The sequence below is a fragment of the Borostomias antarcticus genome (assembly GCF_949987555.1).
Source record: "Borostomias antarcticus genome assembly, chromosome: 7".
NCBI lineage: Eukaryota > Metazoa > Chordata > Actinopteri > Stomiiformes > Stomiidae > Borostomias > Borostomias antarcticus.
Window position 1 is genome coordinate 22,477,108 of NC_140240.1, and position 144,179 is coordinate 22,621,286.

General features: G+C 46.7%; 4 protein-coding genes across 5 annotated transcripts; 2 read left to right on the plus strand and 2 right to left on the minus strand.

Annotated features, from left to right (window-relative positions):
- Nucleotides 1-23,115: 23,115 nt before the first annotated feature.
- On the plus strand, nucleotides 23,116-28,260 carry cacng4b (calcium channel, voltage-dependent, gamma subunit 4b; the record flags this gene model as incomplete). The annotated part of the gene is made up of 4 exons (XM_084441511.1): nucleotides 23,116-23,338; nucleotides 26,779-26,862; nucleotides 27,264-27,404; nucleotides 27,707-28,260. The coding sequence occupies 4 exons, from the start codon at nucleotides 23,116-23,118 to the stop codon at nucleotides 28,258-28,260; spliced, it is 1,002 nt and encodes a 333-aa protein (XP_084297637.1).
- Nucleotides 28,261-35,480: 7,220 nt separating this feature from the next.
- Nucleotides 35,481-45,402, plus strand: LOC311311094 (voltage-dependent calcium channel gamma-1 subunit-like; the record flags this gene model as incomplete). The annotated part of the gene is made up of 4 exons (XM_084440735.1): nucleotides 35,481-35,712; nucleotides 42,742-42,816; nucleotides 44,642-44,782; nucleotides 45,170-45,402. The coding sequence occupies 4 exons, from the start codon at nucleotides 35,481-35,483 to the stop codon at nucleotides 45,400-45,402; spliced, it is 681 nt and encodes a 226-aa protein (XP_084296861.1).
- Nucleotides 45,403-47,643: 2,241 nt separating this feature from the next.
- helz (helicase with zinc finger) lies at nucleotides 47,644-104,587 on the minus strand. 2 transcript variants are annotated; one of them, XM_084441062.1, is made up of 32 exons: nucleotides 104,431-104,587; nucleotides 99,693-99,908; nucleotides 98,949-98,985; nucleotides 98,360-98,484; nucleotides 96,949-97,005; nucleotides 96,677-96,725; nucleotides 96,299-96,374; nucleotides 94,601-94,799; nucleotides 94,359-94,466; nucleotides 93,508-93,823; nucleotides 92,771-93,038; nucleotides 90,551-90,887; nucleotides 88,811-88,941; nucleotides 86,321-86,329; nucleotides 85,683-85,862; nucleotides 84,347-84,448; nucleotides 82,981-83,159; nucleotides 78,951-79,069; nucleotides 77,234-77,379; nucleotides 76,622-76,769; nucleotides 75,044-75,227; nucleotides 72,601-72,829; nucleotides 67,195-67,471; nucleotides 64,937-64,988; nucleotides 62,048-62,235; nucleotides 61,116-61,329; nucleotides 60,853-60,932; nucleotides 60,227-60,767; nucleotides 59,747-59,969; nucleotides 58,383-59,025; nucleotides 53,047-53,344; nucleotides 47,644-51,933 (listed from the first exon to the last, which is right to left on the minus strand). In XM_084441062.1, the coding sequence occupies exons 2-32, from the start codon at nucleotides 99,888-99,890 to the stop codon at nucleotides 51,593-51,595; spliced, it is 6,054 nt and encodes a 2,017-aa protein (XP_084297188.1). In that variant the 5' UTR covers nucleotides 99,891-99,908; nucleotides 104,431-104,587; the 3' UTR covers nucleotides 47,644-51,592. The 2 variants fall into 2 exon arrangements, with proteins under 2 accessions (XP_084297188.1, XP_084297189.1); XM_084441063.1 differs by lacking the exon at nucleotides 86,321-86,329.
- A 605-nt stretch (nucleotides 104,588-105,192) lies between these two features.
- Nucleotides 105,193-113,103, minus strand: psmd12 (proteasome 26S subunit, non-ATPase 12). Its single transcript, XM_084441223.1, has 11 exons — nucleotides 112,916-113,103; nucleotides 112,421-112,480; nucleotides 111,225-111,353; nucleotides 110,790-110,897; nucleotides 110,467-110,571; nucleotides 110,048-110,197; nucleotides 108,924-109,058; nucleotides 108,476-108,588; nucleotides 107,238-107,412; nucleotides 106,888-106,965; nucleotides 105,193-105,811 (listed from the first exon to the last, which is right to left on the minus strand). The coding sequence occupies exons 1-11, from the start codon at nucleotides 113,033-113,035 to the stop codon at nucleotides 105,602-105,604; spliced, it is 1,383 nt and encodes a 460-aa protein (XP_084297349.1). The 5' UTR covers nucleotides 113,036-113,103; the 3' UTR covers nucleotides 105,193-105,601.
- Nucleotides 113,104-144,179: the final 31,076 nt, after the last annotated feature.

The following is a 144,179-nucleotide window of genomic DNA, read 5'->3' on the forward strand; positions in this document are numbered from 1 at the left end:
AACCAGCATTTCCGTAATATCGGTGCCGGTCCATGTGTCCGGGAACATTTCAATGTCTCCCACAAAGTCAGCACCCGGGAGAGGAGCATCTCCAGGGAGATCCAGCCTGTTTTCCCGCAGGGCTTCTCCAAAGGCAGAAGCAGCAAGGGTCCCTCCATCACTGCTCTGACCAAAGGCTCCAACATCCACTACCTTGAACAGATACTTGGCATCCACAACAGCAAGTAGTACCACAGAGTACCCTTGTAGTTGAAATACTGGGAACCTGAATTCGGTGGCTATTGTGGTGGATGACCACATACTTCCCGTCCATGGCTCCAACACAGTTGGGGAAGTTCCATGTCTCCTGGAAGCCCTGGGTGATCTCCTGCCAATCAGCAGCCTTTGGTACAGGCAGAACCTCGTCCACCAGGCTGTCCCAAATGGCCTTGGACAGGTCTGGCACAATGTCTGCCACAGTGGAGATGCCCACACAGTAGCTGGAGGCAATGGTGATATACGAGGCACCTGTGGCCAGGTACCTTAAATCAATGACAGGATAATGGCATCAATCACCAGTAACCAAGTAGGGACTACTATAAATTAATCACGTGATAATGCTATCACTAAAAATAAAATATTGTTTTATAGCCTATTATCAGTCAAATAAAAAATTATCCAATAACAAAGGGCTAATTGTTTTTAAACAGAGCAGGGAAGACAAATCCAATTTGTAGAAGCTAGCTAGTGTAGGTAGCTAGCTAGCTAGTGGACCTTGCTAAATGGCTAGGCTAGCCTGGGCTACTAAAGGCATCGTTTTATTTTCATATAAATCACCCAGCTCAGATAAATTGCCAGCCACTCTGTTGGAGAAATTGGCTCTCTGTAATTGGTCTGGATCCTTGAGATCCTTGGTCCGACTCTCCCCAGCAGACTGTCTGCTCCACAGAAATGCGAAAGTAGACCTGGAACCGATCGCTGTGGAAACGGAGCTCCTTCACAAGCCTGAATTCATGTAATGGACATTAAGGATCTGCTGGGATGACAGTGGAGAAAGGGGGGAGGAGTGTCACTTGGACTGATATTGATGTTATGGTATAGCAGTGACAGCAAACTTGTCTTGTGAAATTGAAATGTATACATTAGCAGTGATTGCTTGTTTGGTGTGGTTATAGCCTACTGTGTTTGACTTTGTAAATGTTTGCTGTGTATGGAGTGATGAACACAAACTTGTTTGCTCCTAAATGGACTTGGAACTGCTTGCCTGTCAATGCAAGGGCACAGGTTAATTGACACACTGGGGCGTTACTAATCAGTGCGCACTCGCCAGCCGTGTCCCGCACACCTTTATTAGGAGGACGCGGACAGTCAAGAAAATGAACTGTGAGCCGGTCGGACGTGCCGAAGTTGCTGCAGCCGCGCTGTGAACTGGATCCCTTCTGCTCCTCGTGCGGTGGCTCCCCTCTCTTCAGCCTGGGTCGGCGGATCCAGAGGACCGGGTCGAGACGGACGACAGCGTGTTTCTAATGGCCTGCATTTCCTGATGGAAAGGAAAGTGATCACGCTGTGCGTTGGTGGATCGGTTTGAAATTGCCGGCTAGACTGAGCACTGATTGTATTTTCGCATTCCTCTCTGACAGCGCTCGACCGGCGGAGCGGAGTTCCTGGCACCGGAGTCCCGGACTGGACTGCACTGACGCGGGAGTTTCGTTGGAGCACGCCTCCCTGCTGGCGCACCGGAAAACGCGGCTATTCACAAGGACTGGAATGGACTGGAATGGAGGATTGACATTTTTGCTTGTCCTCGCATCGGACGGGTGGACAATCATTTTATTATTTTAAATACTTCACTCCTTGCAAGGTTTGGTTTTAAAGAATAGTAGCAATAAAATAAACCATATCTTGCAACTTTTATCTGTGTCCTTCGTGCTGTGTTGGTGTGGCCGGGAACTTGAACCTGTTAAGTAGATAACAGCTGAGCCTGTTACATTCACACAACTGCTCTCTGGACCTGAGGGTTTCATGCATCCACACTCTCCAATTCCTTGGTGATCTCCTCCTTGCTAACAGGGCTAGTGCTAGCGCACACTTTTTAGCAAGGGACAAATACCTAGCTATTGCTGGCAACAACAAATGGCGAGTGTCAGCCCACTCGTAAAGTCCGCTTATTTTGCGCTGTCCTCTGCGAATCGACTAATATATAAACCACTATTACTAATCGACTATAAACTCTGTTGTCTTCCGCGGCTTCTTCGCTGAACCCAGCGGTGAGCGCAGCGCAAACCGCGTCCTACGGCGGCGGGCACAGCAAATTTGCATATTAGCTCGCCGAATGTAAAGTGTACATTTAACATTTATATTTAACATTTAGATATAGATTTAACATTTATATTTAGCATTTAATATTTAGATTTAACATTTAGATTTAGCATTTAACATTTATATTTAACATTTAGCCTATATTTAGCATTTATATTTAGCATTTATATTTAACATTTAGATTTAGATTTAACATTTAGATTTAACATTTAACTATCAAATAATTAGTAGGCTATAAAACATCAACTGTGAAAAAGGTTCTCATTTTACACAAATTTCACGCTAAATGTGGAAAAAAGTGACATACGGAAATTTTTCAATGTGTGTTAGTACTGTGAAAGGTATTTTTGATTAAGTGCTATTATAGTTGTTTAATATAAGGCCTGCCTTTTTAGGCCTAGTTAAGCTTCAATACTGAATGTCAGCAGTCTGTACTTTTCCATAACACAGTATGCATGAAAGGTTGTTATTATCTATGTTCCAGTAGCAGATAAGTTGACTTTCAAGGACACATCACAATGAAAAGCCTGTTTAAATTGTAACACAACAGAACACCTTATCAACCTCGGCCGAATAGAAGACGACAGTAATGAGCTCATATGACCAACATGTTAGATAGACGTTTCAACCAATCAGGTACTCAGACATGTAGTCACGCGGTGTGGAATAAGCATAGCATCGTAGCCTAGCCATAGCCATAGCCTAGCCCAGTATATATATACTGTCCCGACACTCGGCGCGCTGCGCTTGCTCAGACACACCTTTGTCTCTGTGTAACCGTCCCTTTTGCTGCAAACTGTAAGGTATTAAAGTAAGTTCTTTTATTCTATTCTGTTGTATTTCTCGTCCTCATTTGACAAGGTTGTGTGGTTGTGTTGACTCCTACGTGGGGAACCCTGTGGTAGGCTACTGGTGAATTCAATCTGAAGTATGACAATAGTCTTTTGTGAGTCCAAACATCACAGGTCAACCGAATCCAGCCACCACATTTCACTGGTGTCAGAAGTGTGGATTCCAGCTGATCTGCCCGTCTGAGTGCAACTCCGTTGGACTGATCACCCTTTCACGCATCCACTTCTTAAGCCGTCGACGGACGAGATTGGAGGGCGGACGCAGGGTCGCTCAGATCGGGCAGAGACGCCTGGAATCCATGATAGGACAGCACAAACCACCACAACCAGAGGATTTTGCTTTTCTGACATTTAAGTAAGTTTCAAACGTACACCAATTGTTCACAGAGTTAAAAATTCCTTTTTAATGACAGTATATACCTAGGGCTACGCTTGTGACGTAAGGCATAGGATATAAGAGATTAAGGAGGTCCACACATATACGTTGGTTGCCACGGTGAGGTTTAATGCTTGCTACATTATAACTACATAGTCCGTCCATAGACCAAGAATTCCCATACCTAAACATCGGTTATAGGCTCACAGAGAAGTGCTGCGCCTGTGTTTAACATTTTAGTTGTTGAAGAATTATTCTTTTGGTTGGGTTTTCAAATTCATTGACTGTGTGAAGTGTTTTATCCGAGCGGTGCGAAATAGAACCATAACGACTCCGATATTAAACAGTGTTGCTGTTCCACATTTAAAGTACGTTCCTATTCTGATTAAGGTACCATTCTGTTACTATTATACTACTACTGTTATATTACTATTACTTACTACTTGTTAAAGAAGTGTGATTGAAGTGACTGTTGTGTTGTGTGCAGCAGAGACCTAAGGTGCTTGAAATATGGGTGCACATGTAGGCAAAACACTCGGTGATCTCTGCTCCCAGAGTAAATGCTATGAATATATGAGGGATACGAAAGGCGCCCGTAGCGTGATCGGCCTCCACAATCTCGACAAGGTAGGCTGGCCCGCTAACGGCACATTTGCAATGTGTGTGATAAGAGGAGTGAAGGATAAAGTGGAACAGATGACAGAGGAGGAAAGGAAAAAATTTAAGTTAGAGAGCGATGTTTGTGCGGTTCTCGGTCTCTGGGAAAAAGAGGCTGAGTACCGTCAAAAGGGATGTGAGTTAACACTTTTTTCCAGCCAGGGGGGAGATACGGTTCCATCGTTTCAAACTGATCAGGCTCGCAGAGACGATGAATATAGTCCGTTCGCCGCCCCAGCCCCGCTGCAGCCAGCTCCGCTGCAGCCACCTCCACCTCCACCAGCCAACCGCACACCAGTGCCCCCTCTCTACCCCAATCTCTCTCTCTCCGTTCAGGCACCAGCCCCGCTGCAGCCAGCAGCTCCGCAACAGTCATCTCCACCCGCCTACCAGCAGGGGTCGTACCAGGCCGGGGAACCGCTACAATCAGGGCCGCCCTCAATATCCACCGATGAGGCAGCCATCAAACTCATCACCAACTACATAAAAAAAAGTAAACTATCTGAGGACAATTTTAACAAATTAATGACATCTCATAACCTCTCTCCAGCGCCACAGACACCCGCCCCAAGGGCCCCACAGGCTGCGTCCACACCCCACTCAGGGGGTGCCTGCGGCGGCCCTGAAGACTCCGACACCGGGTTCGGAGCATCCGTGTCAGCCGTGGAAGAAGAGGAGGAGGAGGAGGGCCAGTTCCTGATGATCGAGCTTCCAAATGCTAACGGAACAATGAGTTTGGTCCACCGAGCTATGTCTCCCAGTGACATTCATGATATGATACTGCAACTACCCCCACTAAAGATAGATTCTGAAGGATATGCCAGACAACTAACCAGACTTTCTAGTGATTGCCTCCTCACTATCCAGGACCTCGTGCGCATCATCTACAAAACCGCTGGACCAGGGGAGCTGTGGGACCGGCTGAACCGCCGGGTGTTCCGGGTCGTACAGCCAGGCACCAACTGGGTCGAAGCCCCAGGAACCAGCGCGGCCAACTACCAAATGCACCAGCTCCTGAGGGACCTCCGCCAGAACCTGGTTCTCATCTGGCCCGTCAGCAGAGACCCCACAAAGGTAACCAATTGTGTACAGGGAGCCGAGGAGCCGGTGACGACCTACATTGAGAGGCTGAAGAAGAGCATCGCTGATCACTTCCGTATGAACGACCAAATGGAGGGGTATGGATCCACGCTCGTGGGCATGGCCCTAAAGGGGATGAAGCCCGCCCTCTCACAGCGGGTGACCCAGACCTGGATTGGCTATGATGACAACCCCACCGCCAACGACCTCATCATCCACGCCAGACACGCCGAGAAGCAGCAGAACGCGAAGGATGCCGAGGCTGTTGAGCAGGAGAAAAAGAAGGAGGCCAAAAACAAGGCAAGTCTGAACACTGCACTAACTATGGTTATGTCTGATGCTCACGCCAGGCTCCACGACCCGCCCAGGGGGCCACGCCAGCAGCCAACGGTGCAGGGGAAGGAGCGGACCAGGAGTGGGCCACCGAGAGGCCCGTACGGACCAATGAGGTGCTTTAACTGTAAGGAGGAGGGCCACATGATTCGGGACTGTCCATATCCAGAGACGGAGCAGCAGAGGGAGTGGAGGAGGAGGCACCAGAACCGCGAAGGAGACACAGGTAGAGCAGGGAGAGGGCCGTTTCAGGTTCATAACGATGTTTTACAGTACAAACAGGACCGTCCAAAGCAGAACCAAGGAACCGGAGGATCAGGAGGCACCTGGAAACCAGCCAACCGCAATGACCTCGCATGATGGGGCAAGGAGGCCAGGGAGGGAGTCTTTGATGATTGGCACGACTCGACTGTCCCTCCCTTTTCCGATAAGGCTGAAGGTACATCTAGCACTGACACGCACAATGAGGGAGTATACATTATGATTGAGGGAGCACACAGACGATTGCCCACTGTTCTTTTGACAATCGAAGGTCAGGACATAATGTTTCTTGTTGACTCCGGTGCTACCACTTCTGTGTTATGTGCTAACCAATGTAATTTCAGACCTACACTGTCGGGAGATACCAGAACCACTAGAAGCGCGTCTGGGGCCTCCACAACTGAACCACTCACTATACCAATAAAATGCACGTTTCACACTGATCCAGCATCAATTGATTTTGAGCATTCATTTATCTTTAGCAAAGGGTGTCCCATGAATTTGCTGGCCAGGGACATCATGTGTAAACTCAACCTAAATTTAGTAGTTACAGATGCCGGAGTCAAAGCACACATACCACACCCAGACACAGACACAGAGTTCAGGCTCATGCTAGATGAACAGGACCGGTTTGCTCTGGTCCTGGAGTTAGCAGAGGAGGATGGGGACTTACTGGCACATATGGTTAATAATTTTAGGGAGGACATGACTGTAGATCCACCTATTTGCACAGTACAAACACCACATGTTACGATGCAGGTTACAGCAAGCAAAGAGGAAGTTGAAGAATGGGTAAGGGATGTAGATGGAGCAGGTCCCAAGCTAGGCACAGGCAGGGTTAACAGCATCTATTTCAGCAACTCTATCACCACAGCAGGAGTCACCCTAGGAGACGCCGAGGCACACGACTATGTGGCCGCCGTCCAGGAGGGGGTGCCCCATGTTTCTCTCACCAAAGGGCGGACGGATGCATGGGTGAGCCTAGGAGGCTTCACTGGGGCCTGTGAACGGCTGTGGAGAAGGGGTAAACATGAAAAGGAGGGTTACACTCAGTTCGGTGAGGTAACCTCCCTCTTGATGTATGGTGAACTTGAATATAGATTGAAACTGTTTGAACCCATGATGTTGACCATGAACCGAGATGTAATGGCAATTTTTGATCCACAGTACCTGATGACCGAGGAGGAACCAGCCGATGTAGGGGAAATGTTAGCTAGGCTACCCCACTGCATCTGGGCATCAGGGAAGTATGATGTAGGGAAAGTTAGGTCAGCCACCCCAGTGGTGGTATTCAACAGAGACGGAGGGGCCCAGGCGCCCGGAGTGCAGGTAAAGCAGTACCCCATCTCAAAGGAGGCAGAAGAAGGGGTAAGGCCGGTGCTGGAAGAGCTGTTAAAAGCGGGGGTGATTGTAGACCTACCACAAGGAAGCCCTGTTAATACACCCATCTTCCCAGTAAAAAAGCACCAGGAAGCAGGTCAGCCACCAGAGTGGAGGTTTGTGCAGGATCTCAGGGCCGTGAATGAGGTATGTTTGAAGCTCGCTCCATTGGTACCAGACCCTAACACAATTTTTGAACCACTAACACCGGACTGCAAATGGTACACTGTTGTTGATCTTGCAAATGCTTTCTTTTCTGTACCAGTCGACCCCAAATCACAGCACTGGTTCGCATTCACTTTCAACGGTCGATGCTACACCTGGACACGCTGTCCCCAGGGATGGACGAATTCACCTACAATCTACAACGCTGCTCTATCCAACGACCTTCGTGAGTATGTCCCACCGGCTGGTGGGGTGCTCATTCAGTATGTTGATGACATACTTCTTGCTTGTCCCACCAGAGAAGGCTGTCTGGAAGGGACCGAGAGGCTCCTACGCCTGCTGGCGGCGGGAGGCCACAAGGCATCCAGGAAGAAAGCCCAGCTTGTGACACAACAGGTCACGTTCTTAGGCCACACACTCACGGCCGAAGGTAAGCGCATCACACCAAGCCGGGTCACAGCAATCCTGGCCATGAAAAGACCAGGGACCAAGAAGGAAGTTCTCTCTTTTCTTGGGATGGTTGGTTATTGTCGCACCTTCATTCCTGAATGCAGCAGGTTAGACAAAACACTGCGCACCCCGTTTCTCTCCCTTAAACCAGGAGAAAAGGTGATTTGGAGCCCGGAGATGGAGTCGGCTTGGGAGGAGCTAAGGTCCGCGCTCACCACCGCACCGTGTCTTGGGTACCAGGACCCCACCAAGCAGTACGACCTGTTCGTCGATGGGAGCGGTAAGTATGTGAGGTGTGTGCTGACCCAGAGGTATGGGGGAAGACACCGACCAATCGCTTACTGCTCACAGGCGTTCTCTGCTGTCGAGCTGGGGCTCCCTGGGTGCACGAGGGCCGTGGTGGCGTGCGACATCGCTCTGGTAAAGTGTGCTCCGATTGTAGGATACTGTAAAGTTGTCATTCAGGCCCCACATGCAGTGGCGGCGATCCTTAACTCTTCAGAGCAAGGCTGTCTTAGTACTGCCCGTGTTCAGCGGTACGAAAGTTCTCTCTTGAGTCAGTCCAACGTGTCAGTTGTCCGCTGTACCACACTTAACCCTGCAACCCTTCTCCCAGATGTCGACTTGGCGGAGGTGGAGCACGACTGCGTGGGACGAGTCGACGAAGAGTGCAAACCAAGGGCAGATTTGAAGGACGTGCCCCTGGAGGGCGCGCGTGCACTTTACTGTGATGGTTCTGCTTCCATTGATCCCAATACAGGTCACAAACATGTGGGTTTTGCAGTTGTTTCCGACACAGAGGTAGTGACCAGTGGCAGGCTACAGGACACTTGGTCGGCACAACAGGCCGAGTTGTGGGCCCTCACCCAGGCGTGTGAGGCATCACGTGGTAACAAGGTCACCATTTTCACTGATAGCAAGTACGCATGGGGAGTGGGACACAGTTTCGGCGCCCTATGGGCCAAAAGGGGTTACAAAACATCAGCAGGCACCAACATCAAGAATATGGAACTGATTGACGGCCTACTCGCAGCTATGCTGCTACCCTCGCAGCTGGCGGTAGTCAAGGTCATGGCACACACCAATGCAACAGACACAGCATCAAAGGGCAACCAGCGGGCCGATGAGGAGGCCAAGCGAGCGGCTGGTTACCACCTGACAGCTAATCCTAACTCTCTCTCCAATTGTGACACTTGCTTTCTCTCGAAGGAACCAGAGGAGCTGACGGAGGAGGATCCAGTTGAGGGACAGGACTGTTTGGTGGCTGCAGGATCGAGTGTGCTTAGGAGAATGTATAGGACTGATCTGGGCCCTGTGGAAGCCTCCCTATGGGAGGAAGAGGGCTGCACGAAAACAGACGGTATCTGGAGGGCAGCAGACGGTAGACCATGCATGCCGAGAAAACATTACACATATTACTGTCACGTTGCTCACGGACGTGGTCACGTGAGCAAAGGGGGGATTAGTCAGATCCTTACCCGATCATGGTACTACCCAAGCATCACACAAACAGCAGAGAAAATTTGTCAATGTTGCATCACATGTGCCCGATACAATGTATCTAGGGGCCTCAAAAACACACCAGGACACCATGGGGGTCTAGCCCAGGGTGTAGGAGCTCATTTAATGCTTGATTTTGTGCACCTTACTCCTGCAGCCGGCAAGAACGTGGCGTTGGTGGTCGTGGACATGTACAGTAAGTGGGTGGAGGCTTACCCAATGAAACGGGAGACGGCACGAGGAGTGGCTGAGGCACTGTGCAGAGGTTGGTTCCCCACATTTGGCTTACCCAAGAAAATCTCCTCAGACAACGGCAGCCCGTTCGTCAGTGAGATACTGGCACACGCCACACAACTGTTGGGAATAGAGCTCAAAACACACTGTAGCTATCACCCACAGTCGGCAGGACAGGTAGAAAGATCCAATGGAACCCTCAAGAGCAGGCTCGCCAAACTCATGTCTGAAACCGGTCAGAATTGGGTCAAGTGCCTGCCCCTCGCTCTGCTGTCCATGAGAACCACGCCAAGGTCAGGGACACCTCTGACACCTTTTGAATGCATGTTTGGCCGTCCCCCATACACAGGAGCGGACCCACCAGCGGACCTGGTACCACCACCCAATGCATGTGAATTCGCTGTATGTCTGTCTAAACAATTCTCTGTCATCAGATCCACTCTCACAGCCCAGGCATACGACCCAGCACCAGAACCAAACAACCCCATCAGCCCAGGATCCTTTGTGCTCATCCGAGCGTTCGGCCGCACTAAGTGGACTGACCCCCGGTGGAGAGGCCCATACGAGGTCATCCTCGCCACCCCAACAGCCGTCCGAGTGAACGAGAGACCAACCTGGGTACACACAGCACATGTGAAGTGGTGGAGAGGGGAAGACATCCCAGAGGAAACCACCAGAGACTTCCCATCGTGTGAGCCAGAGTAACCCACAAAGGGGGGACCCGACACCCCACAAATTGACATTCCTTCTGTTCCCAGTCTTTCCCCTGTCAAGGAAAAACAACCAGTCCCAAAGCCCGCGGACCCTGAGGAGATCCCAGAAGAGGAGGAGGAGCCGACCCCAGCACCTAGGAGACTCCAGAGAGAGCGAAAGCCACCCGCTCACCTAGCCCAATATGAACGAAAGTAAGCTCATCATTGCCACCGCCATACTATTTACCGCTCTGTCATTCCTCGACACCGGTGCTGAGGCCAGACAAATATTCCATTGTGAGGAGGGGAGGGAGTGTGAAATTAACATTTGCGGATACTGGTACTCCTACTATGGGAGGGCGTTCCCCGTGTACCTCTGTATAGAACCATGCAACTTTAAGTGTGATGTGTTCCGGTCAACAGGGACGATCGACGGAGTAGGGTCCCGACGATGTAGCCAATCCTACCGGAGAGGCATGCACTATGCAGATGTTCCGCAGGTAAAATTCCGAGGCGGGTCTACGAGAGGAGAGATCAGCCAGACGGATAATTGCGTTACCTGGACCCTGACCCCAAGACTGGGCGATGGAGGGGCTTATCAGGCGGGGGTAGACAGATGGGGAGAAGACCCCTTGGAGCCATTCCAACTCATAGTAAAACCTCGACCCACCACTGCCATCGGGAAAATCAATCAGGCCGCACAAGCAGGGAAAAACAGCGTAAACATACAGGTGACAAACGGAGAGGAGGAGGCCGAATTTCTCTCCAGTAATCATGATCCCCTAGTAGGTACAGACCACCATGGACCCACTCAGGAGGCCAGGAGCGCCCTTCGCCGCTGCGGAGGAAACATGGCCTGCGCCCGAGCTGTCCTCATCAGTCAAGTCCACAACGGACCCTGCTGGGTGTGCCACGAGGGAGTCAGGACGGACTCCTTCGAGGGCATCAGCAGCAAAGATGTGAACTTCACCAACACTGGTAATTGCACTACACCATTTGACATTCTAAATTTTCTCTCAATTGACCAAATGATCAGGAACAACGCAACCAGCCCGCCTCCAGTAACCTGTCAGCACCAGAACGAGCCAACATCCGACGTCCGGAGACGCCGCCGAGTGATCCGGAAAAACGCACCAGTATGTCTCTGCCAACACGACCCCAAAGCACCACTGTTGGGATGGTCTCAGTGCGCCACCAACGTCCATGTTGACGCCCACAACCCCAACTGTACGGTAACCTATCGGAATGTCACACACAATGTAACCTGTCCTTGGGGACTTATATCCACTCCTAAAAGCATGCTGGCGTATGGGTGGGTTTGTGGAGAAAGACACAGATACACCCTAGGACCAGCAGGAACCTGGAGGGGATGCTGCTACCCAGGACTCCTGACACCCAAAAGTAACATCCATCCAGCCAATCCAACTGGCCCAGAACTCTCCACCACTGCCGTCGGACACCGAGACAAACGTGAGGTAGGCCCACAATCTCAACACCCCAATCTTAATTTTCGCAATCCCTGGACCTCTCAAGCCGAAGAGGCGGGTCTAGGGGTCGCTGCGTCATTTGGCTTCACTGCAGCTATCCCGGCCGTTTGGAGCCTCGAGAAAATCAACCGCCTCGCCTGGAATGACGAGTGTCTAGCCAATGCCACCCGAGATATCAATTCAGCCATGTCCCAACTGACAGCCGAAGTATCCGCCATGAGGGAAGCTCTCCTGGAGAACCGTGAAGCCCTCGATCTAATCACCGCCAGGGAAGGTGGAGTATGCAAAATGTTAGGCATAAGTTGTTGCTTCTTTATCCCAGACGCCAAAGACAATGTCACTAACTATCTCAAACACAGTGCCACCATGATTGAACAAGTTTTGAGCCAGGTTGCCCCCACCGGAGGAGATCTGCATTGGCTGACCGAGTTCTTCTCTGGCTGGGCGGGGAAAGCAGTCTACATGATCGTGAGTTTCCTGGTTCTAATTGGAATACTAGTGTTCTGTGGCATCCCTATCTGCAAGTGTTTCATCACCAAAGCAACCAGAGCCACCCTGGGAGGAGACGCCACCGAAATGGTCCTGCTGCAGGATGAAGAAGCCTCTCTGTCCCCAGCCCAGCAGAAGACGTGGGACATCCAGAGATATCATGAGACTAACCCCGGAGTGACTCACCAGTAAACAGGCAAGATCTGAGCACACACACACATTTCCAGACACTGATAAACAACATACACCACACCCTGGAACCTCCTAGCTCGGGTAGACACGAGAGCCGTGGCCCCTGCTGGTCGAGCTACTGAAGCACCTACACACACATACCCAGACACTGATAACAACATACACCACACCCTGGAACCTCCTAGCTCGGGTAGACACGAGAGCCGTGGCCCCTGCTGGTCGAGCTACTGAAGCACCTACACACACATTCCGAGACACTGATAACAAACACACCCCACACGGAAACCTCCTAACTCGGGTAGACACGTGAGCCGTGGCCCCCGCTAGTCGAGCTACAACCACCTCCCTACAGTGACAGACCAGCTGGCAGTCACCTAAAGGTTGAGCATCGGAGAGGACTCTCGGAGTCCTGAAGACCAAACCACCAAGAAGCTGAGTAACTGACCAATAGGGTCAACTTAAAAAGCAATAATACTGTTGTAAATTTCACTATTAAAGGCTCATGCCATAACTGACATTTTGAACTGTTTTATGATTGTACTAGTTACAGTACAGTAACTATGTTCTATTATGTTTTATACTCTGTTTTAAAGTCACTGGGCTATTTAGATGTGTTTTCAAGTACTCTGTTATTCCCCATTCTGATAGCTTAGCTTAGCATCATTCACCAGTAATGTTAACAGTAGAGTGATCCATAGTATGGATCAAAGGGGGGAAATGTGAAAGGTATTTTTGATTAAGTGCTATTATAGTTGTTTAATATAAGGCCTGCCTTTTTAGGCCTAGTTAAGCTTCAATACTGAATGTCAGCAGTCTGTACTTTTCCATAACACAGTATGCATGAAAGGTTGTTATTATCTATGTTCCAGTAGCAGATAAGTTGACTGCCAAGGACACATCACAATGAAAAGCCTGTTTAAATTGTAACACAACAGAACACCTTATCAACCTCGGCCGAATAGAAGACGACAGTAATGAGCTCATATGACCAACATGTTAGATAGACGTTTCAACCAATCAGGTACTCAGACATGTAGTCACGCGGTGTGGAATAAGCATAGCATCGTAGCCTAGCCATAGCCATAGCCTAGCCCAGTATATATATACTGTCCCGACACTCGGCGCGCTGCGCTTGCTCAGACACACCTTTGTCTCTGTGTAACCGTCCCTTTTGCTGCAAACTGTAAGGTATTAAAGTAAGTTCTTTTATTCTATTCTGTTGTATTTCTCGTCCTCATTTGACAAGGTTGTGTGGTTGTGTTGACTCCTACGTGGGGAACCCTGTGGTAGGCTACTGGTGAATTCAATCTGAAGTATGACAATAGTCTTTTGTGAGTCCAAACATCACAGGTCAACCGAATCCAGCCACCACAGTACTAAATCTGGTAAAACTGAGCTTTTATTTTACAGATGCAAGGGTTTACATTCGGCGCCCCATACCCCTCCTACCTTCAGGCCATGGTCAAACCCTACACCCTCTCCCGACCGCTACGCTCTGCTACCTCGGGGCGACTGGTTGCCCCGTCACTCCGAGGCCCCTGCAGTCGACCGACACGGGCACAGCTCTTCTCTGTCCTGGCCCCGCAGTGGTGGAACGAACTGCCCACTGATGTCAGGACAGCAGAGTCGCTGCCCATCTTTCGTCGCAGGCTCAAAAGTCATCTCTTCAAGAAGTAGCCTACTACAACAATCCTCCCTCCTAAGCACGTATTCTATTTTATTGTATTGTATTGCACTGTATTTTAGATTGCTATTCTTGCACTTTGCCTTCAGCACTAGATTATGCTCTTAGTCACTTGTTTTAGAAAGAAGATGCACTAATGAGTTCTGGCAAGTAGTAGTACATTGGCTTTCCTTACGTTAAATGCAATTTTGGAGCATTACAGTCATTACAGTCATTTAGCGTCTGCTAAATTACTGTAATGTAAATGTAATGTAATGAGATTTCCAATGGGATTTCCCTGCCAAATACCGTGATGGTGAAAATGCTGCAGCATGGGAAATTTCTAATTTCCCACATCTGTAGCCTAGGCTACTAGTTGAAATAAACCCACAGAAACAACAAAAATAATAATATATTTTTTTAAATTGAAATAGAAATTATGTTTTGCGACCATACCACTAAATACTAAGGGCTAACTCATAACTAATATACTTATTGCTAACTTATGACTAAAATATTATCACCAACTAACCACTAAAATGTATTTGTTACTTATCACTAAAAATGTATTGCTAACTGTACATAATTGAGAATCAATTAATATATTGCTAACCTACCACTAAAAACGTATTGCTAACTTATCACTAAAAATGTATCACTGCTATGTACATAATTGAGAATCCATAAGAAAGAATTCAGTTCAGTTCTCTGGGACACCATGCTCCATTCAGTAGGCAGCATTAGTGGGTCCAGACCTGCTCCTCTTATAGCAGGTGTAGGCCTCTTCTTCTTCCAACTCATCCTCCTCTGTGCGCCTCTTCTGTGCCTGAGACTGGTGGAAGAGAGGGACTCTACCACCAGTCTCAGGCACAGAAGAGGCGCAGGGAGGAGAATGAGTTGGAAGAAGAAGGTGGTGGAGGTGCTCTCTGGATGTCTCCTCTCGGGTTAGCCGACCCTCCTCTCCTCTCTGCCCCAGGGCCGGGCACAGTGGCTGGGCTCAGTGTGGCAGCGTCCCTGGGTCTTTCTGGTCTCACCCTGGAGGGTCCATGGCTGGCCTGCCTCTGGTAGGGGTGGGGCTGGAAGTGGTGGCTGTGGCCGGGTCTGCTGTCTCTCTCTGCTTCTCCCTCTTGAGGAAGAGGAGGGCGGGGAGGAAGAAGCTTCGCTCTCAGCTTCCCAGATGTCAAGCACCAGACCCAACCTCACCCAGGTACACAGAGTCAAAGGCACTGGAAGGCTGGTCACTGTTACCGGGGGGTTAAACCGTGGAAGTCTTTTCAAACCTGGCAACCCAGCAGCCCTCTCATAGCCTAGGAAGTTTGGGGCATGGGAAGATGTGGCAGGTATGCAGATCTTAGAGGACACTGCTGTGTCAGGACTTAGTTGATGCACCACTGCCGCCTAGTGGCAGCTTAAAGGTAGATATACTGTGTTGTATGGAGGACCAAACCTGTCAAAATAAAAATAAATAAATACATAAATAAATAAATGAATCAACAAATGACCAATAAATAAATGAATGAATAAATATGCACAAAAGCAAATAAATGAATGAATAAATGCATGCACACTGTAAAACCTGATGAGTTAACTCAACTCAAATCAATTAAGGAAACCGATTGCCTTGAACCATTTGAGTTTGATAACTCAATTCACTAGAGTATTTGGAACTCTTCAGTGTGAGTAAGTTCAACAAGAATGACCATTGTTACCTCTACTTAAGTGAACTGAGTAAAGTTTACTCACTCTGATCAATATACAAATAGTAAATATTACTGAGTAAGTGTTACTCACATGTAATAGTATTATGTACTCATTAAAACCATTTGAAGTAGAATCATTTATATCAAGTAGGACTTACTTAAATGCACCATTTTTATTATACTTATTTAACTCAAGCTGCAACAACTAATTTTCCCTTCATTGTTAAAATAAATGGTTTTAGTTATACTGGCTCAATAATGAAACCTAGCAACTTAATTCATTTAAGGAAACCGATTGCAATGAATCATTAGAGTTGTGTCAACTTAAAAGAAAACTAGCAAAGTGCATCAAGAATCAATTTCTTATTAATAAGCATTTAACACCCCATTATTTCATCACATGCATAAATAAAATACACTTAATCTTTTAAATGCAACACATTCAAATTTATTATCATTTTATATAAAATAAAAAGTATATCACAATGGTTTTTTTCAACACTCCCTGGATGGAACATTTTACATTGCAGAATATATTATTGAAATTGAGCAAGAGAGGAATAGAGATGGAGAGAATAGAGAAAACAAGAGCAACTGTATGGAGAATACCAGAGAGAAAGATCAATTAACTTAAATAACAAAAAGTTAATTAGCTAACAGTTTGAAAAATAAGGCTAGTTTAACAGTATATGAATAGCCTACTTTGCATATTAGTGCCAACCTCTGAACTGTAGTGGAAACAACACAATGGTAGTGTGTCAAACTTAGGGAAACTATACTAAGGTAGATGTGTGTCCAGTTACAACTTTGAACCTCTCAAATTCCAGCAGTATAATCCAATTCAAATAAGCTGCACAGTATTTTCTGCACAATATTTTCAAAATGAAACAGTAATCAATGTCAACATTATGTATGAACATGAACAGTTACAGTTTTGACTGAAGAGAGTATACGAATCAAAACATATTTCTACACTGAAATGCTTCCTACATAGGTGTGAATTGTCAAGTTCAACAAATTGTGTGTTTGAGTGAGTGAAGTAAGGCTATACTAAGGTCATCAGAAATATTGGTAGGCTATACTAATGGAATCAGAAATACTGGTAGGCTATACTAAGGTCACCAGGAATACTGGTAGGCCTAGGTCATCAGAAATACTTGAAGCTATAAGGTCATCAGGAATATTGGTAGGCATTCTCTGCGCTACGATCGGATTGTTGGTGACGAATGACGACGACAATATTCTCGGCACCAACAACGATCGTAGCGCAGAGAATGTGAGCCGGAGAATAGCCAGTCTGCGCGCTGGCCTGTGCGCATGCGTGCTGGAGCAAGTGGGGAAAGGCGTGTAAAGATCATATTACAGAGGCTAAAGACCCCGTATTTGAAAACCGAAACAATGCCTCGCGTTGAGGAATCTCAACTGTCGATTCATCCAATCTGATTGATGAAAACAACCGTTTAGCGGCCGAAAATAGATTTTGAGAAACTGCCTTCTCGGTGCCCCGATCACCGTCATTACATGGATATACTGGCTCGCGCTGGATTTTAAATTTCTTCTACAGGCCTCCGAACTACACAAAAGTGATCTCGGTGAGTCAAACTTCTTATAATATGTCGTAAATAAGGTCCAGGTTGTCAAAAACGAGCATTGCCCTTTAAGCCCGCCCCATCATCCGGCTCGAGCCTGTAGAGCCCGCCTCCAACATCCGCTGCTTTATTTTTCCTTAACCGGTAGTTCTCCTCGCATATTCTTTTACAATTTTCGTCGGTGTTATGCCTGGTGATGCCATCGCGAATGTTATCTACTCGAAACTTCACCATGTGCAGCCTACAGTAAAAACATTACAACAACTGTTTGTCTTCCGGTCCAGACCGGATGATTATGCGATGCGTCATCGCGCTTCCGCTCTAGACCGGCAAAACCATAGACATATAAGCTGTGTTCGGAATCGCTCCCTATTCACTATATAGTGCACTATATAGTGCGTCAGCCATTTTGTTTGTAGTGTCCGAATTCTCCACGGAATTTTCGTTCCCTATATAGTCCACTATTTATTACCCACAATTCACCTTGATTTGCAGGGAACAGTGCATGTACCCTACATTTTCTCCGTTCCCTAGGTAGTTCACTACATGGTGAACCCTATATAGGGAATAGGGACTGAGGGAACGAGGGAGCGATTCCGAACACAGCTATACACTAGACGCCACATTGACGTTGATTTGATTGCTGCTGGACGAAAAATGCGGCCGCCATCTTGGTCCGGTACGGAGCTCTGCGAGTAAACTAGTGATGGATCGGTTGGGAACGATACGGCTCTATGTGCTGGCTCTTTTAAGTGAACGATGATAAATACATAGTTGTTAGCTGATAGATACAACTAAAACTGTTGGATACTGCGGTTTTGCACTTTTTAATTTTTAATTTTATTTATTTATTATTTATGTTATTTGACTGTTATGGATAGTTCAAAGACAAAAATATTTGTTTCTACTTATCTTCTAGAGTTATCTCTTGATGCAGGGTTACTTTTACTGACTGAAACTGCTGAGGAGAGCGGTTGTCACTTGACAGCGGTACTGGACCAATATGGCGGCCGTATTTTGCGCCGCTCAATCCATCGAGTCATCTCGTGTTCATATCTATGGGAGAAACGACACCGAACGAGAAAGGCCCCAGACTAATGCAGAGTAGGCTAGTTGACGTTTTGATTGACAGGGTGGATGTCGTGAGATTATTGGCCTAAAATCTAAGGTAGCCTACCTGGTGTCGTAATTGCACGTGACCTACCGCTTTCCAGGAAGTAAGAAATGATATACTTTGATATAAGATTACAACAAAAGTAGAATTTTGTAAAATGTTTTGCATACATCTTTGAATAGGTGAACACTATAACCAATTAGGCTATGTGAACCAAAATGAGACAGAATGCTTTTTTCATTTCTGTGCGACTTGAAAGGCAGATACTGTAGGCTATTGATATTTTACCCAGACGCTGTTCATGCTTTGTTCGTAACACACGAATAGTCAAGTACACCCGACTCCCGACTCTGCCTCGTCCTTCACTATTGAAACAACTGCCTTTCCCGATGGTAGAAGAGTCTTGCCCTCGGCAGATATGACTGGTTCAAAGCCAGTGACCATGGAAACAATCGAGAGAGACGAGAGAGAAAAAAATCTGTCAGATAAGATTTGGGTGATGGCCTAATTGAGTTGATTACATGATTATGTGTCTAATATTGAAGGAGTAGTAAAGGGAAAATGCATGTTTAGCCCTATTTTAAGGTTACTTATGATCATATACAATGGTTCAGATCAAAACGTTGACAAAACTAGCACTTTTGAGAAAGTCTGATAATTTCTCTACCACCGTTTTGGTCATACAATGGATGTGGGTGGGCACCTTGAAAAATCTTTCAAAAACATGTTAAACTCTCTATTTCAAAGACAAGAAGCTCACCGAGGGGGGTAATTGGTGTCCATTGGTGTTCTGACATCAAATCTTTTCAACACGAAACTCAGGAGCGGGGGAACCTATGTGCCCAGACGGGACATTTGCCGCGGGCTACACCAAGGACGCGTGGGACAAGTGGCAGGTTCTGTGCCTTGCGCTCCTTTCTATAGAGGACATTGAAGACATTACCTATTTGTCTTAATGATAACAGGACATCTGCTCCTCGGACTGAGCATTGCCCTGGTCTATCGAAGAATTGGGAAGACGGCAGCCACTCTAGCCCAAAGGGGGCACGTCATGCTAACGGAGCTGGGCAGAGCAGTGAGTAATCCACCTATGGTGATTTCTGAACTGAACCGTAAGATTGATACCGTGTTGGAGAAACTCACGGCTATGCAAGGCGACGTGGCAGAGCTGAGGACCAGGCTCTATAAAGAGACCCGTTACAGAGAGGAATGACCATTGGAATCTGTTGTTCTTCTCCCTAACCCAAACATCTAATCAACTTTCTGGCTCCCACCGGGCCGTCAAGGCCGTCCCAAACTCCCCTGAAGATTCACAGGCTAAAGAGGCGCTGTACCCCCCCCCCCCCCTCCTCCCTTCCCTCCCCATGGACTCCTGTTGACTTTTGGTCTTGAGGCTGATCGAGGACGTCTCCATAGCAACCTGCTGTTATCGCTAAGACATTCCGTCCGAGTCTCCTCAGCCAGAGGCCTTCAGGCATACACACACACACACACACACACACACATGGACTGAACTCACGGACTCAGAAACACACAAACACAAACACGCACATCCCCCCCCCCTTTCCCTCTCATTGTAATTGCCTTGTACTGTATTTTGTATGTCGTAATTGTCGTATTGCATTTTGTATGTCGCTCTTTCTTCCTTTTTATCTGTTATTTGTATTGTGAAGCGCTTTGTTAGGAAGCATGATGGCGGCGCTACGCCCGACAGCAGCCAGCCACTCTCCAATTCCTGGCGTTTCTTGTTAATCTGTTCGTTTGCAGTCCTTTGTTTTTGTTTGTCTCCCTTTGTACCTGGGCTGCGCCCCGGGCTGATGTAACAGTTGGTTGGGGGGCGCATTATAAATAAAAATAACATAACACATAACAAATTTGCCGCAAAGTATGAATCCTGTAGGGTTTTATTGATCCTTTTATGAAATCCATTGACTTGTATTGAAGCGACCGTTGTAGATGTGTAGATCAATCCGCAGAGGGGATTCAGGAAGCGGAACTACTTACAGTAGCTGTTTATGTTGCTAGGCTACCTAGTTTGCGGACGTTTACACACTTATGTGCTGCGACTAAATAGTTCTATGCTAAATATTTTTAAAAAGCCTTTCCAGATGCACTAGAATCTTACTTTATGGCGATTTATATGTCAGAACGCCAATAACACCTCGGTGAGTTTCTTGTCTTTGAAATTGAGTGTTTGAATGTTTTTTGAATGATTTTTCACGGTGCCCATCCACATCCATTGTATGACCAAAACGGTGGTAGAGCAATTATTAGACTTTCTCAAAAGTGCTAGTTTTGTCAACGTTTTGATCTGAACCATTGTATATGATCATAAGTAACCTTAAAGGACAATGCTCGTTTTTGACAACCTGGACCTTATTTACGACATATTATAAGACGTTTGACTCACCGAGATCACTTTGGTGTAGTTCGGAGGCCTGTAGAAGAAATGTAAAATCCAGCGCGAGCCAGTATATCCATGTAATGGCGGTGATCGGGGCAACGAGAATGCAGCTTCTAAAAATATTTTTTCTGCCGCGAAACGGTTGTTTTCATCAATCTGTCTGGATGAATCGCTAGTTGTGCTTACATAGAGCATAACTGTTTCACATGCCATGATCTTTAGAAACGTCTTTCGAAACGAAATAGCTTCCTCACTTTCTCCAGCACGAATGCGCACAGCGCGCAATCGTTGCTCCAGCACGCTGTGCGCATGAGTGCTGGAGCAAGTGAGGAAGCTATTTCCGTTTCTAAAGATCATATTACAGAGGTATGGGAAATACCACAACAGGCCTATGCTCTCTATGTAAGCACAACTAGCGATTCATCCAGACAGATTGATGAAAACAACGGTTTGCCGCAGAAAATAGATTTTTAGAAGCTGCATTCTCGTTGTCGTGTCGTAAATAAGGTCCAGGTTGTCAAAAACGAGCATTGTCCTTTAAAACAGGGCTAAACATGCATTTTCCCTTTACTACTCCTTTAACCTGAATTCATAAATAAATAAATACGTAATAATAATGAATTATTTCATTTACAACTCAAAAAATACAACGAAGAGTATCGGCGCATCAGGCCTACCTACCCGTTTTCAATCTTCGCGGGAAAGGCTTGATTAATTTGTTGGGAGCCATTGCGCGCACGTCTTTTGATTGTCAATGAATTTGAAGGGCTGAACTTGTTTTATGAAGAATGTGCATCTTGCGGTTTGTTTGGTTCCTGGGCGATATAATGAAAGTTCGATTACATCAATATAATAGCGTATCCATTGTGTCATTTCCAAACCCTAACTCGAACCCTAACCTGACAGACGCTTTTGCTTGTGAATAGGGTGTGTGAATGTTTTCACGAATAGACCTAGGCTACGCGAACTGTCCGTCCGTGTCCCGCAAGTTGTCACTGTAGCCTAACATCACCATCAAGAATAGGCCTACTATTTTAAACCCTTTCTGCTCTCCTCACCGTGCACAGATGTGGGCAAACATGATTTAGGATAGGTAGACTAATAGGCCTATGCCTACAAACTGAGATGTCTGTTTTGCAAAAGAACCCCTCGACTATGTTGTAGGCTACAGTTTAATCGGGAATGATATTCTGAAATCTGATCTGTAATCATTGAATAGCCTAGAGTTGGTTTGTTCGTGTGTGAGTCAATGATCAAAAATCAAAATAGGAATTGGATATGGAGTTTGGATTCCCGGAAAATGAAAAGAGATACTTTAACCTAGGAAGATCCGTGGATGGACTTAATTTTGTCCTCTTGGTAAAAGTTGTTTGGATGGCTGGACAGCTGCATTTAAACTCACAACATTCTAGACTATGCTAGGCCTACTAGCCAAGAAAAATATACCATTGATTGCTATAGCTCAAACTCGTACATCGCCTGTTTGATAGGCTATGCTCTTTAATGGCGGCGTGATATGCGTTTTCGGGAGTAGCCTAATCCAGCCTTTACTCATTGCTTGTAACCAATATTGGCCTATTGAATAGTTCAAGTAACCTCAGATTGAGAGTCGTAGATACACCGCGTGTGTGCGCGCGCGTGCGTGTGCGTGTGTGCACGGTTTCTCCATGATACAGCAAATAAGCATGTATCATATAAATATTTAATAATGTGGTTTGTCGTCTTGTAATAGGTTAGTTATGTTTGTTTCTTTCTGATGTCTCCAGCTCCAGAATTGTCGTCTCTCATTGGTTAGCTGACTGGAAGGTGTGGTCTGGACAGAACGTGATCTTTGTCAAATCAATTCATTTGAGTGTTGTTGTAAACCAACATAGGACTACTGATCAATTCGCTGTTCTTGGGAAGAAACCCGTTCACTCGTGTTAAAATGCGCTTTAATAGATTCCACCTGTAGCAGAATCTGATAGGCTACAGGCAACTTTCGGGGTATAAAATCAATCTAATGGAACCTGGAAAAGCAGAAGCATCTTGAACTTGTAGGCTACATCCGTTCTCATGAAAGTTTCCTTTAAAACTCAACCGAAAAGAAGAGAGCTGAAATGAAAGATTCTAGATTTTACGCATAGTCCTACATTGGACACAGGGACACGCGGTGCGCTCCGGTGTGTGTGTAGCCTGTGGCGGATGGTTATGAGGCGCAATGGCTTGGTGTGAGCGTGGGGTTCAAATACTGCTGACCATCCTGGGGGCTTTCGTGGCTTTCAGCCTGATGACCGTCGCCATCGGGACCGACTATTGGCTCTACTCCCGGGCGAACGTATGTAACACCACAAATGTCACCACGGACGAGACGCAGATGCAGCCTAAGAAAACGAAAGGCGACATGACGCACTCCGGACTCTGGAGGATATGCTGTATTGAGGGTAGGCTAAGACTCTCCGTTTTCAATGCAGGTTATTTCTATGCAAGTAAACCGATTTCCTGGAAGAAAAACAGTTAAGCCCGTAAAAGTGCGAATATTTCGTCGTTCCTGATATAAACAAGTAGGCTATCTAACTGCCGACTCCATGCTGCGCCCGCCGCGCGTAAAAAGTTATCATGTTGTTTTCTGACATCTAGACCGCCAGATGTTCGCTCTCGCTATTGGATTAGTGTGCTGAAGTGCGTATAGTCCTACTTAGAGAAGAATATGTTCTACGAGTTGAGAAAAAAATCTAACAAAAACGTATGAATGAATGTCTGTATGAACGTAGACCCAATTAATTGCTTAATTATGTGTAATTGAGAGAACTAAACAACATGCACTTGATTCTGGTTTAAATCACATGCACTGTGTGTTTATATTGCTCTGTGAATGCTATGGAGACGTGAATAAGGCTCAGAAATAAACATAATTTCCTGAAAATGTGACTTTATTATAAACAAACAAACAAAAACTTGCTTAATTATTTTGCAGTTCTAGACGGGGGCCTCACATTGAAACAATAGAGAACGGATCGTTTGTGCTCTGCCAAGAGTGGTTGTTACACATATATAGGCTACAATCGGACTGCAAGAAAATAAGGACAGCGTTTAAGCTACCCACCAGTCTATCAGTGCATGCTCATTCGCCAGAAACAGGCTTCAACTGATCAAATCATTAAAGTAAATAGGCTACGTTAAACGTCTTCATTTGGACACTTGCGGGGTGTAGGGTATACTTTCCCCATTGCCTATCCCTGAATTCGTGCGTGATCGGGCATAGCCATTAATAGCCTATGTGGTGTGTTGGCTTTGATAAGCAGACAAGCCATCACCAAACGAGCCAAGGGTGGAGATGCCCCACCCCATTTGACGAGTCGTTATCCAGAGCGCGTGCTGCTGAACTGTTTCTCTAGAAAGTGTTCAACAGGACGCTAATATTTAGTATTGGTAAATATTTGTATTGACTTCTGTTGGGCATCACTTGAGTACTATCATGAATTGCAACAACAATCGCGCACCTGTATGTATGTATGTATGTGTGTGTGTGTGTGTGTGTGTGTGTGTGTGTGTGTGTGTGTGTGTGCGCGCGCCGAAGTGCGTGCGTATGTGCGGGCGTGCATGAAAGAGACAGTGAAAAAGAGACAGAGAGAGAGACTGTGGGATATGTGTTTGTGCCACTGCCAGGCCTATGTGATGGGCAAAGTCAGGGGGTGATTGTGGGGGTTGGATGCTCTCTCTCTCTCTCTCTCAAACACACATACACTGCTCGCCAATTCACATATTATATTATAACTCCATGGTTCAATGGGTGGGTCAAATGAGCCTTCTTCAAATTGACAACTGCCTGTTGAACTATAGTTACTGTATGCTGTGTGCGTGTGTGTGCGCGTATGTGTTTGGTGTACCTGACTGTGTCATGTGTGCATGCTTACCTGTATGCATAACTGTTTGTGTGTGTGTGTTTGAGAGAGAGAGAGAGCATCCAACCCCTGATTCTTGGGTGAGAGAGGAGACGTTGCCATGGTGAAGCTATGCTGAGTAATAGGGGAGTGCTCTTGGGAGAAAAAACCTGCTGCTCTCTCTCTCTTTCTCTCTCTCTTTCTCTCTCCCTCTCTGTCTCTCTCTTTCTCTCTCTCGTTCTCTCTCTTTCCTTCTCTCTCACTCTCTCCCTCTTTCTCTCTCTCTCTTTCTCACTCTCCCTCTCTGTCTCTCTCTTTCCCTCTCTCTTTCTCTCTCTCGTTCTCTCTTTCCTTCTCTCTCACTCTCTCCCTCTTTCTCTCTCTCTCTCTTTCCATCTCTCTCTTTCTCACTCTCTCTCTCTTTCTCTCGCCCTCTCTCTCTCTTATACTTTCTCTTCCTATATCTAGACTGTCATTTAACAGTAACAGGTCACAAAGCCAATCAAATGTTTTATGTAATTTGTTAAAGTCTGGTGTGTGTTTTGTGTGTGTGTGTGTTTTGTGTGTGTGTGTGTGTGTGTGTATGTGTGTGTGTGTGTGTGTGTGTGTATGTGTGTGTGAAATGGGGTCCTTTGGAAACACTGGTCCAATTGTCTGGCCAGCTACGTCCAGCAGCGCAAAAGAGACAGAGGGAGAGAGAGAGAGAGAGGAGGGGTGAGAGAGAGACAGAGGGCGGGGGCGGGGGGGGGGAGGAGAGAAAGAAAGAGAGTGGGGGTGAGAGAGAGTGGGAGGGAGGAGGAGTAGGGTGAGAGGAGGGGAGTTGGCTGGGCCTGAGTAACGGTGCAGATGGCCTGAGTCTGGGTCACTCAGGCCACATTTCCATGTGGTCAATGGACATGTTGTCTCTCTCTAGCCTGCATGGGGCCATGGCTAGGGCTGAGCTGTACTGTATCACAGCCATTTCATTATGAGGTCATTAAGCCCTTGTGTAATACCAGGGAATAGACAGCAGGAGGAGCACTGCGAGGGCGGAGTACACCTCTACCTGTTGGACAATACCTATATAATCAGCTATCTGGGGCAGAGTGGCTCAGGAGGTAGAGCGGGTCGTCCAATCAACACGGGGTCGGCGGTTCGAATCCCGGCTCCTCCTGACCACATGTCGGAGTGTCGTTGAGCAGGACACTGAACCCCAAATTGTTCCCAGTGAGCAGGCTGGCACCTTGCATGGCAGCTGGCCGCCATTGGTGTGTGTGTGTGAATGGGTGAATGAGAGGCCATTGTAAAGCGCTTTGTCCATTAAGGTAGAAAGGTGCTATATAAGTGCAGTCCATCCATTTACCATCTAAATGACATGCAATAACCCAGACTCCATAGGGAACCAATATAACTAATAAGGATAATTGTACTTCTCTTCCTCATGGAATGAAGATATTCTATGTCTGCGGAATGACAACCATTAAAATTTGTTTTTTCATTATTTTCCTATATTAATTATTCACTAGCATCCTTTAAGTAAGTTTTTAAATGCAACTTGTTTGTCAAACAAGTCCTAAGTCTAAAACATCTGGTACATGATCCTGAAAACTGAGTGTAATTCAAAGTCTTCATTTTTCAATATTTATACCACTGCAATGTTTTATTCTCTTAAAAGTGAGGGATCATTTTTTAGCCAAGAGTCTTGAATGGGGGGTTGAATGTCTGTGGATACAGGAACCTCAGAACTGGTGTGTGGGTGTGGGACTTCCTCTCCTAGAATGGTTTCAAACCTGGTAGGAATAAGTTATTGGCAGTCGAACATCTCAATTTCTCAACAATGTGATTATGTAGAGCATGTGGATATATTTTTGAAGGATATAGATTGCTTCCCAAAAGAGGGTTTTTGAAAGATAACCATGTATATAAAACATTATTTTCTAAATCTTCATATATGTCTGTTTTTGTAATTTGAATGATATATTTATCTGTCTGCTGTCATATTTTTAATTTCTTCTCCACAGGTATCAACAAAGGCAGCTGTTTCCGGATCAATCATTTCCCAGGCGACAACGACTATGACACAGACAGCTCCGAGTACATCTTACGTGAGTTCCTCTCATGTTTTTCCTCTCTGTTTCTGGCCCCTTCCTGGTTGGTCTCACAGACCAAAGGGTTCCCACCCTTTGACACAGGGGTACTAAATCCAGCGTAACCCCTCTAGCCCTCTCCAATAAAAACATGATGTCATGGAGCTAGGCAGATACTACCCGAAGATGAGTATGTGGGATTAAGAAGCTAGCTGAAATTCTGCTCATGCTCCTATGTAGATATACTGTGCACTGAAGTTCTACAATCATAGACGCTATTTGTCATATAGAAAATCTATGTGCATTGTGGTAGCTCATAATTAACAATGATGCTAAATATGCTAGCATGCTACCATGGCAGGTTACATTTGCAATGCACCTAATGCTAACAGTGCTAGCACGCTATGATGCTTGTGCAGGTATAGTCCGGGCATCCAGCCTCTTCCCTATACTCAGTACCATACTGCTGCTGCTGGGAGGCCTGTGTATGGGAATAGGGAGAATCTACAGCAGCAAAAACAACATCCTGCTGAGCGCTGGAATACTGTTTGTCGCTGCAGGTATGTGACACCACAGGCACACACACACCCACACTCACTGACATCCACACACACACATACTGTACGCCTGCACACACACACACACACACACACACACTCAAAGACATACACGCACAAACACACGCTTTCACTGTATAAATTCACACATGAATGCATGCACAGATACATAAAATGCCCATTATACTAAATCTCTCTCCCTCTATATGCCCATCTCTCTCCCTCTCTCTCTCTCTCTCTCTCTCCCTCCCCCCTCTCTCTCTCTATCCCCCCCTCCCACCCCTCTCTGTCTCTCCTCCCACCAGGTCTGAGCAACATCATCGGCATCATCGTCTACATCTCCAGCAACGCCGGCGACCCCAGCGACCGCGGGCGCGACGAGGACAAGAAGAACATTTACTCCTACGGCTGGTCCTTCTACTCTGGCGCCCTCTCCTTCATCGTGGCCGAGTCGGTCGGCGTCCTCGCCGTCAACATCTACATCGAGAAGAACAAGGAGAAGCGCTTCCGGACGCGTCGCGAGTTCATAAAGACCGCCTCCTCCTCATCACCCTACTCCCGTATCCCGAGCTACCGTTACCGCCGGCGACGCTCTCGCTCCAGCTCGCGCTCCAGCGACCCGTCCCGCGAGCCGTCGCCGGTCGGGATGAAGATGAGCGGAGGAGGCAGAGGCGGGGGGTTCGGGATGGCGATGGGGGACATGTCCATGTACACGCTGGCGAGGGACCCGATGAAGGGCGGGAGCACCGCGGCAGGGCCCTACAGTCCGGAGCGGGACTCGGGGTTCCTGCAGGTCCACAACTGCTTCCAGAAAGATCACCTCAAGGAGGGCATCAACAGGAGGACGACCCCGGTGTGAGAGTCGGAGTGGACCGCTCCGCTTTGCCGGACGATCCACGGAACTCAATATCTCTTGACCTTTGACCTTTCAAGATGGACACCAGTCTGGGCGGGCTGAGGTCATTTAAAGGAGTCTACTCACTTCTTGAGCAAAAAATATCTTGGTTCGCATGATGAATTGGGCTGTTACCGAGGCAAGATATATGTTTGTTGACAAAAAAAAGGAGAGACCTTTGGTAGCACTATTTTTGTTATACACTGAAACAAAAAAACAAAACAAAAAGTCCCCAAAATTGTTGCCATATCCTTTTCTTAGATGTGATAACCAGTTTGAATTGTTTCCCAATTGATACTGTACATATTGTTGGAGGAATTGAGATTTTTGCAATTGCAACTGGTGCTAACTTCCTCTTAATATCCTTAGCTTAGTAACTTACTCTTAATATCCTTAGGCGTCTCCCAACTTCCTTTGGAGTAAGCCTCCTCTTGGGTTCTTGTAATTCGGTGAAGTGCTGTACCTGTATGCTGTATACTGTATGGTTGCTGTATATCCAAACCACTGCCAGCTGCAACAAAACACAAGTGAACAATTCTTTACATCAATAACATTCCGATTAATATAGTACTAGATTGATTCCTGTCAAATATGTACAAATGTCTTAAATATGTTTTATATCAACATGCTCAGGGATCAGATGATGAAACACTAGAAATTAACAAATGAATATTGTGAGAGACTTTATTAAGAATTTCATGTTGTTTCATATCTTATCTAAAGCCAGAAAGCCTGTTAACATTACAGGAGTTGCTGTTTTTAAAGATGTAATTCTTTTGATGGTTCTGTGTTTGGAATGTTCTGGAAATAACTGTGTGCTCAGAGACCACATAACTAAATATGACAAAAAATATTCAACTGACAGAACTGGGTCTGCTGGGATTCACACAGCATTCGCCTCCAACCACGACATCGTTGGCGATGTTGGCGATTCTCACATAGCAGAAGTATTTAGCTAATGAAGCAACTATGACAGGCATGCTGTGTACTGTTCTGTGCTAGCACGGCAGATATTAGAACCCCACAGAGTGTTGGAGAAATGGGCATCATCCCACTTCAAGCCTGAATTGGCTAACCAATCAGCAAATGCTGAAATATCTTCCCCCTCCTTTCAGAAGATTGGGTTCTCATTCTTGGTGTTCTTTCTGGTTCATTTGATTGGTTAGACTTTGTGGTTGTTTCCTCGTGGTTAATTCTTAGCTGCAATTGAATTGATTTAATAAGGCAACGGTTTGCGGCTCGGCTACCCACGTGTGTGAGCATGTGTGTTTAAATGTATCGTATGAAGTGTGGTTCTGTTGCTTCCTTGACTGGTTGGCACTGAGAATGAGTGGAGAGGCCGGGAGACGCATCTTTGTTATGCCAAGATGGTCCTCCGAACACCTTTTCCTGCTCCAGCTATGTATTGAGTAATCCCCCCACCCCCCCCACACACACGCACACACACCACCCTCTGAGCCCTCATTTTATACTCTAGCTGTTAGCCATGTCTATTGTATGAACAACCCCCAACCCCATTAAAACACTGCAATATTTTCAGATGTGAAAAGAGAGCACCAGTGACTTTTAAAGAGAACATAATTTGTGTTCCACGTGACCACAGAGCTAGCCTCTAGAGCATTATGCATTTCCGTTCCTACATGACAGGTCTGAGAGTTTGGCCTGGCAGGACCTGTCTGTGAAAACAGTGGTGGAATTCAAAAACAACAGGTGATACCATGAGGTTATAACGCTGGTTTGATGTCATCATCCACTTTCCCCATGAAGGATTTCCTTTGATAAAACTGCATGTGTTGACAGTTGACTATACTGTAGTTTGGCAAGCTCCGAAGCATCACGCAGAACAGTGAAAAACGCACCTCATCCTGTTATACTCACCACTATTCACCTCAGAAGCTCCCTCTGATCGAGCCTGGGGCCTATTTGCTTTGCAGTTGTGGTTCCTGGTCTATGCGGATACTGTCCAAAAACAGTTCTATTCATAAACCTACGATGCAATGCGGCAAGAACTTCTTCTGGAATAAGTTACTTCGTTTGGTACAGTATGTCCATGTTTTATTCTAATTCGTAGCGACTGGCGAGACTAGGCTGCTCGATTCAGCATTTGTGTGACAGGATACCGGTAGGCTCTAGACCGGAAATTAAACGAATAGAAACCAGGGGAGAGCCTAGTGACGCAAGGCTACCTCTGACCATGTATTCTGCTTTTAAAATGGCTGACATTTCTCTCAGTGGTGATGAAATCCACAGTTTTCTGTTAGTAATCACTTTTGTATATCCAGGAGTCACTGCCATTAGTCAGAACAGGATCACTCAGTTTTGCACAAAGATGACAGGCAATCAGGACCCTCAAAGTAAGACAAAAAAAGCCCACTGATGTGTCATAATGATCCAATCAGCAGGCTGGTAGAGTGGGACCGTGGACCAATCATAGTGGATTATATAAGATAGGAGACCAATCATAATTCACAGTATATTGGACAAGGGACCAATCAAAGTGGAGGTATTGGACAAAGGACTAATCGTGATCGAGATATTTTGGACAATAGAGTTCACAGATTGTCCACCAAATAGGTACAGTAGGGCTTTATACAGACACAATACAGACTGTACAGACTAAAATTCCCAGAAGCACAAGGTCAGAGCTGTTGTGTATCTACTGCATTCTGAAGAAACTCTTGTTGTTGTATTGGATGAGGGACCTTAATTATTATTGATTGGCTCTGTCAGTATTTCAGTGTGTCAGTATTTCAGTGTTTCTTTTTCGATGTTGGTAGAGTCATATTTGAAGACTGCAAAGTCTTGCCCAACGTTGTTTTCCTCATTTTTGCAATTGCTGCCACATCTAGAAGTGTATGAATGCTTCCTCTGTCCTTTGCTGCTTTAGAAATGCACAGAAACAGGGATGTTTACATTATAAAGAGAAAAAGTCTACCCATGTTCTTATTCCAAAAAAGTCCAATATTTTTCATTTTTATAAAAATACTTAACTGGAAAAATAAGAGGTATAATTTGAAGGTTGGTGGGGATCAAGAAAAAATAATAAATACATAAAAGGTTTGCAGCCAATAATTATACTGTTTTGGGTGATAATTTTTCCATTATAGACAAAAAACTAAATGTAATCTCCATATAACATTCCCTAGACTCATTCTGTATGTAACTAATAATCTGTAAAATAATTCACAAAGCCTGTAAATATGTGTATTTCCTTCATATGAATATGGAAGCACCACCTCTGGTCACCCTGTTTTTGATTTTGTATGTTTTGATTTGTTCTGTTTTGTTTTGTTCTTGTGTCATTTTCTCTCCAGATTAAACTGAAATAAATACCTGCCTTGAGGTCATGAACCGATGTCTCTATCATTCTACTAAAGCTTTTGTTCTACAGTTATTTCTGGTGATTTTACTCATTACGTTATGCAATACCATCAATTGTGTCCGGTGCTGTAAATGTAATGCTCGGCTAGAATTTTTGCTGTTTTACTGTTTACTTTTATCTTGTCATTTTAGGATGCCTTATAACATCGTGGCCAGGGACCACATATAAAAATTAGCCCCCTGGCTAAATCTGGCGTATTTACATTTGTTGTTGATTGATATGCGCTGTCCCTTTTCAAATAAACTGAAATTTAAATTGAATGTAAAACGTAGCCTAATGACTGTTTTAAAGCCACTACAGTACGAGGAGTTCTTGGAATTTAGCGGCACCTGTGGACAGAAGTGGTAGGCCTAGTATTTTCCCAGAACGACGACTGCATTTCCCATGAGCACCACCGCTTCCTGTCATAAAGATCTCTTGCCGTGCCCAGCATTCATTTTGAAAACCAGTAAAAAGACGCTACTTGTCAGCAACGAGGTAAATAAATTGGTTCGTCCTTTCTGGTCAAACCAACCAGCCAAGCAGATATCTATAGAATAAAAACAGCCCATCTTCTCGCGAATGGTCACATTTGCTAATGTAGGTAATGTAGTTGTTTTAACCATAACAACAAGAAGGTGTCACCCCTGTCATTAAGAGGCAGTTATATTATTGATTAGCCATAATCGATACCAATCAATCTTCTACTATCTCATCTTTACTATACTGACAGAAATGGTGGAGTCTGAGTGGTGTCTGTATGTCTGACTGCCTGTATCCCTCCACAAACCCACTACCAGGCCACTGTGTGCCGGTCCAGAATCAGCCTGTCTATCTATGTCTCTAGCTAACTACGCAAAGTAACTAGCTTTATGTCCTGGCACAGTCTCATAATGAACCGCAAATATTTTTACTACACCATGACTCACTCCCAGTCAGAACTTGTCCCCTAGCCTTGAAAATCATTTTTCACTATGTTCAACTCCATTCAATTATGCTAAAAACGTTAGCGATCAAAACAGTATCAGGACGTTAAAGTACAGAAGAAAAAAACAAACCCGATTCAGTTCATTTATCTGGTAAACCCCTGGTATTGTGAGTAATATTTTCTATATGTGCACATCATTTTCTGTACGGGTCACAGATTTAATCCCTGAGAAAGGCAGACAGACAGACAGACAGACAGACAGACAGACAGACAGACAGACAGACAGACAGACAGACAGACAGACAGACAGATAGATAGATAGATAGATAGATAGATAGATAGATAGATAGATAGATAGATAGATAGATAGATAGATACTATGTCATAGCAAGTGCATTTTGAACAGGCACTTTGCACTAGTCAACATCGATAAGGTTTAGCTGTTACCTACGGTAGACAGGGGCCCAGATCAATTGAGTGCCTCAGCCCAGATGAATGAGATAATTTCCATAGGCCCCTGGACGACTTCCCCAACCACCAGTTCATTACGATCATTCAATCCCACTCCATCATTGATGAAACCCTGGGGTCAAAGGTCAAAACATGTTATGTTGAATATGAGGCTAGGGATCGTGAATGCAGCCACATCAACACATTAACTCAAAATGAGTTATCATCGGTCGAAAATGGGTTTGAGAGAATCAGGAAGCAGACATGGGAGGAGAGAGAATCGCTGTGTAAAGATTACACATGCATACATACGGTATGAGGACACAGACGAACACACAATGACAAACACACAAACAGAAACGCAACATGCTGTACACTAACACACACACACACACACACACCACACACACACACACACACACACACACACACACACACACACACACACACACACACACACACACACACACACACACACACACACACACACAGTCACACCTGTTCCCGCCCATTTCGACACTCAGGCATAAGGAATGTGTAAAATGGCAAAATCCTCTCACACCCCCCGTTGAGATGCTAGCAATGCTCTGGGGCTATAAAACAGTGGCATTGGAGCACATGAAGGAGATTGACCTTCTGTCAGATAATGACCAAAATGGGAGATCTCTCAAGTGTTAGAGTCAACTCATAAAGATGCATTCATCTGGGGTCAGACACCACACCATTGTCGGCATGGAAGGCATAGCAAAGCTATCAATATCACTGGAGAAAAACCACACTGGCTTTTTGCCTATGAACACTGGTAACTAAAGATTGTAGTTCATTTTAGGTCAGTCTGATGCTATGCAGGTCTATTTAGCCTCCCATTAATCAGAATGCTGGGGGCTGGAATGTTTTGTTTACAGTAGAGCTGCCAAGTGTCCAACTATACAGTAGGGGGAGTGTATGCATAGTATACCTGTATGTGTGTGTGTGTGTGGGGGGGGTGTATGCATTAGTGTGTGTGAGACAGAGAGAGAGAGAGAGAGAGAGGCAGAGAGAGAGGTAGAGAGAGAGTAAGGACAGTGTTACTCTGAGGGTAAGGACCCGTTGACTTTCGGTGATAAAGTGTGTGTGCGCCGTCACAGGACCAGGGTGCCGTACGTAAGCAGGTCAGAACAGAAAAGGTGTTCAGAAAAGATAATCAGTGATGTACCAAAGACATTCATACACTTACTGGGGTATCAAGACAATAACTAATGAGTCACATTTTTGGATGGCTTATTCCCCCACATTATAATTCATCCAAAGCATTTTTCTTATCTAGAAAGTAAAAGCAATCTTGTTTCATTTCCATTTGTATGATATTAATTGTAAGGGGCTTTAGCGGCCTCACTGTTACATAGTACCGGAAGGAATTGGGGCTGGTCTGGGGTATCGTAGCGTAAATGAGACACGCAACTGCATTCACTCAATGTCAAATGTGCATACAATATGGCCACCTGGCATGCCGCGAGCTAACGGCTAATGCCTCTGGGTCCTTCAGGCGACGTCTACGTCAGACCCAGGCCGGCAGCGAGACAGCTGCTGTTTATATACACATTTCTCCTTATAAATTGTTTACAGATTCAAACTCACTCCGAGCAGTTGGAGAAGGACAGTACAGTGAAGAGCACGGCCTCGAGGAGATCATGAAAACCTATACTCAGGCATTGAGAAAGTGCGGTGTATTGACGCTATTGGAGCACAGGCACGGACAATTGACGGGAGTAAGTCCCCCTTTCATGGAGTGATACACAGGCGTCCACGCCGCCGCCACCCACACAGATGTAACCTGATGAGTGGACAGCCCGACAGCTTGACTCACTACCCACATTAATAGCAACAGATTCCCCCGCAATGCCACACCCTCAACCGCCCCCCCACCCCCACGCCATATACCCTACCAAGGCAGTTGGCTGGGTCATCAACTTTTCCTGATCTACCTCAACAGCTGTGGGGGGCGGGGAGGGGGGGGGGGTCTTAAACGACAGCCACCAACAGCCAGCGTGTTCCGAGGGGAGAGAGACAGGAGAGAGAGACTAGGGCATAGCAGCCCGGACCCTTTCCCTGGAACCCAGAGCCACGGATTCAAGAGACAGACAGAGGAGAGAGAGCAGGCTGAGTGTAGAGGTGGCCGAGACAGACAGACAGACAGACAGACAGACCGACCGACCGACCGACCGACCGACCGACTAACCGACCGACCGACCGGCCAGTGGGACGACTGTGTCTAACTGAAGAGCGAAGACCTCGCCGGCTGCCCCGGAAGGAAGAATCAAATCTTCGGCGCCCTCTTTGATTTCCAGCGTACCCTCAGAGCGAGGACCCTCGGCGGGCTCCCGTTGTTTCCAGCCCCCCCCCACCCCCCCCCACCCCCAGGAACACGGACGACAACCGGCTCGTACCCGACTGCCCGCCGGCATCATGCACAAGCGCACGAAGGTGAAGATCGCCATCTTCGTGCTGGCGGTAGGGATGGTGTCCATGTTCACGGCGGTGGTGACGGACCACTGGGCGGTGCTCAGCCCCAAGGTGGAGCAGGTCAACGCAACCTGCGAGGCGGCGCACTTCGGCCTGTGGCGGCTGTGCAAGAAGAGCATCTACATGAGCGAGATCTACAAGGGCAAGGGCTGCGGCCCCATCAGCCTGCCCGGAGGTGAGCAGGGGTCAAGGGTCAAGGTCTGAGGTAGTTTATTTGTCACGTGCACAGTGATACAGGGTAAAACATGCAATGAAATGAAAAAGGGGTTGCCCAGTGACTGTTCTGATGTATCATGCCTTGCATGGCGGCTTGTGGCTCAGGAGGTAGAGCAGACCACAGGGTCAGCGGTTCGAATCCCGGCTCCTCCTGTCCATAAGTTGAAGTGTCCTTGGGAAACTGAACTCTAAATTGCTCCCAATGAGCAGGCAAGCGCCATGCATGGCAGCTGCCGCCATTGGCGTGTGAATGTGTGTGTGAATGAGTGAATGAGAAGCCACTGTAAAGTGCTTTGGATAAAAGCGCTCTATAAGTGCAGTCTGTTTACCATTTACCATGTGCATGTGTGTGTGAATGGATGAATGAGAGGCCATTGGTGTGTGAATGGGAGAATGAGAGGCCATTGTAAAGTGCTTTGTCCGTTAAGGAAAGGTGCTATATAAGTGCAGTCCATTTACCATTTACCAAGGGAGATGAATACATTGAGACAATAAAACAGTAGATTACACAATAAAGACAATAAAGAACAGTAGGCGAGGAATAAAAGGAGATAAAGGGATAAAGGATAAAGGATAAGAAAGTAAATAGTGATAAAAGTACTAGTAAAAACTGTACACTATACACAATTTCAATTAAGTACAATTATGTATATACAGTATGTGTATATACAAACATCCAACTAGAGATTGTTGGCCCTTGTTCTTGTTAATCGTACATTCAACCCACTGTTTCTGTCTATCATAACCCTTTAAGCAAGGCTAAGGGGAGGTGTTACAGTATCCGGTAAAAAAAAGAAAAGGTGGTCACTCATTTAGTTCAATCTTATTCCATGGTAATTCTGCGCCAAAAGGGTCTGTATCTGGGAATATCCAAATTGGGAGCATATCAGAATTCAGGAATGGGATCATATTGGTATGCAGCGTGGTATATTGATAATATTTAGAATATACGAATATACAGAGTCCTAACACACTGCATACCAATACTGTATGTTCCCATTCCTGAGTTGTGATATGCTCCAGATATGACAAATATCCAATTTGGATATTACCAGACAGGCCTACATACCAGTTATGCAGTTCTAACTATGAGTTAGGCTTGGGAAACAGGTTCAGATTATGTAAGCTACTGTATTGTGTGCGTACCTGTGTGTGTGTGTGTGTGTGTGCGCGTGCATGCGTGCGTGTGTGTGTGTGTGTGTGTGTGTATGTTCCTCATGTTTGTGGTTCCTCAATATGTTACCATTCATATTGTCATATTTCCTGTGTGTCCAGCTAATGTTCCTTCCAGCACCACCAACACATATCACAAATCTGAGAGCCGCCTCTCTGACAGAACGTTAGGACGGGAACCAATCGCACGAGCATGTTGTCTGCACATTGCCCCAAACAACACCAACCTACCACCAACGCTGGTTGGTGTGCCATGTTTGTTGGTGACTGTTGGCATCGGTTGGATGGATTTTGCAGCTGAATTGTACATTTCAAACATTCTAACAATTGCCACTTTGAGAATGTTCGGTGTTGGGAGTTGGTTGGAGTTGGTTGGGGCCGTGTGCAGACACCTAATGCTAGAAGTGGAAAAGTGATGGCCTGGGAAGTATATCGTCTGTATAAATATTAGGCCCTTAAAGTCTTGTTAAACCCTCAATATCCCCAGAGACCAGAACCTCACAAGGCTGTATGCTGAGGCTCAGAGGGCCTTAAAATAAACTCGCTAATGAGAGCAGTTGCCCTTCCCTTGAATGAAAGCAGAACTTTGCTGACCTTCGAAATGAAAACATATACTAGCCTACTGTATGATAACTAGCGATGATTAATTGGTGGCGCTGAATTATAGGCTACAGAGTAGCTCTGTGAAATGTTCTGTTCACATTACAAGTCAAAAAGATACATTTCTGGAGAGTGGCTAATTTGAGAGTGCCTCTTGGATTTGTGTGATATAGCATACAGTATGATGGTTGATGGTGCGATGCATTTCATTTAAATACGGTACAATGCTATTCATAAGGTTGCCTTGAGACAGTGGAAGTAGGCTAACATCAAAAAGATAGGTATACAAATACACACACACACACACACACACACACGCACACACACAGGCACGCACGCACGCAGGCACGCACATACTGTACACACACACACACACACACATACACACACACACACGTTCCTCACGGCTGACAAGTGAGGAAGAGTTCATTTCACTTTATTTATACTCGTGAAGCACTAGGTTTCCCTCATTTACAGTGATCACGAGTTTACACAGAGACACAAATCAAATCAACAAAGCAAATGCAATATACAAAGCAGGAATGGGAACATACAGTATTGGTATGCAGTGTGTTAGGATGTTAGGACTCTGTATATTCGTATATTCTAAATATTATCAATATACCACGCTGCAAAGCTAAATACATAGGTCTAGAGCCATGGAACTCTGTGACTGAGTGGAGGGCCTCAAGCTTTAGAATCTGTTGTAAGGTATTCCAAATATAAGGAGCATCATGGAAAAAAGCAACCCTTCTAAGTTCAGAATGCACTCGAGGAACTCTGAGAACAAGCCGATCATTAGATGGTTTGGTAGGTGCAAGGCTCCAGTCCAACAGAGACGAGATGTAAGGTGGAAGTTTACCAATAATGGCTTTGAAAATAAACAAATACCAGTGATAGTTATGCCTTAGAGAAAGAGATGGACAGAGTTATCTCCCATATCAATCAACAGAGGATTTGCTCAGCTCAACCAGTCCCACCCATCCACCCTCTCCATAGAAGCCGAACACGTCCTGTACAGAGGCTGGGAATCCCCAGTGTCAGCTGCTGGTGACAGGCCTGTTCCCACCAACAGATGGAAATAACTCACCCGTTTTTGTTTTTTTTGGAGCATCCTTGGCATGTGCTCAATGGCAACGGACAGGTTGACCCACCCAAAGGCAGGGAGGGGTTCAGAGGGCTAACCATAGTAAAATGGAGGCTCCTTCGGCTTAGAGTATGATGGACAGTCAGTGTGTGGATGTTTGTTTTAATTGAAATAGGATTAAATGGATTCTCTGCATGTTACTATACAGTGGCATTTTGGGCTGATGTGTTATTTCCAAGTTGTTGTACTGCATGGAACTGTTTACAGCCTACTGCTGTCATTCCCGGCATGGTCGCTCTTGAAAAAGAGATTTTAATCTCAATGGGTCTAAACCCGATTAAATAAAGGTTAATCAAATGAATGAGAAAGAACAGACGGCACATGTAAAGTATGGGGCAGTCTTTGTCTTCCTGACAAAATCAATTACAATTGTAATTTACTGAATGACCTGCTCTTGGTGTACCTCTGTGATTCAGATGGGAAGACTGGAGAGGATTGCGTAACTTTAATATGCACTGCATAACCAGATTTTATTACAGAGACAAACTGTGGGTTGGAAAATCATTGGTCGTCTTTCAAGTAGGAAGGGAAAAATTGTAGGAGAAATTTGAGTCTGTTTACACTGCTGACGTAACAAATAATTGTGTTGACACTAACTGTCATTGTGTAAGTGGATATAGTCTGTTACCAAGGGGAAATAAATCACTTTGGTCACCAAGGGGTACATTTTCACACCTTCGCTGTATTTGGAAGATCATGTTTATCAGAGCCCCCTGTCTAAATTAGAGGTGCTCCAAGCTATAATACAGTGCATGACATGCCCACCCCCCATACTCAAAATGGAACAGCTTACTTTTGGCTTTCAATATCTGAGATGAAATGGCTACTCATAATATGATCCCCCTAAAGGTTTATTTTGCTGCTGAAATCAATCGAGGATCATACAGTAGCATAGCCATTCTAGTTTAACATTTTATTTTAGGAATGATCCAACGGTGTACAATATTAAAAAAACAACTCAAATCAAGATGTAACAGAGAATCATCTTAGGCCTACTGCAGTGTGCGACCTCATAGTTCCTACAGTATATGATTTCATAAGAGATTAAGTTGTCAAAGGTCTTATTCTCCACCCATTCCCTCAAACTGAACCGCGAGGTTTGCATGCCAACCGGTAATGCTAATTTGGCGCAACAACGCAGCATGATCGAGGCAAGTGATCCAGTTACACGGTCTGTCTCTGTTGCAGAAACAAAGATACGCGTGGGCCTGCCTGTTGCGTGCAACGCTGCCCGGGAGCCAGGCCCAGCCAAGGATAAATATAGTCTGTGTTTAATGCCCAGCTGTCGTGGGCGTGGAAATCCCCTGGGGGAGTCAAGTGTTTGCACAAGTTGAGAGCCCTCTCTGATTGACAGCACCACCTGCACAACCCAGACATCCCCCCCCACCCCCACACACACACACACAAACACACCCTCTATTCCTTAGGGATCCCATGAAACGCCCAAACAAGACTAACCCCTCAACCCCGAGCTGCCCGCTGGGATCCAGATCCTCCCAGCTCCTCTGGTGGGGGGCGGGGGGGTGGCCTCCATCCTGGTGTGGTGCCGCGCGGCTGGTGGAAGCTCTGGAATCTGCCCTGTCGGACCTTCAGCGGCGTGCCGGTCTGGGGACGGGTAGCGGCGGCGTAGCTCCAGTGATACGGTATCTCTGTCATGCAAATGGACTTTGCAAATAGACTTTATAAGGGTAGTGTATTTGAGGTAATAGAACATACTGATTTAAGTTAAGTTTGATGTGTTTGTCAGTTGAGATGAGTTGCAGCGCTGTTTTGGACATACTGCAACCTCTGGATGGTTTTGGCTGGTAGGCCAGCGAGCAGAGAGTTACAGTAGAGCAGAGAGTTACAGTAGAGCAGAGAGTTACAGTAGAGCAGAGAGTTAAAGTAGTCAATGCAGGAGGTGTTGAATGAGCGGAGTAGCTTTTCAGCATAAGTCGTAGTCGTGAGATGTTCCTCGGGTGGGAAAATTAGGTTTGACAGACAGACTTGACATGTGCATCAAAAGAAGAATTTGGCAGCCCGGGACAGTGACAGTGCTAGGTGCTTGTCAGGAGAGGTTTGAAGGTGGATTTGTGTGTCATCTGCGTAAGAGTAAAAAACGATACCATAGCTCCTCAGTATCTCTCCTAGGGGCAGCATGTACAGCAGGAAGAGCAGGGGCCCCGAACAGAGCCCTGAGGGACACCAGAGGTAACATCTCTGATGCTGGCCGTCTGATGAGGCTGCCAAGGGCCACATATTCCTGTCTTCTTGTGATACTGTAGATAGGAGTGGAGATTCAATTGAATAATCCCTGGAAAGGGGGCATTACTATATCATTACGTAAGTAGCCTTGAGAACTAATTGTTCTCGAGCCTAGTAGCCCATAGGGAAGGAGCCTATCTCCTGATTCCTTAGCATGAGGCAGCTTGAAATACAAGTGAACCCCCTGGACATGACGCGAGTAGGTCGCAGGAACACACCCCCAATCCAAACCCTTGGTGCTGAGTGCCAAACAGGGAGGCATTGGGTACCATTTTTTATAGCCTTTGGTATGACTCCCAATCTCAGGGCAGACACTCTAACCACAAGGCCACAATCAATTACATTATTATGGCACTAGAGAGAGAGAAAGCAGTGCATTTTCGTGTGTGTGTGTGTGTGAGAGAGAGAGAGAGAGAGAGAGAGAGAGAGAGAGTCAGTGAGATGATCTGTGGCGCTGCATCGTTGGAGTAAGCTAGCTTTATCCCTGGACTAAGAGACTCTGGTAATGACAGCAGAGGGAGGGAGACGATATGGCCCAACGGCCAGCTGCCTGAGAGGCCCTGAGAAGACACAACCCTGCGAGGGGTCAGACGTTTTAGCTTGACGACAAAAGCCACATCAGTCCACAGCATGAGGACGTCATGTTGCAGAGGCTAGGCCAGGCGATGGTAGTGTCAACACATCCTGTGAATCCAAACATAGAATTTTGGTTTGAGACTGGCCTCCCTCTCATGCCCCGCTTTCCGCCATGAAAAGGCAGGCAAGCTTGTTGCTAAGTAACCAACTCAGGTTTTCAATAGATGTTCATTCTGTCCTCATACACAAAAACATTCTCTCAGCAGGGGTCAAATATATTTCTAATGCCCCATCATGTTCCATTCAGGTTTTCCCCATTTTGTTTACTTGCTTAGAAAACAGTGTTAATACCTCAAACTTGTAGGAGGTAGTGACTATCTCCAAAGACTGAAGGGAGAATGGTTATCGTTCAAACCTGGCAACCCAACGACACATCGTCCCTTCATGGGATTCTAGGGAAATGTGAATTATCTCCAAGCCCCAGTGTGTGGCTATGAGAGGGAGCTGATGTCATAACATAGGCCTACCTAGCTCACATGAATCTACATTAAAAGCCTGTCATGTATCCATAGGCTCCTAGCGACTGGGGATATTAGATACACTAGAAACATAGGCTATAAACGGGGGAGCCCTTGTGTCATGAAACTGTCAGGTTATGTGATTCCTCACCCTTAACATTTAAAATGATACAAGCCCTCTTCACACACTGGTCTCGCTAACTTTTCAAACACTTATTTTGCCACGTGGCTCAGCATCAAAGGGTAGTATGCTACGATCCTCCCAGCGCTGAGCTCTCTGATCATATTCAGTGATGTCAGCTGTTGCCGGTGCCGCTGAGCGCTGATCCCGGAGGGTTAGCACCCTCTCTGGGGCCTCCTAAGTGAATGGGAGGTCTGCAACAGTGAGAGGCTGGCTGTCAGTCAAACAGAGCGAGAGAGAGAGAGAGAGAGAGAGAGAGAGAGAGAGAGATGAACCGTAGTGCAAACTGTTAGATGTTTGATGAAAGCCGTCGTCTATATCAAACCCGCTGAATTGAGAAGAATTGCATCACAGCAGGTCCAGGATGTGAAATGTCCAATCGTAAAAGCTGTAGGTTGAAGGTTTACAGTACATTAATCTGAGGTGCTAAGTATTTTCTGTGATGTTCAACGTGATTACCTGTAGCCTACCTGTAACCTAAAGTAGCCTACTGAGACCTGATCTGAGATCTGAACTTACATCTCTCTTGTTCTTGTCTGTCTTTTCCAGTGGAGAACTGCACATACTTCAAACACTTCACTCCGGGACAAGATGCAGAGATTTTTGAAGTGAAAACCCAAAAAGGTGGGGGTCCTTTTCTGCTTTTATTTTTCACAAGCATGTTCAGAATGACCTTAAAATCTTTGTAACATAGCAGGGGGACATGGATTTACCTCACAGCTCAAATAATGCCGTTGAATGAGGCAAACACAACCAGTTACCTCGAGGATACAGGCTCATCCTGATACTATGAGGTCTAGAGCCCGGGCGTTTCTGCTTCAGGTAACATTAGAGGAATTCTGGATGACGGAGCTAACCCCGGGCACCGCCTGCTCCCTTCACTCCGGGATAAGCCTTCCACCCCCACCCAACCTCCCCCCTCAGTGAACCCGCTGCGACAGTGCACATGTTACGGCCCACTCTTAGCATGTTCTGTATCTCCCAGAAGACAGCCCTCCCAAGTAATAAGCGTTAGGCCAAGCCTAGGCGGAGCCCTGTCAGACTCCATTATGAGAGTGCAAATTTGAGCAAATTGGTGCACAGACACACACACACACACACACACACACACACACACACACACACACACACACACACACACACACACACAAACACACTACCCTTCACATCACAACAGACACACACTCCAACACATACATCAACCCTCTGTGAATATCATCTATACAGATACATCACTCAACCCCCCTCTTACACACACACACACACACACACACACACACACACACACACACACACACACACACACACACACACACACACACTACCCTTCACATTACAACAGACACACACTCCAACACATACATCAACCCTCCGTGAATATCATCTATACAGATGCATCACTCAACCCCCCTCTTCCACATACACACACACACACACACACACACACACACACACACACAGAGATGTGGAATCAACTCCCACAAATTACATTTACATAGAGTCTCGCCACTCCCCACAGCACACATACAGCACACAGGCAGGCATGCAAACGCACACACGCACACACACACACATACACAAACACACACACGCACACAAACACGCACACACACACGCACACACAGTATGGCTAACCTATAGAAGTTAATTAAAATTCAGCACTGGCCCATTCAATAACTCCCCCTAGTGATATTCACTCCTCAATGAACCATTTACTGACATCATGAAACATGGCCATGAGAACAGTGTATGGTGTTGATGCTATCTGGCCACAGGGAGATCTCCCAAACAGCAAAAGGACACTCGAAGCAGCGCTGGGAGTTCAGTAGTTAAAGCAGCAACACACAACTATTTCAATTAGCCCCAATTCATTTGTTTACTGTTGGCAGAAATTAAAGCCTGACTAGAAAATCCACATGGCATTTGACCAGCTGATTAACCCGTGTTCCGGAATGCAATGTAATATCTAATTCACTGGGAGACAGAAGGACACGTCTCACTGCTGAATAACACAATCCGCCTCATTAAACTGTCCGCTCGGCAGTTTGTCATTAACTTATCGCACAACAACACACCATGATAAGTCTCCCAAGCCTCTACCTTGTACCTCCAACTTAACAAAAGCTATAATGAATGTTTCTAATTTGTTCACTTCTGCATTTTAGCAGAGCACCAGTCACTTTTTACACTACACCTTTTGTCTCCAAGCGAGACATTGCTAAAAGCAATGAGGCCAAGTTACAGCCTATTTTAACCATTGATGGGAAATGCTTGGTTTTCTACCAATGCTTCGGTTTTGTATAGGAAAAAAAGTCTGTTTACTAAAGCGTTAACATACAGGAAATGCCTATCTAAAGCAGCTAATTGTGTAGTCCTAGCACCCAAGGATGATAATATGTTAACTGATAAGTCAAAAGGTTATTTTGATGTGACCCTGTCCTGTTTCCAGAGTACAACATCTCAGCCGCTGCCATCTCCATCTTCAGCCTGGCCTTCATGATCCTGGGCACCTTGTGCGTCCTGGGGTCCTTCGTGGGGAAGGGCCGGGACTACCTCCTCAAACCAGGCGGGATGTTCTTCGCCTTCGCAGGTATGACCAGTCCAGGAGATCTGGCCCTTGTGATGAGTTGAAGTCGCTTTTTAGTGGGCAGACAGACATGTAAAGCTTATCTTATTGTGCTTTTAACACGCCTTTATCTGCCAGCCCACCTCCCTTCCCCCTTAAGTGGTTCTTGTCACTTCCCAGGCTGCCATTGTAAATAAGAATCTGTTCTTAATGACCTGCCTGACAAAATAAAGGTTAAATAAATAAGCATTTATCATGAGACTCAGATATAATTGATTGGGTGGGTAACAAAAAATATATTGGGTGGGGGCACAGTATCAACTCTGCTGCCCCTAGAGCCGGCACAGTGATCACCTCTTATCGACCTCTTATCGACCTCTCTCAATCCCCTTTCCCCCCGCCCGACCCCAGGCCTCTGCGCCATCATCTCGGTGGAGGTGATGCGTCAGTCCGTCAAGCGCATGATCGAGAGTGAGGACACCATCTGGATCGAGTACTCGTACGCCTGGTCCTTCGCCTGCGCCTGCTCCGGCTTCGTGCTCCTCTTCCTGGGCGGCCTGGCCATCCTGCTGCTTTCCATGCCCCAGATGCCTCGCAACCCCTGGGAGACCTGCATGGACGCTGAGCCGGAACCCATGGAGTGAGCGCAGGGGGGAGAGAAGGGTAGGCACACGGCAGTGGAGGATGAGAGTGACACTTCTTAACAAAGCAACGTCACAGTCAAAGATCCCGATTTTTTGAAGTCAACATCCGCAGAGATGGGGTAGGGGGTAGGGGGATGGGGGGGGGGGACTTGTGAGGGGGGCCTCGTGGTTCTTGGAGGATGGAGGGGTGTACCACCTGAATGTTATCACGTATCAGTAAAACTTGGTGAGTTTATTTTACAGTGACGGACTGAAGTTTGACTTTAAGAAATGTGTTAACTTGAATTCATGTTCTGTGTTTTGTATATTTCTGTACATAACCCAGTCATTTGTATGAATTTTTTTTGACTTATCATTTGAACATGGACTTTTATGAAGGCCATGCACGAGCGCCACAGCAAATTGAGAGATTCCTGTCTAAACCAACTGGGCTGTCTGGAAGACTGAGATAGGACAGTGCAGGCTTGTTTGTACGATGTGCCTTCCAGAGTCCAGCCAGAATGTTAAACACCCCGTCTGTCTGAACCATTCAATGTTCAGGGTTGCAACGTTGGAAAAGGTTCAGTTCTAGCAGGTGCACCACAAGACACAGAAAGAGGCTCGGGACAAAACAGGACAATTTCTTTGACATTTGGGTAGCTTCAAGCCTAGCCGGTAAACCAAAGAGATATTGAAAGTCCAGCGCTCCAATTAGTCTGCATGTGACTCATGTTCAATCAGCTACTCAAGACCCTTTCAATGTAGTACAATTTATCACCTGAAAGCAGACCTGCAAACTCTGGAGTAGTAAAAAAGGTGACGATGTACAAAACTAAAAGCCTCTAGATTCACTGAAACTACCATGGTTAACATAAAAAAGGTGACTGTAGCCAAAAGGTGACAAGTTTGCAGGTCTGTGAAAGAAACCATTCAGACATTTGATGTTCACTGTGAGAAAATTGATCCGGTAGCTACCGTCTCTGAAGCATAAGAGTACTGTAATGTCCTCCTCATCATGTTCTTGTATCTTTTCCTAATTAAATCACCTCAGATCATCAACCTACACAGGATGAGAAGAAACTGAATGCTTGTTTTTCGGCTACTGTTGATAGATGGTCCCTATGGACAAGCAGCATGATAAACTGATGTACAAACACTTTGGGTACATTTTTATGTTATGAATGATACTGCTTTTGTATTAGTGGAAATACTAGTCTAGGAATTTTTTGATATACTGAATGTACATGTGCTTCCATCTAAAACATATACGTCTTATGCATCTTTCCCCATGTGATATTTGATTGAATGGATGGGGTAAAATTGAAATATGTCGGCAAATTATATCTAAGCTACATGAGACTTGCAGTCTTGAACCTGCCTGGTTGTCTTATTTATCCATGTCTTATATAACTCATGCATTAAGTTGTCCTAGTCGGACCCGGTCTCGTTTTCCAAAACGAGTGTGTTACCATGTTTGGTGTAACCAATAAATTGTTTCTAATTAAAATAAAATTCACTAATATTGAGGTTTAGCAAACCCACTTCATGCATTTTCTCCTACAGTTCCCTCTCCACATGCTGGCATTCAAAAGTGGTACTTTGAGCTTGGTCAGAGAACAAAAGGAGTCACTATGAATGTTGATGAAGCGGAGCCATGTTAAGCGGGTATGTGCGATCCCAGGTGGACCATGAAAGCCTTCTATATGGATTGAATCATTTATGGAATAATTCTTCTTTTACAGGCTTTGAAACATGGTTACCATTGACAGGGGCTTTGAGTTCCATGCCAGAGCCAGCGCAGTCCATAAAACCTCGCATTGAGGTGTACGCATGACTGTGTGTCAGTGTGTGTGTGTGTAGAGGAGGTAGGGAGTGATGCAAGACATCAGGAGTGCACTCCCCTGCCCTTCAATGCATTTGATGCGAGATCCTTTGTCAACGCTCTCTTGATGGGTTCATTTAGATTCCAGACTCGCAGCCTAGGCCGAGGTGGCAGAGGAACCATGGGAGAAAGAGAGGGAGGGAGGGGGGGCGTGTGACAGGGAAAGAGATGGAGTCATCAACTCTAAGAAAGAAGGGACGGGGTTGAGATGCTCTCCACTGAAGTGCCAGGCGGGGTTCAACAGATGCTGAATGCGACAGGTTTTGAGATCTCAGAACTTCCGGGTTATCCGTCAGACGACGTAGAAGGAAAGCGATCCTCTTTTTGAGCTATTCAAGCACATCTCATCATGTCGCTAAAAACAATACAGGAGTCAAGAGTAACCATTTCAATAAAAACACTTTAATAGAGAAACAAATTTAAAAAACAAAAGAAAACCTTTGAAACATAGTCTAAATCCTTTATCATAATCACCACCAATTGAAATGAAGAGTGAAACAGAAATATTCATTAATATGGACCCACACATGTGGAACCAATGGGATCTGAATACATTATACCAGGTGTGCCATTGATTAACTGTTGTAAGGGCAGGGGGCGCAATGGAGGAGACTGGAGACAAGATGGACGACAACAACAAAGGATGTGGCTTTTACAAAAGGCTGGACACAGTGCTCTCTCTACTGGACGGGCAGAGGTTGCACCCAAATAAATTGCAATTCCAAGTTGGTTCTGTAAGATGTACTGTATATAAAAGGCAACTCTGAGTTAAAAAAAATCCATGTACAGTAGGCATGTTGTTGTGTGCCTGGGTTCTGGAGTAGGGAAAAAAACAGAAAAAAACAAACAGAAAAAAACCCCAGAAGGGTGTCAAAGTTGAGGAAATGAGTCAGACAGGTCTGATGGTTGTAGCCTACATAACACAGCACCAGACCAAAACTCTACCATGTCCACAGGTTAAAAAACTTACTTAGGTTAAAAGGACTTACATGTATAATGGCTCGATCTCATGTTTCTGAAGTAGACAAAGACATCTGAATGACTGCAGAAGTTAGTATTGCACAATTTAGAGATTAGCCAACAAATAATTTGTGGAAAGCTGATTGAAGTTCGATATCCACTTCTCTGCAATACTTAAAGCTTAATAGTATGCGGAACGTATTTGGGAGCAACCTTTGCCCTGTAAAATTATTTCAGGAAGAAAAAAAAACGTACATGACCATTACATAGTTCATTGACATGTTAGTAAAATATCATAATAGTTTTGTTCATAATGTCACAAGTCATTGTACACATCAAATAATATACCAAAATGTGACTTTGTAGGGACAGAACAAAAACATTTTCTCTCTTTTCCCCCCAAAAATCAATAATCAATAACCATTTTGATAAAAAATAGGGATAAAAACTAGTCCGGTCATGTTGGCATGCACATAAAGAACGCAGTCTTCACAAAAATCATTGTCGTTTCACAACCGGTAAAATTAAAATTATCTTGTTTATCTGTGATTTAGAAATAAAATAGAGGATATCCTGCAACATTTACTCAGAAGTATTCTACAGTAAATTAAAAATGTATTATAAGCCTGCAACATAAACTGTCCTCTGTCAAAACAGACAAAAGTTATCTTATAAAAATGAATCTAAAAAGTTACATTTTTATTAGATGTAACTGCCACCTGGGTCCTCGTTATCCATTTATGTCGTTTTTGTTAATTTGCATAATTAAAAAGGGCATAACTCTTCTTTAAACTGCTTCTACAAAATTGAGGCAATCCCAAAACATTGTTTGTAAATATCTAGAAAATTCATATTTACAAGTTTGTGTATTTTGAGTGATGAGTCAAAAACGCCCAACCTTTTCAATTTGGACCTCAGAATGCTAACTATGGCAAAATTTGAAATAAATCATAGTCCCCGTTATAGTCATATGACCAAAAGGAAAGTTGTTACTAGATGTGTTCTGTCTGACAGTATATTGAACTCTAGAGAGAAGTTATTTAGATTGATGGGCCAATACATAAACAAGCTAAAAAGTTAACATACATTGTCACAATTATCCTTAAAATAAAAAAAATAAAAATGTTTTGTCAATTGTGTTGAGGGGAAAAAGCTATAACAAAAGAATTTCAGAAAAATAATAAATTATTTCCAGTAACGTCAGCAAGTGACCTTTCACCAGGAACAAAAATTACCAACTAGCCTAGCGACCTGCATTTGATAAATTATCTTTAATAATTGTCATGATTTTGTCATTCCAGCTTTGTTCTTTTTAATGAGGGAAATTAACGAGAGCACAAACTATACATGGTGTACAGACAGCTTCATAGTAAAATTCTTTGAAAATCAGATTTTGCTCAAGATACAAGTGTCTAACTGATCTGAATGGAAACCAATGTACTTATACTTGTTAGCCAAGAGTGGAAGAAACATTCTGGTGAAGACCCACGCTGATTGCATTTACATTATGATAAAAATTAAAACATTCGGAGACATTGCAAAGGAGACATATTCGTGCACTATGAATTTGCCTGACAAAAACAATACATTTGTCCTGACAAGAGTTTGGTAAAAGTGATTTCTGTTGAAACATAATAGGGAACGTCAAATACAATGTGTTACAGAAGAATGCGGTATTGCTGTTAGACGTTTCAGTACAAGGGAGTAATCGAGTTAAAACAGGGCTTACATCATCTGAAGGAACCACTGTGACAGTTGTTACTGGTTCACCTTGAAGCTCTAATCAAAAGACATCTACCAAATTCTTCCACCTGCCAGGAGGAACACCCCTTCAAACCTGCACATGCTCCCTCTCTACACTTTCATGTTCCTTCACAACACCTCCTGCCACACAAAAACCTCTCCAAAAGACTCGGACTGCCCGTCAACTCAAATCTGAAGTCTCTGCTTACAAAAAGAAATCACCAGCTCATATCGTTAAAGCCTTGCCGATTGGAAATTAATCAGGTTCAGATTGAACCCTGTCATAATCCACCCGACCCAGGCAAGCCTTTTAATCAATAGAATATCTGGGTAGGAGAATAACAGGTGTATGAGTCATCTAGTTAGCTAGACAAGAATCCACACAGTTGAGAAACCGTATCAGTGAGAGGAATGTGACAAAGCTTTTAGTGATCAGGGTAGTTTCATTGAACATAGAAGAATCCACACGGGGAATCATAACTACGAAAGACAACCAGCCTGCGATCTCAAGAGACCGTGTACTCTAGTTATACTGTAGCACATGCACTGACCAGCTGACAAGCCAGTCCACAAAAGATGGTATTGGACTCTTGATTCTTTCATTCCTACTTCCTCTCTCTAAGATGGAATCACGCAACGGAAGGGCTACGCCTCACCGCCATGCGACTATGCATGCTTATCACGTATGTACCATTTTCAATATCCTCAAAGATAGGAAGCCTGTGGGGAAAAAGGGAAATTTACAGACACATTTGTAGTCTATAAATGTATTTTTGAACTATGTGTGTTGTGTGCGTGTGTGCGCATGCATTTTATGTAAGAATCACGATGACTGAACCGATTAAGTTGTCACTGCAGGTGAAAGGTTAAAGGTGAGGATGACTAAGGCTTAAGGATGAAAAGCAAACCAATGGAAGGCTAAATGCGAACATGGTACAGGAAAATCTGGGGTACATGTTTGTGGCATACAACTCAGTCATTTATTTTCTTTATATGTACAGATTAGAGGAGAATTTATCTACTTCTATACAATGTTCCATATAATTCAAACATCGGTTGACCACTTAGCTTTTTTTTTTTTTTACCCCACATTATCACAATTAGGATGAAAATCAAGACGTGTAAAGCCCACTCGAAAAAAAAAAAAAAAAAAAACTGAACAAAACCAAGAAACCCTTCAACGTACTTATTTAGTGGCCAGCATAACCAACTTCAATAAGGAGGAACAAACCACAAGCCAAGTGGTCAACCGATTGGCGTATTTTTTTTATATATTTTTTTTAATTTTTAAAACCTTTTTTCAACATTTTTTTTGCATTACGTACATATACAAGTGTACATATTATAAGTATATATTCATATATACATAATGAGTATGTATATATACCAGTAATGCATTAATTATATATACTTATGGTTTACCTTTTCACAGATATGTGAAACAAGAAAGATTTGACTGTTACAAATAAAAGTTTAAAACAAAACAAAAAAGCGGGAAACAAAAACTATCAATAAAAACGATTTGTAAAAGCACTTGTACCGTTTTTTTTTTCTTTTTTCACAAAATTTTTTCTTTTTTTTTGTTGCTGATTTTTCTTTTTTGTGAGGATGTGGGGGGGGGCGCGCTCATTTAAAATAGGAATAATATCCGTTGCTACCGTTTGAACTTCCTATACTGAGCTCTTGGAGTAAGGAGAGGGGGTCGCTGTTCTTCTTGACCTGTTCGGGGCGCGTTCTGGGCTTGGGCGGGGCGCGGAGGGCGCTGGCGTAGGACATGGTGGGGGGTTTGCTCAGGTTCTGGGGACCCCCAGGACCCTGGCCTGGCTCGGGGGGGGGCTGCTGCTGCTTCTTCTTGTTGGGCATGAGGGGAGGGAACTGTCCAAGGTGCTGGAGGGAGTGGGGGGGTGGCTGGGCCACTGCCTCGGCCTTCATCTGCTCCTCCGCCTGCCGCAACGCCTTAGATGACGCTGCAGGAGAGAGGGATGAGGAGTAGGAGGGGGGGGGGGGGGGGGGGGGTGAGGTGACCAGGGGGAGAGGATAGAGGAGGAGGGAGGGGTGATGTAACCAGGGGGGAGAGAAGCAAAATTAGATGAGGCTGGGTAACTTTTATTTTTATTTTTTCTCAAGGCAATTTTAAAAGACTCGTAGTGTAGCTACAATCATTTTGTATTGCACAACAACGGAATAAGAAATTCCACTACTGACATCAAAATACTATTGTCTTTGGTGTTTACTATGCTTAGCACTGGCGGCATCACTAAGAAGGACAACCAGAGGACAGGCCAATCAGCCAGACTATCGTTCACACTTCATAAAGGCCAAACAAGCTGGCAGACTTCCAGTCACATTTCTTGGCTGACAACTGTCATCTTAAACCTCAAACCTAAAATACTTTACTGGCAGTCACCTGTCACTACAATGCCACTCCAACACCTCTAACTTGTCATTCTTGTGCCAAACAGACTTCTAGCTAGAGGTTTGACGACACTGTCATATCCTCTCCGTCACTCCCAGTGAAGAAAATACAGTTTAGATTGAATAACAGAACAGTGGCGTACAACAACATATCATATCGTCACCTTCTTAAAATAATGGCCCAAGTCATATTTTCAAGTTTTTCAAAAAACAAATAATAGAATGGTCTAAGTCAGCATATAGGCATAGTTTGACATAGGCCACTATACTACCGTGGTAGGCACAGTGTGATCTTTTCAATTGAGGATGTAGGCGGCCACCATTATGAAGAGATGACTTGTTTTCCTCAAAAAATGACAGGCTGCTACTCACTGCTGAGTAGCCTACAGAGGCAACTGCTGATGAACTACTGGACGGTGCCACCACGGCCCGTACTGCTTCTGCTACAGAAGCTACGTTCTACATTTAGTTTACGGAAGCTAGGTTTAGCTAAGTTAGCTTTGGCTAACGTTAAGCTGGGTTGGGTTAAGCTAAGCTAAGTTCAGAAACTGAGGTAATGTTAACGTTAGTTAACGCGTTTGTCACCGTTTTTCAGCACTTTGAGATGAATGAAAAGCGCTTCATAAATATAATTAATTAATTATTATTGTTATTATTATTATTACCTAGGAGGTCGCGGTGCTGAGTGAGTGTGCTGGCGCCGTTGCATGGAATGTTGTGGAACGGGCCGGGGGGCGCTCCTCCTCCTCCGCTGCCGGGCCACAGCTCAGGCGGGGGGTAGCCGTAGGGGGCGTGGTGGGGGTGTTGGTGTTGGTGCTGGTGAGGGTGCTGCGCGTGGGGGTGGGGGTGCTCCTGGGGGTCGGTGGGACAGGGCTGGGGCGCCTGGGCGCTGGCCGTCTCGTCTGGGTAGCTGGAGGAGATTCGACGTTGGTAGAGGGGCCGGCCGGGACCCCTGGGTTCATACTGGGGAGGGGGGAAGGAGGGAGAGAAGGAGGGAGGGAGGGAGAGAAGGAGGAAGAGGGAGGGAGAGAAGGAGGTGGGAGAGAAGGGAGCGAGAGAGAGAGAGAGGGAGAGAGAGAGAGAGAGAGAGAATAGATTAAGTTTAAGGTACTGAAAAGGTGGTTATTCAATTAATTCTCCTCACTCAGTCCTTGAAAATCAACAAAAGAATGAAGACTGTGATGTAAGCTAGATCAGCCATTACCTTAGTCCTAATCAAAACAAATCAAACACTGGCCTAGATCCTCACAATCACTGATGTCACCTCACTCCAAGGTTTCTCGAGGAACACACAGTATAATATAATATTAATATAATATATGTTATATATATTGCCAGCATTACTTAACATTGCCATTTTCTCCCTACATACTGAGATGGACCTGTAGCACAGTAATTCTCTTCTTGGGTCAGTGTGACAGTTTCTTTTTCAAACGATGTTCACGTAACGGTGGAATTAGAGAATTAGAGACGGACACGGAATGTTGGTGAAAGGGGCGTGGCTACGGAACACAGACTCTCTCTTGAACGATGCATCGTTCGATGCCGAAAACTCATGATCAGAACGAAAAAGGGCCGTGCTAAGCGTCAGTTCCTTGTGGCTTGATGTGGAAGCGTTGGTGAAAACAAACATGTGCGTCTAGTTCACGTTTGAGTTTTGGTGAAGATGGCTGAGCATGAGAAAGAAATCTGACCGGCACCCCCTGCACCCCCTGCTTTAAAAGTGAATGTACAGTATCCTTTTCCCACCCCCACCCTACCCCCGACCCCTGCCTCTAACTGGACCCAGGCACACTTACACTCACGCTCACACACACACAGACATACACCAGTCCTGGGCTCAGATCCCCTCCCCCTCACCCTAACCCGGGTCCGTATCCTTTTCCTACCCCCACCCTACCCCAACCCCTGCCTCTATCTGGGCCCAGGCACGCACACACACACAGACACACATCAGTGTTTGCCACACCTCTCCCATGATGCTCTTAGCCTTTCTTGCTCTGAAAATGTAGTTTGACGTAATGTATTGCTCTATATATGGCTCTGTGTGCTACTAACCCTGTTCTGCCTCCCCTCTCCCTAGTGCCTCTCTCTCTCCCTCCTATCTTCTAACCAGGTCCAGTGGATGCCCCACTGTCACCAGCAGACCACCCTGAGTCCGATAGATACCCCTGTGTCTGCTGCAGATGTCGTAGTAAATTAGTTAACACACACACACACGTACACACAGACATACACCAGTCCACTTCCGGCTTTAGGCCTGGGCCCAGTACCCCCTTCCCCTCACCCTAACCCGGGTCCGTATCCTCTTCCTACCCCCACCCTACCCCTGACCCCTGCCTCTACCTGGACCCAGGCACACTCACACACACACAGACATACACCAGTCCTGGGCTCAGATCCCCTTCCCCTCACCCTAACCCGGGTCCGTATCCTTTTCCTACCCCGACCCTACCCCTGACCCCTGCCTCTATCTGGGCCCAGACACATTCACGCACAGACATACACCAGTGTTTGCCATGTCTCTCCTATGATGTTATTAGCCTCTCTTACTCTGAAAATGTAATTTAATGTTATTTATTGCTTTATAAATGTTCTTAGCCGGTAGACAAACATACTCCAGGAGCTTGCTCGATCGCCTTGTTGAGAGGGGTCAGGGAAGAATTTTTACAGCTCACTTATCTGGCCCCCGGGTGATTACTGTTTTTTTGCTTCCCTCTGGAATATGTAGGGGTGGGACGTCTGCCCACCTCCCTTGTTCTCTGTAAAGCGCATTGTGTTGCCTCTGGGTATGAAATGCGCTATACAAATAAAGCTTTGATTGATTGATTGATATGGAAGCACAACTCACCACACTTAACCTGTGATGCTTTAAAAGTGAATGTACAGTATGGAAGCACAACACAACCTGTGATGCTTTAAAAGTGAATGTACAGTATGGAAGAACTTAACAAACTTAACCTGTGAAGTTGAAGGGAAAAAAGACTGGGGGGCAGGGTTTCCATTAGAGAAAATCGGTACCAGTCAATGTGTCCGGGAAGATTAGACTTTTCCGGACAAACTGGAGAAATTCCGGTCATTATATTACAATATAATATTAAGCCTATTATAGGTGTTTGTCGCGGTGATTGGCCGTTGTGTAGCTTATATATGCCATTTTTTGTCTAATTTCCCATCTGTATGATTAAATGTGTGATAGGCTGTCATGATTCCATGCGCTAGGCCTATATGTAATTGCACAGCCACAAAAATAGTCACCTTTGAATTGCGACTGTAGGCTAGAACATGAATGTTTATTTAAATTGCATGAATCAGATTTGAGGATGTAGGCTAATTGGTTTGGGATTCGCGACAGTAATATGCGTTTACTAATTTCTCTTTCCAGTTTTAGCCTACCATTTTTATCAATAAAACAGCGTCGTTATAACCACGGACATCACAGTAGGCTATGAGGATGAGGAGGATATAACTGTTGAGAAACAACTGATAGGCGGGCTGGGCTAAATAAAGAAATGCCACAATGCATGTCTAGATATAGAACATTTTTATTTAAAAGTGCAAGAGGTTAGGCAACATGAAGGCTTCTCGTAACATTTTAATTTAAGGCCTACGTACGGCTGCGCTGATTGGAATTCATAGGCTAGGCCTATAGCCTTATTTTGGCCTTATATCCGATAGGCTAAAATAGAACAAAACTCTTGGAAAATAAATATAGCCTACTTAAATAAAGTGTAAGAACTTACAACGTGCATAGGCTAATTTCCATTCGATATTAATAGGCCTATGCATTTTCGCCATTTTCGCCTCAAGCTCCATCGATCGGCCCATTAGCCTATAGGCAGGTTTATCTTATGGCTATTTTTTCATCGCATAGGCCTACTAGCCAATAGCCTACACATTAACAGAACAAAGTGAATAGGCCTATTCGTTTTTTATATTCAAAAGGAATCATGATATATGGAAATTTAATTTTAGCCTATTGTAGGCCTAATACAATTAGGGAGAATTATTTTGTCTGGACATTATGACTGGAGAGATTTTAATATATCGGACTTCAACAGATTTTTCCGGACAAAAACCGGTAATTACCGGCTAACGGAAACCCTGCCGGGGGGGTATTCCAGAAAGCGGGTTTAATGGAAATCCTGACTTTGTTAACCCTCAAATGAGGGAAAGCCTGGGTTTTCCATTCCAGGCAGAGAAACAACTCAAACAGGTGAAAGAAAGGCAACAAACTCGTTCCAGAAAGCCGAGTTCACTGAAAGCGTGGGTCGGTTACCATGGTAACTCATTCTGTCAACCTAACCTGCTCACTAGCAGGTTCTCTCTAAAAATCCAGACTTTCTCCCCGTCTCTCCCTACCAGATGACGTTTTTCGTGAAGTTTTAAATGCATGTTTCACCGGGAGAGGATTTTAAGACTGGGATGGGATCCTATCATTCCACGAGGATTATCTAATAAAGTTAGTTTTTCCGCAAACTCCAGTATGTCTCCAATTCGCCGACCTGAAATCGCTATTATTAGACTACACAAATCACATTGTGGCCGTGCTCTTGCATCAGAGCAAATTATGTGGGCTGCCCTGCGTTTCTGCAAACGGGAGTTTTTTTTTTTTTTTTAATTACATTGTCGATGCAGAACACATTGGGAAAACTACTGTGCGTCTGAGCCATAACTAAGGAAAGTGTCCCTTGCTCTGGACACAACCTCTGACCATGAAGGAGGAATTCCACAGAATAGCAGGTGACTATGTTGAAAGCATTCAGTTGAAGTTAATGACGATATTTTACATAATATTCTGGTAATGCTGCAACCTCATTGTGCCTACTGTAAATGAGTGAACAGGAAGTCGTTCCACAGCATTAATGTGCAGGTCATCGGTGCAGGTAGCCTACATTATTAAAATTACAAACACTATTCATTCATATACTGTATACAATATAGCCTACCTGACCACTGATTGTAGGGCATACATGTATAGGCTACTGTACATAGCCTACACGCACCTCCACACAAAATTTCACGCATGCATTACATTTTGTAGCCTAGGTCTACACATCTCACTCCATTTGTATATTGTATTCCTATTTTGTACTACTCATCTTGTCCCTGCACCCTCGTCTACATCAATGTTATGCAGTATATTGACCAAAGCTAAATCCAGTATGTTGTAAACTACTTGGCAATAAACCGATTCAGATTCAGAAACCAGCCCTCATTCTCTGCACTTTTAAGACTGTGTGTGATGCTGCACACATTATAACAAATGTAGGCCAACGTTAGGTTTTTATATGCCAAGTGTGCTTTAATCAACATTAATCAATGAGATTCCACCACTTTTCACCTGTAGGCTAGCCGAATATTAAAACAGTGTGGTTACATAAACTAGAACTTTGACTCTTACGGATTTTGTGCCCGAAATCACCCTATGCACGCGATAAAATTTCGAATTCCACCGGGGTGACGTAGGCCGATCTTTTGTTGTCTTTGGTTGCCATAGTGACTCAAGCGGTACCTATTCAAGGTTGATTGAGCCAACTGGGATCAGCTGGGATCCGCATTTCTGGAACCGAAAATTCAGCATTGCCGAGCTCAGCATAAGTCAATTAAAACTTCAGGCTTAGACACGGGCTTTATTGAACCCGCTTTCTGGAACAGGCCCCAGGACAAGAGCCACACAGTATGCAAATTGCGTAGAAAACAAAATTCTTTGGGAACACGACAAACATGAGACACCAATAAAAAAAATGTTGAAGCACCAAGATGCATCGATAATCGTTTAAAATCGATTATTCGTTTCATAATCGCATCGTTGCCCTCTGAATCAGAATTGTGAGGTGCCAAGAGATTCCCACCCTTACTTTTAACTAGATGATTTTCCAAGTCAAGTCAGGTGAGGTGAGGTGAGAGAGAGAGAGAGAGAGAGAGGGAGAGGGAGAGGGAGAGAGGGAGAGGGAGAGGGAGAGAGAGACACACTCTTGCTTGCTCGGCCGGGCCTTACCTCTTCTATGTTGTGAAGGGCTGTGGCTGCTGCTGTTCTGGGGGAGAGAGGGTGGTAGGACTCCTGTCCAGGGCCTTGGCTCTGCTGCTGCTGCTGGTGCTGGTGGTGGTGGAGCTGCATCAGGTGGACCTGCTCCTGCCGGCTCGGGTGAGCCATGACGGGCAGCCCATAGGGGAAGCCCTGGCCCTGGCCCAGCATGTGGTTCTGGGCCATTCCGCCGTGAGGCCACTGGGCCTCCTGGAGGAGGTACTTGACGTGCGCCGGCGGGGGAGGAGGGAGAGGAGGGGGGGGCGGAGGGGGCGGGGAGGCAGAGTGGCCCTGGGGCTGGTGGGCCGAGTGGGGGTAGGCGGCGGCGCCGGGGTTGTACAGCGGGTTGGGCTGCTGCAGAGCCGGGCTGTTGAGGAGGTCCAGGTCGCGGCCGGCGTCGTGGGGGTAGGGCCCCCCCGGGGGGAAGGAGGGGCCGCCGACGTGGTGGTGGGCGGCGGCGTTGGCCGAGGGGGAGGAGGGGTCGCCCGGGGAGCGGGACTGGGCCTGGACCTGGCGGTACTGGAGCAGACGGGACTGGGGAGGGGGCTGCATCTCAGATGGATCCCGGGGGTCCGGCTGCTCCTGGGGGGGCATCTCTCTCAGCAGGCCTGGGTACCTGAGAGGAGGGGGAAGGGTGGGAGTTCGACGACAAAATTATCATCAAATGCGTCATCTAAACTTGTTTTTCCGCCATTTTACTCAAGGTGAAAAAATCAGCCCCGACTTCATCGTGAACTGCTGACGTCAAATCAAGATGGATACTCCACGCATCAACAAAAAGTGAAAGCTGTTATAAGACTTTATTAGCGCTTCGGTCTGATTTGTGTCTCATTAAATCAGTCGCACACACAGTACTGTTCAACTTCAATCAGTAGACAATGTTGCTACCGTTCTATTAATACACCCATGGTTGCTACGGACCATTGAGACCGTTGACCCGGGTGTTTGTTCAGTGTTCGTAAACAGCATTTAGTTTGTCATCATCAACTGGTATTGAAAACAATGGCCAACTTGGATAGAACTACAAAGATGTGGCCAAAGTGGGGTTTTCATGTTTTTTCGCCTTTTGTTTCTGGAACGCTTTTAACTGCAATATTACGTCCTCCCAAACACCAAATCCTGAGCTCGGATACAAATGGAACACCACATTAGTTCTTATGTTACTATTAGTTTTATTTAATTTTCATGTATTTTTATTTTATTTTAACTCATGTTCCTTTATACTTCCATATTTCTACTTTTTATGTTCATAACTTGGGAGTTACATTTGATGTACTGTATGACTACATATGCTGTATAAATAAAGTTGGATTGAGACAGAGATCTGAGGAGGTTACCTGGTGAAGGGCGGCCCGCCGGCCGCGGCCTCCTCCTCCATGCTGGCGCTCAGCCTCCAGCTGGGCCGGATCAGCTGCGGGGGGATGCGGGCCAGGCCGGGCTGAGCCAGGTGGGCCAGCTGCTGGGGCAGGGGGAAGGCCACCCCGCCCTGGAGGAAGGGCCCTGGCTCCCCCCACTGGCTCAGCCTGGCCTGCTGGCTCAGGGCCTCCAGAGCTATGGGGTCTGGAAGGGGTGAGGAGGAGGCGTACGTGAGATGGTATCATCGGCGCCAAAAAAAAAGAGTGAGCACAGTCTGGCGACATTACCCGGCACTGAGCCAAAAGAGAGACTAGTGCGGTACCGTTCACTCTGGGCCATACTCAAATTGAAACCTTTAAAGTGTGTGTTAATCGTGATGATGACACTCATTTCCGAGTGTCCAATCACCTAGCCTTGTGGCAGTTGCATGAAAGCTTAACTGAGGTGCTGATGTTACTCACCCAGCCCATCTGCCATGCCTGTGTCCTGACCCTCCTCCCCGAAACTGTTGACCCGGGCGGGCTGCTGGGAGAGGGCCGGGTGGTGGCCCCCCTGGTGCCCGACTGGTCCCCTCATGGGGTTGCCCATCTCCTCCGAGACGCCCGGGTCGCCTCCCTCCAGGCCGGGCGACTGCACCCCTCTGTGAGGAGGGGGGGGCATGGGCCCGCCGCCAAAGAAGGAGGGGTTGTGGCTGCCGCTGGGGTAGGCGGGGGACAGCTGGGCCGCATGCTGCTGGTTCTGCTGAGCCATGGAGGGGCCGGGGTGCTGGGGCTGGACCCGGAAGGGAAGCCTGGAGACGGGGTACTGCGGCTGGGGGAAGGCGCGGCCCCCCGGGTGGGGTCCGGGCGGGGCGAAGGCGGCGGGGTTGGGCGGCGCCAGGTGGTAGTTGAGGGGTCTTTGGCCTGAGGGGTCTTTGCGGTGGAGGAGCGCCGCGTTGGGGAAGCCCATTCCGTCCGTCTGGGGGTCCAGTCCGCGAGCTGGTCCTCCCGGGTCCAACTCTCCCTGGTAGAGGAGGCGCAAGCATGAAGACCACTCCCGATCGGGAGATGAGAAACCACACAGCTCTGAGAGTGAATCAAGCACTTACTTTGTCCTTCATGTCTGAGGATTTCCTCTCTGGCGTCTGTAACCGGCTCTGCTCCGACTTTGGACACCCCTCCATCTTACCTAGATCGATCAAAAAGAAACATCTCTTAAGTACTCTGCCGCTCGGTAATTGGTAGACGGCACGATAAGAATTCAACGGACATCTACTCGCTAACAAACAAAATGACAACTACACGAAACCTCTCCGCCTTTCTTAAAAATCCACCGTGACCCAACGCCAGTTTCCCTGTGTTTCCTCCTCACCGTTCCTGATGGGGTCTGCCTGCAGCTCCTTGTCGGGGCTGGTCTGCTGGCCCAGGCCCAGCGGGGAGGGGTGGGCCACGCCCCCGGCACCGTAGGGGATGGGCGAGCCGCGGTTCTGCGCCTGCAGCAGATTGAGGTTGTAGGCCATGGCCGCCTGGTGGCTCATGATGCGTGGGTCCATGGGGAAACGGCTCTGGTAGCCGGGCCAGGGTAACTGGAGGGAGGGAGGGGGGGGTGTAAATCAATACGACGTCTAGGACAGGGACTATACTATGCTATGCTACGCTATACACAATCCAGACCTTTGACCAGTTTGATATGGCAGCTAAAGTAGCGCTCAATAATCATGCTAATGCTATCATTTAAAATATAATATGTTGGAAATTGGCTAATATGTGGATAGATATTCCTCTGCAGAGGCTCCATTCAACATGTGCGGAGGACTGAGGTGGTGGGGACAGGCACTCAAATATTCAGCTTGTTCTGAGGGAGAGCCGTTTGATGTTGCATTGGCCAACTGTCAGATCGGCTGGAGTGAAAATATTTTCTCATTGTCCACAGAGAATCTGTGCTAATTTGACTCAAGCTCCAAGCAAAACAAATCAGCAATTAGAATACACTTTTGTTTGCCACTCCCAAGTACTATGATAGAAACATTTGCAATCAACCCTTGTCCTGGCGGATATTAGAAATGTAATTGGCAATCTCGGAAGTGTTGTTAGATGTTCGTTAGCAGCTCTCCAATACCGTGTCTGCAAATTTATACAGCGTTGCGCCAGGGAAATCAAACCTTAAATGACAAGGAATTGAAATGAACCCAATCAGAGAGAGAGACGAGTGTATGAAGCATGCGTGTGTTTTGAGTGTGTGTGAGATTGCAGACGAGTGATTCCCTCGGGAGTATGAGCAGAGCCGTCCAGGCCAACACTTACGGGCAGGGGCATGGACATGACCATGTTGCCCCCGTAGACGGCGGGCACGTAGAGGATGCTGGCGCCCGTGTGGGGGTCGATGCGCTGCACGGGGCTGGGAGACTTGCCCATGCCGGCTGGGGTACCCCCCAAGGGTGGCGTGAACGCCCGTATGGGGTTCCCCATCAGCACTGCCGGGTTGGGTTGGACTGGAGAGGAGAGGGGGAGAGTCGATAAGAAACTATTGCATATCCCATATAATGAAATGAAACAAAAGTGTCACCAAATCTCAGGTGATGTCAGATGAGTGTTCAGTTCAAGGCTTTTATTGTCATGTGTATTATAAAATATGAAATGCACTGTGCCTGGCACTCTCAGACAACAGTTAGGACTTTTCATTGTACATTTAATGTTTGCTAATGGTTGCATATGTCTGCACTTGTCTTGTGTGTGGAATGCAAAGAAAAAAATACATTTCCATAATGAATAACACCGTATCCTTTTGCAATGTACGTCATTATATATACACAACCCAACAATTACACCGAGTTGGTCTTTAAAGCAGTGGACTGAGCTATATTGGTTTAAGGGCAATATGCTCATCTGTTCCCTAATGATCCGAAAAGAACAGCTAGGCTGACTGCACGTCGCTCGCGAGCATATTACACCATGATTCCTGGCTCTGTTATTCTAGTCTGGGTCACTAAAGTAGCCTCGGGCCTTGATGCATCATATCTCATCTCATACTGAATTATGAAGCTCCGCAGCTGGATGTTGCGCACGTGCGCACGCGTGTGTGTGGAGGGCTGGAGGAGAGAAGGGAGATGGACAGACAAGTACTGTTGGGTAGTGATAATGATTATGTTTATAAACCTTGGGTAGGGAGATTGGGAACACCTCATCCTTTCATCCTCATCCTTTCATCCGGCTGAAGTCTGAAGCACAATAAAGCTCTAATCTGCCACCCTTTTCTACAGTACCTCCCCTCTCTCTCTCTCAAAACCACCCCCCCCCTCTCTCTCCATCCTTCTTGCTCTTTTCCTCCCCCTCTCCCCGGCGTCTCACAGAGCGCTCATGCGTGGCCAAGCAGGACGACTGGATTTGTCACGACAGTCCCGGAGTTGCGGAGTACGGGACATTCTGCTCGCCGCCTGGCTTCTCCGGCAGGGTCTTCTGAGAGCGCCGGCGAACCGCTGAGCCGTGCGGCTGTGGGTTTCTGGCCAGGAATTTTATATTACCGTCTACCGGAGTAGCATTATGATGTCTGGGCCCTAAATGGATGCTGTCAAACTCCAAAGTGACCTAGAACGACTCCTAGCCCTAGTTTAAGGAGTAGTTTGGTATTAAGCATCACAAGCCCTGTTATGAGGTTATGTATGATCATATACAACGGTCCATATAAACATTGACAAACTTTGCACCCTTATTAATAGGGCTCATTGCTCACGTCACAGCTAAGTACATATATAGGCCCATAGAGATCCATTATATGGTTAGCTGATGGCTCTCTAGCACGAATATTAGTAGTTTATAGTACTAATACCAAACACTGAGCACTATTATCTTATGAGTGCAAAGTCTGTCAAATTTTATATGGACCGTTGTATATGCTTATGATGCTTTTATACCAAGCTTTTCCTTCAATCCAAGTTAAATGAAATAGTAAAACATAAGATTATAGTCTGGGGGAAAAACACCTCTCCTAAAACCTTGACTACTTAACGATGAATAAACCAGCCTGTAAAGCAGCCTGTAGTGGAAATTAATAAAATGTATTATTAAATAAATTTCATATAGCTACAGTATCAAATGTAAAAAAATGATTTGCCAAGTTTCGCTCAAAAAGGTTCAGTCTGATTTATTAGGAAAAAATACAATTGCAATCGGACTTCTGGACAAAACACAGGAAAGTGTTTCACCCAAGCAGAAGCAGCTGGGTTTGTGCTTGCGCGCTGTTATAAACAAAGCGATCCGGATATGACGTTTCTAAGATCTGATTGTCTAACTCATCAACACGTCATTAACAATGGCCGAGAGGTCGGACACATGATATGGGAAAAAGGGCGGTAAAATCTTAAAAGGTTTCTACACAGACAATGAAGACAATGGGAAGTCACTAGTGGAGACAGTAATTCTGGGTGTATCGACCTCCTGGGGATGTCATCCTGTTATAAATGAGGTTAGCACAGGCAGGGGTTTTGCATGTGAAGAGGTGAGGGAGGAAGAGTGAAACTGTAAAACAAAGGACTGAGAAATAACAATTTCTATGACAAGCCTCAGATAAACAGAGAGCCTTTGATCCCGGTTGTGTGGAGGCGTTGAGAGCCTTGGCCAAAGTGCTTGTGCACTACTAGTGTACAGAGGGACTGGTCAGACACTCACCAGGGGTCACGTACTACTGAACGTTAGAGGGACTGGTCAGACACTCACCAGGGGTCACGTACTACTGAACGTTAGAGGGACTGGTCAGACACTCACCAGGGGTCACGTACTACTGAACGTTAGAGGGACTGGTCAGACACTCACCAGGGGTCACGTACTACTGAACGTTAGAGGGACTGGTCAGACACTCACCAGGGGTCACGTACTACTGAACGTTAGAGGGACTGGTCAGACACTCACCAGGGGTCACGTACTACTGAACGTTAGAGGGACTGGTCAGACACTTACCAGGGGTCACGTACTACTGAACGTTAGAGGGACTGGTCAGACACTCACCAGGGGTCACGTACTACTGAACGTTAGAGGGACTGGTCAGACACTCACCAGGGGTCACGTACCACTGAACGTTAGAGGGACTGGTCAGACACTCACCAGGGGTCACGTACCACTGAACGTTAGAGGGACTGGTCAGACACTCACCAGGGGTCACGTACTACTGAACGTTAGAGGGACTGGTCAGACACTCACCGAACCCTTCGGGTGGAAAGTGTTCCGCGTGGTTGGCGTGTTGCCCTTTCCCCTGCAGAACCAAAAACAGAGAGGGGGAGGGTTTAGAAGTTTAGAAACCAGCAGAGGTCTGTAGGAGTAGGAGAGAGAGAGAGACAGAGAGAGAGGGGGGAGCGAAAGATTGCAGCGACAGCAGGCAGTGGTTGGAGGGAAGGTCTGGGGTGTGTGTGTGTGTGTGTGTGTGGGGGAGGGGGGTGTCCCACATATGTCACATCGGCTCTGTTAGAAAACACTCGGGGGAATGTTCCCGGAACATAGGGACTTCTTTGACCAGGGCGGGCTGAGGCAGCACAGTACTACTGGACGGGACCTCAACGCATTCTGCTCTCCCAGAACCACCTGTTCGGAGGACCCGGGAAGCCGGACCCAGAACCCCCCCCTGCCCGGTCACTCGTATCGCGTCACGCGTGTCACTTTCTAATCTATGGCGGTGATGTCACTCACTGTTGGTTTCCTCATTGCTTTCCTCACTGAAGCGCTTCAAAAAAAATAAAAAATAAAAAATAATAATAATAATAATAATATTTATTAAATAAAAAAATAAACGCCTCAACGTGATTATTTATGAGGCTATGTCCATTCAAACAGATGATTATTTATGAGGCGATGTCCATTCAACCACAGTTCTGCTCTTGCTCGGGGTGGTGGTGAGGATGCGCGTCGCCTACATAATTACTGTAACAGTGACATACATTAACACAAAGCCAAACACTCGTGTGTGTGTGTGTTGTGAACTGAGCATGCATAATGTATTGTATGTGTAGGGGACGCTTATGCAATATATTTACATTATCTCCTGGTCCACTGGCTACGGTCAAAAGCGCATCATCTCCCTTCCCCTAGCGTTCTTCGCTAATGAGGACCGACTCGGACATGTTAAACACATTCTCTCTCAACACGACGCGCGCCGATGAAACGATGAGAAGGCAAGAGTCATGGCAGACGACGACAGCCCCTCGACACCCTTGCGTTCGACGCGGAGAGAAGCGTTAAGCGGAGAGAAGCGTTAAGGGGGGAGCGCCGCTTGCGTTAGTGCCTGCCCTCCGATCAACGTTCAGGGGTCAGAACGATGCGCCGTCGACATCTGACGTTCAGAATTCGAGCCGAACACCAAAAAGGACGTTCCCCGTACAGTATATATTAGGTGAAGCTCTCTCTGCTGTATAATTGATAGCTGGAGAACCGTATTACACAATATTGCACTTAGGTTTTAGTGACAGATGCGTGGGCACGCAGTCTACAGGTTGTATGGATACAAATTTGATCCACCACATCCATTTAGACATCAAAAGTCCTCTTTTGTTACGATGAAAGGTTCGGGTGAAGTACCCATTTCAAAATGCTCAAATGCCCATCAAAACTTTGGATAATTCAGTATCGAAATTATTAAAGAGGATTTTAAGTCGTTGATTCAAGCTCGAGGCCTTTCTCGTATTGACGGGTTCCAAGCGGAGTTCCTCTACTGTACAGCGATATGAGATACGTTTGACATTCAAGGCCAGTTTGGCCCTCCTCCAGACACACAGAGAGATCTGCAGCATGGCATGCAGTAACGTAGCTACGTAGCAGTAACGTAGTGTGTGAGCGCGCGCGCGTGCCCTGGCATGAGACTCATGGCAGAGCCTAACTGACCTTTATGTCAGGTCTTTGTTTTTAGGCAGAACCGTTCTCTGTCCAGATCCTCTGTGTGTGTGTGCGTGCGCGCGATCTAGGCTGTGTGTGCAGTCATACAGGTGTGTGTTTGTATGTTTGTGTGTGTGTGATCTTGGCTGAGTGTGCACTCGTATAGGTAGGTGTGTGTGTGTGTGTGTGTGTGTGTGTGTGTGTGTGTGTGTGTGTGTGTAAAAGCAGGGTGATGTAGAGAGGCAGCTCATTAGGCCCAGTGGGTGATCCAGGTCCTTGGCAGCTGGGGTGATTTAGTTAACCTTTACACTGAACACACACACACCATCATTTTAAATGAGAGCCTTCTGTCTCTGCCTCTCTCGTGGCCTTTTCAAAACACATTTCTAAAAACAAGAGCACAGGCCGGACTGTGGAGGGGATCAAAACAGAAGTAATGTTTCTTTGCCACGCCGACCGGGAAAATGGCCCTCGTGGCGAGAGAGCGCTCTGTTTGAATGGTACTAGCAGAGCCATTTGGATTTTCACACTCCGTCCCTTTGAACACGACCCAGAGCCCAAAAGGAAAGTCCCTCTCCCCGGCGCCCGGCTCTTACCTTGGAGGGGGACTGCTGCTGCTGCTGGGGGCCGGGGGGCTTGCCGGATGGCACCTGGGCGTGGGGGTGGGCGTGGGGGTGGACACCGTGGGGGCCGTGCGGCTGCTGGGGGGGCGGGGCCCGCAGGGCGCGGGGGATGAACTCAGGGGCCAGCGGGTTGAGCACGTACGTCTTCTTCAGCTCCAGCGCCTCCAGCTGGGCCTTGATCTGCTCGAAGGTGATCCCGTGGAGGCTGGCGTTCTCGTGGCAGATGGAGACAAAGTGCTCCCAGAACTTCCTGGAATGAGGAGAGGAGGGGAGAGGGGAGGAGAGGAGGAGGGAAGAGGACGATGAAGAGGATAGAGAAGGAAGAGGATGATGAAGAGGGGAGGAGGAGAGGGAGAGAGGAGGAAGAGGGGAGAGACGGAGACATGGAGCTGAAGTGGTGTACACGAGTAACGCTGACACGACAGCGTTTGGGGGGACAGGCGCGCGCGAAACACAACGCTCACGTACACACAGACCGACACGCACATTCACTAGCGCTAACGCACGCATGGTCTCCATGCAGACAAACTTGGAAACCAACTCCAAATCACGCATCAGGAAGTGATGCATGACAGCCTGCTAGGACAGCGGCATTAACGTGGACTGCGCGGTAGGGATGGGAAACGCGCTGGAGCTGGCCTATTCCAAAAACCCCGCTCTCTCAGGAGTTCCTGGAAGTGTGTGTGTTGGGGATGTGTGTGTGTGTGTGTGTCGTTGTGTGTGTGTGTGTGTGTGTCGGTGTACACAAATGAATATAAATGAACACTGGTGCACGGCCGGAACGTGTAGGGTATAGCCTGTGTGTGTGTGTGTGTGTGTGTGTGTGTATATACACCGACATGTATACTGATGAAATCACATCTATATTTCCATATATATCGGGGGACTTGAGAGTGGGGGTGATATGAGCCATCAGCCCCCCCCCCCCCCCGCCAGACAGTGACAGGCCTCCTCTTCATCACTGTCCTCTCAGCGGAATCACACCCCCACACCCCCCGCATGTGGCAGCTACACCACCCAGGGGGGAGGAGAGAGAGAGAGAGAGAGAGAGAGAGAGAGAGAGAGAGCGAGAGAGAGCGCGAAAGAGAGAGAGCGAGAGAATGAGAGAGAGCGAGAGAGAGAGAGAGAGAGAGAGAGAGAGAGACAGACAGACAGAGAGGGTCTCTCAATGCGTTCTCATGACAAAATCACGAGGGGAAAAAAAATAGCAGGTTGTGGGTGCGACACTTCAGACGGATCACCGAGGCGAGGTTCAATTTTACGGGGATGAGCTGAGGCAAAGGAGCGAGGTCCGATTGGAGAACCGGGGGCAGGGCGGGGCTACGTTACTAATACTCTCACTGGTTACAGCTGGAGCTGCCCGTCAGGCAAGGCTCTGAGTCAAGTGTCTGAGTGTCCTTAAACAACACAGAGAGAGCGTAGAGAATCATGAGCGAAGGTGACACTTGCGTTTTTATTACAGTTGACGGCTGGGGGTAGGAGTGTGTGTGTGTGGACGATCTCGCCTTATTGGGAGTCGGGCAGCGAAAAATAGCCCGTACAAGTCGCTGCAGATCAAGTATACGCACGCGCACGCACACACAGGTTTCCCTGGCTGGCTGAAGCGTCCGGTCTTGATGTACTGTAGCTACGCTGATGGGGCAGTCTGACCAGACAGGCTGTAGACCAACCCTGGAAGCACCATCACCCCATTACTACACATTAATATATGGGGGGGGTATGTGTGCGTGCTTGCTGGGACTCTCTCTGCCCCTCTCTCTCTCTCTCTGCCCATCTCCTTTTCTCCGTCTCTCCCCCTCTCTGTCGCTCTCAGGGTGCGTCTCTCTGTCTCCGTCTCCCTCTGTCTCTCCCCCTCTCTCGGTCTCAGGATGTGTCCCTCTCTCTCTCTCCCTCTCTCTCAGGGCGTGTGTCTCTCTCTCCCTGTCTCTCTCTCTCAATGTCTCTCTCTCAGGGTGTGTCTCTCTCTCTCTGCCTCTCTCTCTCTCTCAGGGTGTGTGTCTCTCTCTCTCTCTCAGGGTCTGTCTCTCTCTCTGCCTCTCTCAGGGTGTGTCTCTCTCTCTCCCTGTGTCTCTCTGCCTCTCTCTCTCAGGGTCTGTCTCTCTCTCTCTCTCTCTCTCAGGGTCTGTCTCTCTCTCTCTCTCTCTGTCTCTCTCAGGGTGCGTCTCTCTCCGGGTGTCTCTCTCCGGGTGTGTCTCTCTCTCTCTCTCTCAGGGTCTGTCTCTCTCTCTCTCTCTCTCTCTCTCAGGATGCGTCTCTCTCCGGGTGGTCAGTTGAAGAGCCCGCGGAGCAGAGCTTCCGTTTTGGACGCATCGATTTAATTGCCATCTCCCCAGGCTGACATTTCTAAACAAGCCCGGCGCAGACGGACACGCCGCGATTGGCTGATGCGCAACAGTTGCCATGGTGACGGCGACGGGGGGGCCTGCAGCTGGGGTCTCTTTGTAGGCTGTGTACATTTGTGCTTGTGAGAGAATGTGTGTGTGCGTTTGTATGCGCACGTAGGATGGAGCGGTCTTCAGACGTCAAGCCTCTCACTTGTCACCAGTGGTGTAGTGGAGGGTAGGGATGAGACGGTATGGATTTTTGCATTACGGTACGGTATCTAGTTACACGGTACAGTTTACGGTATTTCACGGTATACGGCATTTCACCTCCCCAACACATAAATAAAACAAGTAATTTACTTTGAAGGAACTACAGTGCAACACATGATGGAAGGAAAATACACACTATTGTAATTAAGCTCAGTTTATTAATAGCAAGCTTATATTAAATAACAAAATTAACTGTTGCAAGCAACTTGAAATGTGAAGTTTCAGCAGCGCATTTTTGTGTAATACCGTAAAGGTAATACCGTAAACACAGAGAATGTCACGGTTCTAATACCGTGGACATTTTATACCGCGGTTCACGGTTTTACGGTATACCGTCTCATCCCTGGTGGAGGGTATATGGAGGTATATGGAGCAGGGTTTCCGTTAGAGAAAATCGGTACTCAATGTGTCCGGGAAGATTAGACTTTTCAGGACAAACTGGAGAAATTCCGGTCATTATATTATAATATGATATTAGGCCTATTATAGGTGTTTGTCGCGGTGATTGGCCGTTGTGTAGCTTATATATGCCATTTATTGTCTTATTTCGCATCCGTATGATTAAATGTGTGATAGGCTGTCATGATTCCATGCGCTATAGGCCCATATGTAATTGCACAGCCACAAAAATAGTCAAATCTATCAATCAAATCAGCTTTGAATTGCGACTGTAGGCTAGAACATGAATGTTTACTTCAATTGCATGAATCGGATTTGAGGATGTAGGCTAATTGGTTTGGGATTCGCGACAGTAATATGTGTTTACTAATTTCTCCTTCCAGTTTTAGCCTACCCTTTTTATCAATAAAACAGCGTCATTATAACCATGGACATTGCAGTAGGCTATGAGGATGAGGAGGACATAACTGTTGAGAAACAACTGATAGGCGGGCTGGGCTAAATAAAGAAATGCCATAATGCATGTCTAGATAACATTTGTATTTAAAAGTGCGACATGTAGGCTTCTCGTAACATTTTAATTTAAGGCCTACGGCTGCGTTGATTGGAATTCATAGGCTAGGCCTATAGCCTAATTTCGGCCTTTTATCAGATAGGCTAAAATAGAACAAAAAGAACAAAACTCTTTGAAAATAAATATAGCCTCCTTAAATAAAGTGTAAGAACTTACAACATGCATAGGCTAATTTCCATTCGATATTAATGGGCCTATGCATCGGGCTCCCTCTCGCTTGCTATGGTGGCCCGCTAGCCTATAGGCAGATTTATCTTACGGCTATTTTTTCATCGCATATGCAGTAGCCTAAACATTAACGGAACAAAATGAATAGGCCTATTAGTTTTTTTTATATTCATAAGGAATCATAATATATGGAAATTTTATTTTAGCCTATTGTACGCCTAATACAATTAGGGGGAATTATTGTGTCCGGACATTATGACCGGAGAGATTTTAATATATCGGACTTCAACAGATTTTTCCGGACAAAAACCGGTAATTACCGGCTAACGGAAACCCTGATATGGAGTACACCCACTTCTTTACCCATGGACCCACAGTATAGAGGTCTTCTCGGGTCCAAAAAGACGGACCCGAACCCGAATGGATCCGATAAATTCGTTCCGAGATCCGACTGGATCCGATCATTTGAAAAAAAAAAATATACCGACCCGAATTTGTCCCGAGACATTACAGACCCGATCCGATAAATGTCCGAGAGCAGGAGTAGGACAGAGACCCGAGTTCGGGTCGGGTCGGCGGATCCGACAGACTATTTAAAGTTGCTACTAAAATGCCACACTGCTAAAAACGTTTATCAGGTCGTAGTCTCCCTACAACATATGGTAGCCTCATACAATCAATCAAATAATCGATCAAAACAGAAAGACCTAACGTGAAGAACTAGTCTAGGCAATATGAAATCAATCGCTATTTATAACAGCGCCTACTTTCTTCTCCTCTTTGTTGACAATATGCATGAAGTTGGCCCAGACAGAAGAGGTGCCGGTGGGTTTGACCTCTTTATATTCATTATTCTGTAACTTTAGTTTAACATCAGACAAGCTGCTAACGAGGTCCATCTTTCTTTGTTTGCTATTTTCCCCGCTCTGTCTCAACTCGCAATCACGCATGCGTTTCTCTCGTGAGATTCAGCGCTGCGCGCCAAAAGAAAATAATGATTAAAAAAAAGAAACGATTCAGCGCTGCGCTGATCACGGATCTTCTCAGATCCACTCGGGTATTACACATAATGATAAACAGACCCGGGACCGACGGTAATAGAATGGGATCCGACCCGGACCCGACTGACCATAATAAAACGAGGAAACGTGGACCCGAACCCGTACGGGTCTCGGGTCGGGTCTCGGGTCCCTCGGGTATACCCGACCCGTGAAGACCTCTACCACAGTATACACCCACTTCTTTAACCACCACTGAGGTAAAAACTAACATTTCGGCCACAGTACGCCCACTTCATTAGTCATCGCTGCACCCCAGCTCGCCAGCGACCGGCGAACGCCTCCCCCAGCCTCCGAGCTCTGCCATGTCATAGTAAGCTGACACACAGTGGGGGGGAGGGAGGGGGGACAATACTGAAGAGGCTCTGTGTGTGTGTGTATGCGTACGCGGTGTTGGCGAGCAGGCCTGGCTGGGAGACGTACCCCCGCTGTGCCCCTTCCTGCACAGCTGGCACACACACACACACACACAAGCAATGTACTGTAGTGAATAATACATTGGCTGAGATCATTTTAAATGTGGGTTAATCTCGAGTGCACGCACACACGCACACACCGCCCCACCAAGCAGTCCCCGCCCGCCTACCTGCATCTGCCCACGGAGCAGAGGGCTATGGGGTCTCCCACCACGGCCACCAGGGACTGGGCGCGGGTGATGGCGGTGTTCAGCAGCTTGTAGTTGGACAGGAAGCCGTAGTCCAGGTCCTCCGTCGAGTCCTCCACCAGCTGCTCCTTGCGCTTGATGGCCGTCTGCTTGTGCTTGCAGGTGTGGCGCGTGCGCACCGTGCTCAGGAACAGGACGCGGAACTGCTTCCCTGGAGGAGAGAGGAGGAGGAGGGGGAGGATGAGGAGGAGGAGGATGACTAGGATGGGGTCGAGCGAGCGGCGTTGTTCGCAGCCGGACCGGGGGCGAACGCGAGGAGTGCGGACGCAGGACGGCGGGCTCGATACGCGGCCTCCGGTTCTAGAGATGCACCCATCCACGTTTTTTCAGTTCCGATCCTTGGATGAATCAATTCTGGTAACTCTTTTGCTTCTTAACCCATATTGAACGAGAAATTCTACAATAGCCAGACCTGTCTCTAGACTTCTACATAGCCAGACCTATCTCCACACTTCTACATAGTCAGACCCGTCTCCCCACTTCTACATAGCCAGACCCATCTCCCCACTTCTACATAGCCAGACCTATCTCCCCACTTCTACATAGCCAGACCCATCTCCCCACTTCTACATAGCCAGACCTATCTCCCCACTTCTACATAGCCAGACCTATCTCCACACTTCTACATAGTCAGACCCGTCTCCACACTTCTACATAGTCAGACCCGTCTCCCCACTTCTACATAGCCAGACCTATCTCCCCACTTCTACATAGCCAGACCTATCTCCACACTTCTACATAGTCAGACCCGTCTCCACACTTCTACATAGTCAGACCCGTCTCCCCACTTCTACATAGTCAGACCCGTCTCCACACTTCTACATAGTCAGACCCGTCTCCACACTTCTACATAGTCAGACCCGTCTCCACACTTCTACATAGTCAGACCCGTCTCCACACTTCTACATAGTCAGACCCGTCTCCATACTTCTACATAGTCAGACCCGTCTCCACACTTCTACATAGTCAGACCTATCTCCACACTTCTACATAGTCAGACCTATCTCCATACTTCTACATAGCCAGACCTCATCTCCACACTTAGTTCACGTAGTAGTAGTAGTAAAATAAACAAAATGACGAGGCTTATCCTCAACACATACATGCGTTGAGTCAGACTAAGGCTGCTCACTGGGACCTGGGAAGCTGGGATTCCCAGTACCATCTTCATTGTTCATTCTGAACACCGGGAATGAGCAACCAGTCACTCCTTTTATTCAATTTTGCATTTTTTTGTATTTAACGTGAAGACACTCCAAGTTGCCTCCTTACAGTAAGGACATTTTGCCGAAAAACAATAGCGTTATGTGAAATTGATTTTCATCACAGGCGGAAGCCAAACAACGTAGGTACTTGCCTTCAACTAAGCATAACATAGCTAAAAGTTAGGCAAGACACTGTTCACCCCCCCCCCCCCCCAAATTGCTCCCAATGAGCAGGCTAGCACCTTGCATGGCAGCTGCCACCATTGGTGTGTGAATGTGTGTGTGAACGGGTGAACGAGAGGCCACTGTAGAGCACTTAGGATAAAAGCGCTATATTGAGTGCAGTCCGTTTAGCGTTTATCAATATCAACGTACCATCTACCTCCATCCCGTTCACCAAGAGTGTTGTTCTACGGACTGCTGATGTTTGGGTGGAGATGCGTGCTCCTGCTGAAAACTCAACTCGCCAGTTAACGTTCCTTTTCCATCATGTCTGATTTTGTGTTCCGTTTGTGTGTTTGTTTATTTATTTATTAGGGAAGGATACCCCGTCTGGCGGTTACCATAACAACGGCCCGTCTTCTGCCAGGGGTCCTCGCCTCCCAATATCTGAAACGCCAGAGTGGAGAACATACGGGGGAGGGCGTCTGTGTCTTTGAGTGATGTTTTCTGTATCTGCATGAGCGAGCGAGCGTGTCAGTTGCCGTTTCTGTCTGGGTGTGGGTGTGTGTGTTAGTTGCTGTATACGTGTGTGTGCGTGCGTCAGTTGCTGTATCTGTGTGTGTCCGTCCGTGTGTGTGAGCGAGGTAATGATCTCTAGAGAGCGTGTGTGTGTGCTGTCAGTGGGGATGTTAGATGTGTCTCTGAGGGCTGCGGGGGGCGGGGCCGGCGCTCCGGGGAGGCGGGGAGGACGAGGTGAAAGAGCAGCTCTGCTCACTGGAGCATTACCCCTCTCACACACACACACGCACGCACGCACGCGCACTTACAGCCTGCTTTCTCTTCTGATACTGCATGTCCCCATTCTGTCTCTCTCACGGACACACACACACACACACACACACACACACACACACAGAGGACATAGGGTGGGTGCTTTGACCCTACAAGTGCTACCAAAACAAGCGCTCTTCTGCGGTTCCACACGCGCGCACTCTCACCTTGCACGTTGAGCACCCTCTCCACGCTGACCTCGTGCATGCGCTTCTTGCGCAGCTCGGCGCGGATGCGGAACACCTGGTCGGCGTACGGCGACACCACGCCGATGCTGCCCTCGTCCAGCTTGCCCCACGCCACTGGCCACTTCCTGCGCATCTCCTCCACGCGCTCCACGATCTCAAACACCTGGGAGGGGAGGAGAGGAGGAGAGTGAGGAGAAGGAGGAAGAGGGGGGGGGGGGGGGGGGGGGGGGGGGAAGGGGATTTTCAGCTTTGGTTAAGAGAATTCAAAGGATTTGTAACTTCTTGCCTTTGAATTTGTTCCAGCGGAAGCCTGATTAGAAACGAAACGAATCAAATGCGCTCAAGAAAACCTCACATGCACGCACGCACACACACACTTAATCAGGACATTTCAATTCCAGTTCAAGATTATCAGTTTAGATTATGTAAATGCTGCTGATGTTTCTAGGCATGTGACACAGGTGTGCTATCCAATTAACAATTGGCTAATTCCTTGAGCGTGTCTGACATGCTGGCGCAGCCGCTGTAGACAGACACAATTTGATTGAACAGAACCTGGCAGCGAGAGTCCCGAGGTCACCCAAGTGGACCACCAGTGCGTAGCGCTACACGGTTTTCATCGTAGATGTTCTGTAATTACGGGCGTCATGCTGGGTTCCAGGGCTGTGGTTCTGTTTAAATGCACGCATGCGCACAGGCCAGCGCGCAGACTGGCTATTCTTCGGCTCACATTCTCTGCGCTACGATCGTTGTTATAATAGTTAGATATAGATATAATAATAATATAGTATATATCTAATAATAGATATAATAGCCAGTCTGCGCGCTGGTCTGTGCGCATGCGTGCTGGAGCAAGTGGGGAAAGGCGTGTAAAGATAATATTACAGAGGCTAAAGACCCCGTATTTGAAAACCACTACAATGCCTCGCGTTGAGGAATCTCAACTGTCGATTCATCCAATCTGATTGATGAAAACAACCGTTTAGCGGCCGAAAATAGATTTTTAGAAACTGCATTCTCGTTGCCCCGTCCACCGTCATTACATGGATATACTGGCTCGCGCTGGATTTTAAATTTCTTCTACAGGCCTCCGAACTACACCAAAGTGATCTCGGTGAGTCAAACTTCTTATAATATGTCGTAAATAAGGTCCAGGTTGTCAAAAACGAGCATTACGAGCAACTTGTTGCTCAGCAGTTGTTTCAGGGTTAAAGGGCGGTGGTTTCAGGGTTGAAGCACGGTGGTTTCAGGGTTAAAGGGCGGTGGTTTCAGGGTTAAAGGGCGGTGGTTTCAGGGTTGAAGGACGGTGGTTTCAGTGTTAAAGAGCGGTTGTTTCAGGGTTGAAGAGCAGTGGTTTCGGGGTTAAAGGACGGTGGTTTCGGGGTTAAAGGGCGGTGGTTTCGGGGTTAAAGGGCGGTTGTTCCGGGGTTAAAGAGGGGTTGTTTCAGGGTTAAAGAGCGGTTGTTTCAGGGTTAAAGGGCGGTTGTTTCGGGGTTAAAGGGCGGTTGTTTCGGGGTTAAAGGGCGGTTGTTTCGGGGTTAAAGGGCAGTAGTTTACCTCGGCATTGTTGTAGTAGGCGGTGCTGTTCTTCTCCTGCACGTCTTCACCACGCGCCGTGAAGAAGGTGAGTGGGTAGAAGTCCTTGTGGGACGGCTGCTTCCCGCTCGCCATCAGCTTGCCGTCGTAGAACAGCTCTGACGTGTAGCTGGGGGGGAGGGGAGGGGGCAGAGGTTGTAAGAATTACTTACAGAGTTCTACCATTTCAAACAGGTATCACCGCGGTGGGGATTGTTTGACTGACAGGGTCGATAAGCCGACTGCAGCATCTCTCCTTCAGGCGTGAAGCAAATCCCCTCAGCCCGCCCACGCTCCACTCCTCCCCAGCCAATCAGAACAGACTGATACGTACACTCATCTACTTGATTCAACTGTGCATTCATCCGTTTTCAGCTCATTCAGATATATATAATATATTCGATTTTTATATTTTTATATATATATATTTTTCATACCTTACTTTTTTTCTTTGGTGGGCACACTTAGGAACTAGCGGTAAACATTTGACCATACCTGGTGCCGGTACGATGCACCGCCGCCCGTCTCACCCCGTGTGCCACACCCACTACCTAACATGACGATGGCCTGGTGCTGGCGGTAGTTTGAACCTACTTGATGATGGCCTCGTGCGAGCGGTAGTTTTCGCAGAGCAGGATGCGGCAGGGGAACTCCGGGGGGTAGTGCTCGTACAGCCGGTCCAACAGTGACACGTGCAGATTCCTCTCCCGGGCGAACTCGCTGTACACAAACGGACTGAGCTGGAGGAGGGAGGGGGGGGGGTGGAGAGAGAGAGAGAGAGAGAGAGAGAGAGAGAGAGAGACAGACCGACAGAGGAGTCAATAATTTAGAAAGTAGAGCGCTTCAGAACAATTGATATGGAGTTCACGCTGAAAGCCATCCAGTCTTCTCATGTCTTCTTTTGATTGACGGGGGAGGGGGGGGGGGGGGCGCTACTCACAGTGGCTACTAGAGAGAAACATTACATCATAGTTCAACTTCATTACAATGTATTATTTAACTTCACTTAAATAATACACTACCAGCATCACAACACAACAGCAGGCTGACCCCCCCCCCCCCCGCCCCCCAGGGGGCCTGGCCGTTGGCTTGATCCGTTAGCATCCGTGCAGCCTCGCTCCCCCACCACTTCCTCCCTCCGAACCCCTTTAAGACGCCGATACGATACAGCCGGAGCAAAACCAAACTCCAATTACCACCCCTCCGCCTTACGGGACTGAGGCGGAGAACCCCAAGCCTCCCCGGGGAGCGCTTCGGACGGTTTTAACGAGAGCCTCCCCAACGCTCGATGGGAAATGTCGGCTCAGTGGGAGCCGTGGCCGCCGCTCTCAGAACGCCGGAGGACGGGTGGCGAGAGAGAGAGCCGGGGCCAAGACGCCATAATGAGACGCTGGAGACGAGACCGGAGGAAGGAGAGAGAGGGATGAGAAGGTGGAGGAGAGAGAGGGATGAGGAGGTGGAGGAGGGAGGGATGACGAGGTGGAGGAGGGAGAAAGAGAGGGATGGGGAAGTGGAGGGGGGAGAGAGAGGGATGAGGAAGTGGAGGAGGTGGAGGAGGAAGAGAGGGAAGGATGAGGGAGAGAGGGATGAGGAGGGAGAAGGAGGGATGAGGAGGTGGAGGGATGAGGAGGTAGAGGAGGGAGAGAGAGGGATGAGGATGTGGAGGAGGGAGAGAGAGGGATTTGGAGGTAGAGGAGGGAGAGAGAGGGATGAGGATGTGGAGGAGGGAGAGAGAGGGATGAGGAGGTGGAGGAGGGAGGGGGATGAGGAGAGAGAGGGATGAAGAGGTGGAGGAGGGAGAGAGGGATGAGGAGGTGGAGGGAGGGAAGGAGAAGGCAGGGATAAAACAGTACTTGGAAACAGACAAAGACGATACACAATAGATGAAGATGTTGGGGGGGGTAACTACACGGAAATGAGACGGAGATAAAGACACCAGACAGACGGGTGACGCGGCGACAGGAGAACTGCGGCGTTCATTTGTTCGGAGCTCCGGTCCCCGACGAGGAGCGCAGGGAGGACATAATGAAAACAATTAAAAACCAATTCTCTACCGGAGGCTCATCTGAACCCACTGCTGACTCCTCGGTTCCCTCCAACAGGACTTGATAAGGAAACATGCCTCTGTCAAGAACCTTTTTTTTTTTTTTAGCTGGCTGGAAAGGGCGGGGGGAGGGGTAGGCGGGGGGGGGGGGTGCCTCCTTCCCGCCAGCTAGAAAAAAGGACTTCAGACAATAACCTGGTTCCCAATCCGGCACTGAACCCCTCAAAGGGGTCAGAGGTTAATAAGCCCCCCCGTCATGTGACCTACCTGCATGTGGTCCCCGGCCAGCACGATGCGGGTGCTCTTGCCGGCCAGAGCGAAAGGCATGATGGTCTCGCACTCCATGGCCTGGGCCGCCTCATCCAATAGGATGTGAGAGAAGAGCCCTGGAGGGGGGGAGGGGGGGGGGGGGGGACACACAGGAAACACGCGTTGAGACCGTCGTTGGGCGCTTCCTGCTGCCCGTCTCAAAATCACCGTAGTTCTTCAAAACGGGTCAGTGGAGATGTGGTGGGAATGAGTAACTGAAATCGCTCAGATGACCCAAAAATAAAAAAAAGTGTCCGTTTGTCGTTTTGTTTTGTTTGTTTGTTTAAAAGCAATAATCCCAGAAGGAGGTGGTGAGGAGGCCTGGTTGTCGAGGTCATTTTGGGTTGCGTTCCCAGTCTTGGCGCTACAGGCCATCGTCACGCCTCTTGGGAGTCCCGCTGTTGGAGTCCGTCTCATTTGACAGCCGGCGGTGTAGCGCTGAGGTCAAGGTCAAACGTGCCAAGGTCAAGTCGTTGGTGAAACACTGGTCATTGGCGTCCCGAGACCACCGGTGCCCCCCTGGGACACCCGAAACATCGGACTCAACGGGTACGAATGAATCACTCAATGGGAGACTGGTCGCTATAGGGAGTCAGCGGAGGCCGCCACATCGTCTACTGTCCACTACGCAATAATGTCTTGGATAAATATGATGATAAGGTAGGTCTCACCAATTACATAAAACAAAGGTTTCAGACTGGAGGCGATTCGGCGAATGGAGACATTTAAGGGTAACCATACCCTACAGTACCAGTTGTGTGTGTTAGTTATGTTATTACATCAGTTGATTGGCCCTTTCAAAGATAAGTCAAACATATTTCTGTCAGTTTTCCAGCCTTCCTCTCCATGTCTGTCTTCACATGTCTCTCTCTCTCCACGTGTCTCTCTCTCCCCGTGCCTCTCTCTCTCCCCGTGTCTCTCTCCCTCTTCCCATGTCTCTCTCTTCCCATGTCTCTCTCTCCGTGTGTCTCTCTCCGTGTGTCTCTCTCTCTGTCTCCGTGTCTCTCTCTGTGTCTCTCTCCGTCTCTGTGTCTCTCTCCGTCTCTGTGTCTCTCTCCGTCTCTGTGTCTCTCTCCGTCTCTGTGTCTCTCTCCGTCTCTCCCCGTGTCTCTCTCCGTCTCTCCCCGTGTCTCTCTCCGTCTCTCCCCGTCTCTCTCTCCGTCTCTCCCCGTCTCTCTCTCCGTCTCTCCCCGTCTCTCCCCGTCTCTCCCCCCGTGTCTCTCTCTCCCCCCGTGTCTCTCTCTCCCCCCGTGTCTCTCTCTCCCCCTGTGTCTCTCTCCCCCCGTGTCTCTCTCTCCCCGTGTCTCTCTCTCTCCCCGTGTCTCTCTCTCTCCCCGTGTCTCTCTCCCCCCGTGTCTCTCTCCCCCCGTGTCTCTCTCCCCCCGTGTCTCTCTCTCCCCCCGTGTCTCTCTCTCTCCCCGTGTCTCTCTCTCTCCCCGTGTCTCTCTCTCTCCCCGTGTCTCTCTCTCCCCCCGTGTCTCTCTCTCCCCCCGTGTCTCTCTCCCCCCGTGTCTCTCTCCCCCCGTGTCTCTCTCTCCCCCCGTGTCTCTCTCTCTCCCCGTGTCTCTCTCTCTCCCCGTGTCTCTCTCTCTCCCCGTGTCTCTCTCTCTCCCCGTGTCTCTCTCTCTCCCCGTGTCTCTCTCTCTCCCCGTGTCTCTCTCTCCCCCCGTGTCTCTCTCCCCCCGTGTCTCTCTCCCCCCGTGTCTCTCTCCCCCCGTGTCTCTCTCCCCCCGTGTCTCTCTCTGGGCCTCGGCAGCCTGTGTACACCAGAGCTGGGCTGCTGGAGGCTTTGAAACAGCAGAGCGGAGCTCCAACGTGTGGTCCTGAGAGGAGCAGGATGAAAAGGCATAGGATAGTAGAGCAGGGAGAACATATGAGAGAATGCGCGCGTGAGAGAGAGAGTGCGTATGCGTGTGTGAGAGAGCATGTTTGTGTGAGAGAGTGAGCGTGTTTGTATGCGAGTGTGTTTGTGTGATTGTGTTTGTGTGTGAGAGAGAAAGAGTGCGCTTGTGTATGTGTTTGTGAGATCACGTGTGTGTGTCAGATAGAGAGAGAGAGAGAGAGAAAATTGTAAAATAAGGTGAACAGAAGCTGTTAGTATGCACAGCCTCACATTCCAGCAGCAAAACACGATGACGCATTCCTCTGCATGTTTCCTGAACATGGCCCAGGAGCGCAGAATTGTCCCATTTGTCAACGGCAAGTAAAGACGGCGGCAGAGCCCCCCCGAAGCGCCGTAAACCCTAAACAGCCTAACTTATTAACGACAGGCGCCGTGGGGGACCTCCTCCTGGCACGGCCCACGACCAATCGCCACAGAGGAGGACTCTGCCGCTGCCCGCCCTCCCTCCTCTGTCCACCAATAAGACAGAGCCGAGAGGAAATGCACGGGAGTGATGTACGCGGCCAATTACGTCTCCGTCTCATTCCAGGGGCCGCGGACTACTGGGGGGGGGGGAGTGTAAAGGATGCTCTTCACGTGTGTGTGTGTGTGTGTGTGAGTGATATTTAAATGGTGCACTCGGGACCTGCTTGTTGGGAGCCTTCTAAGACCTACAGCGAGATAGGAAATTGCATTTCCATACCTGCTATCCCTGCAAATATTCACACACACACACACCATTCAGCTAATGGAAAGTGGTGGAATGGAGGGATGGCCACAATTAGTAGAGAGGAGAGGGAGGACAGAGGACGGTGTTGGCGGAGAAATTTGATCAAAATTGAGTTCCCCTATACTGCGCGCACGCACGCACGCACGCACGCACGCACGCACACCAGGGCATGAAGCATGCAGATGGAGAGGGGGGAACTCGACAGTTGTCTGAGGGTCGTTTTCTGTTGCCTCCGTGTAGAACCAGTTTAACACAGAACAGTTAATGATGGAGGAAAAAGAAATGCAACAGGTTTAATAGGTCAAGCCTGTATTTGTTCACACTAGAAATGGTGTAGAAGTAGAACACAATGAGGCTCTGTTTTCATGTTTTTGATTATAACTGGATATCGGCTACTGTAGGCAGAGAGCTATCCATCCCACTTTTATTACCGATTTAATGGATGAGATGTTAAATTACTTTTTTCAATTAAGAGATTACATTATAATAGAGCTATCGCATGTATTAGACAGGTTTTGAGTTGTTGTTGGTGTGTGTTTTAGTGGTTGTGTAATATTCTGTTATGTACTGTATTGTACTGTTATTGTTTTGTTATGTAGTGTCTTCACAGTGAGTATGAATGGCAAGGATTTGTATGGATATACTGTATATGAAATATTGTTACGGGACCTTACGAAGAGTATCTACTGTTAACATACAGTAGCTAATGGGGATCTAAGCAAACAAACAAACCCACCCCAAATTAACAAATCAGACACTAAAAAGATAATTGACAATGCAACCGGGTAGGGGGCACCTGTACAGGACCAACGATTTGTTGTCACTGTGAAGGATAGCCAGGCGGGTGGTTTCCATTCGGCTCATTTGGCAGTGATTGCCATCAGGAGAGGGAGATGAAACGGAGGAGAGAGAGAGAGGAGGAGGGTGGGGGGTTCTAATGATGTAAAGTGCGTTCGATACAGGCAGATGGTGTTCCTAAGCAACGGACAAAGTCTCCCGAGACATTAAAGGCGGTTATTAGCTCACACTGACAAACTGGTTTGTTTTCAGTGTCTTTTTTACACAACTTAAGAGTCCTTTCGCTGCCTCCAGACGCTCCATGTCTGTCTCCTGCCGAGAGGGATGTGGGAAACTTCTGGGCTGATCAAAGATGAGCACTCAGCAGCGTACGTGCAGAAATCGTAATTTCAGGCCCTGTTGTCAATTCTGTTGACTCCTCAAGGCTTTGAAACAAAACTGCAATGTTGTGTAAACAATTGAAATAAACAAACCTGTTGACCGGGCGTACCGCTAGGATAGCGATTAGCAACCCCGGCATTAGCCTATGCGAAATTAGCCGTTAGCTGTGTTAGCGCCGGCGCGGAGGAACCACTCACCAGGCTCCAGGTCGAGCTGGCAGAGGTACTGGGAGGTGCTGAGGGTGACCACCACCACTCGATGCCTGAGGATGTCCTCGCGGTCGGGCATCTGGAAGGTGAACTGCGTGCTGGAGATCAGACAGTACTGCTGCACCAGAGGGTGGACAGTCTTCACCCAGCGGTTCCTGAAGTATACCCTGGAGGAGAGAGAGCGAAGGGGGGGGGGGGGGGTTATTCATCATCACGGTGAGACCACGTACGTAAATCTGTCAGTAAAACAGCAACTAGGACCATAAATATTTGGACATTGACACAATTTTATCATTTTGGCTCTGTACACCACCACAATGGATTTTAAATAAAACATTTGATGGTGTGCTTTATGTGCAGACTTTCTTTTTTGTGTTGCGTCAACGTCCAACCTAACTGTAAATATCTATCCCAAACAAAGAAGTGCAAATGGGACGGGTTATTTTGTGAATACAGCAAGCCCGTTTTCGATTGAGGATCCATTTCGCACTCGGGGCCTTTTTGGATAATGTTGATCGCCCGATTGCACAGAAATCAAATGTAGCGGATCACATCCATTTCCAAAGCCTGATGAATTCCATTGAAAAAGGACCCCCCCCGGTATCTCACACCTGGCGTTTTCAAACTAGCCCGCTGGTCCACATCCCTTCCTCTTTTTTTGGGGGGCCTGAAGGATCTCACAAGGACACCTGACCTATGGCTGCTGACTAATCCCTGATTCCAGACAGCACATACACAAACGTACACACACACTTAAGAGACGTCTCACTTGACCGGCTCCGCTTGCCCTCAGGGGGGAAACGGCCCTGATGAAGTGATTACAGCGGGACTGACCCAGGGGCACACCGGTATCAGTCCTCCAGTCATGTGAAACAAGTCATTTTGTTCACCTGGACGCCCCCAGACTGTCCCTGCCCTCTAGGCTGAGGACAGGGACAATATCACTCTCGTCCTTAGGGGCGGAAATCAGCTCAGTGGCCTTGTGGTTTGAGTGTCCACCCTGAGATTGGGAGGTTGGGGTTTCGATCCCCAGCCGAGTCATAAAGATTACACAAAATGGTACCCAATGTCTCCCTGCTTGGTACACAGCATCAAGGGTCGGATTGGGGGTAAGTCCCTGCGCCATACTAGCGTCACGTCCAGGGGGTGGACTTGTACCTCAAGCTGCCTCATACTAAGGAATCGGGGGATAGGTTACCCTATGGGCCACTAGGCTCGAGAACCATTAGTTCTCAAGGCTACTTATTCCTTAAGGGCGGAATTGCAGTGATGCACAGTCACATTTGAGGCGGGACTAGGAGTGAGTGAGCGAGCGTGTGTGTGTGTGTGTGACAGCCAATGCTTGCATTCTTACCTGAGAGGTCTGGCGTGAGTGTTGCCCGCTTCTACATATGGATGAAGGTAGTCCTTTATGTACAAGTCCGCTGCACTGTTGGAATGGGTGCAAATGAGGACCCTGGGACAAGGAGGGAAGAAGCGTGTTAAACATTGTTCCGAGTCAGGATCATTTTATTCATATTCTCATGTCACACAGACGATTCTAGAACACTTCTCACAGATGAAGTGCGGCGAATGTCCCTTGAAATAGCACGCCTCTAGCACGCCAGGAAGGTGGAAGTGCCCATTAACGTGCCTGCTTCTTTAAAACTGGACAAACAAGGCGACGGTCTTTGGGAGATCCTTCTCTTGTATCAGCTTTTAAAATATCCATTATTAATCATCATCCATACAATATGTAACCTAATTCAGCGGGAGAGTTTGAGATGAATATTGCACTGTAAAAACTAACGTCATTTATACGACGGGTAGTTCCCACCTCGCAATCAGACTGGTTAAGAGCCGTTGTGTATTGACGATATACCGCGGGTTTACTGTTATTACTGCACTACATTAGCTGAAAAGCTAGCTTTCCGTCCCTGTGTAGCTAATGTGGCAATATTATCATCATCTGGGAGAGCAGTAGCATCCCTACAAAGTCATCTGATACAATGCAAATGTTTTGTGTAGGCAAAAGACACTGAAATAGTCAGTATTTATCCCATATTGTTTCCCAATGATTTAATCATGGTACAAAAGCAATAGCTCCCTCTGGGTTTGTGGTATATGGCCAATATATACCACAGGTTGTACTGGTCGACGACACTCTGCACCTATGACCGCAGCACAACCCGTGGTATATTGGCCATATACCAGACCGTCTCATCAGTTACTGCTTCAATATCCAGGGAACGATCGGGTTATAGTCATTTTTAATACTTTTTTTTTTTTTTCTTAAAAAAAACACACTTATCTGTCACCGTCTCCACAATGCGAGAGACGAAACAGAAATTGTGAGGAGAGGAAAAATATTTTGTTAGAAAGCAGTGCAGCATCCGTCACAGTAAACAAACCGGACAGATCACTGGCCACTCTGGATCGCTCGAGGGGGAGAGAGCACCCACCCCCAGAAATGGATCAAACCAATCACGCGCCTCGCTCCAAAAAAAGACGTATATTCAGACGATCGGCGCCACGCGACCCACTTATCGCCGAGTGAGTCACTCGAAAATTCGCCCTGTAACCACAATTTTGCCGCCAGACGATTTTCCGCCAAACGTTTTTCTCTGCGCCAAATGTCAAACCCACAGGGAAGGGGGGCCCCTCACCCATGACCTTTTTGTACCCGCCCCCCTCCTCCCCGGGGCCCTCACCTGCTGTCGTCCTGCCGGAGGATGTGCTTGACGGCCTGCGCCAGGGTGAAGGTCTTGCCCGTGCCGTAGGGGCCGATGATGAGCACGGGGGGCAGCGGCACGGCCAGGGGCGTGGTGATGGCCAGGATGGCCTCCTTCTGCTTCGCGTTCAGCCGCGGGTCCAGCTGCTCGTCCCACTGCCTGCGGCCGTGGAGGAGGGAGAGGGAGAGGGAGGGCGGTGAGACAGGGCAAGAGGAGGGCGTGTGTGTGTGTGTGTGTGTCTGTGTGTGTGTGTACGGGCACGCATGCGCGTCGGCCTTGAGTCTCAACTGTACGGACAGAGAGGGGAGGATAGCTGTGTGTTTATACATGTGTATGTTTTTGTACGCAAGTGTGTGTGCGCGCGTCTTTGTATGTTTACGTGTGTGTGTGTGCAAAGTATGAGTGTGTGTTCGTGTGTGTTTGTATGTTTAGTACGTGTGTGTGTGTGTTTGTGTGTGTAGTACATGAGTGTGTGTATATGTGTGAGTGTTTGTGTGTGTGCGTGTGGTACATGAGTGTGTGTGTCTAGCTCCTTGTCACCACAGTCCTCATTAGCTAGACTAGTCTCTGTGCCCCCAGAGCTGGGAGCTCAGCTGTGCCATGGCAGCGCTACGTACCGTGACGGCCTGTGGATGTGTTTTTATAGACGGGGGGAGGGGTGGGGGTGGGATCAGTAGGAGGACAGGGGGTTAGGAGGAGGAGGAAGAGGAGGAGGAGGAGGAGGGTTAAACTGTGCTGAAAAACAATGTGATGATGATGATGAGAGATATGGAGAGAGGGCCGTGGTGCTGGAGAGCAGCTCCGCACAGTCGATGGAAGAGCGGTCGAGTCTGAATGGTAAGCGGTGAGAAAATATGCGTGTTTCTACACACACACACACACACACACACCTGATATCCGGTAATTAATGTTATTTAACCCTTAGGAGTCAGCTATTTGCCAGATTCTGCTATTTTGGCTACTTTTGATTTTGACTTTCTATATCACATTTAAACACGTTAACCATGACAAATATGGTATTTTTTCAGCACAATCTCACCTATATGACCTGATAGTTATTTTTCATACTGTGGTTTGTTTACATTCTGCACCGTGTTGAACCAGTCACGTGATTTAATCACACCGGCGTGATCGAGGACTCCCAATTAACTGGCAAAATAATAATAATAATAATGTCCGGTGATATTAATTCCCATTATTAAAACAGGCTAACATTTTATTTTGAAAATTTGATCCTTGTATTACTTTTTCTGATGAAAATGTGGGCTATAGGCTAGCCTATGTGATGAACAGGACACACTTCGTAATGTAATGTTATGTTTGTTTGAAGCGCGGCTCGGGTTGAATGTCTTAACCTGCCTATAACCACGGCGACGAGACACGATCAAACAGGCAAACCCTTCACAAGTAGCCTAGCCTCACGTCACCAGGCTCTCCCCTGGTTTCTATTCGTTTAGTTTCCGGTCTAGAGCCTACCGGTATCCTATCACACAAATGCTGAATCGAGCAGCCTAGTCTCGCCAGTCGCTACGAATTAGAATAAAACGGACATACTGTAACAAACGAAGTAACCTATTCAGGAAGAAGTTCTTGCCGCATTGCATCATAGGTTTATGGGTAGAGCTGTTTTTGGACTGGGGGGGAGATCACTATCCGCTTAGACTGGAAACCACAACTGCAAAGCAATTAGCCACAAGTAGCCCACTCCCTAACACTGAGCTATAGGCTAGATAGTGACAGTCACTACCTGGCGAGTTCCCCTGGCTGAGATACCACATCACAGACGGGGAAGAAAAAATGTTTTGCTCACACTGCGAGACATCGGGGAAGACGGGCGGATTCACCAGAGGAGCAGCGGACCTCAGAACCTCGGGGTTTACACGTTGCCCCAACGTAGGGTAGCATATTTATTTCACGGGACTTATTTTATTTGGAATATATGTACAAGCAAAGTTAGCCTACTTTTTAATACAACTATTAGAAATCGACACGCTTGTGATGATTTAAGTCCTTATATAGCCTGCCTATCAATTGTTTCTAAGCTAATAAACACAATATTTCAACTGAATTTCTCCCATTCGTCCAGGACATTAAAATCTCCCAGGACACGTGGGCCGGCACCAGTTTCTTCTAATGGAAACCCCGACACTACGAACTGTTTCCATATTTGATCTTAGCAACTGAGACCTCAGGAACAGAGGCCCGGATGAATAACAGCCATGCCGCCCGGCAAATAGTTACATAACACTAAAACACCACCCGTTTGAACCGGCAGCACTTCCAATCCCCACCCTTTCACTGTTTTGTGACTGTCTATAGTGTGTGTGTGTGTGTGTGAGCGTTTGTGTGTGTGCGCGTGTGTGTGTGCGCGTGTGTGTGCGCGCAGACGGAAGGAGTGCAGGCATGTTTCCTGAACTAGATTAAGTACACACACACACACACAAACGCTCACACACACACACGCACACTATAGTCACTCAGAAAACAGTGTGACCACAGTGTTTAAAAGTATATAAGAAGCTGAAAAGTATAAGACGACACTGGCACGATCTACCCACATTTCCAGCAAGCTCACTCCTTTAATCCACTTTAATCAAAGTGGGCGTATTCAAACTTGAATGGCAGCAGGCCGCTTCGGCATGTTCATATGGCCGACTGAACACCCTAGGATTATGGCTGACCCCCGGCTGGGCCTTGTCAATACAGATGACTCTAGCCTTCGCTGGACCGCCCACCATTCAGAGGGCATGGTGTCTGAAGACAGGCTTTTTAAAATGGCCGCCCAGTCAGCATGGCGCAAGGAGCTGCTGTGGTCACCTCTTTGAGCTCAGTGGCATGCTTCTTAACTTTCATACGCGCGCACACACACGCGCAGGTAATTAGCCGTTATCCCCCTAAAATCTCCTCCATCTCTCCGCTCACCAAATACATTTAAAAACGAGTAGTCGATGTTTTTAATGAGGAGTCGAGTAGGGAGCTATTTGGTTCTATTTTTAGATTGGGGAGGTGGTGAGGGTTGAGCTCACTTTAGCCAGCAGAGCGCGTGTGTGTGTGCGTGCGCGTGTGTGTGTGTGTGTGTGTGTGTGTGTGTGTGCGCGCGCGCGTACCTGTTGGGGCTCCAGGGTATGGTGGGCGTGAGGCTGGCGTCGGGGAAGAGGATGCCGTTGTCTCTGATGCGGTCCAGGGCGTAGTGCATTTCACACAGAGGCAGACGGTTCAGCTGGAACTGGAGCTCCACCTGACCACAAAAACACAGGTGAGGGAGGTGGGGGGGGGGTCATGGTGGGGTCAGAGGTCAGTAGCAGGTGACAGAGGTGGGGGGTGGGGTCATGGTGGGGTCAGAGGTCAGTAGCAGGACCTGAAGCGGCCTCTCGGGGGTTCTCAGGGGTAGTTCAGTAGTCTTCATTCTACAGACCCACATCTACACTGGAGAGGAGCTAGCAGCCACAGGACCCCAGTGACAAAACAGGGAGGCCTCTGTGTGTGTGTGTGTGTGTGTGTTACTCCTTCATTTCATAATAGTAGGAGGGGGGAACGGGGGGTGGATCATTAACCTTCATCCCCCCTCACTGCAGGCCCTGTTCTTATAACTTAGTCACACTAACAGTTGGAGAGGCACTGTGTGTGTGTGTGTGTGTGCGTGCACGTGCAACGGAGAGAGAGAGAATGAAAGAAATAGAAAGTAAAGATATCAAGAGAACGAAAACAAAGAGAGAGACTAACTAATAGCAAACTAATAGCAAAAAAGTCATCATCCAGTCAACGGCGGAGTTGTTGGGATAATCGCTCATGATGAAACAGGAGCAGGCAGAAATACCAGCACACTCAAGAGATGTGGACCCTCACCCCACCGTCCGTCCAGCCCCCCCCCCCCCCCCCCCACACACACACACACTTCCGGGGAGCAGCTGGCCTTACGTCCACGCGGAACCTTGGTAATCAATAGTGCAACCTTTCACCCTCAAGGCTCGCCTTCGCTAGAGCATCAAAAGACGGCTAGAGATGGAGGGGGGAGGGGGGGGGGGGGGGGGGGGGTTAAGGCTAGAGATGGAGGGGGGGGTTAAGGCTAGAGATGGAGGGGGGGGGTTAAGGCTAGAGATGGAGGGGGGGGGTTAAGGCTAGAGATGGAGGGGGGGGGGGGTTAAGGCTAGAGATGGAGGGGGGGGGGGTTAAGGCTAGAGATGGAGGGGGGGGTTAAGGCTAGAGATGGAGGGGGGGTTAAGGCTAGAGATGGAGGGGGGGGGTTAAGGCTAGAGATGAAGGGGGGGGGGTTAAGGCTAGAGATGGAGGTGGGGGGGGGGGGTTAAGGCTAGAGATGGAGGGGGGGGGGGGGGGGGGTTAAGGCCTGAGTAATGTTGTAAACGGCAGCAACACAAGACTGGATGAGAGAGAGAAAGATGAGATGCATTTTAATAATCCCCAGGGGAGAGAGAGAAGGGGGAGAAGAGAGAGAGAGGAGAGAGAAAGAGAGGAAGAGAGCAGAGAGAGAAGAAAGGAAGGTTGATGTTGTTGTTGTTGACCCGTGCTGGAATCTGATCTACCCTCCTCTCTCCTGACTGGGCCATGGGATTGGATCAACGGACGCTTTGCAAAAATCTGATTTCGGGGCGTTCCTCCTCACTCTCTGAGGAGTTGGTGAGGGAGCAGAGCATTGTGTTTTATTTTGGGGAAACCCTGGACAGGGGTCAACCAAACAGCATCATCTGCCCATGTCTTTGCTAATCAAAAAGCACAGAGTCTGCCTCTCTGCTCCCAAATTACATATCCTAGCAAACAAACAAAAAAAACGATGTGCAGTCTCCATAACCCCTGAAGCCGTCTGGTGTGTCCCTGGGAGCTAGCTGTACCTGTAGTTCCCTGTCGGGCAGCAGGCCAAGTTCCTCGCAGCAGTCCTTGCATATCCGCAAGAAGATGTAGTCCTTGGTCTTCTCCTCGATGACCGCCTCGTAGACACGCTCCTTGACCCCTGGCTGCTGCTGGTGACCCCACTCCCGACCCAACGGCAGGAGCAGCACCGAGTTGACCTTGGTCATGACCAGGCGGCCGGCCAGCGTGTCCTCCGACAGCGTCTCGGTCAGCTTGAAGCGGGCAAAGAGCTGGCCGTTCTGGGCGTACTTGGCGCCGCCAGAGATGCCCGTCAGCATGAAGCTGGTGACCAGCTGGAGGCTCACCTTGATGTTGAACCTGGGAGAGGAGAGGAGGAGAAGAGGAGGAAAGGGAAGGAGAGGAGGAGAGGGGAGGAGGAGGAAAGGGAAGGAGAGGAGGAAAGGGAAGGAGAGGGGGAGAGGGAGAGGAGGTGAGGGGGAGAGGAGGAAAGGGAAGGAGAGGAGGAGAGGGGAGGGGGAGAGGAGGAGAGGGAAGAAAAGGAGGCGAGGAGGAGGAAAGGGAAGGAGAGGGGGAGAGGAGGAGAGGAGGAGGAGGAAAGGGAAGGAGAGGAGGAGAGGGGAGGGGGAGAGGAGGAGAGGGAAGGATCGGAGGCGAGGAGGAGGAAAGGGAAGGAGAGGAGGAGGGGAGGAGAGGAGGAGGAGGAAAGGGAAGGAGAGGAGGAGAGGGAAGGAGAGGAGGAGAGGAGGAGGAAAGGGGGAGAGGAGGAGGGGGAGGAAAGGGAAGGAGAGGAGGAGAGGGAAGGAGAGGAGGCGAGGAGGAGGAAAGGGAAGGAGAGGAGGAGAGGAAGAGAGGGGAGGGGGAGAGGAGGAGGAAAGGGAAGGAGAGTAGGGGGAGAAGGGATGTTAGCGTTGCATGACAGTGATGCGACAGATGAGAGGAGGGACTGGGCATTTGACGTGTGTTCAAAAGATGACTACAGGGCTTGTGTTTGGATGTGTCTGTTTTCTGACAGAAGGGCCCACATGAAAGGTCTACTTGATCCACTGTCGGAACCACTAATGCGCTACAGAAGATTAGACCTCTTCACCTTTACGAACAGACAAAAAGATGAAAAGAACACTAAAGAGGGCGAAGTGAAGGTGGGGAAAGGGAGGATGGTAGAGAATGAGAACAGGTCGGTTCCTCTTGTTTAAACGAGTGAGAGACTGGTGGGAGGGGAGGGGCAGGATTGTGCGTCTCAGTAATAACCTACACTGTACTAGTCTCCTCGCTTCCTGATTGCAATACAATGAAATGACTTTCCATTCCAAAAACTAATCTACTGCCCTGGGAGAAGTCGCTGGGACACGGTGAAGATATGCATTATTAAAGGACACACACACACACACGCGCAGACACAGACACACACGAAGATCTATTCTGACACCTTGTGGTAGACTACAGTCTCACCAAACAGGACCCCAGGCTAGTAGTTATTAGACAAGACTACATTTCCTAAAGTAATTACCTGTTTAGAAGAAGTGTTAAGAAATTTGCCCTAAAAAACAGACAAACAAAAAACATGATTTCTCGGCTGGAAAAATGGCACAGCCACTCAGTGACAGACCAAGGCTGCATTGCGCGAATTACATACTTCCATACTATATAGTATGCCAGAAAGGGATGTAGTATGTCCCAATACATAGTATGCCCGCAGACTTTCCTGACTATTCTGACCGACAATCCTGTGCGCAACGGAAATTACATCACATGCGCGAGTCACGCTGGTGTCAGCGGAGGCGTTTTCATGAATCCCGGCTGTGGATCAATGTCCCTTCATGTACAGCAACGGATGTGGTCAGATTTCAAGGCGTAATCTTATGACAAGGTAGTGTCAGCTGGACGTGTACTGGGTGCAAAGTAGGCACTATCTAGGGGCAGCTGTAGTACGTACTGGTAGTAAAAAGTAGAAGTATGCGATTCAGAACACGGACATAGCCTGACCCTGACACTCGGACTGAACTCCCACTTCTTTGTTTCTCGACTTCGTTATTCAGTCTGAAGTTCTGAACAGGCGCCCGTCGCGGCTGTTTTCCAGAGACGTCGACTGGCCGGGTTGGAATTCCGACCGAGAAATCACTCGCAACGCGCCGGACCCCAAATCTCATTTCGCAAATCGAGTCGTGCCTACTCAGGGGGCTGGAGCCGCCGGGCTAAGACGAGACACCACACACACACACCCCCCCAACCCCCACACCCACTTGCTGACTTCCTTGTACTGGCCGATCTCCTCGATGTAGAGCAGGTCGTGTAGCCGGGCCTGGTAGTTGTCGCGTGTCAGGCTCTTGTCCAGCACCGACTGGGTGAACAGCTGGTCGGCCGACAGCGGGATCTGGTAGCGGGCCAGCAGGCTGCGCTCCAGCTCCGCCGTCTCGTTGGGGCTGAACTCCACGATGGTCTTGCAGGACGAGTCCCAGCGCTTGGCGGTCATCAGGAGCTGCTGCCTCGCCTGCATCAGATGCTCCAGGTCTGGGGGAGGGGAGGGTGGAGGAGAGGGTGGAGAAAGCCAGGGGGTTATCCGTGCTCTCCGATCATGAATAGTATTTTGAAAGAGTATCATGAAAGAGACGCAAGAAGTTATCAGGGTTCTAACCAACAGAGCAGAGAAATTCTGGGCCTAAGGAAATTGAGTAGCTGAAACCGTTCCCCATTACAGAAGTAGTGAACTATATAGTGCAATCGCCATTTTCTTCTAGTGTCTGAATTCTCAATGGTTAATTTGATGAGTCCACTATAAAATACCCACAATTCCCTACCCTAGGGAACAGTGAGTAAGTGAGTGAATGAGCAGTTTCAAACACAGCTAGTGTCAACTCTCCAAAAAGGCCTTGGGGTTCATTCATCGCAAGCTCAATCATTGCGTACCTTCTTTTCTGGAGACCTGGTCAGATCTAGAGTTACCTTCTATGGAGGCGGACCTGGTCAGATCTAGAGTTACCTTCTATGGAGGCGGCGTCCACCATGATGCGCTGCATCAGCACGGGCTCCGAGCCAAAGTCGAAGACGATGGTCTGGCGGAAGGTGCCGAAGATCTCGGTGCTGAAGCCCACTGCCACGGTGTAGACGCAGCGGTCCAGCCCATTGTCACTGGCGCCCGCCACCGCCTCGCCCGGCGTCCACTCCTGGCAGCCCTCGGCCAGGGCCTGCAGCTGGGGGCCCGACGACGCGTCCACGCCCGCCGACACGCCCGTGATGAAGAAGTGGGGGCGGTGGGCATCGTACAGGAGGGCGATACGGTACAGCTTTCTCATTGGCTAGGACCGAGGAGGAGGGGGAAGGGGAGGAGTTGAGGAACAAGGCAACGATAGCGCAGCTATCTTGGGTCAAGTGTAAATACAAGAGACGACAGCTGACTCTGCAAAACTGTATATTTGAATGCTATTTAATTGCACTGCCTACATCATGGACACAGACATAGTCATCCATGATCAGATGATACAAGTAGATGAGATCATACTGATAGGCTGCTAGACCACGAATAGTAAATTGCCAGTTTGGGAACCTTTAAATGTCTAGCTGTGTACCTAGGACTGGAATGAGGAACTGATAGTACTGATAAGGTACTGTAAGGACAAGCGATAAGAATTCCAATGTACCTGTACCCATACTTGTTACACATTGCAAATACACTTTCTATTCTAATCTTCAGCGTGTTTTGGAGAGGTAGGGCAACTTCTGACCGAGGGCTCCACAGTGCAATTCAAACAATTAAACGATGTTCTCCCAGATTGGGAATAGAGCATAATCTAATCTATTTATGATGATGGGGGCAGTTCTAGTCTTTCCTACCTTGCAGAACAAGGAGAAGGTCCAGGAGTGGGAGGATTTCTTGGTGGTGACGGTCACAGACAGGCTGGAGCTGGTCTCGACGTTCACCCCCTCCAGATAGTCACTCAACTAGGACAGAAAACACAAACCAGCCCCCCCAAACTCGTCATGACTCGACATTGCACATCCTAGAGCCAAAATCACAACGTATAAAGAGTCGTTTTTTTTTTTTTCAGTGAGCCAAGCTGGGAAAGGCCGCCCACCACTTTCTCGGGCGAGAGGGAGTTCATCCACTTCTCGATGAGCGCCTCCATGTAGTTCTCGGTGAAGTGCTTGCTCTCCTGCTGCTGCTTGAGGCGGATGAGGCGCGAGGCGTAGCGCTTCTGCCACTCCATCAGCTCCTCCTGGGAGTGGGCCGACGTGCACTGGGCCCCGTAGCGACACAGGCCCAGCTCCAGGAACCTGCCGGGGGGTCAAGGGTTACGCCGGGAGGGAGAAGGTTCCATATGAAGTGATACGATACATTCCTACTGGTGACGGATGGACAATAAAATAAAACATTTCAGAATATCAGAAATCAAAATCACTAAGGACATTTCTGTATTCACAGCACTCTTTACTACACATGGCCTAAATCAAATCAAAGTTTATTTGTATGGCGCATTTCATACAGAGGCAGCACAATCCGCTTTACAGAGAGCAATGGGGGGGTGGACATAGGTCCATTTACATTTTGCAGAGGGAAGCAATAAACCAGTTCACTCGGACTAATCAGCAAAGCCTAACCCCGTTGATAAGGGGTTACTGGAGACAGGGACTACCGTACAAAGACTCATGAGTCAGTCTCTAAAGGCTGCGCTCAGCTAGAGACTGAGGACATTCATCCAGATTTGGTTGCTAAAAGTGGGCGGAAACAATTTGACGGATTGAAAAAAAGCCTGCATCGCAGAATCAATCCAGCGTCTTTAGGACGATCCTTCCTAATGTGGTGGTGATTGTTTTGTCTGTTTTGTTTTGATCCCCCCCTCCAGTTTGTTTGGAGGACATTATTTCCGGTAAGGTGGGTCCTTCACCCTATTGGAGATGCAGGCAGTGGCTCTGATCGGTAGCGTCGGTTTTCGACGCAGTTTCGCACGTCTCCAGACTTTGAGAGGCGGAAATCTCCAAACGTCTGGAATAGCGAGACTATCCAAAGCCTAACCCCCTTGATAAAGACTATCCAAAGGCTTACCCCCTTGATAAAGACTATCCAAAGCCTAACCCCCTTGATAAAGACTATCCAATTGCTAACCCCCTTGATAAAGACTATCCAAAGCCTAACCCCCTTGATAAAGACTATCCAAAGCCTAACCCCCTTGATAAAGTCTATCCAAAGCCTAACCCCCTTGATAAAGACTATCCAATTGCTAACCCCCTTGATAAAGACTATCCAAAGCCTAACCCCCTTGATAAAGACTATCCAAAGGCTTACCCCCTTGATAAAGACTATCCAATTGCTAACCCCCTTGATAAAGACTATCCAAAGCCTAACCCCCTTGATAAAGACTATCCAAAGCCTAACCCCCTTGATAAAGTCTATCCAAAGCCTAACCCCCTTGATAAAGACTATCCAAAGGCTTACCCCCTTGATAAAGACTATCCAAAGCCTAACCCCCTTGATAAAGACTATCCAATTGCTAACCCCCTTGATAAAGACTATCCAAAGCCTAACCCCCTTGATAAAGACTATCCAAAGCCTAACCCCCTTGATAAAGTCTATCCAAAGCCTAACCCCCTTGATAAAGACTATCCAATTGCTAACCCCCTTGATAAAGACTATCCAAAGCCTAACCCCCTTGATAAAGACTATCCAAAGCCTAACCCCCTTGATAAAGTCTATCCAAAGCCTAACCCCCTTGATAAAGTCTATCCAAAGCCTAACCCCCTTGATAAAGGCTGACCAGAGAAGGGGAGCACCTTACCGTTTACACAGCGTGTACTCCTCACTGCTGGTCACTCCTCTGGGCGGGGGGCGGAACTGCCAGCCGTCCTGCACCTCTGTCGACACACACATCCCAGGGTCAACCAGACATCCCATTCCCAACGCGGGCATCAATCACCAACGCAGATTAAATGAACGATTTAAGATCTATAGGGTTCATATGTAGCATTTTACATTCTACGGGGCCCAGTCTTTAACTGAAGTGAAAATGGCTTGAGGGGGGGGGGGGGAGACTTCTTCTACGGCTCAAAAGTGAAAACGAAACGACTACAGACGCCGTGTCATTCGTCAGCAGACGGAGACACGTTTCGCTTTCTAGTTGCGTTGTTGTGCTGCTTCTTCTGAATGACTCGCTCACCTTCCTCCGTGTCTTCTGTGTACTCTGGGGCCATGCCAGTATTTACCACCTGAGAGAAAGAGATGAATATCGTTCAGTCTTCACTGTTTTGATCTCTAGACACGTCCTGTGGAGGACATCAGCAAGTGATGAAGCTAAGCTACGTTTTGCTAATTTTCTACAGCCTTAAACAAACAACCAACGTATGTTGTCATCCCTTTAAACTTAATGAACGCTAATTTGTTCCAAATCTATGTGCGGAGTGGGGTGCAAATAATGCAGTGTGCACTTACTTCAATTTCTGAGAGAAGCATTTTTAATCTAGTCAAGTCTTTTGTGACGATCCCATTCTGTGAAGGCAAGACACAGGGAACCCATTATTGCATGCTGTCTGATATATGAAAAACGTGATATGGAAAACCCTTCAGTTGAATCAAATCAAACTTTATTTGTATAGCGCATTTCATACACAGAGGTAACATAATGCGCTTTACAGAGAGCAATGGGGGAATGGGCATAGGTCCTACTCCTACATATTCCAGAGGGAAGCAAAAAAAAGTTCACCCAGGGGCAAAAAAGCTGAGCTGTAAAAACTTTTCCCTGACCTCTCTCAATGAGACGATCGAGCAAGCTCCTGGAAGATGTTTACGTCTATTGGCTAGGAACATTTACAGAGCAATAAACATGGGCTAAATACTTCATAAGAGACACATGACCATCAGTAAAGTAGATAAATAGTTAGAGATGTTGCCTACATCGTAGGCCATTATGTGTCAGCTATCCCTGTTGAAAAAGGACTAGAATACGTCCATCCATTAGATTCAGACATGTACTTTATCCATCAATTTCCTTGAGGAACAGTTATCCCTAATGCAGTTTCATTTGCAAGCAGGTCAAAATACAGTACCAGTCAAAAGCTTTGACAACTTCTCAATCAATTGAATGAGAAGGTGTGTCCAAACTTCTGACTGGTATTGTAGACAACTGGAAAAAATATGGTATCAAATTCTAAAGGTATTACTGCTGCAGATTAAGGCCCTATTTGATTACAGATTGATTGCATCCTCCCCAATCATGTTCCAATTAAACGGAGCTTTGGTTTTTGTTTGCAAGATAAGGAGCCAAAGAGCTCAGACACTGCATTTCTCTGTTGAATGTTCCCTCTGTGGTCTGAAGTTTTAATGAAGAGGCAATGAGATAACGCGCATCCTCTTCTACGATAATCAAGTTTGTTTCCTGACACACAAGGATGCACATTCACGATGAATCCCACAACACAACCTGCAGGAAGTGTGTGAACCATAATTGGTGTCGAGCGCGGGGCTGGCTGGAGGGTGTCGCACACGATTACATGGGTGTGAATGAGGGGAGAGACACTCGCACAAACCAGGAGGAAGAAGCAGACAGACACACAGACGGAGACAGAGGGAGACAGACAGGGACAGACGGAGACAGACGGACAGAGAAGGGAGAGGAGGAAGACGCAGACAGACAGACAGAGAGACAGAGACAGACAGAGAAGGGAGAGGAGGAAGACGCAGACAGACAGACAGACAGAGAGACAGAGACAGAAGAGGAGGAAGATGCAGACATAAACAAAGTGTGGTTCATGTTTGACAAGAGAAAAGGGGAGAGAGAGGAAGGTGGAGGAGGGGAGGGCAGCAGGGAGGAGGACAGTCAGGAGGCGGCGGTCTCCGTTCCTACCAGGGGCTCCCCGAACAGGGACTTGGAGAGGATGCCGGCCACTTCCTGGAGGCTGCCGTCCAGCTGCATGAGGCGCAGGCTGGCCTGGAACGCCCCGTCTCCCTTGGCCACCTCCTCCGCCAGCACTGCAGCAGCACCGTGACAGAGGACCACAGGTCAGTCAGTCTCACTCATACACACAAACGCACACACACACGCTAGCCTCGCATATCTTAGCACAGCACAGGTTAGCATAGTGCAGTTTAGCATAGCATCACTAGTGAGTGGAGTAGTGGCGACTGAAGAGGTGGCTGTACTCCTAAATAAATACACTGCTGCAAAAATACAGTTTATATTAGTGGTTTATAAAATATTTGAGTGGTTATTATATTAATGGTTATTAAAAGTCAGTAGCTTATACCTGGCATGAACTTGATTGTGATGTCAACTTTGACATTTTCCCCAAACTCTGACCTGCAATTTTAACCTCTTCCTGACGCTGAGCGTTGTATTTGTAGGCTTTGAGCTATACCACCTAGGCTACCTGCTTCTTTGAAAGCAGCTAGCGTGTTAGCGCGCTGCAACACGCAGCGTGAACTTATCCACTCACCATGTTTGCAGTCTTCATCAGCTTGATCATAGTTTTTCTGGCGGCAAAAGACAGAAAGCACAAGTCAGAATAGTAAAATGGCCGCCACAACAAGGTGAAGATGGTCTTATGTGTAGAAAGCCCTCCGTCTAAGATAAGTGGCTAGAACAGTTAGCTTTGCTTCTCAGTGGAGTCACTGGGAATATAATTATAGTACTTATGTAGCCTCTGTAATCTCAGGGCTTAAGTAGTGGGTATAATTTTAGTGGCGGAGGGGGATCTCAAACGGTGCAGTACTGTCAGAGCTCTACAAATGAGAGAGATGGGGTGGGGGGGGGGGGTAGTCATTCTCATTTTAATCTGCCCCTCAGAAAAATACAAATTAGCTCCGAGATGAGTCACTTGAGCTCGGATATGAAAAGGAAACAAAATGGAGATTTCCAGCTGTGATTGGTTCCTAAACCCTCATCCGTTTGATCACTTTCAGGCGATATGTGAGAAGGCGAAGGCCCACTTCAGGCAGAAGTCTAGAGTGACCATGAGCTGTTCCTGTTCGCGCTGTGATGGACCTCCGTCGCTATGCCGACCCATCTCAACCATTTGGGGGAGTGCAAATACTTGACGTCGTGTTTGGGAGGAGTGGGGCCAGGACTGACCACTGACATGTAGGAAACCACGCGCCCAGTGTCATTATAATAGTAATACTTCAGTGTGCGTGTTTGTGTGTGTGTGTGTGTGTGTGTGATGTGCCGCCATCCTCCTCACCAGCTGTAAGAGGGCGGCGATCCTGTAGAGCAGGGCGCGGCTCCGCAGGGGTGTGGCGGGGGCGGGGCTGGGTGTGGCCGGTGCTCCGAGGGCCAGCAAGGCGTCGGTGCAGTGGCCGACGGCCACCTCGTACTCCCGCCGGGCTAAGGATCCGCTAGCTTCTCCACATGACTTCTCTGCTGCTCTCCTGTCCGCCATGACTCAGGGACAGAACGTCTGGATGGGATGTGGGGGGGGTGGGGGGGGGGGGGTGGAAGAGAGAGGGTGAGAGACAGAGGGAGAGAGAGTGAGAGAAGGTGTGAGAGAGAGAGAGAGAGAGAGGGTGAGGAGGGAGCACTAGGGTGAAACTGTCATTAATTGCTGGTTGCAGGTCAGTCTTTCCTACTGATTCTGATGATTTTGGGAGGGTGAGCTGAACCCAGATAAGTTCCTTACTGCTAGGCCTTATTTAGAGAGAATTTCATTTTATTTTTTTCAAAATTGTGTTTTAATTTACAAAACAGCTTTTCGCCTACCCCACAATAGTCCTTTGAGTACTGTGCCCTGCTCTGAATTTGCGGGTTAGGGGCATTTTCCCCCCCGTTATTTTGTTTAAGCTTGAAAGAATCTCAGATGGCGTCTTCAGCATGCTTCTCAAAGTGACAGCCAAGTTGGGAGGTGCCGTTAAGGGTCCCACGCACGGCTGACCCACCACTCTCAAATAGGGATGAGACGGTATGGATTTTTGCATTACGGTACGGTATCTAGTTACACGGTACGGTTTACGGTATTTCACGGTATACAGCATTTCACTTCCCCAACACATAAATAAAACAAGTATTTTACTTTGAAGGAACTACAGTGCAACACATGATGGAAAATACACACTATTGGAATTAAGCTCAGTTTATTAATAGCAAGCTTATATTAAATTACAAAATTCACTGTTGCAAGCAACTTGAAATGTGAAGTTTCAGCAGCGCATTATTGTGTAATACCGTGAACGTAGTACCGTAAACACAGGGAATGTCACGGTTCTAATACCGCGGACATTTTATACCGCGGTTCACAGTTTTACGGTATACCGTCTCATCCCTACTCTCAAACGCCAATCGAAAACATAAATATGTGACCGCCGCTGGAGGTTTGGCGCTGATGTCTGCAGTCCTCAAAATGCGCTTGAGGGCAAAATCAGGAAGATTTTTTTTTTTTCTTCCTGTTTTTTCTCATGAAAATTGAAGTTGTGAAGAACCCACTAATAGACACCACTCAATATAACAAACAACAGTTTTAGGATCACTAAATAGTCATATTATCATGTCATCAAAGTCCATGTCCTGTAAGAAGTGTGAAGTTCAGGTGTACCAACAATATTCACAGAAGCATATCTTCTACAAATGTTTGCAGATTTCATTTGAAGGCTTACAATTTACCCTTTCATAATCTGTAAAAAAAAAAAAAAAAAAACATGTCCTACATCCGGACCAAACCTCTAGAGGCGGTCACATATTTCTCTAGGCCTACAATTATGAAATAATGTATGTTATAATAATTAGGCCTACTTGACTTTCAGCCAAATTATGATAAAATTCTGCCATATTTCACATTTTAGTTGATTTTGATTACCAAATTCCATCCGCATTTTCTGCACTGTGGAAATGATCAGGCCCTACTTATTCTCCCGTGGAGGTGACGGCTGGGTGGAGGGAAGGAGGAGTCGGCTACATGCTATTTTGGTAATAAGTTAATAGGCCATTTGTTGACACTCACTTTTGTGGGTTGAGATATCAGGAATGGGGCTGGAAGTAAGGCTGGTGCACGCACACACGCACACACCAAGAATGCTAATCCTACAGGCCAAATATAACCCAAATGCCACATAACTAAATCCAAGTGCACAGGTGGTTATAATAACATTACCAACCAAACTCCCAAATAATTGTTCACAATAAAAAAAAAAAAACTGTTGCAAGCCTGGCCTTTGGCCAGAGAGAAGTTTCAACAAGACACACATCCTCATTTGCTAACTAATCTGCAGCGCTGAATCGGACTGCTAGCTCACACACATCATTTCCCATTTCCTGGTGGCCAAGCCTGGCCTACAGGTTCGCCACAGCATTTCAATATATTTCCCTCAGTCAGGTAATTGGCCAGCCAGTCACGAGACAGGCTGACGTGCTTGGGACTGGTCGTAGTCACGATGGCGTGCGTGCGTGCATGCCAGCAGGCCCAAAGGCCAATGACACTCAAGTCAACGGGAGTCAGCCACATATTGACTTAGTCAAATCATAATTCAGCTAATGATGAAAGAGCACACAGCCGGTTTCACGTCCAGTGTAACAGCACAATACAACGGGAAAGCTTTCCTGACTTTTTTTGTGTGCGTGTGTAGCTTAACATTTGTTGACTACTAGGCTGGTGGTGGTTTCAAACTTTCCTGGCTGTCCTCTGCGGTCCTCTGTGGTGTCCTCTAGTGTTGATCACGGCCCAGAGCCTGGCCGTCCAGGGATTCAGGGCATGCACTGTCACTAATAGAGGCACGCACGCTCTCCCGCACCAGAGTGTAATGAGAAGTGGCCTTCAGCAACGAGGAGGGACATGTATGTATGTGTGTGTGTGTGTGTGTGACACACTATGCAGCATGTGAGTGTATGAGCCCGTATGAATGCGTGTGTGTGTGTAGATTGTGTGCCACGCGACACACCTATCAAACATGTTTCTGTGTGTTTGTGGTTAAAAGGAGCACACTGATGCAGTAGTAGCCTCCTTGACATGGCAAAGGCCCTTCTAACGTTCACTCCTCACCACTTCCTCCTCTGGCTGCCGGCAGGCGAGTAGGAAGGGGGGGGGGGGGGCAGGTGAGTGAATTAAGAGTCTGGGGACGTCACACCACACACCAAATTAAAACCAAGCCTACAAATTCCCCATGAGTTTTTATCCAGATTCCGTGCGGCCCTTCAATACGAGAACACAGACTACCGTGGCAGCGCATCGTCAGTCAGTCAGTAATACGCCGTCTGCATGGCATTCTGGGTGTATTCCGGCTGACTGGCTGGCACCTTCTGAGTCAACAGGCTCAAGTTATAATTTCCACACAGTGAATCACACAGAGGAGCTCACTTCCTATGAAACGTCAACTAGAATTTAGATGAAGCAATAGGAAATGTGGTCACAAAAAAAAAAAAATACAGAGTAAGGTGCGTGCGTGCATGTTTGGCTACTGGCCAGTATCATGTGAAAAATGACACCCAAGTAGGCCTTGTCATCTGTTCATGAATTGACTCAAAAACATTACCACCAATGTCTCTTATTTATGCCGATTGGCACTGCAGTGAGGGAATGCATGTATGAGGTCCAAGATAAGACAATATACTTCTTAGGCTCAGTTAGCACAATGTGATAGACATGACAAAAGTGAGATGTCAGGATGATTTGCAAGCAGGCCTAATATGTGATAAGACCAAGGTGATGTACAAATGCCTCTGGTATTAGCTAAAACCTTGCTGCAACGTCTTATGCAAACTACATAGGCCTAATGGAATCGGATGGAACATTACACGACCATATTGAAGTTTATCAAACTAGTGGACTTCAGTGCTGTACAAACACTGACAAGGCCAATGATACTATATCAAATTGTAATGAAAACAATTGAAACAATACATGGAATCGTGGAACTACCAGTGAAATATCAAACTAACGATGTGTGTGTGTGTGTGTGGGGGGGGGGGGTTATAGAAGACCCCTCAGTGTTTGAAGTACTAACAAAATACATTCTCCTATTCGGGAATGGTCACTCCAAAAAAGGTCAGTCCTATAGGCTGATAAAAATATAAACAGTCTATTTCGAGAATACGGGTCAGTTAATAATAGATGCCCCATGTCTGTTTGCGTGTCCATCGTCGGTATTAACTGTACAACAACACTGTCTTTGGAGGCAACACTCGGTGTGTGTGCATGGCTGGCTGGCTGGTTGGCAGCTCTCGCTTTTGCTGTGAGATATTGGAGCGCTGGGCAGCCGTGGCCAGTCCGGATTCAGCTAGCTTAGCTTAGCTAGCCATCTAACGTTAGCTGCAATCTCATTTTTAGTCCGACATAACAATTTTCGGCGACGTGCTTAAAAACATTGTATGTGCAATGGTTGTACCTGGGGTGCAATCGATCAACACTTGAATAAACACAACGCCACAAAAAAAAAAGACTTGTTTTTTTGCAAGTATGGGGGTGGCAAATGGGCTAGCTCAAGTTAGCTAGCCTAGCTAGCATTATTTCTATGCACTTCCAGCTAAGCTAACTCTGGACATACATGGCATAGATAACGTTTGGCTAGCTTAAGTGCTAGACAGGTTTCACGGCAGTGTTTGCGGACATAAGCAGAATACATCTCCACATTTAATGTTCACGTGATAACATGTATAAGCATTAGTAAACACTGAGCTGTCGACAACACGAGTTTGCACATTAGCTAGCCGAGAAGCTAAACCAAAATAGGGCCCTTTTTTGGTTTTGGCAACAAGCTAGCCAGAATGGCCAAAGCTAGCCAGCGAGCTAGCGTTAGCAAAGTTAGCTTTAAGGTCCGGGCCTGTCGTTTTGGCTCGGTTTTTAGGCGTCTATAATTGTCGTGTCATCATATTGTGGTCTCGGCAGGACTTTTATACCTTCATTAGTCTCCTAATGTGTTATGTACGGGAGTCATGTCAGTGTCCTTGCCTCTGAAAAAGCCAATTGAGCGGAGTGGAAATGGGAAGTCTACACTTACCTAGCTTTACTTTCTACGCCATCTTGGATCCACTTGTCAGCCCATCGCAAAGCATAGTGGGATGTTCTGCTCTGAAGGTTGTGAAGGTTCCATGGCTGCGTGTTGAGGAGCTGCTATTTCACACTCAACTAGGAGCTTTTAACCAAGTTACAGTACCCTTTACGGACGACACGACTGAGTTTTCAGGCACATTCCCCCTAAGCAGAAGATCTAACCAGTTGTCCAGTATTTGCGTAACTACAGTGGAAAATTATATAACAGTCCTACAAAGTAGGCTACAAACAACGCAGATGGACCACTTCACATGATAACCTATTTTTGCAGATAACATAAGTGTGTTTTGGCTGATTCATGCCAAACATCAAGTTTAATCAAATTGTCTGTACTGCACTTTGTAAAATACTTTTAACTTTCTCTGAAGGCCTACTACAGTCTCCATTAAATGCACCTTGCTTGGAGTAGGCTAACTGCTTCTGTTAATGAATCCATGTTAAAAACGCTCAAGTCACTGTAAACATATTGCATAAGCTCACCAAATAAATCCTGTGTCAGCTGCGTTTGCTGTAATATTTACAGTCATCACTAGATGGCTACACTAACACAGCTCTCCTCTGTCACTGCTTTTATACAAGAGTTTTATTCACATGATGCAATGGTATAAAATAACCTTATCGCTGTTAGCATGAACAATAAGCACTATCCAGGGTGAGAACGCTTTAATGTTTATATTGCAAAGTAGACATTAAAAAAAACATCAAGAGCTTTCAGCAATTTTTTTTATACAGCAAGATGCACATGTGCTCAAATTAAATCCCTTACAATGGTTACATTACATTTTTTGTTGGAACAGGAGGCAGATGAATTACAGCCACCTGCGAAACCGAATCCAGAAAACAGCACGTGAACAAGTTAACAAGTGAAGGAGACCACTTAATTAAACCGGTAACCAGAGGATGGTATAAAATCCTGTCTGTAAAACAATGCAGTTTTGTACACCGTAAATGTTACAACTTTGCTGATGGTAGAAAAAGTGGTGGTATATAATAGGTGGTATTTGTTAATCCTCAACAGGGGTGATGTTGCAGTTGAAACTGTTAAACGCACCAATTGTTAATAAAATTAAAAAAGAAGAGTGAGAACAAAAACACGAAAAGAAGCACTTGGTTGTCTGTTACTGCAAGTTATGGATCATCTCTTCTTTGGCGATGAGATGTGTAGTTTTGTTGACCAAGGACATGAGGGAGTTGAGTTTGTGGGACCAGTCGTTCAGGAGGTCGTTGGGGTCCTTGGGCCTCTGGAAGTTGATGATGCCAGCTAGTCTATCCACCTTGGCATAAATGGTCTTGTTGACCACCAGGTTGGACAGGAACTCCTCCGACTCCTGCAGAAAGAACATCAGAATTAGAATACAGGGACAATAAAACATCATTTGAATTAGTATTGGAACAAAAAGCATCTTTAGAATACAGGTGCATCTCAGAAAATTAGAATATTGTGGAAAGTTAATTATTTTTTATTTAATTCAAAAAGTGAAACTTTAATATATTATAGATTCATTACACATGTAGTACACAAATATGTACACAAATGTACACAAATCTTTATAGGCTGATTGCTTCCATGCCACACTCCATGTTGATGCAGTAATTTGTGCAAAAGGAGCCCCCACCAAGTATTGAGTGCATAAATGAACATACTGTACAATCATAAAGATTAAAACAAAAAAGGCTTGAAATATTTCATTTTGTGTAATGGATCTAGAATGAATGAAAGTTTCATTGTTTGAATTAAATTACAGAAAACAATTGACTTTTTCACAATATTCTAATTTTTTGGGATGCACCTGTAAATTGTCTGCAGTAGTATCACAGGTACCAAACAGAAAAGCCTGTCTGATCTGTATAACACACAGTTGTTAAGGAAAGCAGAATCCATTGTGTGTGACAGCACCCACCCCTTGCACCTAGTTTCAGATCTCGCCTTTGGGTTCCTCAAGTGCGCACTAGCCAAAACCAACAGATAGAAACACTCCTTCACACCCTCAGCGATTTCACCGCTAAATTCCAATAGCAAAAGGTAAAACCAGCTTGTCTACGCAAACATACTTGGAAAATAGTGTTTTTTAGTTTAGCTCTGTTTTTTAATTTGTGTGCGATTGTGTAGTGAAATTGTATTTTTTTTTTTTACTGCTGCAAAACCAAGTGTGTCGCTGGGGGACAAGGACAAATAAAGTTGTACTACTACTAGTTTTCAAAACAGTAATTGGTATTTCCTGTAACAGTAGTTCCAAGCCAAACAATTTAAGAACATTGTAAAAGATGTGAAAAAATGGTGAATAAAGTTGATTTTTTAGAGCAAACACATCCCCAATGGTTGAGGGCCACATTAATTCCCTTTCCTGTACAGTAACTGCCAGATAGAGAGGCAGAGCTAAGTAACAAATGCAGAGCTGCTTACGTCGACGGAGAGGTCAAGAAGTCCAGCCATCCTCTTCATCGTGATCCTCGTGTAATATTTGGCCATAATTCTTATGTTCTGAGGAGGAGATGGAAAAAAAGTTCACAAATATGCAACTCGGCAGCACGACAACATTTGAATTAGCATAAAATATCCCAATGAGGGGGGAAATGATTAAAGATTAAAAGGGATAAAGTTTTGACAGCACGCTGGGTACCAAAGCCGGTTGTGTGGGGTCAAACTAGACTTTTCAGTACAAACAATCCCAAACCCAGTAGCTGTTCTGTAACCACACCACAGACATTATTTTCCATGGTAGCTCCTCCACATGGTGGGGGGGGGGTACTTACATGTTCCACCACCCTGTTCTTGAGGTCTTTCCACCTCTTCTCCCCGTCCTCCGTGTAGTTGAAGACGTCGGTGGCGGGGGAGTCGGGCGAACCCTCCCTCAGCTCCTTTCCATAATCCTCTACCAGGGAGGCCCAGCGCATCAGCTCCATGGTGGTGAACTGCTTCAGGAGGTCCCTGGAGGGAAGAAGGAAACCATGAGCGCCAACTCATTACATCGCAATAACACCACACCACACACTAAAATCTCTAGGCAACTAGTTTTAAGACATCTAACAAAGCCATTTCTTTTATAGTAGGAAGAGACTGTTTAGTGGACATTAATTCTGGTTATGAATTTTCTGGAATCAGGTGATGTTTCAGAGAGACCCTGAGTTAAACCTAGCTACAAAGACAGTTCTCTCCCAAGATTCAAGGTTCAAGCCCATCAGAAGGGCAAAGAAACGGGGGCACCCCGGTGGCGCGCACCACATGAACGCTAGTCCTCATCACAGTGGCCCAGGTTCGAATCCGCCCCGTGCCGCATGCTGCGCTTCCTCCTCTCTTCTCCTCTCTCAGTCCCACCCTTCCTGTCAGTCTACACTGTCCTTTATAATAAAGCAGAAACCTGGCCCCCAAAAAACAGCCCCCAAAAACTTTTTTTTTTTTTAAAGAATAGCAAGGACATATTGGAAAAATACCGCTCAGCTTTGCAATTAAATCATGAAGATTTGCCTATATTCTAGAGACGTGACGAACAGGAGAAATTAAAGCACTAAGGGTGCGTGTCCACCGGTGAGCTGTATTTTAGAGCTGGCGCTGTTTTGTCGTAGTTTACAATCAGTAATGAGCTCTGGGGCGCTATAGAGACGAGAGCTGTGTTCCAAGCGCTTTTTAGCGCTATAGCGCCATGAGCTCTAGGCTTTTTTTGCAGTTGAAAAAAGTTTTTGGGCAAGAGCGCAGGCTGTAAAAGGCTGTTCTGATGACAACAGCCGTCGGTTTTTGGCAAAACTGCAAAGACAGCAAACGTTAGCACTAGCCAACATTAGCTAGCCATCTTAACCAGGCTAGTTAATCTGCAGTCTGCAAAAACACAACACTTGTTGCTAACTTAGGTGTAAAACATCGGTAGCCTGGCCAGCTCTAAACCCCAGCTCTAGTGCGCTCTAAGAAGCTGTAAGCTTGGCGCTGTTCAGCTACATTCAGCTTGCCGGTGGACACGCACCCTAAGGGTAGGTGGTGTTGACAAAATGTCTCTCACTTGTATTTGGGGATGTCTTCCAATTTCTTGTCTTCGCTGATTCTGTGCACCAGGTCCGACTGCTCGTTGTCATAGGGAGCCAGGATCACGTACAGCACCACACTCTTCAGCGCCTAGAAAGCAGACAGCCTCATCACAAGATCCTGGCAATTCTCTATGGCTATACTGTGTACGTCAGTGCAAGAAATGAAAGTGCAGGATATGAAAATGAAGTCGCCGTTCTCGACAGCTGAGGCAAACGTCAAATCAAAAGCTCTGCCCTACGAGGGAAAGACGATCACTTTCGGTCCTGGGGAGTATATTCTCCTTGAGATGGACGTTTAGAGGCGTCTTGTCTTTGCGTCCCGGCGTCCTGTCTAATGTCGTCTCCATCAGTGTTTTGCACCATTGACCGTAGCAAATCCCTAGCATGTTGTAAACTACCTGGCAATAAACTGATTCTGTTTACCTGCTGCCATTTGGAGCTGTCCTCCAGGATGCAGGGTGTGTCGTAGATGGCGCGGTAGTGTTTACAGATGGACAGGTAGGAGCCCTCATGCTGGTCCACCTGGATCATCAGGTTGTAGTACTTCAGCTTGGACTCCTGACCGAGGGGAAAAAATCGGCGATCAACACTGATTTATAAAAAAGATAATGATAACCTTTGTATTGATGTTTGTTGTTTTATGCTTTATACTGTATGTTTTATTGTAACCAGGGCACCATTGAAAACGAGACCTTGGTCTCAATGGGCTCCCCTGGTAAAATAAAGATTAAACCAAAACATTTTTTTTTCTATCTTCTTCAGATATAAGAAAGATGAAGGTCGCGGCAAACTCACTGAGGTGTTAGTTGGCGTTCTGACATATAATTCGCCATAAAGTAAGATTCTAGTTCATCTGGAAAGGCTTTTTAAAATATTTAGCATAGAACTATTTAGTCGCAGCACATACGCGTGTAAACTTCTGCAAACTAGGTAGCCTAGCAACAAACAATAACAATAGCTACCGTAAGTAGTTCCGCTTCCTGAATCCCCTCTGCGGATTGATCTATACATCTACAAAGGTCGCATCAATACAAGTCAATGGATTTCATAAAATGATCAATAAAACCCTACAGGATTCATACTTTGCGGCGAATTTGATGTCAGAACACCAACGGACACCAATTACCCCCCTCGGTGAGCTTCTTGTCTTTGAAATTGAGAGTTTAACATGTTTTTGAAAGATTTTTCAAGGTGCCCACCCACATCCATTGTATGACCTAAACGGTGGTAGAGCAATTATCAGACTTTCTCAAAAGTGCTAGTTTTGTCAACGTTTTGATCTGAACCATTGTATATGATCATAAGTAACCTTAAAACAGGGATAAACATGCATTTTCCCTTAACTACTCCTTTAAGATCTGACTCAATTGCACAAGAGACTTTTAATGATCTAATTTCTATCCCACCAACAGACATTATATAGAGGAGACAGTAGTCCTTACAGAAACAGTCACGCAGTCGCAATGGTCTGGCATTAATCAAGTAGTTTGAAAACCAATATGGCTACCAGAAATATCACCCAAGTTCCTTCTCTTCTTCTCCCTCACCTCATTGCCCTCCTCCCCGAAGAACTTGGTGTTGATCTTCTTGCTGATGATCTGGGTGCGGATGTAGTCTTTGACGGCGATGCAGAGCCTCATCTGCTCCAGGATGAACTCCACCTTCTCCTTCTTCTCCATGGAACCGTACGTCTCCACCTGCGGCGAGGGGGGGGGGGGTTAAAAGTTAACGTTCAAGTGAGGGGGGGGGGTAAAAGTTCACGCTCAAGTGACGCTCCTTTTCGCTTGACGTGGCCAGTTCACCCGATTACCACTAGCTGCAGAAAAACGGGAGTAGTGAACTAGCTATGGGCGCAAAATGTGCAGCACTTCGCACACATGGAGGGGAAAAACCTTTTAAAAGACTTTTCCCCAGTTGATAAAGATGCAGGGGTTGGCGGGGGGGGGGGCAAAGATTGAGCGCTGACCTGCAGCTCTTGAAGGATGGCCGCAGCCTCCTTGACCTCTCCGTTCTGCTCCTTGATGTTGGCTAGTGTTTTGGTCAGCCGGGCTCGCTCTATCTCCACGTAGATCTAAAGGGGAGGGTACAAAACCATCAGCATCCAACTACCACGGCCACATGACTCATCAAAGCAATACGCTATTTCCGTCACTAAGAAAAATGCAATATTCTATTCAAATGTCAGTTGAGTCAATGCGAGTGGTGTAGCAATGAGTCATCTTCAACACCATTGCATCTATAAAAGAAACATCCAGTATCAGTGGGAAAACAGTTCATAACAGCACACACCTTGCCAGCTGTCACTGTGCGCAGGGTGTCGATGAGTCTCAACTTGATAGTGAGGTCAGTCACAGCATCCACATACTTGTAACATTCCTGCACCATCTTAGCAACAGCCTGACAGGGGGAGAGAGAAGCAAGAAAAAGACAAATGTGCTCACGGAGTTGTTTAAAATGCACAAGAGTGTGTCCCAATGATTGCAATGGTAGGTAGGTTTGGATTTTCTTCTACTCTTAAATGAATTCTCTGCAAGTCAAAGTAATAGAATAGAATGGAATAGAAAGATACGCTGGAATTCTTGGAATTGCTTGACCTTAAAGTATCTTATCAGTGCTAATCAATTCCTCTTGCCAGTCTGAGGTAGTCAGCTAGATGCTAAGCTGCTTCGCAAAGAAAGGATCTCCCGTCTTCTTTCCGCATCTCGGCGGCGTCCTCAGTCTCACCTGTTTGAGCTGACTCCGTCTTTTGGAGAGCAGCATGATGTTCTCGTTCAGGGCGTCCCAGTCCTTGGCCTCGTGACACATCTGCACCACGGCAACAAGGATTCTGGAGGTGGACACCATGTCCGAGGCCTGTGTGTGTGAAAGGGTTAGTAAGGTAGAGTAGTTGTGTGCACATCCATCCTGTCTTTAGGCAAGGTGCAGGATTTTTTTTTTTTTTTTTTTTTTTTAAAGAGTAAAGAATCTTAGGCCACGTTCATACCTGAATATGTATCGATTCAGGGAATAATAGGTTACAATGTTGCACTTGGACCTTCGCTGGAATCGTGTTCTCACAGCAATATGGACATATCTCCCTGCTCTGGTTCTGAATATGCCCTCAACACCACACGCTTGTAGACAGTTTAGTGATTGGTCAAAATTTTGCGGGAAGTTCGGATTTCTGGAAATCCTTTCTTCGCTGACACCGGTGATCGACACTTAATCGAAAATGGAGCATCCATTTTCGATTTTATACATACAAGTACATGTATAATAGCGTTGATTGGTCTTCTCTGGTTCATATAGCCTACCAATGTTCGGTATCAACAACATATCCAGTTTGAGCAGGCATCACGACTACGGCTAGAGAACAATGTGCGATTAATCCACGACTGCGACCCATCTCCCGATTGTTTATCAAAGATCAGCAGGGTACAGCAATGAGTTGTATTAGTTTGTGGGTGTTCTCACTACAAACGAATCGTCCCGCGGGGCGATTGCAAGCGGGCCTGGTTGATTTGTTCCGGAACCGCAAGAAATTGCGGTGTTCACATATTCCCAACCCCATCTACGGTGGAAATGCTCCCGGTATCGGAACAACAAGCTAGGTCTGAATGCACCCTAAGAGGTAAGGATATCCACACACTGGATTATCGCTTCCAATACTTTATTATGATGAGCAACGTTTTCGACCTCACGGTCTTCTTCAAGTAAAGTGTGTGGATATCCTTTCCTCTCAGATACTGTATATGTCAAAGGGTTACACATACACATACATGTTTACATACACAAACACACACACTCACACACACACACACAACGTGTAGTTGTACTACGATGTCGGTATGTAGTGTGAGGTAGCAAACATCACACAAGTTAACTGAAAAAAATCGGTATCGTATCATGTGTAGGGCTCTGTAGACACACTTGACACTAACCGTTCGCGTTTGCTTCTCCAGGGACAGCAAGCTCTCAACAGCCTCCTGCAGCCTGCCCTCCTACAAAGACAAAATACATTTGAAAATGTAATCTGTAAACGAATGCAAAGATTAATATGCCAGTCAGACTAACCAGGTTAATCGCGTGAACAGAAATGTTACTGCTAGTGTTTATATTTGATTTCGCCTAGCCTTAACGTTAGTTAGCGTCCAGCTTTTTGAGTGTCTAGTGCTAGTCTAGCTAGTTCGCTAGCGGGCTAACGTATAGGTTAAGCCATTGTCATTTTTCCATAATCTTTAGACCGATAGCTTGCTAGCTACCAATAATATCGACAGATATGCCATAAAGCGCCTCAATTTATGCTAAGGTTAGCGTACAAATTATGTTATTGCTTGTGATGCTGTCTAGCATGGCTGCAAACCAGCAAAGAAGCTAACGTTCGTCTCTAGCTATGCACCATGACTCAGCCAGTGCCTCATTCAATCTGCACTTACTTTGGCCATTTTCTCACACTCGGGGATTCGCTGATCTACAGTTGAACTGTAGTCAACCTCCATCTTCATAATCTTCCCATCAGATCTCTCTGATCGCTCCACCTCGGTCATATTTGCCATCGAAAATGCTGAAAATCTATGCTAAACTGTTAAGTTTGTCTGCTATCTAGCTGAGCTAGCTCGTTACACTTTCCAGCTACAAGAGTGAACACTAGCCAATCAAGAACCAACTGCACGGGTCACCTAGACCGCCTGAAGGACCCAAAGAGGACCCCTAAAATATACGATTTATTATCAGGCATTCTCACAGACAGCAGCTACTCGTCCTCTCCTCGTTATTATGGATCTATAACATTATTATGGATAATGTTTCATTGTAGTTGATGGGGATGACACGTGTAATTGACACTTTCTTTATGGTTTATGATCACGAACATTCTGCTTCTGGTGATTAATTGATCGATTGATTGATTGGTCGATTGATTGGTTGATTGATTGATTATTCATTCATTCAAACCTTTATTTAAACTCGAAAGGATCCGACACTGAGGTGCGTGCACCTGATTTACAGCATCACAAGTGAACAATGCACATCAAATAAACATCACATCACACATCAAATAAAACAATTACAACTCGAATCACGAAAGACAGAGATCATGTTTTTAAACTCTGTGATTGAAGGAAGAACCTACATCTTCAACCGAGTCTGAGGGCGTATTCACATATGTTATTGCGCATAATTGGCACCAAAAGCGAAAGTGATACATTGTTTTCATTTCTCAGCTACTGCGGTTCGCTTTCACACAGCACTTTCTTTACTCTGGTCCAAATGCAGCACCACAAGTCACATGAAAAGGCTCAGTGCTGTCATTGGTCAATATCTTTCTGGAGGCGGGTGCAAGAGTGTCATGAAAAACGTTTGCATCTGGCTGCAGACAAAATGGCCGACCTCCGCAAGAGGCGCCTCCGCAGTTGGACTACTACTAGCTGGCGAGTAGCCTATTGTATGATTACATTTTGATATTGATAATTATCAATTGATTGATAACAACATGTACAAATATGTGTACTGGTTCATTTACATGGATAGACAACATGAATGTAATGGTTAGAAATGTGCGTCTGCCTCAGGGGGGCCCTCCATCCAGCCCTCCACCCCGGGGACCCCCACCAAGCCCCTGGTCACACCCCAGCAGGCCCCCACCTCCCAACACAGGCCCATCCACAGCCCACGCCCCTGCAGGCCCACCATCCAGTGGCTGCAGACAAGACAGCAAGCCAGGTGAGCACTCTCTTTCTCCAGTGACATTAGGAACCTTGTTCAAGTTCAAGTTGATTTGTGTATAATGATGGGACCTAGGCAACTTGAAAAAGTGCATTTGACATTTGGGACTTGTTGACTCAGATCCTATCCTCTCTCTGTTCTTTCCCCTCTTTCTTTCTCCTAACCTAGCCTCCAATGGACATCCTCAAGATCGCCATGATGGAGGCATAGATCGACCCCAGCAATGAACCCATGGTGCTCGACTCCTCGAGCGACTGCAAAGAGGACCTAGACGTCATCGAAGAGTTGTAGAGTTATGAGTAATAGCTGACCTAGTTCTTCTCACTCAGCCATGTCCATCAACATGTGGGGTCTGCTACACCATGTGTGCCAAGTCCACGGTCATGAGACAGTTGTGATTGATGGGTTTCAGCTAGTTTCTTTCACCAGGCAATCAGGCTACTGAACAAAGGACACTGGTGACCTGTAGCATACTGTTGCATAGACTGCACTAAGTACTGTATACTGATCACTTATAACACTTAACATTGAAATAAGTATAGAGTAACAGGCTGAGCACTGTTATTATTGGGTAATGAGCCTAGCAATCATTACTATGAGTACTGAGAACTTAAACACTGGACACGTGTCTGAACGCTGCTATTACAATGTCACACATTGTATATTTGAGTAACGAGCCGAGTACAATCAATGCTAGAGTACTGAGTACTGTGTTTCAAACATAGCATATCATGGTGAGTGCTGCTACTACTATGTTGCACATGTGTGTATTAGTATTTGTGTAATCATTGCCATTGTAGTTATTGTGTGTAATTATTATTATTATTATTATTATTATTATTATTAACATTGAGTGTAATTATTGCCATTGCCGCTGCAAAGTCTCCATCAGGATTTTATTTTTTTTAAAGGATTTGATGAATATGTCAACAATAAAAACAGTAGGCTACATTCATTGCAGGTCAGATGACTGGTTTGATACTTGCAGATAGAATTTGTTGTGTTTGTGTTGAGAGGGAACAATCAATGTGAGCAGCTGATACAGCAGGCCTGCTCCTCATCTGAGCACAAGCCTGTCACTTCTGCAGGAGATATATCTTAAAACCCTACACCAATCACTAATTTTGAAACATCAACACAAACTCAGTTATTGGGAGTTGAGTATTGTTGGGATTGGTGTGAGGGGGACTTAATGATAGGGAGGTTGCAAAAGCAGCCTTTTTGTAAGCAGCCTGTTTGTCCTATGAAGTGATAGGAGACAGTTTTTTTCAGGACCACCGTTCTTATCAAAATTATTCTTGTTGAATGTAGCCAGTAAAGGCTTACCGACTGTTAAACAAAAAAATACACTTGGAGTTCTATTTGGCTATCTAGCTAACATAATGCAATTGTTAGCTAACGTTACGATCACAACCAACGTCCGATTTCCTGTCAACTGCAGAGGTCACATGATTTCCTGTCAATTGTGGAGGTGCCTCTTGCGCATGCTCACAAAAAACAAAACGGATTTCCTGTCAACTGCAGAGGTCACGTGATTTCGAGGTCGGCCATTTTGTCTGCAGCCAGGTACTCTTGGAGACATGTGGCGTGCACAAGGTAGTTGCGTCAGTCCGAGGTCGCCACTTTCACACCATAATTGGTGTGCACAAGAATACGGTTGAAGCTACTCCGAGAACACCCCTTCTGGAGGGTCTCGGGCTGTTTTGGTGCGCACCTGAGTGCGATTGCTGTGTTCACACAGGCCTAAACGAAGCACTCTCGGGCCCAAAGCTCGTTTGGTGCGCACTTAATAGTGTCAAGCTCTGTGTTAGTCAGAGCCGGCCTTAACCATCTGGGGGCCCGTTTCAAGAGCAATTATAAGAAGAAAATAATTTATAAAATATCCATCCATCCATCCATCTTCATCCGCTTATCCGGGGTCGGGTCGCGAAGGCAGCAGCTCCTGCAGGGGGCCCCAGACATCCCTTTCCCTAGCAGCATCAACCAGCTCTGCCTGGGGAATCTTTAGCCGCTCACAGGCCAGTGCGGAGATGTAGTCCCGCCACCTAGTCCTGGGTCTACCCCGCGGCCTCCTCCCAGCCGGACACACCTGGAACACCTCCCTAGGGAGGCGCCCAGGAGGCATCCTCACTAGATGCCCGAACCACCTCAACTGGCTCCTTTCGACGCAAAGGAGCAGCGTCTCTACTCCGAGTCTCTCCCGGATGACTGAACTTCTCACCCGATCTCTCAGGGAGACCCCAGCCACCCTCCGGAGAAAAGTCATTTCGGCCGCTTGTATCCATGATCTCGTTCTTTCGGTCATGACCCATCCTTCATGACCATAGGTGAGGGTGGAGACGAAGATAGACCGGTAGATCGAGAGCTTTGCCTTTTGGCTCAGCTCTCTTTTCGTCACAACAGTGCAGTAAAGCGACTGCAGAACCGGACCAGCTGCTCCGATTCTCCGGCCAAACTCCCTCTCCATGGTTCCCTCACTCGTGAACAAGACCCCCAGATACTTGAACTCCTTCACTTGGGGTAAGGACTTATTTCCTACTCGGAGCGGACAGGCCACCGGTTTCCTTTTCTAAAATAAAAGACCCATATTCAATGACCATTGACCCATATTCACAACAGTGTGATTTCTTTTAATTAAGGCATGCTTTGTTATTACTCATTTAGTTTAAACTAATTATTTGAACTGTAATTCAGATCACACAAGATGTTTTTGATGTTTGAAATGTCAACTTTGAAAGTTGCCAGGCCATTGGCTGCACGCATTGACAAGTGTATGCAGCCGATTGAAATAAAAATAGATATTCAAATTACTCCAATGAATTATTGAACTAGACCTGTCAGATCTACTGTAAAAAACAACAAAAACAAAAAACATTTAAATTGTGCTCAATTTAGACTGTTTTCTTTCCTTATAGACTAGTCCGACTATTTCCGAAATTCCAACAATTTACTAGTTCATATTTTTGACACCTTCAGTCATGTTCTTAAGTGAGGGGAAAGGAGTGACTATCGAATTATAGTCAGGGGCCCTAGCGAGGGCGGGGCCCGTTTCAGTTGAAACGGGTGAAACATAGCAAAGGCCGTCTATGGTGTTAGAGTAGTATATTTTTATACGGTATCATACTGTATAATATTATCACATCTGTATTACTCTCATGTAGTAATAATTTTATTTGAATAATGAATAAACTTCACTTTAAGTAGGAACTGTGTTAACTTAATTAGTTTAACATGTGAGCAAAGCAGATGTCCTAAAGTCTACATTCCTTAGTCTCTGAGTCAATAAAACAGCAAATGGTTGTCTTTGAAGTTAGTAGTCTAGTTGTGTTGTGATTCCAGGAAAGACCCAAGCACCTCTGTGTTTGAGGAAGGGGGTAGAGCTCAGTAACCCATTGACCAGTCAGAAGATTAGTTGATCATATCGGTGTTAACGAACATCCCTTGTATGCAAATTTGTTTGTCATGTGATTCCTGGCTTGAAGCCAGGATATAAAGCTTGGCACCTCATGAGAATGTCAGTATGGCCGAAGTTTTGACATCATGTAATAGGCTTGCTCAATAAATTGTTGATTCAACTTTTTTCTCCTGAAGTGCTTTTTGACTCAAGTTGTGCATTTGAAATACACTGCATTAGCTCGAGGGACCTTGAAAACAAGCCAGTCACTGGAACGAGCCCGATAGGAAGGAACGTTCCAGTCCAGTAGGGCGGCAATATAAGGGGGTAGTCTACCGATAACTGCTGTGATAGTATTTTAGACTTGTCTAGTCAAAAGATTTACCAAGATACGTTCAAAAGGTTGAGTCTGGTTTATTGTGGAAAACATTACGAGCGCAAGGACTTCCTGAGAAACACAGCAAGGGTGGTTAGTCAGAGAAGTGAATTCAAAACTTGTCATGCCCAGTCTTATATTCAAGCAAAACACAGGTACGGCGCTTTGAGGATGTGATTGGCTAACTCATTGCACGTCATGTGAAATGGCAGGCGTGGCCAAGAGTATAGACATGTGAAACAAAGGAAACAGAGGTCTGAATCAGGACGAGGAAGACGAAGGTGGGGCCCTTCTGACTTAAACAAAGAGATGAGGAAGAGTGTGTTTACAATTACAAAGGGGAGAGCTGAGGTGTTTTACATTTACAAAGGGGAGACTGAAACTAGGGTTTGCAGGGGACTTGGGGGAAGGCGATGAATTACCAGGACAAAGGTTTAAGGTGTTTGGATGTAAATTCCTGGACAATCCCCCATTTGTGCCTGAACAGGTACACAAAAATAAAATATAAAATCCAAACACAGTGTAAACAGTCAGCTATGCTATACATGTGGAAAGGAAATAATCTCTCCACTAGGTGGAGCAAAAAAAAAAAAAAAATTCTCTATTTTTCTTTTTTAATTATTTTCTTTCAACGTGCAAAATCACGCACCAAAACCCCTTGCTTCAGAAATTTGACAGGAAACAAGATAAAAAAGATGACATGATTATATACTATTTATAGTCTAAGAGTGGACAACCATTAACCAAAAAAAAAACTTGATTTAACAAGGCAAAAAAAAGATAAAATGGTTACCAGTGTAAGAAGGGCAAAAAACCTCTTGGTCAATTTAGAGGAAAAACCCAAACTTATTTATCAACTCATGTTTCAACCATTGCAACTCTTGTAAACAAATATGATATTTTCCAGATTATTTCAAAGTTCATTCACTCTTGTGAATAATCGCATGTGATGTCCTATGGAACATAGATTCCATGTGTGCGTCTCTGAATGTTTAATGTAGGTTCCAGTGTGTGCGATCAGAGGTGCAGTCCGATTGCTCATCAGAGGAGAATGTCATCTGGGGAATGCAAGGCGTCTTCTCTTCTAGATCGCAACTTCAATGTCGCATTGCTTGAAATCAGTTATGTTCAATGTTAGTGTGTGCAGGTGTGTGTGCGTGTGTGGTGCATCTTGTGAGGTCAAGGCTGTGGTGTTTCTCCATGTTGCCATCATAACGACCAGTAGAAGGAGGTGACCAGCAAGGTCATTTTTCCTCCGATTTCTCGTCAGAGGAGAGGACAGTGTGATGGCCCATGGTTTTGGCCTCTGAGCCCTCTGGTTCAGCTGCATTCTGATCTCCTGGTGTTTGCGATCCCCTGGTGGACCGTCCTCTGCTGCTTGGACCCGTCGGCAATGGCTTGCATGGGTCCACGAAGTCCTCTCAGATCGCTGTCTGCGTGATGAGTAGAACCTGGTACGGCCCGAGCCACCTCGGCGAGTTCCAGCTCCTTCGTCTGTGGTCGTGGACCAGGATCCAATCCCCAGGAGAGATGTGATGCAGGAACCCCTCCTTAGCCTCAGGAAATGGCGGTCCTCACTCTGTTGAAGACATTTTTTAGAATGTTATTCAGTGCAAGACAATATTGTATCATATCATCTTCACATGACATGAGACTAATCTTATTTTGGGGAAACGGTGTGTTAGTCATTTTCATAGGTCGACCAGTAAGGACTTCATGTGGAGCCAGCCCTGTGGTCTGGTGCGGTCTCCCTCTCATATACATGAGTGCCAGAGGTAGAACTTTCATCCATGACAGACCTGTCTCTGCCATCAGCTTGGTGAGCTTTACTTTCAGAGTTTGATTAGCTCTCTCCACTATTCCAGCACTTGCTGGAGGATAGCTACAATGCGTTCTAAGGTCAATCTGTAGGCTATTGCAGATTTCCTGAATGACACTATTTACAAAATGGCTCCCTCGATCTGAAGAGAGTTTGGTTGGCAGGCCCCATCTTGGAATGATCTCTCTCAGGAGACTCTTTGCCACTGACAACGCTGAGGCATGCCTGCAAGGAAATACCTCAGTCCATTTGGAGAAAACATCAGTTAATACCAGGCAATATTTGTACCCCTGGCATGGAGAGAGTTCAATAAAATCCATCATAACATGTTCCCATGGCCCACTTGGCCGAGGATGTGCTGACAGTTCCATTTTTATCCCTTTTCCAACATTGGTTTGCATGCATATGATGCATTTGGCACAGTTTTGTTCCTCAAAAACCGTGAAACCTGGTGCATACCAATACCTGTTAACATCCTCCGTCACCCCTGTTTTTTGAAACATGATCTGGCCCGTGGGCTAGTTTGAAAGCATAATGAAAACATGAACGAGGTAGTACAGGTTTGACATTAGGCCCTAGATACAGGTTAGTTTGGTGGTGGAAATGTGCACTTATTCCTTCATTTCTTTTTCTCCGCAGGTGGAGCAGATGCTTGTAGGTCAGAAATGTCTGCCAGGGACAGTGGAGGAATCTTGTCAGGGTCTGTGGATGGTACAGAGAGCATAGAAAGCACAGGGGAGGAAGCAGAGACAGCTGCAGCTTTTGCAGCGAGCTCTCGGAGGGTGAGGAGGGAGTCCCTGTTCTGGTTCAGCAGGGTGAAGGTGCGGTGGGACACCACACAGCCAGGACGCCAGCAGCACGTACAGGCTCTTGAACTGAACCCGGTTCACCCCTGTACTGCTCCACGTAGGGCCGGCCCGGGTCGTGCTGCCGGAGGGCTCACCTCGGCGCTCCCCTAGTACAGGCTGATGAAGTGCTCCATCTGTGGATCCACAGATGAGAGAGACAAACAGAGAGAAAACAGAAGAGCAAAAAGAGAGTCCTCTGGTCTGGTCTCCCTGTTCCCTTCTTTGGTCAGGAACGGTTATTCAAAATCTGTTGGAGATTCTCAGAAACATGGTTAAGCGTAAGCTCCTGCTTTGGGGAAAAAATGTTGTTATTCAGTCAGGAAAACTTAAACAGGGTGACTGTTCAAGTGTCATTTAGAGCCAGTCTGCAGTAGCCTACAGTGACATCAGGGGCAGCGTTAGAATGACTTCAACACGCCCAGTCCCCAGTCATGATCAAGGCAATTGGATTTGGCTCTAGCATTTCTCTCGTGATTTTATGAAAAAAAAAAAAACCATATTCTCGTCTCAACAAAACAACACCCCCTAAGGGTGAAAGCAAAAATTTCCTGAAGTCAGGATAAAAATAGAGATGGGGCAAAGAAAAATGACACTAAAATGAACTGGCTTCATTTACAATTAACTAATCAAAAAACTCCAGCAAAGCTTCATTTGTATAGCTAAAATTTGTATATCTAAACGCTCCCTCTTCTGCATTTGAGGACAGAGTATTTGGGCACTGCTTCGGACAAAATGGTCTCTTCTCCGTTTCATACTTATCTGTCGCTCACAGTGAATTGGTGACATGGCGTTGGCGTTGCATCTCACGAACCCCAGATCGCCCATCTGTAGGGAAACAGGCCAGTAACCTCCATCTCCACCTCCGGTGTACGTGCCCGTCTCCTGGTTCGGCATTCACCCATCACTCCCGGAACGACAGTTGTCTGTAAAAAACACTCAAAAAAAACACTCAGGCCCGATGAATGTGCCTCAAACTATAAACATGAGATATTTAACATAACCATTTAAAAAATATATAATTGGGTTATGAGATGCTGCATTCAGATTAAGACACTGGCAACCCTTATCTATTCCCCCCACTATTATGCACAACCCTTATGTCTTAAGCTACATATCAGAAAGAGAGACAAAACAAACAACAGTTAAACAGACCAACAGCAGGTTCCAATGTCCCCAGGAAGGCATGATCTAGGCTCCTCAAAGACCTGCCGCCCAGGGTCCATAACACCTGAAAAATAAGACTCAAACACAGACTGGGTTCAATAGCAGAGGAGAAAGCCTAAAGTCAACTCCTCAAAAACACATTATCATTATATGAATGAAATTCATACAGTAGAAATGCATAAAACGAACAGCTTATGGCCATTCATTGACTATTGAAACAAACTTCCTGAATCAAACACCTATTCAAAACCCTGTCAGACTTTTGAGTTCGCTCTACATCTATTTTATCCTGTTTATTTACCTTAAAAATTATATATATATATCTCTATCTTGGCTAGTTTAAATCTCCCTTATGGGTTGTTCAAGGGAACTCCAGCAGGTGGCGCTCGACCCCAAATCGGAGGCTCTTCCTTCCTGCCCTGTTCGGACGAATACCTCGTAGAAAGGGGCGCGCTTAACCCGTAGAGAGAAGGGGCGTGGCTAATGGCGCAACAAGTCGAGGGGGGAATCTAATTTTAAATCAGAGTTATTCTGCTGGGGAAATGATGGAGAGACTGTTTGCTGAATCTCCTTATCTTTCCTTCCTGACCTAAAAAAAAAACTCTCTCGTGCTACTCTCCCAAATCTTAAAAACAGACCAGTCTAGAGAATTAACAGGCTTTTCCCTTAACCCTCTAGCTGAGCCCGAATCTTAGAATTTAACACTAAAATGTCAGATGTGGATGTAAGAAATCGAAAATGCTTTAGCACATAACGAAAATCTGCCAACAAACGCTCGCAGAATAATGCTTGAGCGCAACAATCTCCTCAGGCTAGACACGTTTAGCAGTAGAAATTCTTTACATCCTCTAGCATATTTTAATAGCTAGTGTTACAGGGACACCTAGTGGTGATCCCAAAATGTTGCATGTATGACCCGGATGTGGTCTTTGGCCGTGCGCGGGGAAATTTAAAGAAACAAATCCCTAATAATCACGACGCAGCCTAAGAAAGGAAACCTTATGGTTAACTCACGGCGGGAAAGAATACAATTTCGAAAGAAACAAAGACACATTAAAATTCGCTTAGTACTCACCCAGTCAGCGAAGTGCTTTGTTCTCTTCTGGCTCAATGGCGGAACACCGCGATAGCGGAGTTTTCCTGCGTCTCCTAGGCAACCAGCTAGCCTACTGGAAATCTAGCAGAATTTTAACAGTCTAAAAAGTGTACAAAACAATACTTTACCTGGATCCATGGCGCGCATAACAAACAATAATCAAGAGCCGAGGCTCAAACAGTGAACACATAAGACGAACAACCCCCCGTGCACATGCAAGAGAGAACGTAGCAGACACACGGGAACGCAAACAAAGAACGACCAAACGACGACCAAAAACGACTAATATACGACTTAACACACAAACATGAAACAAAGGCCCACGTTTACAACAAACATTCTCGGCTGCACTAGCAATTTGGTCCAGGCTAAACCTTCCGTCTAGATCCTACCAAATTGTACAGCCACTTGGTGAAAACTAACGCTCGTTAGGTTTACCAAGTCACCCAGGAACAAAGGGACAAACGCTTATTTATATAGCGCTTAAAACAACACATACAAGACAGACTAAAGCTCGAACTGCACCCTTACCTGGTCCAGGCTAGACCTTCCGTCTAGATCCTACCAAATTACTGTACAGTTCTTGGTCAAAGCTAACGCTCGTTAGGTTTACCAATTTGATCAAAACTAACTTATCGTTAGGTCTACCAAACCACCCGGGATCAAATGGGAAAACGTTTCTCCAAGAAACGCGGATTGGAAACACCAATCACTCCCTGTAGCTACTTCTTTGCGGTTTTAATCTCATCCGCGACCGGCCAAAAGGGAAACACGTCCTGTGCCAACCCTTTGGCGTATTAGACCAAAACTCACACTTCTTCTGAACACTGCTTAACCCTCGTAACGAAACAAGGACGAAGTCGAAGGACAATACGATATAAAATCTATTGCTGTTCACATCTCCTTAGATAGTTACTTACTAAATACCCACGCTGGGGTTTTCTGTTTTCAAACAATCCAGACCAACAAGCTGAACCAAATCAAGGCAAATACAACTCAACCCATAAGAGGGTTCGTTTAAACGTACCTGTGAGCTTCAAGAATCCAGTGGAAGAACTGAGGAAATAATCTCTCCGTGCGCTCTAGCGCAAGAGAGAAAATTGATTTTCCAACGCCCACTATGGACCGACACGTCTGCTGATCAGTCCTATCCACTGGAATCCCGAAGCAAACGCAGGCAGTGCTCCCATCCCCGTTCGCCAAACTGTGATAGTATTTTAGACTTGTCTAGTCAAAAGATTTACCAAGATACGTTCAAAAGGTTGAGTCTGGTTTATTGTGGAAAACATTACGAGCGCAAGGACTTCCTGAGAAACACAGCAAGGGTGGTTAGTCAGAGAAGTGAATTCAAAACTTGTCATGCCCAGTCTTATATTCAAGCAAAACACAGGTACGGCGCTTTGAGGATGTGATTGGCTAACTCATTGCACGTCATGTGAAATGGCAGGCGTGGCCAAGAGTATAGACATGTGAAACAAAGGAAACAGAGGTCTGAATCAGGACGAGGAAGACGAAGGTGGGGCCCTTCTGACTTAAACAAAGAGATGAGGAAGAGTGTGTTTACAATTACAAAGGGGAGAGCTGAGGTGTTTTACATTTACAAAGGGGAGACTGAAACTAGGGTTTGCAGGGGACTTGGGGGAAGGCGATGAATTACCAGGACAAAGGTTTAAGGTGTTTGGATGTAAATTCCTGGACACTGCCTTAAAGAAAGATATATAGATACCAGTGATGGTCATGCCGAGCTGCTAGGGATGACCAACCAACTTTACTATACAGAATACAATGATGTGTATCATACTTGTCTTCTGTAATGAATCTAAGTGCAGAGTGGTGATTAAATGATTGAGTGATTGGTTGGTTGGTTGGTTAATGGAATAAGTAAAGTAAAAAAAATAAAAAATAAATACAGGCCAGGTCCAGCCTGGTTTATGTGCGTGGCTGGCTTGTTTCTGTTCAGTACTGGTAGGATGGAACTAGTCACGCCACTGAAAAAGATGTGAATTGAAATGACATGAAATAATGTCTGATAAATTAAGATAGGTCTTGTCGCCTGGACACATCAGTTCCAATGCTTCCAATGCTAATCCAGCACAATAAGAGCGGGATAGCCAGTTAACTCATGAGCTCACAACAACTAGCAGCAGCTTCCATAACATTAATGGTAGCGGTCAGTGGCTAAAGCAGTTACACTGATGATTCCTGTAACGTTAGCTATTTTGCTGCAATGGGTTCAACTTTTGTTTCTGAATAAATGTCATGACTTGCTGTTTTGCACTTCCCTTTAGGTGGTGAATAAGTAGACCCAGGACACAGTGGGTTATTTGGACATCTACTAGGATTGGAACTGATGTGTCCAGGTGACAACCCATCTTTATTTATCAGACATTACCGTCCTACCAGTCTGGTTCAATATTGCGCTCAGCCTTCCTTTTTGTGTCGTGTGAGAGTTGGCTATAATCTTATCAGTTATTTCCTCATTATTAATGGGTCTCATATATTTGACTTTCGTTATTTTCCCCAAATCCTTCATTGATAATAGAGGTACTTTCCCTTCAGGGAATATTAGTCCTTCAATCCCATTTTTAATCCCGGAGCTCATGGGCTGAACTTCTCCGTTAGTCAGCTCCACCTCTACTGAGGGCTCACATTTCCCCCCTCCACTATGAACAGTGACCTCAGTGCCTGTCTCCACTGTGTATTCCTCACTCCCTGTTGAGCACAGTAGTTTCTCATATGTCTTTTCAGCCAGGAGAGCGACTAATGGTTGTTGGTTTGAATCGATTGTTACTATCTTTTTAGAAGATAGCTGTGGAGGCTTTGGGCCAGTTCCCGAGCTTCCAGGTGGCAGCGAGGTGTTGTGACCATGGTTAGGATTTAGCAAGGTTAGTGGGGTCATTGGGGTTAGTATGGGTGGTAGTAGTTGGTTAAATTCTGTTATTGGTCCACTCTCGCTGTTCCCCCTTCGGCTCCCTCGGATTGCCCTCTAAAAAAAAACGCCTCACCTTCCACTCCTCTCTCCTGACCATCAGGTCGTCTCTATTCTTTTGACATCGCCTGGTATTGTTTGTCGGTGACTTGGGGATAGGGGACCCCCCCCCCAGGGCATTCCCCCATTCTGGCTGTGACTGCGGATCTCTGAGATCCGCTGTCCCCTTTTTTTTATTTATTTAAAAAAAAAAAAATGTTTGGGTCCTTACTTCGCCATCATTAGCATGGATATTCGCTGTTTGACTTGGCTCCGCCTCTTTGGCTCATTTTCCTCTGATCAGGAGATACCTAGCATCCCATGCCCTCACCTTCTTAGTCAACTCGTCTTCATTCCAATCTTTCACTCTTATCGCAAGTTCGAGAAATGTCGAGAAACATTTTTTCCAGCAATATGGGCAGTCTTGCTGCTGTAGTTCGGCTGGACAACATATGGATAGACAAAGATAAGGTAGTCTGGCCAAAGATTCCTGGTGACATCTCTGAACCCAACAGTATCCTAGCCACTGCTGTGGGATATCCATCATGGCATAACTATCACGCAGTTCGTTCATGGCAAACATGGTCCATGTAAGCAAAGTGACTGACGCATCATGGAGCAAGCTTCTTTCTTGAGCTGCAGGTGCCATCTTGGCCAAAACATATTCCAACAAGAGTAAAACGATTCTCTAGTGAGGACCCAGGCTACCTGCAGGCGTTCTCTTCCCCTAATGGTTAACATGGTGCAGAACACTCCTGAAAGTTAATTGGCAAAGAAGAGAAAAAACAACTTTCTCTGCTACACACTCATTTTATATGTTAATCCTCACTGCCTGTCTAAAAGGAACTGCAATTTCACCCATGTTTTGGGTTTAGCAATGTTGCATCCAGTTATGACAGTAGCTAAGGGCTGAAAAACTGCGCGAGGCAGCTTGTCCTTAATAGGGTTGCAAACTCATCAGGGGTGAAAAAGGTGACAAAGATGTGGGGACAAGGTTTTCACTAAACAAGCTGTCTTCTCTTGCTACAAAGCATTTTGCGATCATTTATTTATTATTTTTTAAACCGGCCAAAGATTGGCCAGCTAAAAAGAACCTCATGGTCATGTACTGAGCATGCGCAAGCATTTCTATGGTGTGCTCACAGCGCATGGAAAAAGTGTTTTTCTATCTAATTTATACGGCTCCTGGAGGCTTCTAAAGAATGGGCCCAATGGTTCAAAAAAAAAAAGTTGTTTTTGTCTTTGAAATCATATCCCCAAAGCTTGCAATACCGAGCTTGGCCACTACACCCATGCAGCTTCACAACACCGAGACATTCCTGTGGTCATGCTACAAACCTTGGCTGGTCATTAGCTGGTATTTACCAGGTGGGCCAGCCCACCTGTCTTGTCAGTCTCCCCCTGACTGTCAGTCTTAAGGAGGCATAATTGTAGGACCTTGTCTCATTGCTTCTTGCAGCTTTAATTTGATTTTATTACACATTTTATTACACAAAGTCTCTTAGTTCACGCAGCTGATTAGCGCGTATCAGGATAAACAGGCCAAACGCAGGCCAATAATGTTCAGAGACTTTATTCTCAAATAAAAAGAAAATCCAAAGCACATATAACAAGCCCACACTGAACAAACACCAAAACCCACTTAGCCGCCCAACTACCTACCTACCTACCTACCGGGCTATTGAGATGACACTTCTTGACACATGGCGGTCCAGCATACCAGAGCTCAGTTGATCAGTACTGTAGCGAGTGTTCTTCTTCAGCATGTCCACGTATGTTATCATCCACAACCATGTGTGTCTTTACCATGCTTGAGTTCCCAGAGGACGAGGTTTGAAACGATGAGGTCAGGATGGCGTTTGCTATGGCCGGCTATCCTCAGTCTCCACTGATGTATCTTTGTGTTCAACAGCGGTAGACCAACATAGAGATCAACATGATTCATGTGTTCCATCCACCAGACGTCCTGTTCTAGACTACCTACCCACCTACCTACCTACCTACTCACCTAACTATGCAGGCCAGGACGTCTAGTGGATGGAACACATGAACAATGTTGAGCTCTACGTTGCTCTACCGCTGTTGAACACAAAGATACATCAGTGGAGACTGAGGATAGCTGGTCATAGCAAAGGTAATCCTCACCTCATAGCTTCAAACCTCATCCTCTGGGAACCCAAGCATGGTACAGAAACACGTGGTTGTGGATGATAACATACGTGGACATGCTGAAGAAGAACACTCGCTACAGTACTGATCAACTGAGCTCTGGTATGCTGGACTGCCATGTGTGGAGAGGTGTCATCAATAAACCGAGTTGCCTCAGTGGCCTTGACATGTTGGTAGGTGGGTAGGTAGGTAGGTGGGTAGGTAGGTAGGTAGATGGGTAAGTAGTTAGGTAGGTGGGTAGGTAGATGGGTAGGTAGGTTGGTGGGTAGGTGGGTGGGTAGGTAGGTGCTGGCCGGTCGGTCATCGTGGGGTTATTTATGTCTTGAGGGGCTCCTAAGAGGGGTCAAACATTGGCCCCACGTGTCTGCGTGACTTGGCAGACACCTGAGATGGCAGGCTGGTTCCTAGTCAGTGAGAACTGTGGTCTGGTAGATGGAGATTTGTCAGATGCCCTCTTCACCAGACAGTCCTACAGTCCATATGGGACAAGAGACTGGTTTAGCGCTGGCAGTTGTTCAAAGACGGCACGCTTTATTTTGAAGGCTTCACTAAAGGCACGACCTCCGTTGATGAGCGGGTCTGCAACACAGTCAGTTGACATATGATGACCTATCTCATCACTGCAGGTCATAGGGTCGGGGCCCTTTTCCTGTGGTGGTTGGGTAGAACGGGCTGTGTCAGGTGCTCCCTTTACCAGAATGTCCGAGTTGGCCATTCCTTGAATCTTGTTTTTCATATTTGTCTCAAGAAGATCTCGTGTCTGCTCTCCAATCAGACGGACTATGGACGACCTCGATGTGAAGGATGTAGAATCGCTGGCCTGGCTGTTAGCGTGCTGGGAACTTTTCATCTGCGTTGGATATTTCTTGCCATTCAGAACGTGTGGGACAAGAGGTCTCTGATGACGTATCTCGTCACTGCGGGTCACCTGTTTGAGCCTGTCTGGCAGCAGCCTCACAATAATGCAGACCATCCAAACAGCTCGTCTCCACAGCCCGAGAACGCGCCTCCGACGGAGACGTACCTTTAGTTCCAGCATCCAGGAGGCTTTGGGTGATGGTTGAATGTTCAGATTGGACTGTTCCTTTGACCTTTCACCCTTGTTTGTAGCGACAGACTCCCCGATACCACTAGATGCCACAGGGGTGGATAGGGGGGTAGACGTCATAGGGTCAGGACCCTTTTCCTGTGGTGGTTGGGTAGAATGGGCTGTGTCAGGTGCTCCCTTCACCAGACTGTCCGAGTTGGCCATTCCTTGAATCTTGTTTTTCATATTTGTCTCAAGAAGATCTCGTGTCTGCTCTCCAATCAGACGGACTATGGACGACCTCGATGTGAAGGATGTAGAATCGCTGGCCTGGCTGTTAGCGTGCTGGGAACTTTTCATCTGCGTTGGATATTTCTTGCCATTCAGAACGTGTGGGACAAGAGGTCTCTGATGACGTATCTCGTCACTGCGGGTCACCTGTTTGAGCCTGTCTGGCAGCAGCCTCACAATAATGCAGACTGTCCGAACAGCGCGTCTCCACAGCCCGAGAACGCGCCTCCGACGGAGACGTACCTTTAGTTCCGGCAACCAGTGGGGTTTGGGGTAGGGTTGAATGTTCAGATTGGATTGTTCGTTTGACCTTTCGCCCTTCATATTTGTCTCAGGAAGATCTGCTGTCTGCTCTCCAATTAGATGGACTATGGACGACCTCGATGTGATGGATGTAGAATCGCCGGCCTGGCTGTTAGCGTGCTGGGAACTTTTCATCTGCGTTGGATATTTCTTGCCACTGAGAACGTGTGGGACAAGAGGTCTCTGATGATGTATCTCATCACTGCGGGGCACCTGTTTGAGCCTGTCTGGCAGCAGCCTCCCAATAATGCAGACTGTCCGAACGGCTCGTCTCCACAGCCCGAGAACGCGCCTCCGACGGAGACGTACCTTTAGTTCCAGCATCCAGGAGGCTTTGGGTGATGGTTGAATGTTCAGATTGGACTGTTCCTTTGACCTTTCACCCTTGTTTGTAGCGACAGACTCCCCGATACCACTAGACGCCACAGGGGTGGATAGGGGGGTAGACGTCATAGGGTCAGGACCCTTTTCCTGTGGTGGTTGGGTAGAACGGGCTGTGTCAGGTGCTCCCTTCACCAGACTGTCCGAGTTGGCCATTCCTTGAATCTTGTTTTTCATACTTGTCTCAGGAAGTTCTGCTGTCTGCTCTCCAATCAGACAGACTAAGGACGACCTCGATGTGATCGATGCAGAAGCGCCGGGTGAGGGTTGAATGTTCAGTCTGGACTGTCCTTTTGACACCACTGGACGCCACTGGGGCGGATAGGTGGGTAGACCCCATGGGGGCGGGGCCGTTTCCTCTACTCACCATTGAGAACGGCGGTTTGGTAGACGGGGCTGTGACTGACACCCACCTCACCAGGCAGTCCCAGCTGGATGTGGCCGTTCCCAGGAGGACTCTTTTCCACTTCCTGTGAAAGTGCCTCCGACCGCGACGCAGCACCCCCTGCACACCCCGCACCCCGTTGGCCTGGGCTGAGGGCAGAACGGTCCGCTCAAATTTGCCCTTTGACCCCTCGCCCTTGCATGTAGGGAATGGCTCGAGGGCGGAGCCTCTATGGATCTCAGACACCATGTCTTCTCCACAGTCCCCCGAATCCCAGGAGACAGAATCTGGATCATCTGGTCCTGGACAGTCCTGCCTCGCATGCATCTTTAGCACTTCCAAACGGGTTAGGCAGCTGTCACACAGGACGCGTTCCAGCTGGGCCCTTTTGAGATAAAATAAAATAAAATGACTTTTGATGATTTCAATACACTTACATGTATCATCGAAATGCATCCTGCCACACATTATACACAAACACACACACACATTTCTCTCGCTCACACACACATCTCTCTCACTCACACTCACACACACACACACACACACACACACACACACACACACACACACTGACACACACACTGACACACACACATACACTGTTATAGATACTCTGGAAAAAAAACATTATTAACTTAACAATCATTATAAACTTACCAATAAATGTCTTCATGGATTTCAACCTAATTTATATATAAAGGAAAAGCCAGATGGATGTTGAGGTCATTAAGGCTTCATAAGGACAGAGCAACTTCTGTAATCATTTGAATTGTGAATTATTAAAGTACAATGAAACTTTAATTACCAACCTTAGTGTTTCCTTGGCTATTTCTCCATTGATCTAATAGCCAAGACACGATCAGGATCACAGCGAGAGCAATCAAAACTCCCCTGCAGAGGAGTGCCACAAGATATATGGACAGTGGTGTTACGGCTCGCATGCCCTCGCCTCCACAACCGCCTCCCTCTCTCCCCTCTGGGCCCGCTGCGCGCTCGGGGCGTCCTACGCGCCCTACCGCACGTCGCCTCGGCCCAGGCATGCGACGCTCTGGCTCTCCGGAGTTTCCCCTCACTACCGGGCGTTCCCCGTCTCCGGCCAGCTCCGCGGACTCGGCAGTCTCCTCCCACTCCGGTGACGTCGAGTCGGATCCCGACATGCCCAGCACATCGGCCCGTGCGCAACACCAAGAACGGCGCGCTCGTCTCGGACGATGACGCGGGCGCGGCTCTGCTCACCGGTTTCCTATTCATCATCACCACACCTGTCCCTCGTTCTGCAATCACCTTCAACCCCTACAAGAACCTGGTCTACTCTCCATTCATCGCCAGATCTTACCATAACCATATGTGGTAAAGTATAGCCTAGCCTACGATTTTACTTACCAGTGTTTGGTAGTGCTTTCTCGTTCCCTGCTCGTGATTACTATCACTCACCCTGCCTCTCCCCCCTCGTCTCTCCAGTATCCCTCTGCTGAGTTGTACCAGCTAGCAGAGCCCTCACCCTGCTCCACCTCCGGATCCCTCCGGCTCCCTTGAGCCAAGAACATTTTTATTATTTAGTGGCAGTTTGGTGGCTCCTATTTTTTCTCTCCCATTATATTTTTGTGGCATCCCTTTTTGTGGCTCCCCCTTTGTGTTACCTTATTAAATCGCCCCTCCGGGCTTAACCGTTCCTTGCCTCCTCCATTCCTGTTGCGCCTGGGTCCCACACCGAACCATCACAAGTGGTGGCTCATTCTGGAGCGTCGCCTCAACAGGACCTCTAAAAAGAGAACTACTTCCACTCGCGAGCATATTGGTAAAGCTACATCTTTAGCAACATGCCAATCTCATCGCAAACACCGCACTGACGCTTGTCCACCTGTTACAGCTGGATATACCTTGCGGTTACGTGTAAATGTTACGTCATACGAACACCCGTGATGTCACAGACCGGATAGGACAGTGACTTGACAGCTAGTTCAGGTGGCCAACTAATTAAAATAAATGTAGCCTTTAAGCTATTTTATTTTATCCTATTGCAATGAATGGACTCAATCACGAAGAACGTTTCACAAACATTAAGGGAACGTAAACGGTAGCCTATAAATATGTGATATATCAGTTGGAAGGGTATCCCCCAATATTTAAACTGTAGGCCTACCTCAACAGTAGTGAGCTATCCATTTAATACACTCCCACACCCAGAATCAAATAGGAGCGTTTACAAGGCTGGTCGGATAACAGCCGATAGTCTCCGTTGTGATGTCACTCAGCGCTGCAGTCGCTTAATTGTCCACGTTTTCGATAGAGAGGGATACGCATTATTGGCGATATTAAATAAGAATAATCGATTTCTATAAATCATTCATATTCAAGGACGTTTGGTTACTTTGAAGACTACTCGCAGCAGCATATTTGAAATGAGCCCAAGACAGAGGCGCTCCACTGCGCTCCTGACCCCCGAGTGCACAGCCCATGATCCGGTGAGAGATAGCTAGCTATAAGGTGTCACCGTGTGGCCGATTATCTATCTCTTCTAATAAAGCACTTTGAGAGACGGAGCCTGTGATTGAAGTCTGTGACGGGGCGCCACATTTCGATAGGATAGTAGCCTAGTGGTACACAGTAACGTGTGTGTCGGTCTACTTGTGTCTTTGCCTCATTACTCTGTAGATTTAGTTTGCTAGTGCAGATTATGTTGATTCTGACCCTTGGTTCCCTGTCCTCACACATAGTCAGACTGAGGTGCTCTGACCGACGACAGTAAAGAGGGACACCATCATCAAAACAGAAGACAAGGACTTCAGGGTAGACAGCAGGATGGTCTTCAAAAAACATCTTCCCTTCCTCTGCCCCCAACCCCCCTGTCTCTGCAGGACCCAGGCATGCCCCCATCACTCATCGGTGCACCACTATCCCTGCCTTGACTACCCAGCCCAGGGGGTAGGCCTCCCCGCTCTGTATCCCCTCCACACACTGCAGACAGGCCCACCCACCCTCTGCTGGCTGCCCCGCCTCCACAGACCCTCCAACAGGTCCCTCAGCTTGGCCATGGGAAGGAACATTTGAGAGGTTTTTATGAATGTCTCTCTCACCCTGAAAAAAATGTAACAAAAAAAAAATCCCTCAATGATTGTTTACCTTTTTTAGTCAATAGGTATTGGGGTAAACTTGCTGATTGCTACAATATGCATTGACATACTTCACTTGCATTTGTAAAAGTAGCTAGACTAGCTACACAATGTGCAAAGAGTAAAGAATGGTAGCCTAACAAGTGTTGAAGAGTAGGCTATTCAACCTTTCGATCTCAAAGTGATGGCTTATTTATGTAAATTCAAAACTCTACATTTCCTTAAAAATAAAAAATAAACGTGCAGACTTGTTTTACATCACAGTCAGCCCAGTGGCTGGGGCCATGGAACCAGGTGCTCCTAAGCAGTTAAGTATTTTAAGTTGCTGTGGGGCTAGGAGTGATTCTGCTAGCCTCTTGCGCTGCCTCCAGCCACCCTCCCTGTCTGACAGGTAATTCAGGTAATTGGTAGCCTCCTGCTGCAGTACCTCCTCAGTGGCTCCCCTCGTGACTGGATTTTTCTGCGTAGCCCCTAAGAGGGATAAAGACGATATTAGCTCAGAAACAAATTTCTGCTTTCTTGGCACAGCAACAGTAAAAAAGGACAGGAAAGTTGGGAGAGGAGGGGTCTGACACCTTCATGCTCTGAGGTACCCATTAATTCGGGGCATGCTTTAAATTCTAAACATGATTTATTTAAAACAGACTATTACATTACACCAGGGATTCTCAACCTTTTGTAAGGCCCACTTCTGATTGTTACAATTTTGAGGACCTGAAGCAGATTCTGATCCGTTTACTCCATTAACTACATTACTACTACTACAACTACAACTACGACATTGAAAGAGAAAACAACACTACCTCTGCACTTGTTTTATTCCAGATCACAGGAACATAGTGCTCGACGATCAGCCCAGACAGGAATGAAGGTCACGTGGGAAAAGGCAAAAGACACAACCCATGCATTATCAATTTTGTTAGACTCACTGACATGAAAAGTAGACACTACCATTGCTTAGAAATATGCAAACTGTATAAACTTGTGATCATGATCATGATCACGCAAGCTTTCCTCAGTATTGTGACAATATTACTACTTTTGAACCCCTTAATAAGCATTATTTGACCTTCTCTTCACTTACATAAACAGACAGTGAGTGTGTTGTCTCTGAAATAATAAAGAAATATAACAGAAATACTTACACAAATAACTAAATAGCCTAACTCAAATACTTATTGAATTGCTGAAACTGAACAAGAAACACAGTCTATCTAAGCCTGTTGCTGCCCTCCTGTGGCTGAAAATGGTAAATGCAGTCTATCACCGGTAATACACGTTTGTAGCCAACTAACAAGAACGTGGACTAAATCATACTTGGCCAACAGAACGTAATGAACATAAAAATCTAACAAAGTACAGTTACTCTTAGCTACCAATAGACTATAACCAAAGATTACATGATAATAGTATGAAGAAGCTATCAAAATTCCTACCAAAGCCATAGCTAGCAACATAGGGCTAATGCTAATATGGCTATCAACATAGGGTTAACACAAGCCCCCAGGATTCGAAATCTAAAGTGAAGGCCTATTGAACCGCGCCATCTTGGCTAGATTTGTAGTCATTTGGCTATTTCCGGTGACTTTTGTACTTGCGCAGTTGAGCTTTTCTGTCCGACGCGCGTCCACGAAAAAGTTCACGTTTATGTGAAATGTAGACGCACGTTCCCGGCTCTCTCGGCTCTCCCCGCTTTGATTTAGCAATGAAAACCGGCTTGCATATTAACCTGTTTTTGTCAAATATATCCATTGGAGAAATTATTTTTTCATCCAGGCATCTTAGTTTTAACAGGTGTGAAAGGTACTATTTGATAAAGTGTTATTTCAACTGTTTAGAACTAACCTACCTTATTTGGGTTCTAGTCCCGCTCATACTGCGCATGTGCTTGACCTTAAGACACCTTTGAGTATAATGTGAGGCATCGACAGCATCGCGTGATTAGAACTAAATGTCAGCAGTCTGTACTTTTCCAGAACACATAGTGCGCACGTCAAAAGTTGTTATTATACATCTGTGTTCCAGTAGCAGATAAGTTGACTGCCAAGGTCACACAACCTGCAACGAAAGAGCCTTCGATCAATGCGGTTCTGGAAAAGTACAGACTGCTGGTGTGTTAAGGTCAAGCACATGCGCAGTATGAGCGGGACTAGAACCCAAATAAGGTAGGTTAGTTCTAAACAGTTGAAATAACACTTTATCAAATAGTACCTTTCACATTTCCCCCCTTTGATCCATACTATGGATCATCCTATGGTTACCCTTACTTGTCTTACAAAGAGCTATAATAGCATATCAATTCTAAGAGGGGTCTAAGAACAGCCAAATGGCATTGTAAGAAAATCATTGTAAAACATGGTAAAAAGCCCTGATAGGGTACAAACGCAACACTTTAATACTCCACGCGGTGGTTACTGTACTGTAACTTAAAATATAGCAAAACAGCAGAAGAATGAAACAGCTCATGTTTTGGTGTCTTCAGGACTCCAAGAGTCCTATCCGGTGCTCAACCCTTGTATGACTACCAGCTGGCCTGTCATGGTGGGGAGGTGGTTGTTGCTCGACTGGACTGGGGCCACGGCTCTCGTGTCTACCTTCAGTCAGGAGGTCCCCGTGTGGGGTGTATGTCAGTTATCAGTGTCTGGAGGTGTATGTGTATGTTCAGATCTTGCCTGTTACTGGAGGATCGCCTTGGGGTTATCCTCGTCCTCTTCTGGGACCGGTTGTTCTTCCTTGACAGGGGAAAGACCAGGTTGGTCTCTCGTTCACTCGGATGGCTGTCGGAGTGGCGAGGATGACTTCGTATGGGCCTCTCCACCTGGGATCGGTCCACTTGGTGCGGCCGAACGCTCGGATGAGCACAAAGGATCCTGGGCTGATGGGGTTGTTTGGTTCTGGTGCTGGGTCGTATGCCTGGGCTGTGAGAGTGGATCTGATGACAGAGAATTGTTTAGACAGACATACAGCAAATTCACATGCATTGGGTGGTGGTACCAGGTCCGCTGGTGGGTCTGCTCCTGTGTATGGGGGACGTCTGTTTTCGTGCAGCCCTCTTCCTCCCATAGGGAGGCTTCCACAGGGCCCAGATCAGTCTTGTACATTCTCCTAAGCACACTCGATCCTGCAGCCACCAAACAGTCCTGTCCCTCAACTGGATCCTCCTCCGTCAGCTCCTCTGGTTCCTGCGAGAGAAAGCAAGTTTCACAATTGGAGAGAGAGTTAGGGTTGGCTGCCAGGTGGTAACCAGCCGCTCGCTTGGCCTCCTCATCGGCCCGCTGGTTGCCCCTTGATGCTGTGTCTGTTGCATTGGTGTGTGCCATAGGCGATTTTACCCTCTGAGAGTAGGGGGGGCAACATGTTACCCTCTGAGAGCAGGGGGGGCAACATTTTGACGTGAGAAAAAAAACAAAACAGTTCTGCCGTCTCGTCCCATCTATTTACAAAGAATACCAGTTGTGAACAGTATGCTAATAAGAAATCCGTATGACAATTCAATATGTACAACGCATCAAACTTCATCTAGACACCACGAGCATGTCAATATGACTTTATGACCGAGCACTAGGCCATACCCAACATCACAACATCAAACTGCAACTGCCTGCTGGTGCTAGCTTCCTCGCCGATGGTGATGTTGCTAGTGCTAGTGCTAGCTCCGATAGCCTCTGGAGCACTTCTGCATTTGATTGCACCTGCTGCGCTGTCATTTCAAGTGGTAGCTTCTTCATTTGCATTGCCAGATTTTATTTTATTTTATGAAGAAGTGGTAAATTGTTTTTATAGCTCTTTTTGCCATTATGAGCAGGTTGGCTAGTTGTAGCTTGTTGAGCACTGAGCAGTACAGTCAGATCTAATTTTTTTCGACGGACGAGTTGTGCCATTAGTGGATTATGAATATATATATGTTACGGTCAATGTGAGAAAACGGGGAATGTGAGCTTTTCCCGGTTATTGCGCACATTCCCCGACCTCGCGGGGAATGTAGGAGAAACATGTGCGTTTCTCACATCTCCCGGGTAATGTGCACATTCCCCGACCTTGCGGGAGATGTGAGAAATTGGTTAGTATTTCTCACATCTCCTGCAAGGTCGGGGATTGTGCACATTAACCGGGAAATGCTTACAATTCCCGACCTTGCGGTAAATCTAGCAAAGTCCAACCGTATGCAAAACCTCTGCGCAGCCGGGTGGTGGGAGAGTGCTCGTGCGCTTAGAACGAAAGGCGCTTGACATTTTGCCCATGGTTTTCGAATACATAGCATCAATTGCATTAATGGAAACATTAAATTGGGTCTAATTATACATGTGTTGAAAGTTAAGATAATTAGCCTAAGCCGCGAGGCTACGCAACACAATAAGCAAAACAATCTCACTGTTTCACTCGTCCCACTCATCTGTTTCACTTTCCCCGCACGGCAGGGACGAGAGAAACAACGCACATCTTTTGTTCTCGGCCGTCTTGAATTGAACTGTTACACCACAGAACGAAACTTACAACTAATAGGTTAGTAAAGGACATGTACAAGTTGTTTGTCAACAAAAAATGTAATCTCCATCTTTATTAATTTCTGTGTAAATCTGATCAAACCAAAAAGTGTTTCATTCGTCCCGGTCCCCCCCTACAGTTAATAACAGTCTGTGGTCTACCTTGAACAGTAATATAGCCTATGTTGCACACAGTGTAAGTAGTATTAGGAGGCCTACACTGGTGATCAAGCTTACAAACGCAAAAGGAACATTGCAACAACAGGAAGGTGCGAACCTCAAAAGGAACCCTACACGTTAGCTAGCCGAAAGACAGACGAAAAGACGAAAAATCTCTCACAGGTGTGCGCCAGTAACGTTAGCCCAACTACCGTGGGTGCCTCTTATGGTGCACGCCAATTGCGGTGCACCAAGGGCGAATGTGAAATAGCAGCCACGAACTCAGCGGGTTATCCGAGATGCGGCAGCAGCGGCCAAAGCTCCTGCTGGCGGGGAGTGAAGCTCTTCAACTCGCCGGTCACTGGCTCCCTGGAGAAATTTAGCCTGGCTGCAATAACGTTATCGCGAACGGAATGAATACCATCTACTAGCACACAAAACATGTTCAGTTATATTTAACCTGTTAAAACTAAGATGCCTGGATGAAAAAATAATTTCTCCAGTGGATATATTTGACAAAAACAGGTTAATATGCAAGCCGGTTTTCATTGCTAAATCAAAGCGGAGAGAGCCGGGAACGTGCGTCTACATTTCACATAAAAGTTAACTTTTTCGTGGACGCGCGTCGGACAGAAAAGCTCAACTGCGCAAGTACAAAAGTCACCGGAAGGCCAGAAAAGCACAACTGCGCAAGTACAAAAGTCACCGGAAATAGTCAAATGACTACAAATTTGCCAAGATGGCGCGGTTCAATAGGGCTTCATTGTTGATAGCGGTCAGTGAATGGAGTGGCTGTATCCAGTTCTATTAATACATCCATAGGTTAACACTAATCTACCTGGCATTTCTAAGCAATGATAAAACATTGTGGTAGAATCTCACAATTAAAGGAGAACGCTCTTTTTCGACAACCTGGACCTTAACTAACTTTGGTGTAATTCGGAGGCCTGTAGAAGAAATTAAAAATCCAGCGCGAGCCAAGTATATCCATGTAATGACGGCGGATGGGGCACCGAGAATGCAGCTTCTAAAAAATGTCTTTTCTGCCGCGAAACGGTTGTTTTCATTTTTATGAATCGCTAGTTGTGCTTCCATAGAGCGAGGGCTTGTTGTGGTTTCCATATTCATCTGTAATATGATCTTTAGAAACGTCTTTAGAAATTAAATAAAGCTTCCCCACTTATTGCTCCAGCACGCATGCGCACAGCGCGCAGACTGGCTATTCTCCGTCTGTAGGCTACACTCGCAGCTCACATTCTCTATGCTACGATCAGCTTCCATCATATTCTAAGTCATCTTCTATATCCTCAAAATCGGATAAATATTCAGCCATATTGCACACAATATTCCAGGCACCAACAAGCTGATCGTAGCGTAGAGAATGTGAGCCGCGAGTGTAGCCTACAGACAGAGAATAACCAGTCTGCACGCTGTGCACATGCGTGCTGGAGCAAGTGGGGAAGCTTTATGTCGTTTCTAAAGACGTTTCTAAAGATCATATTACAGAGGCATGTGAAAACCACAACAAGCCCTCTCTCTATGGAAGCACAACTAGCGATTCATAACCAGGCCAGGTCCAGCCTGGCTTATGTGTGTTGGCTAGCTTGTTTCTGTGCGGGACTGGTAGGACGATAATGTCTGATAAATAAAGATGGGTCTTGTCACCTGGACACATTAGTTCCAATGCTTCCAATGCTAATCCAGCACAATGAGAGCGGGATAGCCAGTAAACTCATGGGCTCACAACAACTAGCAGCAGCTTCCATAACATTAATGGTAGCGGCCAGTGGCTAAAGCAGTTACACTGATGATTCCTGTAATGTTAGCTATTTTGCTGCAATGGGTTCAACTTTTGTTTCTGGATAAATGTCATGACTTGCTGTTTTGCACTTCCCTTTAGGTGGTGGACCCAGGACACAGTAGGTTATTTGGACATCTACTAGGATCTTGATATTATATTGATATGAAGATATGAAAGTAAAGTATTTGCCCTTAGAAGTAAATTGTAATTAAAATGGTTCTTAGCTAAGCAACCTAAGTGTAGGCAGACTTGAAAGGTCAATTGTAACTAGAAAGTACATTTCCTGGAGAAAATGTGAGGTGGGCTAGCTGCTGCGGCTGTATGTAACAGCTACTGCTAGAACTACTATAGACCGGGCAATCTCCATGCACCCACCGGCGAAGACCGTGCATCTCTAGCCCACTCAGGGGCTGAATTGTGGGGTCCGTGGTGTGGACAATGGCGTGGTGGCGAGACTCCGCCCCCTCAGGTCAGAGCTGGTCGGGGACAGTGTACCCCTCTCCGGGCAACCTACCTGACTCCACCGGTGAAGACCGTGTGTCTCTAGCCCACTCGGGCTGAGTTGTGGGGCCCGTGGCGTGGATAGTGGCGTGCTGGTTAGGCTCCGCCCCCTTGGGTCACAGCTAGTCGGGGACAGTACAGTGACCTCCGGGCAATTTCCATGCACCCGCCGGCGAAGACCGTGCATCTCTAGCCCACTCAGGGGCTGAATTGTGGGGTCCGTGGTGTGGACAATGGCGTGGTGGCGAGACTCAGCCCCCTCAGGTCAGAGCTGGTCGGGGACAGTGTACCCCTCTCCGGGCCACCTACCTGACTCCACCGGTGAAGACCGTGTGTCTCTGAGCCAGTCAGGGACGGTGTACTCCTCGCCGGGCTACCCACCGGCCCCCACCAGTGAAGATCATGTGTCTCTATTCCACTTTGGCTGAGTTCTGTGCTACCACATTAGTTATAATAGGGTGCCTGTATCTTTAAGAGAGGCTGCACATGCACACAAATTCAAAAAAAGCAACAGCTGCCACTACTGTAATTCCAACTGACATGGTCCGCTTCAGACAGCTCTATCGCTAAGTTATTATTATTTACGCTGAGTTATTAACTATGACAAATTTTAAACTTTAAAACATGTAAAAAAAACATGCAAATAATGTAATGTAATGTAATGCATTCATCGCCCTGGACCAGGTCTACTGCTGCTACCACTCTAAAAACATAAAGTTACTGAACATTCCAAAAGCAGTTTCAAGCAATTTCAATGGGACAAAAAATAGTTTTAGCTCATGTCATAGCAGGTCGCGGAGAGTGTAGCCCTCTCTGGGCCACCCACCTGCCTTCATCAGTGAAGACCGTGGCTGCGTTCCGAATCGCATACTTCTACTAATTACTACCAGTACCTACTACAGCTGCCCTTAGAAAGTACGTACTTTGCAAGCAGTAGACATCCAATTGGGACATACTACTCTGTCATGACATTGCGCCCTGAAATCTGACGACATCCGTCGCAGTCCATAAAGCGACATTCGCCCACAGCTGTCCGCAGAGACGCGCAAGATTCGAAATGGTTGGCGCAGTAAATCCCTTGCAGATGCACGAGAACGCCATTCGTCGAGCTCGCCAGAGACGCCAATACCGTCGGAGGACAAGAGCTCTCCTGTTGTTCCTTTTTAATGTATGTAGTTTGAACTGAATTGTACATTTTAACCTGATCAAGGTATTTATCCACGTCAGTAAAATTACATAATGCATTTCAGTCATTGTCATTCTATGTCCTGTCTGCATGTGAAGCAGCATCACATTTAACTTTGTAACGTTAGTGTAAACATTCTTGCCAATTCTGTTGTGTAACTTAGTTGACTGAACCTACATTTTACAAACTTTGATATGTGACAGTATATAATCAGATCATTGCAGTCGTAATGTAGTGTCCTTGTATCTCAAACTGGAAATAAACCATTCATGCAATTAAGTTAACTTTTTATTTCCCATTAATTTCCCATTCAATCACCATACTCATATTCATAGGATGTCCACCCTACAACATATTGCCAGTTGAGATCTCCTGGCTGCAGCAGTGTCTGCACCACTTGACTGTGTTCCAGCTCTCCAAGAACACGATTACACGATCCAACATTAGGATACACAGCATCACACCTCATTGTTTCTTCACCAAAACCAAGCTTGATGCCTGTGCTTGATGCCTCATTTTCCCAAGCTACCATTATGCATTATGTTTTGTTTAACACGTGTGATGTATAAATCCAATGATCAATCATAACTTGTGTATTGTGTACTGTGTAATCCACACATCACTTTGTCCCAGTTTCACCTGTAACTTTGAAGGAAAAAGTGTGGATGCTTTGAAATACCATTTCAAGTCCAGTGGAGGCCAAGCTACCCCTGTCAGTCAACAATTATTCAACACTCAGGATACAGTATATTTGACTGATTGAGCTCTAAGAAAGCACAGGTTAGTTGGTCCAAACATTTAATGAAGCATTTTAAGCAAACAAATTAAGCTAATTAAATTAAACATGCTGCAACACAAGACAAACAAAACTAACAAACAAGCTAAATTATTATTTCTTGGCGAGTGCCTCCAGCAGTGCCAAAAAGCGGTCCTCCCGCCTCTCCTCTCTTGACCGAGACTCATCCTCTCTCCTCCTGGCCTCCTCGTCTCTTCTCTCCTCCCTTGTAAGTTTTATTAGTCAGGTGCACGGGTCATACAGGTATAATATGCACTGGAATGCAATTGCTAGCTCCCAAATGTGCATAGTACAGTAAAAAATAGAAGTAATTAAGTAAAAGGCACCAAAAATTTAAAATAGAGTAAAAATACAGCACAATCTTGTTATACTGAGGGAGACTGGAGTAGTCCACACCATCTTGTATTTGTCATACCTTGTTCTGGCTGCCTCCTCTCTCCTCCTGGCCTCCTCTTCTCTTCTCTCCTCTCTCCTCTTGCTCTCCTGGTACCTCTCCTCCTCCCTAGCCCTGGCCACCTCCTCTCTCCTCCTGGCCTCCTCTTCTCTTCTCTCCTCTCTCCTCCTGCTCTCCTGGTACCTCTCTTCCTCCCTAGCCCTGGCTGCCTCCTCTCTCCCCCTGGCCTCCTCATACCTTTGCCCCTCTAGTGCCTGCTGCCTTGCCTCTCTCTTCTCCATCTCTCTAAGGTACTCCAGTACCTGGCTACTGGACTGACCTCCCTCCCTCCTTCTCTTTCGCACAGGTACAGGACACTCGTCCTCCACAGGAATGGGATCAGACACAGAGGGAGTTGAGACTTCAACAGCCTCCTGGCTTGCAGATGAAATTAGCAATGGTGGGGTGATGGATGGCTTACTGCCCAATGCAGCATCCATCACCCCATACCATTTCCAGGAGGCTGCTGTTGACTCCCCTCCCTCTGTGCTGACCCCTGTTTTAGGACACTTCAAATCCTGCAAATTAGATGACAGGATTAGTTAATGACACTAAAGCATAGTAAATGGCTAATCGAAGGCATACACACAACACTGGTGACTGACTTTGTATTTTTGTTTGAGGTTCTCCCATTTCTTTTTAATGGTGGCTGGTGTCACCTTCCCCTCCAAGCCATGCTCGACCACAAACATCCTAAGGGGACAAGGAACATGCCCAGCAATGACAAATGCTCCTTTCATCACATTTAGTAAAATAGGGTCAAGTGTTACTCACTCAAACCCCTTTATCGCAGCATTCCTCTTCCCAGTGAACAGCTCCTCCTTCTCCATCCTCCACTGAATGAGTTGCTCAGTATGTTCATCTGTCCCTAACAAATTAATAATGTTTTCCAGTGAGACAAAGCAGTTGACTGACTAGTACTTCAACTACCTAGTTAACGTAAGCTAACTGACGTCCTGGATAGGCTCGTGCATTATCAGCAAACTATTTTCTGGTGAGCTGAATTGGTATGTCGTACGTTCTATTAATACATCCATGGTCGTACCTTACATAGCTAGCTATACTGACTTGGCTTGCATTCTGCTTTTTGGCAAATTTGACAGAAGAGTGAGAGGTAACGTTGTTAACTTCAGTGCACCACAAAGCTAGCTAGCTAACTAGCTGGCTAGTTGATGTTACAGAAGTAAGTGACGCTAGTAGCTACCACTATAGATACCACTAGGCCACTGGCTGAGGTTATAGGTTTACATTTGCGCTCATTTATCCACTTAGCTTCGTG

Excerpts from the sequence above, each read along its gene's own strand:
- helz (XM_084441062.1), bottom strand. The coding sequence starts at position 99,890 with ATGGCGGACAGGAGAGCAGCAGAGAAGTCATGTGGAGAAGCTAGCGGA. Across the intron at positions 76,770-77,233 it reads TCGCACGAGGCCATCATCAA|CTACACGTCAGAGCTGTTCT; the intron begins GTAGGTTCAAAC and ends CCTCCCCCCCAG. Across the intron at positions 61,330-62,047 it reads TCATGTCCATGCCCCTGCCC|TTACCCTGGCCCGGCTACCA; the intron begins GTAAGTGTTGGC and ends CCCTCCCTCCAG.
- psmd12 (XM_084441223.1), bottom strand. The coding sequence starts at position 113,035 with ATGGCAAATATGACCGAGGTGGAGCGATCAGAGAGATCTGATGGGAAG. Across the intron at positions 107,413-108,475 it reads GAAGACATCCCCAAATACAA|GGACCTCCTGAAGCAGTTCA; the intron begins GTGAGAGACATT and ends TCTTCCCTCCAG. Across the intron at positions 106,966-107,237 it reads AGAACAGGGTGGTGGAACAT|AACATAAGAATTATGGCCAA; the intron begins GTAAGTACCCCC and ends TCTCCTCCTCAG.